General features: G+C 40.7%; 3 protein-coding genes and 3 long non-coding RNA genes across 6 annotated transcripts; 4 read left to right on the top strand and 2 right to left on the bottom strand.

Moving 5' to 3' along the window:
• The first annotated feature begins 4,142 nt into the window (after positions 1–4,142).
• LOC118290620 (histone deacetylase 2-like) lies at positions 4,143–43,059 on the top strand. The gene is given in 10 exon segments (XM_047328840.1): positions 4,143–4,416; positions 19,089–19,201; positions 19,301–19,418; positions 28,479–28,544; positions 29,166–29,304; positions 29,459–29,600; positions 29,750–29,842; positions 30,261–30,369; positions 30,572–30,712; positions 42,727–43,059. Coding segments are annotated over 10 exon segments (1,383 nt in total). The 3' UTR covers positions 42,915–43,059.
• A 117-nt stretch (positions 43,060–43,176) lies between these two features.
• LOC118290461 lies at positions 43,177–47,592 on the top strand. The gene is made up of 4 exons (XR_004786416.2): positions 43,177–44,862; positions 44,940–44,998; positions 45,933–46,017; positions 47,360–47,592. It is a non-coding gene; the product is annotated as an uncharacterized LOC118290461 (long non-coding RNA).
• Positions 47,593–49,074: 1,482 nt separating this feature from the next.
• On the bottom strand, positions 49,075–52,525 carry LOC118290460 (myristoylated alanine-rich C-kinase substrate-like). Its single transcript, XM_035618158.2, has 2 exons — positions 52,092–52,525; positions 49,075–50,978 (listed from the first exon to the last, which is right to left on the bottom strand). Exons 1-2 carry the CDS (start codon positions 52,185–52,187, stop codon positions 50,280–50,282), a joined length of 795 nt encoding a protein of 264 aa, XP_035474051.2. The 5' UTR covers positions 52,188–52,525; the 3' UTR covers positions 49,075–50,279.
• Positions 52,526–88,946: 36,421 nt separating this feature from the next.
• LOC118290217 (gamma-crystallin M3) lies at positions 88,947–89,764 on the bottom strand. Its single transcript, XM_035617741.2, has one exon. It carries the CDS (start codon positions 89,703–89,705, stop codon positions 89,151–89,153), a length of 555 nt encoding a protein of 184 aa, XP_035473634.1. The 5' UTR covers positions 89,706–89,764; the 3' UTR covers positions 88,947–89,150.
• A 13,513-nt stretch (positions 89,765–103,277) lies between these two features.
• Positions 103,278–107,087, top strand: LOC118290244. Its single transcript, XR_004786375.2, has 3 exons — positions 103,278–103,346; positions 106,090–106,294; positions 106,919–107,087. It is a non-coding gene; the product is annotated as an uncharacterized LOC118290244 (long non-coding RNA).
• Positions 107,088–109,601: 2,514 nt separating this feature from the next.
• On the top strand, positions 109,602–111,046 carry LOC124849595. The gene is made up of 2 exons (XR_007030106.1): positions 109,602–110,134; positions 110,425–111,046. It is a non-coding gene; the product is annotated as an uncharacterized LOC124849595 (long non-coding RNA).
• The last annotated feature ends 10,850 nt before the right edge of the window (positions 111,047–121,896 follow it).

The raw sequence follows: 121,896 nt of genomic DNA, 5'->3' as shown, positions 1-121,896 counted from the left end.
AGGTACTCGAAAATTGTGTTTACATATCGTGAAAACTCATGGTGCATTATTGCTAATTCAGAAAAAAATTAAGGATTTAAATGATATGCCAACACTGTCAATTTACACATTTTTGTTCATTAATTGTATAAGAACTTTTAACAAGGAGATTATGTCTGCTCAGATGACATGGCAACAGAGGTGTTCTCAATTCAGAGAGCCAGGGCCTCATCAATAAGAAGTACAACAACGGGCAGAATAATTGATTGAATAACTGCACTGTTTTTGTAACCTGGGATGACGTTATGGAAACAGACATTGCTGTGAGACTCCTGTATTACTATCTAACTTAAAACTTTATTATTTAATGGTAATTGAGTTTACTCAGGTTTCAATTTTTGCTCTTTGCCAGGGTACTATGGTTCCTGAAGAAGAGAACACTCCTCAAAACGACTCATCCGTGCCATGGGATACAAAGCCTGGCTTCCTGAATTTTAGTCATGTTATGACACTAACGAGTAAGTGGTAGTTTCCTACTTTACTATTTATAGATAATATACTTTATTAAATGAGCCAGGGCCAGCAGGCCAATAGAGTGCTACATACAGATTAAATATAATAATATGGTAATGCAACTTTTTGGATGTTGCAAAGCCCCACCTGCAAAATATTTCCATCATCTGCCACTGATCATGGGCATAACAACTGTTACTGTTGTGTGTTATTGTTCCAGACCAGATCTGAAAACATTACTGACTACTCTAGCATCAAAGGTCTGGATTTTAATTTAATCTTGAATCTTTATTTATACAGGTAAATCTCATAATATACTATAAGTATGACAGTATGTCAACGGACCACTTTGTCACTTGACATAGAGTAAGATGTCAATTTGACATTGGAAGTGATATAATAACCATTTATGAGTGGATATATAGGCCTATATTTATGTCAGGTGTCATGTAATGTGTATGTAGGTGTTATGAATGCTTATGTATACTCTATTCAAATGAAGTTTTACTGAAAGTTGTTTTATTGGTTTGTGGTTGTTTTCATGAGGTAGTAATTTGTTGAAAATCTGTGAAGTGAAGAGGTACGTTTAGGGAAGAGTTACCTGGGGTCTCCAGTGCTGCTCAGAAGCTTATATCTGAGCTGGAATTCTGGTCACCCAAGGAGGTAAGTCCATCACCCCCTCAGTAGGACCAGGATGTAGTTGCATGTCCCTGAGTATTTGCACATATGCATATGGCTGTATGGTACTCAAGGTCTGCAATTTAACCCAATAGTCATTCTGTTGTTTCAAATCCAGTGCATATAACATTCTTAGATTCTTAAAACACAAAATGTAGAACTCTGGACTGAAAATGAGCATATATATTACATTATCTGTCAAGTATCACATTATCAGTTTTGAAAAAAAAGACCCTCCTGAAAATGTAATAAATTCCCAATAATGTAATAAGGTATTACATTATCGGTAAAAATGTTATTACAAAATCAGTAAGGATATTTTATTACATTATTGGTGAAGTTATTACATTATTGGGTTTTATTACATTTTTCGATCGAGTTAAGTGCAAATTTTATTACATTTTCAGGCGCTATTACATTTTCAGGAAATTATTACATTATAGGGTGCTACAAGGCTCTTGTACAACCTATAGGTGCTTGCAACAATAGAGTTTGAGGTTATACTCAGTCATGCTCCACTCAATTGTGTTCAAGTGGATATAGAGATTCTAAAATTTCATATTCTTTAGTTTGATGGGAATGCAACATTTAATGTAATTAAGATTAGTTTGTCAGAAATGTCCCATTTTGTTGTGTTAATTCCTTAGACTAGAGACCCTTGAGAGGAGCATCAGATGGGCAAGGGGGGAATTCTCCAATTGGATGATGCAGATGAACTTCTTCCATTAGTGACTGGTTTTATTCAACTAGTGCAAACAGCTTTGTCAACGCAAGAAGGTATTTTCTTAGATTCATACAGTGGGCCATCTCTTTTGTCAAACTATGTAAAAGTAAATCCAATTCAAAGTGCTTTTCATTGCAAGGCATAATTAAAAAAAAAAAATTGAAACAGAAGACTGTAATGCATGAGACGAAAAAAAGAAAATGAAATAACTCAGCAGCATACTTAAAAAGGACAAAGATGATTACATACCAGGATGATTACAAACATCTAGTTAAATCTTATTTAAAAAAGTAACTTGAGGTTGGGGTGGACAGGACAGTTGTAATGCCTGCTAGAGATTACATCACGCGTTATGTCAATGCTTTTAATTTTGGAGACACTTAAAGGTGGACTTGTTTTCAACCTGCTTAACTGATGTTCAGGAGGTAGGTCTGACCAATATAAATGAGTGTGAAAGTACCTGTGATTGTTCTTAGAAGGTGAGGTCATTTCACCAGGTCATTACACCTAACCATCCCATTATAAAAAATCTAATATCCATGCACCTCCACAACTCCACCTGTATGAGTCTAATAAAATATAGGCCTAATCCGGAGAGCACCATCAATCCTGTATGGTGTTGGTTTAAATTAGCCTGAAGAAGACGTGGACTGTCTCAATGTGATCTTCGGGATAGTGGCTAACATGCATGCATATTCGTTCATATCTTGTCATTAACTCTCTTTTTGCAACATTAAGTACCTCTGGGTATCAAGCCCCATTGGTCCAGACAGGTGAATTTTGACGATCCAGCTACCTAATCACTGAAGAACACCTGAGATTCCAGCTTTCATGTGGATTTGTAATTACGCAAATTGCTGAAATCCTGGATGTATCAGTCAGTACAGTTAAATGGAGATTGAGGTATGAACGACAATTGCAAGGCATACACACAATATATTTTCCTCAGATTGCAGGGCTAATTTTTTTAATGTTAGAGAGAGAGAGAGACGAGTGTGCCTTCCTCTGAGATACACACACACGTGCTTTACTAACAAAGACAAAAAGACAACAAATTAAGTAAAAAAATGTAGCAAAGTTCATGGGAGCTACTGAATAATGTTTGGTTATTTGCACACATGCGGCTAAATACATTTTACAGTACACTTGAGTCCTGACTTGATTTTTTTTCTTTTCTTTATATTACTATAAATTCAATGAAATTGGTTAAAAAAACGCTCATTTCAAGCTGGCATTGGGCGTCTGAAGGTCAAAGGAAACTGGAATAAGGAAAAGTTAAATTATGAAATGTTTTGCATATAGGTAAGACATTCCATTTATGTGACACAGCTGGGTCATTCTGAGCAGTAAAACCAATGGCCATATTCTTTACATTCAAAACCAATAGTTTGACTTAGTTTATTGTTGAGGAAAGAAACTTTCTTGAGGATAACCCAAGGTGTAGTTTATTACAAAAACTGCTGCTATTATTGCTGTTATTTGTTTCAGAAGTTGTGTTTTTGTAACATGATCACTTTCAGTGAAATGCAAATACACTTGGACGGAAATCTGTTCTCTCTCCTAGGCGGTTCAACTTGTTCTATTTAATGTGGACGCCTTTCTGATGCAGAACTTGATGAAGTCGTTCAGCAGTTGGTTGGAGAAAATGAGGAGATGGGAGCTAATGCTGTTGGGGCCAGACTATCTGCTATGGGTGTTCGAGTGCAGAGAAGGAGAGCGAGAGAGAGTTTGATTTGAGTGAATCCAGCTGGAGCCGCATACAGAGAATTGTCTCACCGATTGCACCGGAGAACCTACAGTGTTGCAGGTCCCAACTTGCTGTGGCATATCGATGGGAACCACAAGCTAATCAGGTATATGGGGATGATAAATTAATTCCAGTGATACTAACTACTCAACCAACTGGATAATTAATAACAGGGCTCTACAGTGCAAGCTTTTCACTCACTTTTATGAGTGAATATTCTGCATGCAAATGTAAAAAAAAATGTGGCCGTAGTGGTGTGAGGGACTTGTGGATCCGATTAACTATGATGACATCAGAATAAACAAGCACAGACCCTGCACAGATGTATGTTAGGACACAAGTTAATATTCAGTTTTCCCAGTCTATTGAATTGTAATTGTAATTATGAGAAGATGTTTGCTGTTTGTCTGTTTTTAATTATATTACAGAAACCTGAATGTATTAATGTTATCCTAACACAGAATACAAATAACAGCTTTTTGTGTCATTTTTAGGTGGAGAATGGTGATCCATGGTGGAATCTGTGGCTTCAGCAGACTGGTTGTGTTTTTGCAGGCTTCAGACAATAACAGAAGTAGCACAGTGTTTGATCAGTTTGTTCAAGCCATTGCTAGGTATGGGTTACCGTCTCGAATCAGGTGTGACCACGGGGGAGAAGACAATGCCGTTTGCTTGTTCATGAACATTTACCGTGGATCAGAAAGGGGAAGTGCCATACGGGGCAGAAGTGTCCATAAGCAGCTGATTGAGAGGCTTTTGGGAGATCTTTGGCAGGGTATGACTAATGTGCACCACCAGCTTTTCTCCTTCCTTGAAAATGATGGAATCATTGACAGTACCAATGAGCTGCACTTGTGGGCACTGCATTATGTTTATCTGCCACGGATTAACTGGGACCTGGAGGTTTTCAGGGAGCAATGGAACAACCATGGCTTGCGCACTGTTCACCACTAAACACCATATCAGATATTTGTCCAAGCATGTCTTCAGAGGCAAACACAACCACTCACAGCCATCGCTGAGATTTTTGGATCCAACACTGCTCAACAAGGTGCAGTTGCTACTATTCCTGCCCTGAATTGTCAAGAAGTAGTATAAGTCCCTGCTAACCACTTCAGTCCAAGCCATGCACAGATGCAACAACTCCAGGATGTGGACACTCTGGCAGGACCTATTGGTAGTCTGGCCATAGATACACTCCAAAGTGTAATTGACATTTTGGAACAGTAATTTCCTGTCCATGTCATGGCCACAGCCGTAAACCTGCTTAATATAGCTGATAGACTCCTTTCCCGGTGCCAGTAGACAAGTGACACTGACTATAGTGACTTGTATCTGAGCAAATTTTGTCACTACAGATGTGTTTTAATAAAATAGCTAATTAAGCATTGCACAGCTTCAGCGGTATTCACTGTGCTTTAATGGTTTAAAAAGGTAAATGTATATTTATTTTTTTGACCATAATTATATACATAAATATATACATTTATAAATATATGTTCATGAACATATATATATATATATATACATAAATATATACATATATAAATATTTGTTCATGAACATATATATATATATATAGAATTATGTTAACAGGGCTTCCCACCCTAAGCATGTAGTTAAAATCTGGACATTCTTATCAACCTGTATTTTACCATTTCATCAGGACTAAGAGTATAGTAGGGTGTGCCCCCTTCTCTTTTTATACTATATTAAAATGCTCAAAGAGGAAAGTTCCATGTTTTTCCAAATACAGATATTCATTACAGCATTGAGTGAGTACCATTGCAGTAACGTTTTTATTGATATAAAATTAAAGTTTGATGCATGGTGTTTAAGCTAGAATGTCCACTAATGTGTTTGGCTACCAATAAAGGCAATAGTGGAGCAAAAGGAGGCAATTATATCTTGATAAAAATAATTTATAATTTAATGACTAATTTTAAGTTATAAAACTGCAATCCAAGTGTTATTTTAATAAGCTACACTAAATACGTAAGAAAATGGCAAAGAAATAAGAGGTTCCTTATCAGGAGCCAATGGGAACTTGTGACTCTCACCCATTCAGACTGGACAAGTGGGCAAATGGCTCAGAATCACGCCAATTAACAATGTGTTAACGACGCGTTGACAACGCATTAACGACGCGTGAAAAAATCAACACGACAACGTGTTGTTTACATGTTGTTAATGTGTTGTCTACGTGTTGGAATTCATGTATATTTGTACTGGATGGCCTTCCATACTACTTTGCTCGCCCCGCGTGCGTGTGTGCGTGCGTTCGTGCGCAGAGAGGAGAGTGGGATCGGATCAGAATGGAACCTCGTTAAAAAAAAGGGCATTCCTACAAGACAGACGCGCCGGTTGAGATAGCTAGTGACAAAATATAAAGAAAACTGTCACCCACAATTATCACTATGCACGTGAACTATACATAGTAAAATCGACCAACTCTTTGAACTCTATTCACACAGAGACACACAATTCCTGACCCAGGCGATGTAGTAACTTGAGTGTTTCATCGAACATGATGCAGAGTGCAGGCCTCTGACATGAGAAGAGTTCACAAAAAATGAACAAAACATTATAAATGAGACTGCAGACAGTCACCTTCCGCTTTTGAAAATGTTGCATTTCTACATGTTCGTTGAACAAAGCTATCTCGAGTCAACATCTCTTTACCTGCCTCCGTGTCCACCGCAGCGTGTTCACTCTGCTCGCTCCGCGTGTGTGTTTGTGTGTAAAATGTTAGTTTTTTTTAAACAGCGCGAATTCCCAGCAGACAGAGAGAAAACCCATGCAAAGCTTTTATGTAGACCCTGTTCTAAACTTCAAACTTGCATTTTTTGGTTTTGCCAACTAACATTATGTATTGAGACCCACTTTACACACTAAACATAATAAAGTTAGTTGAGGTAAACATGATTTTAAGTTTATAATGCAATAAAATATAATTTGTTCAGTTTGTTTATAAAAAAATGAGTTAGACGAGCAATTTCAAGTCGTCGTTTTTACAGTGCAGAGCCAGACTAGCTGTGTTAAGTTTAATATAATCACCTCTTGACTCCAGCTTTGTACTTAATACACAGACCCTAAAGCACAGTATAAAGTGAAATGCCGAGGAGCTGAAGGTGCCTGAATTCAGGCAGCATCAGTCTTGCCAAGGGGTCCTGCATCAGACATTTTATTATATCCCTTCATATTGTGCTCACAACGATTATCATCACTATTGACAAAATGCAAAGTGGGACTTGTTTTCAGCAGCAAATGTACTTAAGGCGACAGGATTAATTAAACACTGAGCAGAGACTGGGAGAAACTGGATTTCAATGGGGGCCCAGAGTTTATTTTCACCCTACTGCCCCCATAGCAGATTCATCCAGCCCAAGGACCACGCTACAAGAATCAAGTGAATAGAGGGTGTGTTGTGTAGCAGTAAGTTTAGGACCCAGAAGCAGAACAATGGCTTGTAACAGTTGATGGTTATTTACTTGACAGAGAGATGATGTGTAGAACCGGTTCAGGATTTAGGTATTGCAGCGTTGGCTGATCAGGGCTGTAGGCAGGTAGGCAGACTGGCAGCGTTAGACTCAATATAGGTAAAACAAGGGAAATACTAATTTGAACTGGCTGTAGCATTAGTACCACTTCTGGCGAAGACTAGTTAGGAGAGCTGGAATTTTATACTGCAGGAGCTTGATGAAACGATGAGTCACAAGTGTGCAGGTGATCAGCAACAGGAGTGCCAGGCCCAGACACACAAACACAAACAAACAGATCACAAACAGGGTACCGACAGGAACACAAGCGGTGAGGTCGAATTTTCCTTCCTATCTACTATTCCTTTACCTCAGTGGAAAACGACATGAGGTCAAAGAAAGGTGCGCATTTCCAGGTTCAACTTAGTACTCTCAACTGTTTCCGGTCTGGTTCAACAATGGTGCTGTTTCGTTCGGTGACAAACTGTCTGCTGCAGACCTTTGTGTGAGAGGTGACAGAGAAATGATCCCAATGTATGTTTACCAGCCATCGTCTTCTCAGGTCGGATGGGTAGGAAACCCATGAAAACTTAGTACGCCATTAAATTTCCATGACGCCGGAAAAAGTGGGACAAAGCAGTACTTCTTCATCTGTTTTGAAAATGTCCCGTTTTGGACATTTTCCTGCATTACACTGCCCAACCATGACAGGGTGAAAGTGAACCTTGCACATAAGATAAGACATATTACCAATAGACGATGACTGGTTGGAAGCAGACACAGTTGTTAGATTTAAACTTTGCCATAGTGTTTTCTCTGTGTCACTGGTGTACAGTGGCAGAGCAGGATGTAAAATAAGATAATGCTGACACCTAGTGTTGTGTTAGCAGTAAATACAGTGGTGTTGATTTTTGCCTTTAAGGCAAGGTAGGTGATTTTGAAAGCACCAGCGAGGCAACTTTCGCGTCATATATATCTCGCGAGCGCGATAAAACATGCTCAACGAGCTAATAATATCATTTTACACTTGCAAATATTAATCTTCGTGCACCAATACAACAATCGAGAGTTGTACAGGCAGCTGTTCACTTGCTTTGACACCCACATGCATCCTTGTACCTTGCTTGACACCTATCAGAGTGTGTGCAGAAGAAGCGAGTTCATGAGGTAAGTGAACGTCCGAATCAGAGGAATTAAAATATCAATAAAATGTCTGTTACTCCGAATAAACTGCTGCGTAAATCATAACTATACAACATAACAATTAACATCAAATTATGAAATATGTTAAAAGAAGGTTTCACTTTCATATACTTGGATTTGTGTATATAAAATTTTCCAAGAATGAGGATGTTGTTGACAAAAAAATCATCTTTGGTATTGGCAATAAGAAGTCCATAAACAATGTCTTCTCCAAGTTGAAAAATCTATGGGTTAAAGTCATGAACTCGCTACTTCTGCACCAACTCCGACCTTCCTCTAACAATAGCTGTCAATCAAGGTATGAGGATGCGTGTGGGTGTGACCGTGTTGAAAGCAAGTGACCAGTCATAGGAGGGCCAGTGCCTCCCTTGGTTTGTTAACCTGCGAGAGCGTGTATGCCTTCCAGCACTTGCAAAGCAGACACTCGCAGATGCGTGGAGGCTGCTCTGTGTGTGTACTGCTCAGTTTTATACACACAGTTTATTTTGCTTGTTGCATGTTTAATGGTACGCAAGATTTGCAGAAATCAACTCAAAGAGCAGAGTTTACCTGCGAGAGTGTGTATGCCTTCCAGCACTCGCAAAGCAGACACTCGCAGGTGCCATTCTTTGCCTCACCTATGTTTTGTTTCACGCTTGCAGCTGCCTGTAAAACTCTTGATTGGTGCGCGAGGACTAATATTTGCATGTGTGATATGATATAATTTGCTCATTGATCATGTTTTATCGCGCTTGCGAGATATGACATAAATCTGACGCAATAGGCAACCATCAAAGTCTGCTTCCTTCAGACCTCTGTCCAAAGCCACTCCCCCCACTATTGAGGAATTTCTGTCCTCTCCTGAGAAACTGCAATAATGAGCGACTCAGGCACTATGCAAGGTCATCTAATCTATGGCAAGCCAAGGCAGTTGGTGTGTAACTGAAAGCTGTCGCAGGCATGTCATAGTCGCGGAATTTGTGCAAGACACATAGTGGTAAATACAGAGTGTTACTATGGAGATATCTATTGTTTTTGTCAGATGACAACATTACTCTGACAGTGCCAAAAACACCTACAGAGACCGGAGATAGGCAGATTATCTTGGGACGCCCGGCTCACCAGCTCAGTCGCTGTGCCCCTGCGTCACACAGACCAGGTGCTGGACCTCAGTCATCATCGCATGAGCCTTACTGCTGCTTTGATCACTTTCCCCTTGCTTTCTTACTAACGAACATTTACACACACACACGTGGGTGCTTGAAATATTCTGGGCCTTTGTTAGAGTCACATGTTTAAAGGTAGCCGCCATTTTAAACTTGAGGTCTCACGCCCGCTCCTTTCTCTGGCGCCACGTGACGTCCCCGGTCACGTCCGCCATCTTGTTCCTCCTCCCCTTTTCACGGGCACACGACTGTGCAAGCATGCACACACGCTCAAAACACACACACACACACACACTCTTGCTTGTTGATGTCTTTTCATATGATGATCATGTGATTTCTGATTGGTAGCTTAGCATATAATAGACATTTATTGATAAAAGTAGCATTGGTTGTACATTGATGTTGCTAAAGTTAATAAATGCTGTTATATTCTAAAGATTCTATTGTTTTTGTGTTATTTGCATGTACAATGTGATAAGGGCTGATTGACAGAGTCTGCGTTCGGATTCACAGCTTCAGTTCACTCCATAAATGCTCATATCTACCAGATATGAACATTTTGAGTGATCACCCTTAATTCTTGAAACTGAATTGACTATTTGGCTATTGGTCCCGGTTTCCTGGTGGTGCCCCGTTGCTATTAAAATTGATTAATAAACTCTATTGATTTTCATAAATCATGGTTGTCTTTGATAATCATTAATTACTGCTGATAACCAAATTAGCCCAAACCGATGCACAACATTATAATAATAAATAAAATAACAATAATACTAATAATAAAAACAACATAATTGTAATTTTTTGTAATTATAAGTATCAGTCTGGTAGAGATTAAAGCGGCGATTGAACAGCTGTCCTCTCCCTCTCTTCTCTCCTACTGTCTCTCCTCCTACCCTCTTTCTGCCCACCTATCCTCTCTTCCCAATTTTTCTCCTCACCCCAACCGGTCGAGACAGATTTCCATCGCCAAATGCTTGCTCATTGTGGGATGTAATATTGTAATATTGACCTCACTATGTAAAGTGCCTCGAGACAATATATATTGTGATATGGCGCTATACAAATAAAATTGAATTGAATTGAATTGAACTAACATTATCATAATAAACGTAAACAATGAACATGGCTATTGTTGGTGGGCACATTTGTCAAACTAGCATGTCAGTGTTGGGAAATTTCATTGAAAATGGAGTTCCGTCCCGTTGCAGGTCAACCTACTTGTGTCTGCCAGAACTGCCCACAGACGTGGAAACAAAGTGCTGTGGGCAACTTCATGACTGCTGTGTTCCTTCCAGACACAGGGGGTGCAACATACAGTTCCACCACGCAGCATATCAACAGTTTGTGTGGCAATATGAAGCATTGGGACATACGTGATCCCTCCCAGATCCAAATGGACAATATACAGGTTTCATCGGTACTAGAGTGTAGTGAGTATTTTGTGCAATACCATTACATTCATTTAGCAACCGCTTTTCTCCAAAGCAACTTACAATAAGTGCATTCAACCATGAAGATTTTACTCTTGTGCATAAACATTCATCAAATAGGCAAAAAACACTTCAAGTGCTATTTGTGTTTAAGTGCAATTTTTTGTTCAATGTTTATTTCTTTACTATTTACAACCCAACCATTATTTGTACCTATTTACAAGGTGCACAAATAATGAGAACACTGCGTCATGACACCAGTTAAACACCTGACAGAACCCCGTGTTGACAGGAATCGTCTGGTCTCAGTGCTCTGGTCTGTGGCATCCCTGACATAGCAGACAAACTTCAGTGTGTATAACCTCCAGGACCTGGACTTCTTTATGTACAACTTGCCATACCTGGTATAAGAGAAAGGAGGTCAACTTAGTGGCATGTTCATATTACCTTACATTGAACAGTACTTAACATTTCCATATAAAATGGCATCAACACACTTAATCTCCACCATGCATTTTGTTCTCATTACAAAAACAAAACAATGTAATTGTATTAGCTATAACTTTATTGACTAAAATTATAGGATCACTTGTTGCACAACATACCGAATCTACCCATCATCCTTTCTCTTAGCTGGTCAGTGAGTGTAGTGTTGTAGTCCAGGCCCTGCGAACATGGTTCAAGCTGTGTACACAGGTGTCACCGTAGTTTGGATTCATCCTCCTCCAACGATGACACAGTGATCAGATCACAAGTGGACAGCTCCCAGTACGTCTGTTCACACATGTCAGCAGAATGTGTTTCCGCATGCGTCTTCAGTGACCACTTGTGATCTGATTTCACTTAACCGCTCTGTATGTAAATCAACACGTACATCATTTCCGTTTGCAAAAGACCAAATGCATTGTTGTTTTTAACAAAATAATAAAATATGCAAAAAAAAACTAATTAAAGTGCAAAATGAGGCACAAATCACAGAATCAGTCGGGAAGGAGAGATGTTCACCACTCGCTGCAACGAGACAGTAGAGCAAAGAACGACACAGAGACTTTACACTTATTTATCAAGTGAAGACATTGCAACATTAACTTCTCCCGTCAACTCTCCCTCACTGGGTCACACACGCTCCCCGCTCTCTCTCTCTCTCTCTCTCTCACCACTCCATTCCCGACAGCCAGGAGTATTAAAAGTCATTGCTTTTCCACCATGCGGATCACCGCCATCATCTGTATATTTTTTCAGAAAAGCCACAATGCTCCTACAAGAGACTAAAATGATGCGAGTGTGTTATGCTCCCAACAATCCTGCAAAATGACCTTTGTAGGGTGAGCTCTACCATTACCTTGTAAATTGACCCAATACGCCATCATAAGCTTAATTCTCCTAATCCGCAGTGGCATTTCCCCCATTTTAATCAGCATTGCAGCTACTTGTGATGTTTTAAATGCACCACTACAAATTCGTATAGCGGCCTGTTCTACATGAAGCATTTTGAGATTGGTTTATGCGGCAGATGCTCTGCAACCATAATCTAGTACTGCTCTCATAAGTGCCCTATATATTTAATAATGATGCCCTATTCACTCCCCAATCTTGCCCTGACAAACAACTTAGGATATTATTGATCTTTTTGCATTTGCTTTTCATCTTAATAATATATTGACACCAGATAAGCTTTTGACCCAACAAAACCCCAAGAAACCTAACGACTCTTACCTGCTCGATTACTTGTCCATATAATTTCATTGGTACTTATACATGACGTTTAGCAAAGCATATGACTTTCCTAATTTCTGATTCCAGACACAAAACATCATCCATTGTTCCTCTACCCTTACAAAATCCATTTTTTAATCATTTGAAAAAAGGTCCTTGTGTTAATCTCTCCGTAACCATCCGTTCCATAGTCTTTCCTAACTGTGATGTTAATGAGATAGGTCTGTAACTTGATGCATTTGATGAATCTTTACCTGGTTTAAGTATTGGTACCAAAATAGATTGTTTCAAAATTAATGGGATTTTGCCGTGATCCCATATTTTATTAAACAATCTTAAAACTACTTCAAGCACGCTACCTGACATATGATCTAATATGCTATAGCAAATAAGATCTTTTCCTGGTGTAGTTTGCCGTGGGTTTGAAATAGCTTTCCTTAATTCAAAAAGATTAAATGGTAGGTCTAGATCTTCTCCTTGTGAATCTCTTCTTTCTGTCACCATTGGGTTCTGTGCAAGGGTACTATCTCTACCCTGTTTAGCCTTTAAAGATACATTTTCTGAGCTATGAACCCTCAAATGTTTTTACTAGAATTTCTGCCTTATTGCTGTTATAATATCGCTGTGCAACAATGGTATTTCAAAGTGGTTCTTCACTCCACTCATTTTCCTAATCATTCCCCATACCTCTGATAACTGTGTTTCTCTTCCAATTATGATACAGTATTGTCTCCAGTATGTACATTTTGCTGACCTAATTGTTTAACCAACTATTGCTTGCGCTTTTTTATATTGGATCAATATATCCAGTTTGTGGTGAGCCTTAAGCTGCCTGAATGTTTTATTTCTCTTTTTGATTACTTCCCTGCATTTATTATCCCACCATGGACCACTCTTTCTACGTTTACTTCCTGCACTCTTTGGAATAGTTTTTATCTGCTGTCTGTATAAAAGCTGCAACCAATTCTTTATTAATTTCCTCTACACCTGTCATATTCTCTCCTATTAGCTCTACACACCTAGCTTCACTTACTACTTAAAATGCATGTCAGCTTTAGCCAACTTCAATTTTTTAATTGTATAGTGCCAAATCACAACAAACATTGTCTCAAGGCACTATACATAGGGAGGTCAATATTACAATATTATGGGGAAAACCCAACAAATCCCACAATGTGCAAGCACTTGGCGACTGTGGAGAGAAAACAACTTTTAAAAACCCTTTAAACAGGAAGAAATCTTTGGCAGAACTGGACTAAGTTGTTGGCGGTCATCTGTCTTGACCGGTTGGGGTGAGGAGAAAAATGGGGAAGAGAAGAGAGGTGGGAGGAAAGATGGTGGGAGGAGAGACAGGAGGAGAGCAGAGAAAGATCAGAAAGTTTTACAACAGCCACTTTAATTTCTACCAGAATGATACTTATAATTACAAAAATAATACTTACACTTATAGATGCAATTATGTTGTTGTTATTATTAGTAATTATAGTAATAATAATAATAATGACGGGTTTGGATCCTGCAGCTCTGGGGTCAGAGATACAGTAGGAGAGAGAGAACAGTTAGTGACATCTAATGTAAATACATGGGGCAGAGACAGAGAGAGAGAGAGGGAGGGGGAGAGAGATGCTCATGATATAAGTTCCCCCAGCAGACTAGGCCTATAGCAGCATAATAAAGAAATGGTTTACTTAACACCTGAGCAGCTCTAACTATAAGCTTTATCAAAGAGGAAGATTTTAAGTTAAACTTTAAACGTGGAGAGGGTATCTGCCCCCCAGACACAAACTGGGAGCTGGTCCCAGAGGAGAGGAGCCTGGTGGCTGAAGGCTGTGCCACCTGTTCTACTTTTACAGACTTTGGGAACCACATGTAGCCCTGCGTTTACAGAGCCAAGTGATTTATTGGGATGATATGGAACTATGTGCTCTATAAGATATAATGGAGCCTGATTATTAAGGGTTTTGTAGGTTATGAGCAGGATTTTGATTTCTATTCTGAATTTTACAGGAAGCCAATGCAGAGATGCTAACACTGGAGAAATATGATCTCTTTTTCTAGTTCCTGTCAGAACTCGTGCTGCAGCATTTTGGATTGACTGGAGGCTTTTCACAGACTTACTGGGGCATCCTAACAGTAATGAATTAGAGTAGTCCAGTCTGGAAGTGACAAATGCATGGACTAGTTTTTCAGCATCCTTTTGAGATGTTTCTAATGTTCTTGATAATGCGCAGGTGAAAGAAGGCTGTCCTAGAGTTTTATGTGCAAGTCAAAGGACATGTCCTGGTCAAAGATAACTCCAAGGTTCCTCACAGTAGAGCTGGAGGCCAAGGTTATACAATCCAAGGTAACAATATGATCGGATAATGTTTCTCTGAGGTGTTTAGGGCTGAGTAAAATTACCTCAGTTTTGTCTGAATTTAGAAGTAAAAGAATAGAAGTCATCCAGGCCTTTATGTCTTTAAGACAGTCCTGAAGTTTGTCTACCTGATTCGTTTCATCTGGCTTTCTAGATAAATACAGCTGGGTGTCATCAGCGTAGCAATGGAAATGTATGTGGTGTCTTCTTATAATATTGCCTAAAGGAAGCATGTATACAGAGAAAAGTATCAAGAACAAGCACAGAACCTTGTAGAACTCCATGATTCACTTTTATACATTAACAAACTGAAATCTATCAGATAAGTAAGACTTAAACCATTATAGTGCTGTTCCTTTAACCCCAATGTGTTATGTCTCAGTAACAGAATATTGTGATAGATGGTATCAAATGCAGCACTAAGATCTAATAGGACGAGAATAGAAACATGTCCACTGTCTGAGGCCATGAGAAGGTCGTTGGTAACCTTCAGTAGTGCTGTTTCTGTACTATGATGTTTTCTAAATCCTGACTGAAAGTCTTCATGCAGACTTTTCCTGTGTAAATAGTCAAATAACTGGTTAGCAACAGTTTTTTCAAGGATTTTAGATAGAGGGGAGGTTTGATATGCGTCTATAGTTAGATAAGATATCTGGGTCTAGAGTCGGTTTTTTGAGCAGAGGTTTAACTACTGCCACCTTAAAGGCCTTTGGTACATAGCCTGTTAATAGAGATAAATTGATCTGATCTAATATGGAACTATTGATTAAAGGTAAAACATCCTTAAATAGCCTTGATGGAATAGGATCTAAGCCAGGTTGATTGCTTGGATGAAGTGACCAGTGAAGTCAGCTCAGCCAGATCTATAGGGTAAAAGCAATCTAATTATAAATAACGAAATACAGTGTTGGTTCAGAGGCTACTGTACTGGACAGTGTGTCTGTGCTATTAGTGGGAAGAAGCTGATTAATTTTTTCTATGATAATGTTATTAGTAAAGAAGCTCATGAAATCATTGCTGCTGAGTTGGAGGAAGAGACTGTTCAATAAAGATTTTACTCTTTGTCAGCCTGGCTACAGCTCTGAAGAGAAACCTGGGGTTATTTTTATTTTCCTCTATCAGTGAAGAATAATTTTTGGTTCTGGCATTTCAGAGGGCTTTCTTATACTTTATATAATTACACTATTTTTCCAGTCTAGGTGAGAATCATTTAAATGGTTGTTTTAAAGCACTTGCTTGTGCATTGAACCATGGAGCTATCCTCCTCTGTTTGACTTTTTTCTTTTTCAGTGTGGAACGTAGTGAGGCTGCTGCACTATCAACAACATCATAAATTTTGATGTTTTGATAGCTATCCTTCACTGTATCGACCTAGGTGTTCTCCCTCCCCGCTCTTGATTTAACTCTATTCCAATCTTAATTATTATTGGGTAATGATCACTTCCTACTGTTAATTGGTTTAAAACTTCCCAAGTTCTAATGCTAGCAATTGTAGCAGATGTGATTGTCAGATCTATAGCACTCTTTATTCTGTGAAGTATTATATCTTGTACCATTTCCATCATTAACACATACAAATCCTATATCATCAATGAACTCCTCTATCACAGACCCATTTACATCTGTATTATTACTTCCCCACATTGTGCTGTGTGCATTGAAATCCCCACACCATACATTACCCTGCATGGACACACTTACATCTTTCAATATATCATAATTCAATGTATTACAAGGATTATAGTAATTTACTATCAATAAGCTTCTCTTTTCAGTCCATACTTTGATTTCAATTGATTCATGTTCTTTCTTTATCTTAATTCAAATATAATTAATCCCATGTTTTACCAATGTCGGTAATAGCTCATGTATCCTACTTATACTTTACTTGGTAATCTGGGTTCATCAAATTTGATTATGAGTGACAGGCTGTTGCTTTTCTCTCAATTTCTAGTTGTTATTAGATGTTTTTTCCTCTCACTTTTGCGCCTTCCACATTATCCTTTAATTGATCCATTGACTATGGGAATTCCCGAAATGACTCCTCGAGTAAACTTTCTGTCATCAGGTAGTGTACATTCTACTCATTTTCCTTCTATCTTATTCAGCCATATATCTTTCCCTTGTTGTACACCATCCCTGCAGAAAATCAACATTGATCCATTTCGTAATATCTTAACATTGTTAACCGCACCCAGCAACCCATTTATTGCTTTGGTCAACTTAATTGGATTCCACTCACCAAACTAAACACCGTCTTGGCAAAGTTTAATGCTCACTTTATGCTCCTCACTCTGCCTTGCTGTTCCTGTTATGCTTTGTTCACTATCCGTTTCCTCAAAGCTGCAGGTGTCATTCCTCCATCAGTTCCCTCTTGCATCTCGGTCCCAGTCTCCAGCGGATAATTAATCAAACGGCTGAGAAACCTGTAGCTATAGCCGCTGCTTTGTTTGTTTGCCTGTAGAAGACTGGTCACGCGGCCAAATGTGTGACGCACGAGAAGAGTGCACGCAAGCAGGAAAAAATCAGGTTTATCAAATCATTTTCTTCTGACCGAACTTTCTGATTGGACGTGGTTTTTACAGTCCTGCCATGGCCACAGATGAGCGTTTTTTTTCTTTTTCGTTTCAATGTCAGATCACTTAATTTATTCATCGTATGTTACGAGAGTTTCTCAAAAATTGCCTGCCCTGCCTTTAATTTTGTTGGAGCAGTTTGTGTAGTAGTAATAATTATTTTTCATAAACCATAACAAGAATAGTTTCATGCTGGTGCTGCTGAATGAATGGTCATTAACTCAAGGTAGCTAACGAGTAGGCTCATTGCTAGCGTTAATGACCGTCGCTTCAATTGCCTCCGTCGTACTGACTTGGGTCATCCTGCCTGCAAAGTGATCAGAAAACATATAACAAACCCAAATAAGTCCTTATACATGATGTCAAGCGAGCTTCAGTGTAGAAATTAACGTTAAATGAATGTGTAAAGCTGTGACGTGAACGTGTTATTAGTGGAACCGCGCTACTCGTTTTCATCATTGTTTGAGCCATATAATAGTTACCATACACCAGGCTGTCTGCACTGTTTGATGTGGAATTGTCCGGATAAGTTAATAAAAATGATGAGAACAGTAAAACCGGTGGGTCAAAGTTATGTTTATGAACGTTATAAAACCTGTGTGCTCAGGCCTAATTGATGCGTAATGTAATGTAGTGGGCAGAGTGCTATTTCCTTTGAACCCACACAGCAGAATTTTACTGTGGAGGTAACAAGCAGGTCCAGTTATTCGCACAGCACTTAGAAATACCATGATCTGAATACCTGAGCATCTTCTAGTGCATTCCTATTCACTACAGTGGTGCAGTGCTATAAAGTGTCAAGTGAATCAAACTGTTTGTGCATGATGTTTTGATTTCTACATACCTAAATACCTCCGGATTTCCCTGGGAAAATATTTCTCGCAATTCAGTACTTAATTAAAGGATAAGGCTAGTAAAATTCTTTGTTTTGAAAAACAAACAAACAAAACAACAACCATAAATTAATAGAGAGAAATCCTAACTAAGCACTAAATGTATTTTCACTGCTGTAAAATAGTGTTGCGCTTTTATGAAAGAAACAATACATTTCTGACCCTTTTTAAGGACTTGTGTCAGTTGGAACCAACATACTTTATTGAGAAATTAATTGAGACTTTGACTCTTTTCATGGCATTGGAACAGTTACAGTTCATATAACAGATTTAGACCAGCCTTATGTGTAAAGCTCATCTTATGAGTGCATGTGGAAATGTGAAAAATTATATAGACATTTGTATGTGAAACATGTTTGGTTTGGAAATATGAATGACTTCCTTTGAGATCTAGCTATTTGCAATAGATATTGTTCCATTTGCTTCTGTGGCTGCTTATTTTTTGCATTCACATGTCATTAATGGTTGTTCATTAGCAATTGCTCTTGAGACTTGTATCGATACAATAGCAGTAGTTAAATATGAAGATAGATAGAAAGTTTAACAGTATTGTGAATTGAGGTCAATCAGTCAGCCCTGCGTCTTAGACTGTACAAGACACACACACACTTTTTCTTGTGAATTTTTCCTATGCTTCTGTTTTCAGGTGACGTAGGGAATTATTACTATGGACAGGGGCATCCCATGAAACCACATAGGATCCGTATGACTCACAACCTGATCCTGAACTATGGACTGTACAGGAAAATGGAAATCTATGTATGTTTCTCTCCACAAAATGTATTATTTGCTGTTCTGTTGCAGAAGTATGTGCAGGGTTAAGGAAACATGGACTAACTGCTTTGTTTTGTGTTTCAGAGAACACACAAAGCCACAGGGGAAGAGATGACCAAATATCACAGTGATGACTACATCAAGTTCCTCCGATCCATACGGCCTGACAACATGTCTGAGTTCAGCAAGCAGATGCAGTGCTGTAAGTAGCCTGTGAGCTCCTTGAACAGGCTTTCATTACTGATTGATTTTACAAGTAGTCCAGTCTATATTATGTCAGAAACAAATACATTTCACAGTCTATGAAAGCACTTCAGAGTCCAATTGAATTCAATATTTAATGGCAGTAAACAAAGTAGAACAAAAGTCACGATGGAGAAGCTGGAATTGTTGGTATTTAATTTTTGTTAATCAATTGACTAAATGTTTCAGCACCATTTCCCACTGATCATACTGCAATAAAAATAATATTATGATGTATTAGAAGTTATTAGAAGTCCCTTATAAGACAATGCAATACGTATCTAAATACATGGGCTACGATACGATTCATGGACAATACATTTTAATGTGGAACAATTCAGTGCGATTTCATTTAATATTGAATCAATTCGATGCGATGCGATTCAATATTAAATGAAATAAGCCAATTCTATAAAAGAAGCATTGCCTATCGCTTGCATGGGGTTCCTGGTGTCGTCTCACCTGAACTGTTGAATGAAAAATAGGCAGACCGGAGTGCCGATGGCAAAGCTACACAAAGTGGCTGCGCTAACTATATTTCAAATTTTTTGCCATTTACCAAAATTTATTTTATTTCTAAATAACATATAGAAAAATTGGAACATTTGTAAATGTTGTATGTTAACATATAGAACATAATTGAATCATTTTCTTGAAAAAAACCCACTTCTAGATGAAATTAAAATAATGCAGTCTCTTAAGTGTTGTTGATGGTGATTGTTTGACTGCTCTGTACAGCTGGTGTTGGAGAAAGTTGTTCCTCTACACATTACGCGACCTGGGGGGATTCCACTGCACTTTTTGGTTCCTTAGTGAGGATATCTGTAAACACTGGTGGAGGTGAGCATGGTTCTGGCTCTCAGCTGTAGGAGAGAGACAGGATGCGGAGCAGAGCTAGCTCAGTGGAGCAGTGCTAGGTGCATAATTGGCACAGCTGCGGTGAGTCGGCTAATCAAGCTTTCCGGGGCAGCAGGTGTCCAGACCATAGATTTACTATTTAAAACGTAGATACCGGATGTCGCCCAGACAATATGGCGGCGCTATTTATTTCTATGAAAGATGCTCACCCAGCGCATGTGCCGAAAAAGTTTACTGACTTCCCGCCTTACTTCCTGGACGTGGGCTGACTGATTCTGCGCAGTAGCGTCTCTCCTGTCGTGCCTCCGGGTTATTAGGACGAGCGAACCGCGTTCTTGATCTCGCTCTGCGCGTTCATGAATGCTACGCTACATCCTATGCTAGTGGACTTCACGGAATGTTTACTCAGACTTCTTCAGGACTCGCCGCGGATGTATGCAGACGGCAACAGCGACCGACAACGAAGTTCATGTGAGATTATATAAAATCGCTAAAATCCTTTATTTCATGGTTAATTCGTGTTGAATATTAACCAGTGAAAACAAGTCACTGGATTCTCCACAACACACCATAACCAGGCAAGAAGAGTTCATTCTGTCTCTCTGTCATTTTTATTGAGACACTGATGCTGTGTGTGCGTGAGTGTGAGTGTGTGTGTGTGTGAGAGTGGGAGCAAGACTTCTCTTCAGTGCAACACCGTCTCCTCCAACAGTCACATGACCTGTCAGGACTTTATTTATTTATGTTGCAGCATATCAGATTCAATGTGTTGATTTAAACCAATGATACACTGATATTTTGTCGTTCATTGTTTTGAGAAGCCTTTAGGAGCCTCACCACTTTGATCAATCTCAGCTTTTTGATTTTACTTATATTTTTATTTTCACAAACGTCACTGTCAGACCAAACTGCATTTGATGTTTACTGTATGTGGACTGAAGTACAGCAAATGTGATCTGTGTTCATGATGGATTCAAAATAAATTAAATCTTTTATGACCTGAGATTCATTTGTGTTTTGTAAGGTAAACTCAACTTATTAATGGTGATGAATAATTTATATTTTGGATGTTTATAGTTAATTTGATATCACATCATCACTTTCATATGTAGATGAATTGAAGGCTTCATGTGACTCTTGTTATGAAACAGTTCCACGTTTATAATACTTCCACAACACTGCAGAACCACGTGTTTTCATGAAATACATTCATTCTCCACATATTTCATAGGGAAAAAGAAAAAAACAATCGATAAAAGTTAAAGAACTCTAATTTATTAAAATATACAAATAATAAAACATGTCACTGAAAAATTTTGATGAGAAAAGGGCCATGGGAGGAGGGCGCTGCCAAATGTGCCAAACTCACAGAAATGATTTGGAGAGGACAGACCCAAGCGGCAGCTGGTAAAGAGAGATATAGGCCTAATAGTTAGCAGTGTAATTATAAGGCTTACATTTTACGCTTAAATATTAGCCCATTTGTATCGCCCACAGTGATTCACAGAATTTGCTAATATTATGCAAATATTGCACACAAAAAAACAACAACCTCAAGCTTGATCTGTGTATACAGTAAAATTGCCTCTCCATGATTTTTCTTGTGGCCTCTGAGGAACAGATAAGTCTGTCCCCTCCTGAAAATAAGGAAGAGGAGCCATAGGCCACGACTGCAGAAGAGACAGGTAGAGAGGATAACAGAGCAAACAATATACATTAAAGTTATTTCATGTAAGATTAGATAACACACACATAGAGCAGGAGTGGTGAGAGATTCTATATGATATGCAGATATTCAGAATGGTGTTAACATTAGGCTATAGATTTAGAGTTACGCTAGACAAAATTCATTGTGCCGAATGAATGCAATACATTAAATGAATAAATAATGGGTTAAAGTTGTTTAATCAAGAGTTCCTATCTGCGGTCATGACATCGGTGTCTATGCCATTCTGCGTTTTTAATGCCATGCAATACAGGGGAGTCAGCTGCTGAGAGAGGAGATGAAGAGACAGTATCCAGTGAGACAACAGCAGCCCAGCAGAAGATCCCACAGGTACAGACAGATGCTAGTGTAGACGAGGAGGCCGATCATTTTGATTATTTTGCTCATCCTCAACACGTTTTCCATTACCATCCTCAACAACGCACAAAACACCCCCTGCTAGCTAAAGTTTTTATCAGCAAGCATGGCACCAACCTCAAGTGGCTGACATACAGTGAAAAAACACAATCACTGTATTGTTCTGTGTGTTTGGCATTTGCACCTGCAGCAAGTGATAGTCCTTTCATATGAGGGATGAAAACATGGAAACATGTTCATCAGTGGAGTGAGGAGCATGAGAAAAGTAAGATCCACAGAGATAGTGCTGATGCTTACTTTCTGTTGGCTAAAAGGGGAGATGTAAAAAGCCTGCGGGCTGGCATGATGATGTTGTCTCTACATCATGAGCAGATGAAGCGTCAGGTGATGGAATGCATCATAGATGTGATAAAAGTCATAAGCAAATGTGGACTTAGTTATAGAGGGGGTCAAGCAGAGGCTGCTTATACTTTATAAAATACTGCAGTCAATCATGGCAACTTTCTAGACATACTTAGTCATACTTTTGAGCCAGTATGATCTGTGCCTTCAACAGCACATTAGCAGTTGTATTGAGCAAAGCGAGAAGCTTCATAACACTGGTGCAAAAGGTAGAGGTTCTCTTGTGACTCTACTTTCAAAGGAAATTGTTGGTAAAGTTGTGGATGTTCTCAGCCAGGTGATAAAGGACACGATTGCAGATGAGGTTAGAGATGCAGGAATGTTTTGAGTTCAAATTGATACAACCCAAGAGGTCACATCAAAGGACCAGTGAGCTATCATTGTCAGATATGTCACAAATGCTATTAATGAGCGGTTGGTCGCTGTGGTGGACTGTGAAAAATCCGCAGGCAAGTATTTCACAGAGCTGCTGAAACACACATTAGACAAACTCAGCATTGACATTGGCATGTGTGGGCAACTCCACTGATGGTACAGCAAATATGTAGGGACAGTACTAAGGGTTCTCTGCATTTCTCTCTGCCTTGAGACAATGTATGTTGTGATTTGGCGCTATATAAAAAAATTGAATTGAATTGAATTGAATACATTTGTTAGAACATATTATAAATAAAAACTACATGGTAGTAATAGTGTATTTAATTTCCACCACACCATAGAAGAAGTGGGCCAGTCTTGGGCCTGAAACTGCTGAGAAGTGGCCCCACTCCGGCCCTGCCCAATAGTATCTAACTGCAGTACCGAAGAGCAGCAGTTTCAGTACCGCAGTTCTAGGTACCTGGTTTTTGAGCAGCACCACCTACCCAATTGGTTGATAACATTGGGTTTTTTTCGGCTCGCTGGCAGCAGGATGCTTGCTGAGGATGGACGTGCGGGGTGGATACTCGCTGCTCATCGATTCAGCGGTTACGGCCGCTGCGGAGCGATTAATGTGTTTACAACAGATTAATTGATGAGGAAAAGACAAAGACTGAGTGCGGAGCTGTTATGGTGGAAATTGATGGAGCTGGTATAGTGGGGGTTGGAGCTGGTATGGTGGAGGTTCATGGAGCTGACAGTGGTGGTGGTGTTGGGAGCTGGTGTGGTGGAGGTTGATGGAGCTGGCAAAGTGGTGGCGGTGATGGGAGCTGGTGTGGTGGAGATTGATGGAGCTGGCACAGTTGTGGCGGTGTTCGGACCTGGTATGGTGGACGTTGATGGAGCTGGCACAGTGGTGGTGGTGTTCGGAGCTGGTATGGTAGAGGTTGATGGAGCTGGCACAGTGGTGGTGGTGGTGTTCGGAGCAGGTGTGGTGGAGGTTGATGGAGCTGGCACAGTGGTGGCGGTGTTGGGAGCTGGTGTGGTGGAGGTTGATGGAGCTGGCAAAGTGGTGGCGGTGATGGGAGCTGGTGTGGTGGAGGTTGATGGAGCTGGCACAGTTGTTGCGGTGTTTGGACCTGGTATGGTGGACGTTGATGGAGCTGGCAGAGTGGTGGTGGTGTTCGGAGCTGGTATGGTGGAGGTTGATTGAGCTGGCACAGTGGTGGCGGTGTTCGGAGCTGGTATGGTGGAGGTTGAATGGATGATAATGCCATTGTGGCCTGCAAAGTAATCCACATCTGTGAATGGTGTACCCTAAAACGCATAAACATAGAATTGAGGCATTATCATTTTATTAACACATTATTTTGAAAGGAGGCTGCACGGTGGTGTAGTGGTTAGCACTTTTTTCATGACATAGAGTTTGCTTTTAATGCATAGACAAGTTATAACTCTTACAAACTTTACCTTCATAGAGAACTGCCCGATTGAAATGGCTCTCCAAATGATTTCTCACTTTGCTCAACTTTGTTGGGTGAAACAAAGTTGAGCAGCAGAAAGGGTAGTGAAAGTTCTTGCAGCATGTTGTGCAGCGTTGCACTTCAGGCAAGTTCCTCCCCTTTTGAATTGTTATATACATATTAAAAAAGAGAATGTTATTGGTCAACTTGAACATTATAAGAAAATTTCTCAGATATTAATCAGGCCGAAGCAAAGTACTGGACAATTATTTATTTTATGTCTGTATGCGGTTAGGACCTACTACTCCATTAACATACAGACAAAGAAACTCAGAAATAAATAAGTATACAGTATCTAGTGGTACAAAAATGAAGAAATAAGTATGATTTTTTATTTTTTCATTACGCCACTTTTGATCGCCAACTTTCATACATTTACTTCTGAATTTACTTTTCCATTTCATATTTACTTAATCTATACAATTATTCATTCGTGTATACATCAATCAATTAATGAATTAATGAATTAATACATTTTTCATCAGGATCAATTTTAATACTTTAACTTACCTTTATGCTAAAGGTAACAGTTCGTTATGCAACTTTATTCAATGTAATTAATTACAAATTAACTGTGCATGTTTTATCGTGTTTGTCCATATTTTATTTTAAAGTTAGGACAGAAAGGTTTAGATTTAAATTATTTCCTGTTACATAAAAATAACTTAGAGGAACACTGAAATTACTTAACAAACACACACACACACAAACATAGGTATAGTTAGCTATATCCCGCTGGTGTAGACGTGCTTGTGCACGCTGTCAATGTGTGTACATATTTCTCTGTTTTCATAAAGGGCCATATGATGTTTTTTTTCCTGCATTACCGCATCTTTAACGTTAGCTGCAGTGTGCTAACTAACGTTATCGTAAGCTAACATTAACACATAGTTATAGTCATATCATATCATAGTCAACCAGCGTTACTCACACATCGGTTAACGTTGAATTTGCTGTCGATTTGGACAACACACCACAATTGTTATTAACGCTAAAGAAATTAAACTGTATTGACATTCGCTACTCACCTTCCGTTCGCTGTCGTTCGCAATGTCGAGAGTGGTGTTGCCTCTTCGGGCATGCGCATGTGTTAAAAATTAGGGTCCTGGAACAGCGGTCCCAGAACTGCGGTCGTGAGACTGCTGCTCTCCGGTACTGCATCTGGATGCTACTCTCCAGACTGTACTGTAGTTGGGAAGCACCGTCTCGCTCCGACACACAGAGACATCTTCTTTATTAGAGCGAGACAGACTGCAACCGGAAATGCAAGTTAGGACATTAGCCAAACAAACGGCATACACGCTCACCGCTCACCGCTCTCTCTCTCTCGCGCTCATACAACACCGGGCAGCGCAGCGCACAGGAATTAAAAGACAGTTCATCCCGTCGGGACGGTTTGACGGGAAATGTTAGTGGTTTCAGAACCATTCCTTTTTGATACCGTGGTTTACCTTTAAACTGGAAACTGGCCTATGCCTACCGGGGCTAAAGTTATAGTGTCCACTATCCTTGTTCACCACATCTAAGCAAATTCCTGGCATCCTGTGCAATACAATATATATATACGCATATTATTATTTTTCAACTGACTGCACATTACTTTTTGCACTCTGTATATACAGTATCTCACAAAAGTGAGTACACCCCTCACATTTTTGTAAATATTTTATTATATGTTTTCATGGGACAACACTGAAGAAATGACACTTTGCTACAATGTAAACTTGTCAGTGTACAGCTTGTATAACAGTATAAATTTACTGCCCCCTCAAAATAACTCAACGCAGCCATTAATGTCTAAACCGCTGGCAACAAAAGTGAGTATACCCCTATGTGAAAATGTCCAAAATGGGCCCAAAGTGTCAATATTTTGTGTGGCCACCATTATTTTCCTGCACTGCCTTAACTCTCTTGGGCATGGAGTTCACTAGAGCTTCACAGGTTGCCACTGGAATCCTCTTCCACTCCTCCATGACGACATCACAGAGCTGGTGGATGTTAGAGACCTTGCACTCCTCCACCTTCCGTTTGAGGATGCCCCACAGATGCTCGATAGGGTTTTGGTCTCGAGACATGCTTGGGCCAGTCCATCACCTTTACCCTCAGCTTCTTTAGCAAGGCAGTGGTCGTCCTGGAGGTGTGTTTGGGGTCATTATCATGTTGGAATACTACCCTCCGGCCCAGTTTCCGAAGGGAGGGGATTATGCTCTGCTTCAGTATGTCACAGTACATGTTGGCATTCATGGTTCCCTCAATGAACTGTAGCCCCCCAGTCCCGGCAGCACTCATGCAGCCCCAGACCATGACACTCCAACCACCATGCTTGACTGTAGGCAAGACACATTTGTCTTTGTACTCCTCACCTGGTTGCTGCCACACACGCTTGACACCATCTGAACCAAATAAGTTTATCTTGGTCTCATCAGACCACAGGACATGGTTCCAGTAATCCTTAGCCTGCTTGTCTTCAGCAAACTGTTTGCGGGCTTTCTTGTGCATCATCTTTAGAAGAGGCTTACTTCTGGGATGACAGCCATGCAGACCAATTTGATGCAGTGTGCGGCGTATGGTCTGAGCACTGACAGGCTGAGCCCCCACCACTTCAACCTCTGCAGCAATGCTGGCAGCATTCATACGTCTATTGACCAAAGACAACCTCTGGATATGACGCTGAGCGAGGCCTGTTCTGAGTGGAACCTGTCCTGTTAAACCGCTGTATGGTCTTAGCCACCGTGATGCAGCTCAGTTTCAGGGTGTTTGCAATCTTCTCATAACCTAGGCCATCATTATGTAGAGCAACAATTCTTTTTTTCAGATCCTCAGAGAGTTCTTAACCATGTTGAACTTCCAGTGACCAGTATGAGAGAGTGTGAGAGCGATAACACCAAATTTAACACACCTGCTCCCAATTCACACCTGAGACGTTGTAACAATAAGGACTCGGGGTGTAGGGGTGTACTCACTTTTGTTGCCAGCGGTTTAGACATTAGTGGCTGTGTGTTGAGTTATTTTGAGGGGACAGTAAATTGACATTGTTATACAAGCTGTACACTGACTACTTTACATTGTAGCAAAGTATCATTTCTTCAGTGTTGTCCCAAGTGTACTCACTTTTGTGAGAATACTGTATGTACATAGCTTTTTGAAAATAGTTTGTTCCTGTGTTTTTAACTGTATTTTTAATTGTATTTTTGCTACTCTGTGTGATACTGCCCTGCCATATGCCTCATGTGGTCTAAAGACAATGAGAGATTGGGGGAGGGTGGGCTTTCTTGAATGAAGAATTCAAGAAAGCAACCTTTGTACGAGTTTTTGTGGAGATTGACCTGCTGCCAAAAAATGCTGGAGGAATCTACCAATCGGGCACCTTCAGGACTGCATACCCCACCCCAAAGGTTCCTGTACCTTCATAAAGTAGCACACCCGTGCAGGGAGGGTGGAAAGATTTCCCCAAAACTCAATTCGGACCCTGATTCCTGTGGTGGAAGCACACCCAAGTTCCATGTTCCTGCAGTTGAAACACAGCTATAGTTTTCAGTTAGATTTTGATCTGCTGGGCTTGTATTTGAGCACGACTAGCCACAGCTCAGCTCGTATGTCTGTGCGAACACATCCTGTGGCTGAATCCACCATGTCACTAAAGAAACTAAAAGTGCTGCTCTTTAAGGTTGACTTAACTGTCTGTTTAAGAATGGAAGATCACTGAAAACTCAATTAACTATCAGCATTGCAGCAAGGACACCCTGAGCTGTTTGATGTGGTCAGTGGATGATATCTCAAAATGTTTCTCTTGCAGTCAATGTGGGAGAGGACCATCCTGTATTCGGTGGGTTGTTTGAGTTCTGCCAACTCTCCGCTGGTGGTCAGAAAACAGACGAATAAGTCGTCAATGTATGTACAGGCTGCAGTGTTGCTGGGAATCTGAAGCTCAGTGCTGTCCCTAAGGATTTCATTATAATGAATCTTTTACAAATTTCCAAACAATCCTATAAACCTTTTGATTTATAATGGTGATCTTAACTGAATCCTGATGGGAGCATGGACGCATATGATTTCACTTTTCCATGTAAGTCCTGTCAACATCAAGCTAATGAGAGGAGCATAGACAGAAACTGCAGCTGTTGTAATTTAGCCATAAATTTCCTGTTGTTGGACCCCAACAACTTGCAGAAAGAAGCATGTTGAGGAAACAGGTTTTCAGTGCGTATAACGAAGGCAACATTGTTGGGTGGCTCGCTTGCTGTCACTATGTCTTCTGTAGTTGTCATCCTGTCTGAACAGTTACACATTGTTGCTACAGCAGTTTAGTAGAATCAGTTGAGAAGTGCATGACATGAGACCACTTAGTTTGCCAGTCAATGTGAGCCTGGCATGTAATACATTAACCTTTTTTTAAATTCAGTTGGTGAAACAACCAACATATGGACCCTGTCACATGTATTTGATGAAAACTGTAAAACATTGTGTTTTCTGTTGTGCCCAGCTGGTTCAGTGAAACTGGACTGCCAGCATACTGACGTTGCTGGGAACTGGGCAAGCGGACTTCACCACGCAAAGTAATCTGAAGCGCCTGGATTCTGCTTTGTTAATGACATAGTGCTGGCCATCTTGGAGCTGCTCAAGTGAGTGTCACCTACGGCTCGACAACAGTCAGCAGGATGAGAAGGCATTTACATTCCGCCTGTATGAAAAGAGGATTCTTCATCAAGGCATTGTCTTGGAGACTATGTATTGTTTGCCCTCATCTCTGCTGTTAATTTTTTACCTCTCCCCCAGGTTCCACCAGAGGGTGCTGTACATCGACATAGACATCCACCACGGGGACGGAGTGGAGGAGGCATTCTACACCACAGACAGGGTGATGACAGTGTCTTTCCATAAATACGGGGAGTAATTCTCCAGAGCCGGAGACCTCAGGGTGAGCCTCAGCCTTCGTCCTCATATAGTCACAGGTCATGGCTGTAAGTCAACAAACTGACATGGTTTTTTTTTTAAATTGTGGATATTCATAGTGGTATAGAAATATTCTGATAATTTAGTTACATATCTTTCTGCCTCTGTATTTAGGATATGGGAGCTGGAAAAGGCAAATACTACGCTGTCAACTTCCCTCTGCTGGATTGTATTGATGAAGAGTCTTACAAGCAAATCTTCAAGCCTGTGAGTATGATATATAATTGAGGCTTGATATTTTACAGTTTAGCCATAAACTTTATTACAAATAACTATAAATAAAAGAAAACACAAATACAATAAATATAAACCTCTTTCCTGCATTGTTTATTCTGTGAAGTAAAAGTTTTTTCAGAACAAGAAGGCCAATACCGATATCTCTGTGAAAAGCTCATATTAGCCCATTTCTGCCCTCCAACCAATCTGTCTTCAGAAGCAGCGAAGAGCTAAACATTTTCTGGTTTATCTGAGAATCCATAATGAACACACAACATCCTAGTTGTTCATTAGTTGTTGTGTTTTGTCGTGGCACATTTACAAGCCATATTTCAATAGAAGTGATTAAAGGGGCGATGCTCACTTTCTTTCAACACTTCCTGAGTGTGAATCTTCTGTGAGCCTGCAGGTGATGGCCAAGGTGATGGAGATGTACCAGCCCAGTGCTGTGGTTCTTCAGTATGGTGCAGAATCTCTGTCAGGAAACCACCTAGGCTGCTTTAACTTCACCATCCGTGGTATGGACACAAACACACACACACACCCACACAACCCACACACACATTAACCTGAACGTCACACCACACATACATTAACCTGAACGTGTCTTAATGCTCACACTTCTGTGATATTCAGATTGTTTTGGTCTAATGAACAGGTCAATGTATTTGTTTGAGCTTTGATTTGTTAGTGTTCCTTTGTGTTTGTCGGTTCACCCAGTGGATGCCAAGTGTGTGGAGTACATCGAGGCCTTCAAATTCCCACTGCTCATGCTGGGTGGAGGAGGATACACCATCCGTAACGCGGCCCGCTGCTGGACCTATGAGACAGCCGTGGCTCTGGACACAGATATCACTGATGGTTTGTCACTGATTTCACGTCCCTAAATATGGAAGAAGCAAAAACAATTTGATTAATAGGTCAGTGCAGTATGCCTCGGCTGTTTTGCATTACGAGCCTTAAAAGATTTCCTCCCCACCTCCTTCTCTTGCTGTAGTAAAGTCATGAATGGCACAAAGAGTCTCTTATCTGTGAGTTTATCTGTGATTAGAAGCTAAAAACCTTATGTCAGTATGGACTTGGTTCCAGAGGATGACTTCCTCCAGTACAGCTGCTGATTGGCTGAAGAGCGGGAGAACTCTGTTACATCCCCATGTGGTCTGAGTATCTCAAATGCGTCCTAAATGCATCGTGGGTGAACTTAAGAAAAGGGGGGGGGGGGGCTTGAGGTCAGTGAGCAGCGCGGTCTGAAAAACAGAGTTGCAGTAGTGAATTTACACTACTGCAACTATCTAAATGCTGCAGTGTCTCAGGGCAAAGGGGAAGTTTCTCTGTGTTGTGCCGCTGTTGAGGAAGTAAAAGGAGTTGGTCACCAGAGTCCGAAAAAAGAATTACAAGCGCTGTGTGAGGCGTCAATCGCTTTTCTCACATTTACTTTCTACAATCTGACTTCAGTTCACTACCTCACCATCTGTGTCGCTTATTCCCCTTGTCTCCAGAATGTTTTTGCTTACGGTGCGCACATTTTCCCGTCATCTTACTTTTTTATAGATCACAACCTTTGCTTGGCCACGTTTATAAATGAGACCACAGGTCACGTAAATGTGACACCGAGCTTTTGTGCTGGACTTCCTCTTTAGCCTGGTCTAATGACTGTTGGTGTCTGGGGATGGTCAGTGGTGAGAGAACGTTACTTGACCTCACCTCTGTAAAAGGGTTGAAGCCCAAAGTGGGTGGTTCCGCAGCGGCTCAGCCGTCGCCATGTTGCAGGGATCGACTCCTCCCTTACCCGGCTAATCCAAATATGGACATAGAGGTGGGCCGAATGCATACTGGTCGCTGAAACGTCATCACCTACGTCGAAGCTTCCCAGCTAGCTGACGCTAAGCCGGCCAGCCGCGGCCCCAAGGCTGCACCGGTTCGGTAATGACTGCGGTAACATGAGCTCCGGTAGCGGTCGTCCCAGCCAACGTTACATGTGGTAAGTAACACTGGAACAACGTTTGAAATAAATATTTGTTACTGAAATTATAAGTCTTCAAAATTATGTTTTTTTTAAATTTGTATTAGTGGTCGTTTGCACCACTATATTTTGATTCTAATAAATTAAATCCAATAAACGTTAACTAAACAGAAGTTACATGTGATGGTAAGTGTTCTTGGCATACAGTAAATTTTTAATTAACACTGGCTTGTAGTCTTAGTTATTATTGTCGTTTATTTATTTATTTTGGCCTTAAGGGACAAACACATACACTAAAGTAAACAGTGCACATATCAAGTTTTTACACTGACAGAAGTCCATGGTAGTCTACTTTACCAGTAATGCTATAGACATTACTGTACCAGATTATCACTTTGACTATTCAATTCAATTCAATTTTATTTGTATAGCGCCATATCACAACATACATTGTCTCAAGGCACTTTACATAGTGAGGTCAATATTACAATATTACAGGGAAAACCCAACAAATCCCACAATGAGCAAAGCACTTGGCGACGGTGGAGAGAAAAAACTCCCTTTTAACAGGAAGAAATCTCTGAGAGAACCAGACTCAGCTGTGGGTGGTCATCTGTCTCGACCGGTTGGGGTGAGGAGAGAGAGGAGGAAGAGAGGAGAGGTGGGCAGAAAGAGGATGGGAGGAGAGACAGTAGGAGAGAAGAGAGAGAGAGGACAGTTGTACAACTGCCACTGTAATCTCTACCAGATTGATACTTATAATCAAAAAATACAATTATGTTGTTGTTATTATTAGTGATGATATTAATATTAATATTAATAATAACAATAATAATGACGGGTTTGGGTCCTGCAGCTCTGGGGTCAGAGATACACTAGGAGAGATAGAAAACACAAACAGGGTTAGCGACATGTACTGTAAACATATCGGGGGATGGGGGGTAGTATAACAGTTGCTTTAATTTCTAACCCTATTAATAATAATAATAGTAATAATAATAATAAGGTTTGGATCCTCCAGCTCTGGGGTCAGATCTACTAGGGGAGAGAGAAAACAGAGTTAGTGACATGTAATGTAGATACATGGGGGCAGAGAGAGAGAGAGAGAGAGAGAGAGAGATTGAAAAAAGTGGGAGAAGGAGAGAAATATAAAGAGAGAGAAAGAGGGAGAAGGAGAGAACGGGAGAGGGAGAAAGATGCTCATGATATAAGTTCCCCCAGCAGTCTAGGCCTATAACAGCATAATAAAGAAATGGTTTATTAAACACCTGAGCAGCTCTAACTATAAGCTTTATCAAAGAGGAAGGTTTTAAGTTTAACTTTAAATGTAGACAGGGTATCTGCATCCCTGACACAAACTGGGAGCTGGTTCCAGAGGAGAGGAGCCTGGTGGCTGAAGGCTCTGCCTCCCATTCTACTTTTACAGACTCTGGGAACCACAAGTAATCCTGCATTTACAGAGCGAAGTGATCTATTGGGATAATATGAAACTAGGAGCTCTGTAAGATATGATGGAGCTTGATTATTAAGGGCTTTGTAGGTTAGGAGCAGTATTTTGAATTCTATTCTGAATTTTACAGGAAGCCAATGCAGAGATTCTAACACTGGAGAAATATGATCTCTTTTTCTAGTTCCTGTCAGAACTCTTGCTGCGGCATTTTGGATTAGCTGGAGGCTTTTCACAGACTTATTGGGGCATCCTAGCAGTAATGAATTACAGCAGTCCAGTCTAGAAGTAACAAATGCATGGACTAGTTTTTCAGCATCCTTTTGAGATAGGATGTTTCTAATGTTCTTGATATTGCGCAGGTGAAAGAAGGCTGTCCTAGAGACTTGTTTTATGTGTGAGTCAAAGGACATGTCCTGGTCAAAGGTAACTCCAAGGTTTCTCACAGTAGAGCTGGAGGCCTAGGTAATGCCATCCAAAGTAACTATATGATCAGATAATGTTTCTTTGAGGTGTTTAGGGCCGAGTATAATGACCTCAGTTTTTTCTGGATTTAGAAGTAAAAAATTATAAGTCATCCAGGCCTTTATGTCTTTAAGACAATCCTGAAGTTTGTCTACCTGATTAGTTTCATCTGGCTTTATAGATAAATACAGCTGGGTATCATCAGCGTAGCAATGGAAATTGATGCAGCGTTTTCTTATAACATTGCCTAAAGGAAGCATATATAAAGTGAAAAGTATCGGTCCCAGTACAGAACCTTGTGGTACTCCATGTCTCACTTTTGTATGAATGGAAGATTTGTTATTAACATTTACAAACTGAAATCTATCAGATAAGTAAGACTTAAACCATTCTAGTGCTGTTCCTTTAATACCAATGTGTTCTAGTCTCTGTAACAGAATTTTGTGATCAATGGTATCAAATGCAGCACTAAGATCTAAAAGGACGAGAATAGAAACATATCCACTGTCTGAGGCCATGAGAAGGTCGTTGGTAACCTTCAGTAGTGCTGTTTCTGTACTATGATGTTTTCTAAATCCTGACTGAAAGTCTTCAAGCAGACTATTCCTGTGTAAATAGTCACATAACTGGTTAGCAACAGTTTTTCAAGGATTTTAGAGATAAAGGGGAGGTTTGATATGGGTCTATAGTTAGCTAAGATATCTGGGTCCAGAGTCGTTTTTTTGAGCAGGGGTTTAACTACTGCCACCTTAAAGGCCTTTGGTACATAGCCTGTCAATATAGATAAATTAATCTGATCTAATATGGAATTATTAATTAAAGGTAATACATCCTTAAATAGCCTGGACAGGTTGATGACTTGGATGAAGTGACAAGTGAAGTCAGCTCAGCCAGATCTATAGGGCAGAAGCATTCTAAATATAAATTAGGCGATACTATTGGTTCAGAAGCTACTGTACTGGACAGTGTGTCTGTGCCATTAGTTTGGAAGAAGCTGGTAAATTTTTTCTCTGATGGTAATAATCTTATTAGTAAAGAAACTCATGAAATCATTGCTACTTAGAGTTGGAGGAATAGACTGTTCAGTAGAGCTTTTACTCTCTGTCATCCTGGCTACAGTGCTGAAGAGGAACCTGGGGTTGTTTTTATTTTCCTCTATTAGTGAAGAAAAATAATTGGTTCTGGCATTTCGGAGGGCTTTCTTATATGTAATTAAACAATTTTTTCCAGTCTAGGTGAGAATCATCTAGACTATTGGAACGCCACTTCCTTTCTAACCTACGTGACGTCTGTTTTAAAGCGCGTGTCTGTGCATTAAACCATGGAGCTATCCTCCTCTGATTGTCTTCTTTTTCAGAGGGGTGACAGTGTCAAGTGTGGAACGTAGTGAGGCTGCTGCACTATCAACAACATCATCAATTTGTGTGGGAGTAAAATGTTGATAACTATACTGCACTGTATCGACATATGGCAGTAGAGTAAATAACGAAGGAACAGTTTCTTTGAATTTACTAACAGAGTTTTCTGATAGACACCTGCTGTAATAGAACTTTTCTCCAAATTCAGTAAAGTTAATAATGGAGAATTCAAATGTAACTAATTAGTGATCGGACAGAGGGTTTTGAGGAAATACTATTAGATTTTCAATGTCTATGCCATAGGTCAGAACGAGGTCGAGGGTGTGATTAAAACAGTGAGTGGGTTTGTTTACATGTTGAGTAAAACCAATTGAGTCTATGAGCGAATTAAAGGCAGAACTAAGACTGTCGTTGGCAACATCCACATGAATGTTGAAGTCACCCACTATAATAACTTTATCTGTGCTAAGCACCAACTCAGATAAAAAGTCTGAAAATTCAGATAAAAATTCAGAGTAAGGGCCTGGTGGTCGATAAACAACGACTACAATAACTGTTTTTTGACATTTCCGGCTATGGTGAAGGAGGCTAAGAGTTAGGCTTTCAAATGAGTTAAAACTATGTTTAAGTCGAGCGTTAAGCAATAAGTCTGCTTGGTAGATTGCTACTACTCCTCCTCCTCGGCCTGTGGTCCGAGGAATATGAGTATTATTATAAGAGGGAGGTGTAGATTCATTTAAATATGACTGTAAAAAAGGCACTTTTATATTTGTCACAAGATGTTTATTACTTCCAGCACATTGGTTGTTCCGTTCACCTGTGATGCTTCCACTTGCTGCACAAACAAACCAGTACCAGTCGTGGCTGCTTGACTTTACAATTATATAGTCTGTCTAAAAATAAAGTATTAGAGACTCATCTATATTCTGAGATGTAGCTCTTTAGTTCCATTTTATCCTACAGATGTGACATAAAAGTGTTGTTATTATAAAAATGTGAGCTACACTCTTTAGTGGACTTCACATTATTCATTATCTGAAGCATTTATCACACTCATTTTATTAATTTTAATCCTACAGTCACAATGTGGACGTGGTGATGAGTTTGTCCGTCAAGGTGTCCAGAGAGCTGCAGACCTTGGCATGCTGTGTTTGGCTGGTGGACTGGGGTGGAAAAGTCTTCTTCCACTCTGTTTCCACTCTGTGAAGAAGCGCAGCAGCTGACGTTCTCATCATCCACTCTGGTGACGACAACCTGAGGGAGATCAGTAGCATCAGGCTGGTCCACATGAAGACGACCTGCAGCAGACTCACCTCCAGCACCTTGTGAATGGGACCTGTAACTGCTACAGTTGGCAGTGTCACTGCTATTGAATTAGGCCTTCAGGACACACTTTGTTAAGTTTAAACATGTCCCTGACTTTCATGGACAATGTTGAGTTTATTTTATGTTCATCAATGTTGATAAAAAATACCAACTATAGCTACAACACTTATTACCTCTGCTCTTCCCCTACAGTCCCACACTGTATCCCCTTCTCCTCCAAACCACATGGACTCTGCACCTCTGGGCTCATTCTGAGCTCAGCTGTTACTCCTTGCACAGGCCCAGTCTGTATACTAAATGTGTTCTATAATTTTAATGTTGTCCACCTTTTTGTGTTTTGAACTTTTACTAAAAATAAATCTGAGAGTTAATCTTTAACTTCTGGTTCTGGCTAATAATTACTATTTTTGTCTTTAATACTGACTTAATATGTGAGATTTCACATTCAAATCTGACAATTAATTGACAAATAACTCGTACACTACAGATAAAACCTTAAGCAATAACAGGTTTGTGTGATTTAAATATATTTTAAAAGCTGTGTAACAGTACATGCAATGATAAGAACTGAGTGATTCATTTTTCTTCTTTGCTCTTGGAGACAGAACATGGTCAGCACAGTGGAGTCCTTCAGGCAGGTTCTTCCCTAATAACAAAGACACAAATAAAAAATAGTTAGACAAGTTTGTAAATAAAGAGGTTTGTGTGCTTGTGTTCTTTAGATATTCAACTGTATTTGAATGTAGTTTTAGATTTAACAGAGTTCTACCAACACAGTGAATGTACAGTACAGTATGTACAGTATACACAGACAAACCTCGTCACAGCATCCTAATTATCTACCGTGTCGGTTTTAGTAAAAAAATATGAATCAAACTTCTTGTGTTCTTCTGTTTCATTTTAAGTTACCGTACAGGCGCAATGAAAAACCTCCATCAAAACCAACAACACACCGCATCCTCTAGGTTAACGGTATCTTCTGAAACAATGCTGATATGTGACATGAACACTACATTACAAACAACTTAATATACCTTGACAGTTGCATTAATGTGACGTTAACATTGCATTGCTCGTATTTAACGTGGTGGACCATATTTACCATCCACACGCAGACGCCTGTTAACTATGGAAGGCCAAAAGAGAAAATATCGTCTTAGAAAATGCGCCTCGTCACGTCAAAAACGGACGTGCCAAGACGTAAAAACGTGTCAAGACAGCATTTTTTGCGGTGTTAAGACGTTATATTTGTACGTGTTGACGCGTCATTAACGACACATGATCTGGTTATTGGCCAACAGGAGACTTAGGATAATGGAAGTCATACGTATTTATGAAGTCGGCCGTCCAACTATAAGGAACTTTCTGACTGACTGCAACCAAACGTTTCGATATTGTGTGCGGTTAGCCACATCGGACGATGATGAAACTTTGGCAATGTAAAATAAATCCCTTTTTCTATTTAACAGCCATGTCGGCTGAGCTCCTGCAGAGTTAGATAGTTACTAGCTCATGAAACACCCTTGGCTTGATAATTACATGTGACTTAACCCCCCGTGCTGACTACAGTGTCTACCCTGTTGAGCCAAGTCTCTATTTTCATGTTGTATTTAGCTGGGTGACTCATTTTTATCGTTCAAATGCGCTACACAGGGCTTCGACTGAGCTATTTGTTTGGAGACTGCCACCCACACACCTCCACTGCCTCCGTTCGGCCCCTAGACTGCAGTATAATACCACAAATTGCAGAGGGGGCCCTATATAAGGCAAAAACAATTAGATGTCTCTGGGAATATTTCAGTGGCTTGTTAATTTTCTTCCTTGTAGGAGAAATAGTTGGTGTATTAGGACTACTTGGTGAACCAGCTCTGTTTAAAGACCAAGGAAGTGGACTCAGGAGGCCCTGCAGGACTGCTCTGAGTCTACGGAGTTGGATGTGCTTTGTGAACACATGGGGAGGACATAAACAATATGACTGACTGCATAACAGAATACACCAAAGGACTTCTGAACAAGAAGATGAAAGAAAAGAAAAGGACAGACTACAGCTGAGGGGGGTGCAGCACAAGCTGAGGGTGAGTAAAGATGCCTAAAGGAGGAAGCTGGAGACTTGTTGTTGTTGCAGAACAACGTGAGGAAAGTGTGACGAGGTTGAAGGCCATCACCGGGTTAGGGATGAGAGATAGCAAACGAGCTAAACCTGTTTCTTTAACAGGTTTAGCTCAGAGTCCTCTCAGTATGCCATCTCGTCTACCACACAACCTGCCACCCACACACCTCCACTGCCTCAAATGCTCCAGTCCCTCCTCCCCGCTCTCTCCCCTGTGGTTGCCAGCTGAATTTTCTTTGCTGTGGTCTATTCTACTTCTCCCATTTTAAGGCCAGATATATGGTCTTAGGTTAGCTATTCAACATTGTTTACCCATATTTGTTTTTTGATGCTGTCCCTGTGTTTGATATTTGTAAAGCCAGTTTTTCTGACCATAACAATAACAACCATATTTCTATAACCTAGAATGAGTACAATGCAATCAAGTCTCCAATGGGCAAGAGGAAGGCTGGTAGAGATGGGCTTGGCTGACCAGCTTCTGGATGTCATCGAGGAATTTCCGGTGACCAGCAGGAGTGCAGCAGTCCTTTCCATGACCATTCAGCTTTGCCACATGCAGGAAAAGAAGCTTAGCACCCCCCATCACAGAAAGCCCATTCCCGTCTATCTAATTGACTCTCTGCCTCTTTTAATTCATTGATCATCCTCCAGCTTCAACCCTGTTTTAGCTCAATTTAATGATTAGGAACTATACAATAAAGATATTTTCTTATACAACATCAACTGTGGTCTTTTGCCCATCTCTCCACACTGGTTGGTCAATTCTGAACTTTGTATGTAAGTGCTTATGAAAAGATTCGCCTACTCAACCATTTAAGTTAAAAATAAACAATGTAGTATATGCAATAAAAGTACAGCATCAGTATTTACGTGTGTGTTTGTATATATATATATCTATATATATATATATAGATATTATAGTTTATATATATAGATATATAGCATGAGAGGTGCTGTCCATAATACTAAGGAGGTTTCCTCAGCATTCTTCTCTCTGACACCTCCTCCACAAACTCCAGATCCATTCCCAGGACAGAATCAGCTTTCCTGATATACACTCAATGCTATTGAGTCTATTAGCATGAACTGCCTTCACCTTGCTGACCCAGCACACAACAGCGTAGAAGATGAAACTGGCCACCACCGCGTGATCAAACATTTGCAGCATGGTTCTGCGCTCTTTGAAAGTCTGAGTCTCCTGAGAATACAGGCAGTAGTGTTTTTTGTCCAGTCCAACTTGTTGACTATGTGGATGTCCAGATACTTGGAGTCATCTACAGTATCAACATCTGCACCCTTGATGCAGACTGAGTTGAGACGGGTCCCTTTCTTCCTGAACTCCACCGCAAACTCCTTGGTCTTTGTGACATTGAGTTGCAGGTAGTTTCATCCTCACCACTCCACAAAACTGTCCACCTTACCCCTGTACTCCAACTCCTGTCCCCTGCTGACGCAGTCCACAATAGCAGAACCATCTGAAAACTTTTGCAGGTGGAAGGACTGTGAGGTTCAGAGAGTGAACAGGAATGGAGATAGGACCGTCCCCTGAGGTGTCCCTGAACGGCTTACTAATGTGTCTTTTCAAGTTTATGGGAGTATGTCATTTTTCAGCTTTGATGGAGTTCTTTATCTCATATCAGGCTTAATTATACTATTCATATTTTGACAATATGTGCCTCAAATAAGGCTGAGTAGTTGGTGTTACACCGGGCAACTTTTGGAGCAATATTATATGGCAATGTAACTGCCAAAAAAAGGGAATTGTGAAACACTTAACAGATGTAAAGGTATGAAAATGTAATCACTATTGTAGTCACAACTAAAAATGAAAACCTCCTTTGCCACTTCTTGCAGGTCTTGAAGTGTTTGACTAACTTTCCAAAAGACAAATTTTTATGCAATTCAGTGAGGAAACAAGGCAGATTTAACAGAAACAGACAATTTATTCTCCATAATATGAAGTTACAAAATGAAACAAACCGTTTCTGTCCTGATCAGCTGCTTCATAAAATAAAACATGTCCATATGGCAACACTACAATCAGCTGCGCTTTACAAAGCAAGATTCATTTGTGGCAGTAGGACAAATTAACCATCTCAAACTGCTAGATCAAGACAAATGACGTCTTATGACATCGATATAATATGTAACTGAATCCTACAGATCAAAATTAAAGACTGAATCGGTCAACTTCTAAATTACCCAAATAAGGCAGAACATTTACATTAATTTCTCTATGGCTCTGACAATGATTATCGTGACCAACATTTTCAGGGTAATCAGTATTATCACAGTATTGTTAAAATATAATGAAAATGTTTTCAAAAAGTACTGAATAAACTGAGATTATTTTACCAAGTTTTGTACCTAAATAATGTATTTATTATATTATTATATATTATATATCCTTCATAACAAAATAAGATGCTGTTGGAGTGTCTGTCACTGTAGATGAGCACGAGGAACCAGGAGGATTTCTTGGTTGGCCTGCCGCGGCCCACTCTGTAAACAAGGGAATAGCAAATGTTATTTTATTATTATTATTATTATTATTATCAGTACTGTTATTGTTGAGAGACAACTTTATGTCCTCCATATTGACTTCTCAATATTTAGGATGATTGCCATCTGTACCCTACAAATAATGATTTTGTTATGTATTGAGGTTGACAATATTTTAGACATTTCTCCATAAACGCTTAAATGTTGAGTAGAATACTTCTCTGTCTGTCACAATTTAATTAGTATGAAACAGCTTTATGAGAACTGGAAAACAGGGACCATAGAAAAAGCACTTTGAGATTGCTTTTAGCAATGAAAAGTGCTCTATAAATAAAATATATTATTAGTATTATTATTATAGAATATTGGACAACATTCTTCTGATTTTTTTTGGTTAAAAATCATTCAAATTTAAAAATACTTTTGTCATGTCATGTGTGCCATGCCTTGACAGTTTCCAAGGAACGAACATGTGGATGTGCAGTGACACCTAGAGGAAGGAGTAGTAACAGCAACAGAAAAAAAACACCCCTATTAGAAAAGAATAGAACGGTCCATTGAAAAATGCGTGTCGAGACGTCAAAAAATGACGTCATGGCACGGCAGTTTTTACCGTGTTAAGACGTCATTTTTTAAAGTCTTGGCACGCATTTTCTAAGACGATATTTCCTCTTTTGGCCTTCCATAGTTAACCGGCTCATGTCGGTGTCATGTCGCGTTGATTCCGCTGGCCGATGAGTGCTTTAACGCTAACGAACCAGCTACCGAGCGCAGACACCGACAGCCTCTAATGACTGCAAACACAGAACAACACCATCATTTAAATTACCGAAACAACAGGAGCGCAAGCTTCCTGGACTTCTCTGTTGGGACGACTGACTGCAGAGCAGGCGAATTATTCATCCGGTAGTAACTTGAAATGTTCTCCGCAAGGCTCCGTCACGGCGGTCAAGAAGTCTCGTCCAATGACCGGGGCTTATCTCTGGTTACAGCTAACGCTGCCAATGGCTAGCTGCCACCGAACGGCTAACAAACAGCGGCGTCACCTGTCAATCAAGTTTCCACACTCCCCTAATTATGCAGAATTTCAAACCCTTAATATAATATAAATGGGGGAGTTATAAAAAAAATCCACCCCCCCCCCACCCCCACAGAGTTATCACGAAGGGGGGGATTAGCCATTGGGACCAAAACCGTTTTTTGAACCAAGCTGTAAACATGTTTAATTATGCTGTAAAATTGGGCATTTTAAGATGGGGCTCTGGGGATTAACTCTGGGGATTAGCATCTAGTGAACTGTAGTTTATAGCACTTCCGCATAGGCTTCATTTCTCAGCCTCAGAGTTGGCCCTTTGCTGCTACCTTTCCTCACAAGTAGCTGAGTCAGCAGACTGTCTGTTCCACTGAGTATGTAGAACATAAAGAGAGGGGAAGTAATCACAGGCTGTCGAATAGGCCAGCAGTCTTCGGTTTGGAATTTCAGGACATTAAGTGAACTCTCCACTCATTTCATTTCATCCTCCCCTCAGTCGGGATCTGTGCAAGATATAATGCCTCTGTAAATCACATTAACAGGTATGTTATTGCTTCTTTTTCATTCCAAACGACTGATCATTTTACGGCGTGTATCTCTTCTACAGCTGTGTTCATCTCTGCTCAGCCCTCACAGTTGGATTATGCCTTTCAATTATGTTTCTGTTGCAGAACTGCCCTACAATGACTACTTTGAATACTTTGGGCCTGACTTGAAGCTGCACATCAGCCCGTCCAACATGACCAACCAGAACACACAGCAGTACATGCACAAGATCAAGTATGTGGAGTCATTTTACAACAAAGCTGCAGTAATTTTAAATGTTAAAAATTTTAAAAAATTTCAATACCATCAATAAGCCAATGCACATGTATGATAACCATCATTTTTCATTCCATAGTATACAGTGAAACTGGCATACTTCTGTCTGATGCCGCTGTTTTTACAGGCAAAATATTCATATAATTTAGAATAATGCACATTACATTTTCAGATAAACTGTTGTAGAACATCTATCAGAATATTTCACATGAAAATTAGCAGAATTTCTCTGTAGCTTCACTGGAAATAATTGCATAAGACAGGCTTAGACAAGACAACTCCCCAAACAGACTAATCATTCCTACTACTCTACCTGGCAACTGGATTTATAATAACAGCTGTCAGGTAATGGTCCTAGGATAGTTGATGTTACAGTTCACAGGGATTAAAGTTCTCTGTCGCAACGATAATATCACGGAGCGTCAAACTGAATAAACTGAAAACTGTCCTGAAAGTTCAGCACTGCTCTGGAGAAACCGAATACCGTAATCCCTCTAATAAGATAGCGCTGGTGCAGAAAACTGTGCGTTTATTCATTACAACCAACAGATATTAATTTCTAATGGAGGAAGTTTGCAGCCGGGGTGGAGAACGGCTATTTGAATGCTCCTGCACGGCACAGAGCTCCCTCAACTTGAATAACAAACTTAGGGGGATGCGGAGTGATCCCTCAGCTGTGTTGTTATTGCCAAAGTAACGTATAGTAATTGTGCCATAGTGAGTAAAGACCGGCTGTTGAATGAAGACCTGCAGCACTCAGTCGTAATAATTTCTTACAAATTATTACTTTTACTAAAAATTCCTACAGGTACCAAGTTTACTATTTATGTTAATTTTACAGTTAATTGTTCTGCACTGTTATTGTTTTTCCTTAAAGAATGATATTTTCAAAAGAAGCTACTTTCCCCCCTTTTTTGTATCAGTATGTGGGTCAGTGTCCATACACCACACATATTGTAAGGATATGAATGGTGGTGATCATCATATGTGTTTATGATTAAATTCTTTACCACAGTGCACAATAGGTTTCAAGAGCATAAAGTCCTTCATAGATCTAGCCTCCTAAATTGCTGTCAAAGTTCACCAGGTTGATGGATTTAACTTTGAAATGTACAAAATAATTTACCGGGGTAGCATGCCCAGAGGGGTTAGAAATCACAGAGGCTGGGCGATATGGACCAAATATATATCTTAATATTTCTTCTGGTAAAGAAATAATAAAAACAATGTCAGTTCCAACTCAAATCAACATGTGTCCAAATGTCACATAATAACCAGCTGCACAATATCAACATGTACATGAAATTGACACAAAAATAAACTAATGGCTTGTTAAATAGCAATAAATAATAATATTAATTTAAATTAAATTAAAAATGCTCCTTTCTTGCATAACAGAATACACAGAGCTGTGCAAACAAGGCACAACGAGGTTGAATGAACACTTCTTGTACTGTACTTCATGGCGCTGTTGAAATGGTGGGAGAGATTTGTCACCTTTTAGTTGCAACCTGTTTGCGTCATTCTCTACACATCTGAAACTTTGAAACCAATCCATCTCCAAATGATCGATCCAGTATTTTTAATTTTACTCACAAACTCCTCTTCGACTGCTTGCCTCTCGTTTGTGTCTGTCTCCGTGTTGGTGCTGCTGAAGTTGTGTGTGAGGGAGAGACAAGGAGAGGAGAAATAGGCAAACTGGCGGCTCCGTGAAAATAACTTATAACGTTAATTTAACGCGACATAAATCTCGGTAACACGATATTGGCTAATCCTATATCGTGTTTGAAAATATATTGTCAGTCAGTGTCTTGACATGCGGTTGCAGTTCGTGCCACAGATAAGAGGATAGCCTGCGATGAAGAGTTCTCTGACTCTAAGGATGAGGGCGAGGGCGGCAGGAGGAACGTGTTCAGTCACAAGAAGGGAGTGTAAAAGGCCCAGAGTCGATGAAGACAAGAATGAACCAGAGGAGGAGAAAACTGGTTGGTTCTCTTACCTTTTTTGGTGGAAATGTCTTTTTTTACTACTTGTTAATTATTTGTTCTCCATCCCGTGGCAGAGGTTAAAGAGGAAGAGAAAAACCAAGGACAGCAGTGCTGAGACGACTGTCTGAAAAAGGTGATGGGATTATCTGTAAACATTATTCTTCACACAAATGTACAAAAAAAGTAGTAAAGTATTTCTGCATGTACTCCCATTTGATAATTTCATTGTGTCGCCATGAACTGGAACTTGACTTTACGGCTGTGTTCACACCAGACTGACCTGGGATTAACTATGTTATACATTTAATTAAAATTTTGTTTTGCTCATCAGTCTACAATCAATAACCTTCCATCCCAAAGTAAAAATATATTTTTTAGAATTACTATTAAATTCTAAACTGAAATCACTCATCTACAACAATATTCACACCTTTGATTCATTAATTTGAAAAATAAAATTATCTTGCATAGAGCTGCAACAGTTAATCAATTAGTCATCGATTACTAAATTAATTGCCAACTATTTTGATTCGATTAGGTTCGTAGTTTTTATTTAAAAAAAGGAAAATACTCTCATTTCAGCTTCTAAAATGTAAATATTTTCTGGTTTCTTTGCTCCTCTATGACAGTGAACTGAATGTCTTTGGTGTGTGGCCAAAACAAAACGTCATGTTGGGTTTTGGGAAACACGATCAACATTTTCACAATGTAATAACATTTTATGGACCAAACAGCTAGTTGATTTATCGAGAAAAAAATCAACAGATTAATCAATTATGAAAGTAATCGTTCGTTGCAGCCATAAACTTGCAGCACAACGCGAAAACAAAGTAATTAAACAAACTAAACTAAAATGATCTCAACCATCTTAAATTTCTTCTAACAATATTATTGAACTGAAATTGAACCATTGTTCCATTGAGACATTATGCTCATATTCAGGTTCATAACTTTAATTTGGGTTATGACTTGAAAATGTTGACATGCTCTGATGTTCAGTGAACAGTTTCCTCCCAGTTTCCATTCCTACAGCATCTCTTTTCAGCGTCTGAAACTCTTCAATCCAGGCTCCCCTCTCCATAAGGCCCAGTCTACTCTGCTCGGCCAGTTGGAGCACTCTGTTGTGATTGGTCAATCTCTTCCAGCACCCAGGTAAGTTCCCCTGGGGTATGGTCGAATTGTAAGGGTGAGGTCGAATTGTCAAATTGCCTTAAGAAGTTTCCTAAATCTTGACACTCGGAAGTATTTGATCAGCAGCCATGATAAGAGCTGTTCGGATTCTCTAAATGCATAGGAAAGGAGCATCAGTGCTTCCTTTCCTATCTCCTTTAGCATAGGGTACACTTCCTATGTGAGAGTAAGGAGATATAGACGCCTCACAATTCATTGCGGCAGCGATATTTAACGTGATGCGCCATGCACAGACGTAAACGATTCAATCCGAAGTAGAAGTAGAAGAGTATGAATATGACCCAGAAGTCAGTTACTGTTACATATGAATCATTTACATCTGATGTCACACGGTGGTAAAACACACTGAAACATGCTGATGGAGCTGCTGCTTTTTTTTGTAGTCCATCTTCGGATATTTGTAGTTTCACCACGACAGACGCACGTCAATAACATCCGCTCCGTCGCGTGATGACGTAGTATAGTGAAAGTCGAGTCTGATTCTCTGAGCAGCGCTGTCGGCTTTTCCTAAGTCCTATGAGCCCTCCTTTACACCTTTCCTTGACCTAATGAAGTTTTCAACTGAGGTCAAGGAATAGTAGATAGGAATAGTAGATAGGAAGGACATTTCGACCTCACCCTACAATTTGCTAAGGAAGTTTCCTAAATCTTGAAGTGACATGGAAGTATTTGATCAGCAGCCGTGATAAGAGCTGTTCGGATTCTTTAAATGCATGGGAAAGGTGCTTCAATGCTTCCTTTCCTATCGCCTTTAGCATAGGGTACACTGGACTTTCCTATGCGAAAGGAAAGGAGAGATAGACGCCCCACAATTCATTGGGGCAGCAATATTTAACGTGACTAGCCATGCAAAAACGTAAACGATTAAATCCGAGTAGTAGAAGAAGAAGAAGAGTATTAATATGACCCAGAAGGGACGCAAGTAAGTTACTGTTACTGTACTCCTTTGTCTCGATCTTTGCCAAAATTGAATTGGTTATTTCTTGGCTAATGTGACATCCTTCCATCTGGATTTCCTGAAAATCCGTTTGGTAAATTTCTATAAACCTACTAGGAAACAAAGGGAGATGGGTGAAAAGGACCTCCTTGGTGGAGGTAACCAGTAATCTGCTTAAATAAGCGTTTGCCTCCAGTAGAGTATCTGAAGTGTAGAATAGAATGAAGTGTTACAGTGTCCGACCAGCATTTGCATTTCAAATGTTTTCATTTGGCCGATTTGATATTCCACATGAAGCGGTGCACCTTGCCCCTGTAAACCTCAGAATAAATCTCCAGCTGAGACCAACTCTCTTGTCTTTTCCAGTGTGAAAGGTGAGCAGACAAGCAGTGCCTGATGAACAACCCTGCAGTGCTGTGCATCCTCCAGGATCCAACCCTGCGATGAATCGGAAAAATTATATTTATTATGACTCTCCTTTGTCTTTTTGTAAATCTCAGTCAGCCTCTCTGTGTGTATTGGACGTGCCAGCGTCCTTGGATACCTGTTGAAGGCGTTTGATTTCAATGTGCTTGATCTTCTGAAGGAAACTGGCTTGTTTTTAGAAGACTGTGGGTCATTTGAAAATGAACCTGCAGCGACTTCCAAGTTAATTTATGATATTTTGCATTTGTCAATAAAACTTTTTATATCATCGTGTTGAAATGTTGTTACTGTATCTGCGGCTCTTGATCGCTTGTGTAGAAAAGATATGGCCACACAGGGGCACTCTAACCCTGCTTTGTTGGTTGTAGGAGCCAATGTGTTTTTTATAGTTGTATAGTACAAGTATGAAATAATGTGATAATGCGTCTAGCGTTAATTTAACTGTAGTGAATTTGGATGACAGGAAGATAAACTAATGATGCTGTGCTACACAATGTCAGCATACACCAAAAAGGTCTGGCCTAAAGCACTTATGGACAAGTTAAAAACAATCTCTTTAACGAAATTACACACATGCAGGTAAAAGGTTCACACCATTTCTGCTCAAAATCACATCTAGTAATGGCCTTTTTGTTTTGATAATAAAAATCCTGTGCTGGTGCGTGTGACCTATGACTGAGGTACCTGAGGTTCTTCATCCCAGCTCCCCCAACTGAATGTGGAAGTGGAACCATCAGATCTCCTCTGACTCAGAATGCAGAACTTGAATATTATTTTGCTGGTTTGACCCTTGTAGGTCCAGTGAAGGGAACTGTGAAGTCCCACTGTGCTGTCCGACCTGTGTTCTGCTTGTTTTGTCACATCTAAGCTTCACTGTGGTGTGTGTGTGTGTGTGTGTGTGTGTGTGTCAGCCGTAGACTGTTTTGACACTCACCTCTTGATTAGAGAAAAGCTCCCTCACCTATAAATCTCAGTCTGACAAGAGTTTGCACAAGCTGATTTTATCACATCACTACAGGTTTGAAATCCGGCTACGTCAGAAGTGCAGCATTCACTAGTGTGACGTGGCGATGGAAGCCTTCGGGTCACGTCTCACACTGTGTCACTGAGTTTTCAGTGACACCATTTGTCTCTAGCAATCAATCGTTTGCATATTATGATGAGCTGGATTATTCATTGAGGCTGAAGGTGTAATTAAAAGACTTGTTTAGCTATGTAATTGAGCATTTCTACAGTAAAATCAATTTTCATATTTCTTAAAACATGTCTGGAGGGGATTTTAAATGCTTCAGCATGAGGAAATGGTTCTCCCAGAGTCTGGACCTCAGCCCCATCCAACAGATTTGGGATGAAGTAGAATTGGAATTTATAGCAAATGTGGTGGAGTGCCTGAAACTAGAGGGGTGGATGCTGTTATAGCAGCACATTAATGTCCACAGCAGTGGTCATCATCACATATTGAATACTTTGGCGTACATATATTTTTATATTTTTTCTACATATAGAGTAGGTTGCAGTTCAGCTGCTGTCCTGCTCTTTTTACGTTCCTCATACTGTAATATTTGATTGTAAGCTTAATATTCATACCCTGGGTTTCTTCTTGAAGGCGCAGAGCATAGGATATAACATGAGTTACACGCACAAAAAACAACAGATGTAGCTAAAATTTTATTCACATTTATTTTTGCTTTTATAGTGCTCACAGAAATTGAGAACACCTTAAGCAGAGGAGTTTATTAGCATTTTTTTGTAAGCAAAGTTACATTCCATCTCTAAGTCAAATTGGGTAATGCTTCTCCAGTATTTACAAAAGGAAAGAAAAGAGAGCGAGAGAGACAAGATGCTACACAAACATTTGCATCTGATAGGTTTAATGAAAATTTTGTCAAAGACCACTGAAAAAGCATTGCCTGCTGTAATCAAAAATACATACCACAGTATATAAACAGTTAACCATTCCACTTATCACAGCTTGGTTTTGGAGTTAAAAATTGCTGAAGAAGGTATTTTCCGGGATGACTTTTTTTCTGTGTGTGTATGTGTGTTGGTCATTATCTTACAAAAATGAGCGGGTGGGAAAAAAAGAGCTGCAAACTTCATGTGCTTCTTGAGCTCCAGATTTCATTTTGTACAATAATCACAGTTAAAAACACCCTGCCTATACATACTTACATTTTTTTATTAAGGTCATAAAACCAACAATGAACAATAAAGCCTATACAACTTGAATTTCTACTGAATCACTGACTGAGTACAGCTAATGAGAAGTGAAAAAGCTCCTATGAGTTTATATGATGTTCCTAAAAAAAAAATAATTGTGGGATTCTTCTATCGAAGGAATGACTTAGTGTTGTAAACCCTATGCTGTACGTAGGCGTTGGTCTTATAGTTTTTTAGACTACTCTTTTCATAATAGTCTGCAGCACATTTCCCAGGCCGCCTCCCCACCTGCCCTGCCTGAACTCACCTCCCGCTTCATTTACAGCTCAATCAGCCCCTGTCTCCTTCATACCATGGGCATTTTAACATTTTGTATAAAAATTCATAAAAAAAAACTTAATACTGATGAAAAATATATGGCAGAGTGTGGATGTATTTAATCTGCTGTACGTGTTGAAGCCACCCACCTCCCTAGCCCGCTGGAATGGAAGTAACAATGGACTGAGATGGGTTTTGTGTGGAGGGGGAATGGAAACCAAAAAATAAAAAATAAAGAAAAGCTTTAAAACGTCCCTGCTTGCAGACAAGTTCTTCAAAGCCAAGACCTGGCGTCACTCCCACATACAAACAGGGTAATGTTCTGAGATTATCTTTTTTTTCTCCTTTTTTGTTGTTTAAATTTCTTCCTCTCCTTCTGAACTTATTCAGCAGCCTCAGCAGCTGCAGCCGGAGCCCCTACTGATTCTGCTTCCTGTGAGGCGGGGGTTGCCTCCTCTGTTTTGGGTGCTTCCTCTGCTGCAGGCTCGGCCGGCTTCTTCTCTGGCTGTGGCTCCTCCGCAGGGGCAGCCTCCTTGGCCTCCTTGGCAGGTTTCTCTGTTGCTGCTACTGCCTCTGGCTTGGCCTCCACTTCCTCCTTGGCCTGCTCTGCAGCAGGTGCGGCCTCCCCCTCAGTGGGTTTGTCCTCCTCACTAGCAGCCACGGCCTCCTCTGTGCCCTCAGCCTTGGCCTCTTCTGTGGATGCTGCTGGAGCAGCATCTGTCGCCGCCTCCTCGTTCTCAGCCCCCTCTCCAGTCTCCTTTTTGGTCTTCTTGAAAGAAAACCCGCTCAGCTTAAACGACTTCTTGAAGGAGAACCTCTTCTTCTTTTTCTTGGGTGTCTCATTGCTGGTGGAAGGCGTGGCGCCATCCTCCGCCTTAGCTGCTTCTTCCTCAGCAGGAGCCGCTGCCTCTACCTTCTCTCCATCCGCAGCATTTGCCTCAACAGGGGCAGCCTCTGCCTTCTCAGCCTCCTCCTTGGGGCTCTCCTCAGCTGTGGCGCTGCCATTGACCTTCACCTCTTCTTTGCCATTCTCAGCCGCCACAGGAGAGGCGTCCCCATTGGCTTTGACATGGCCATTTTCCTAAAAAGAGAAACAGTGGCGGTTAATGCCATGTACAGAGCTGGCACAGTGTCAGGGCTCAAACTGGACAGTGCCACTCAAGGACACCAGGGGCAGCAAACACCATCAAATCAGCAGTGACAAAAGCAGAGCTTCCCTCCAGTCTGGAGTCAGCTTCTGATCTCAAGCTGTCAGGGCAAACAGACGCTCGACATGCACACACAAAATAAACGCAACGTGTTTCCTCATCTTTTCCCCACTGCTTTTCATTCATTCTCTGAGCGCAGCGAATCAACAGGGTCGCAAGGGGTCGGTGGGTGGCCGCTCCGAGGGCGCAGCGCCACAGCAAAGCAGCTGCTCATTAAAACAGCAGATGCTCGTTAGTTCAGCGCATTACAGAGCGCATACTCACTTCGTAAAAATATATCACATTTCAACGAGGTTCTCAATCGATGACCGTGATACACGCCATTAAATTCGAAAAACTTTTCAGAGCTGAGTTGCAGCAGCACAAGCCCGCTCCTCTCCGGGGCGCTCCGCTGCCTCCGATCCCGCCTCTCCTGAGCCAACGCCGACTGCCATCTTCACTTTCTAGTCGAGCATCTGTAACAAAAGGCGTGGTGCTCCGGGCGCAAACGGCCTATTGTTGACGGCATGCATCTCGTCTCATTCACCAGCTTCGAAATGACGATCAACTACAACCGAAGGCCAAAATCACTACACTGAAATTCTACATTATTGGTATGAAACTCACCAATGAGCCATTTGACGCATGGTTTCATTCAAACCCTTTCAGTTCAAAGAGACCGACAACAAAAGCTTCAACAGAAGCGGATCCTTCTGCCTCAGAAACAAAATCTCACTTGGTCGCATTTCCTTTTTTAAGTCTGATCAATATTGCACATATTTTCCTTTGAAAAAAATGAAGCTATAAAATAACCCTCTGTTGCTCATTAAGATATTCGTAAAAAAACCCTGTTGTTTCAACTGTGACCGCGGATCTCCATTCAATCTAACCACAATTACGCACGGACTGCGCCCTCGGTGCGCAGCCCCCTCCAGAACAAACAGCCCCCCCTTCCCTCCCTCCCTCGTCAATGGATGTAACGTGCTGGATGGTAAAATATCATTTACCTGTCCGTTGCTCTTGGTGGGTGAAGCAACAGCCTCTCCCGGATTTTCTGCTGCGGTATCAGCCTTCCCAGCTGTCTTGGACAGAGGCGCTCCCATGCTTTTCGCTCCAACAAAGAAACTCGGATCCCCCCCAAAAAAGAATCCCGAACAAAGACCCACACGCCTCTTTGTTGAGACGCAAAGCTCTTCACTGCTGTCTCCCACTCTCTCTCCCTGTTTTCTGCACAGAGGAAAGTTCACAGGGGAAATGTAAAGCAAAGTCCGGTAAGAATCACCAGGATTCAAGATTTTTTTTAACAACAGGAACGCGCTGGCAGGTGAGTGGTAATAAAATTCCAGATTGGTGGCCGCGTCGCTGTAGGTAGGCTGCAAAATGGAGAAATTTCCCTTGTTGCTAATAAGATGCGGAGTCCAACGCCCAAGTGCAGAGATGAATGGGCGCTGCGAGCGATGACGGCACCGCACTCGGACTCAGCCAATCACAGCCTCGTCTCCAAGAATGGGCGGGGTTTGGGAAAGGGGGTGAACAATAGATTGTAGTGTTGCGTTCAAGGTGCGTAGAAAAAAATAACTTTAAACTGCAAAACTTTCCTAAATCAATGGCAATGGCTTCTTAAAAAAGGATTCCTTGTCATCATCCACCAAAATACACAAAATCCCATGTATTGAATATAAAAAGAATATAAAGAAATTAATTATTTGTTTCTTCTTTTTCGCACGACTCAAGAATACAACTATAAGAGCACCTGGATTAAGTGAAGATGACACAATCAGTCACAACAGTCATGCACTCATAATTTAGTTGGACTACCCCCACTTTGTCTATTATCACTTTAAATAAATAAACAAACATCAGTTCTTTTAAAAAGTAAACATGATGGAACACTGCGAACTGTTACGGTTTTCTGTTAAAGGCTGATTATCAAGTTCGGTTGGTTTCGGCAACTTTCTCAGTTAAACAACAGTTGAACAACCCCCTTCTGCATGTGTGTGTGTGTGTGTGTGTGTGTGTGTGTGTGCGTGTGTGGAGATAGTAGAGTGGTTGGCGGGTGGGATCTTACCCAGTGCGGCCTTGTTGATGACCATGTGTTGTGTCCCATGGGGAAGGTTGTGAGTGTTCAAACAGGTCCCTCAGCCTACATTTGCAATGCAAATCCATCACAGAGGCCGAGTGGACCATCCACTGCTGCACTGAGAGGAGCCGAGCTAAAGCAACCAGTCCAGCAGCAGCAGAGGGGGTTTCAGTCTGCAAGTGCAATGCAAAACACGCAGAGATGCAAACTGCATTACTTCCTTCGGTTTGATTTTATCTACAGTCATGTAGGTGTGGCACAAGGCATTCATTCATTCATTCATTCATCGTCTACCGCTTTATCCATTTAAGGGTCGCGGGGGGTCGCTGGAGCCAATCCCAGCAAACTTTGGGCGAGAGGCGGGGTACACCCTGGACAGCCTATCACAGAGACGGACAACCATTCACTCTCACATTCACACCAACGGTCAATTTAGAGTCTCCAATGAACCTAACCTCATTCTGCATGTCTTTGGAGTGTGGGAGGAAGCCGGAGACCCCGGAGAGAACCCACGCATACACGGGGAGAACATGCAAACTCCACACAGAAAGGCCCTGGTTGGTTTGAACCGGGATTCGAACCCAGAACCTTCTTGCTGTGAGGCGAAGGTGCTAACCACTACACCACCGTGCAGCCCGCACAAGGCATTAACAACATAAATATATGATAATATAAAACTGTGACTTCAAACCCCGGCATAAAATTATCTACTTACTAGATTTTTCTGGAGCTTTTAACCTCTAAATGCGGTCTTCCTCAGACTTTACCTTAGACTTTCTATCAGTCTGCTTATATTGACACTGAGTCTGAGGGGCCAAGATAATATTTTATCTTATTTTTTTTGTCAAACCACTGTGTCTGAGGTCAACAACAAACTTTCATGTCAACAGCTCAATGGACTCACCATCTTGTGTTTACTGAATACTTTATTAAAATATCCACAGTGACGGTTAAACCCCCTCTCTCTCATCTTTCCTCTCTTTCCACCCAGCCTCTCCTCTCTTCCCCATTTCTCTCCTCTCACCCCAAACGGTCGAGGCAGATGTTCCGCCCACAACTCCGGTTCTGCTAGATTTTATTCCAGTTTTTTTGAAGTGCTCGCTAATTGTGGAAACTGTTTCTCTGTAATATTGTGAGGTCTCGACCATACTATGTAAAGGGCTTGAGATGAATGTTGTGATTTGGCGCTATACAAATAAAATTGAATTAAGAATGTGAACCCTTAGGCTAATAAGTTCAGTGGAGTCAGGAGTTAGTAGACCTGGAGACGACAATCACCGAAACCAGATTGGAGGTGTGGGTAAGATATAATTTGAAAGATGTCTCACAACAGAGAGCTTTCTGGTGAATCTGTGAAAACAACAAAAAACACCCAATATCACAATGTTAAAGAAAGGGAATAGAAAAAATCCTGGATCCGCTGCTTCGTCCAGATCAGTAGTTAAAGGAATTTGCAAGCTTTCTGTCCCTGGAAAAAAAAGGGGAAGTGAAAAGAAGCTAAAAACCATGGTGTACTGAGAAACATCACAGACAGACAATTTCCCTCAAGTAAGTTTCACTATCACAAAGTGTTTACTTAAACCAAATGCACAAGTTGTGCAGCTTTTAAATTATTTGCTTATTTATTCCTTCATGTTGTTGGTTTTCCTTCTCATGTATTCTTCATATTTTGTTGCTCATCTTTTGCTACTTCATTTTTTTATTCAATCACTTTTTGAAAACTTAATCTTAACTCTATATATGTCCACAAAAAAGCCCTTATTGGAGTTTTCACCAAAATATCATGACCTTCATCAGTTGAAGGAATGATTGGACCTTGTTGCTTTGTAGGAACAATTGATAATTTTTCCGCAAAGGAGCAAGTTGTCACAGTTGGAACCTACAAATATTTGGCAATTAATACATTTTCAAAATATATATTTTTTAATTAATTAATTTCTAGATTTATTGTTTCAGATCTGTGGCCAGTTCATAGCCTTTAACCTAACACAGTAAAATATACACTGCTTACACCAAACCTAGCACATACAGTATATGCAGGTGTTATAAACTCAGGTAAACCTAAAAGGCATTTGACTCCTTTCTGTTTGGCTGGAAAGTGAGATATTAGCTGGTGTGTAGACTGGTAAAGGGATGTGTTGCATCTCATCCATGGGTTGGTGCTCCTGTCCGTGTCTTAGCCTCACACTTCTGTTAGATACATTATTATCTGCTGGAGAGGTTATTCTTACACTCATCAGTAGCCCCGTTCCAGTGACACAATTTTCATTTTGTGTTCACAACAAGTCAGTGTTTGCCAACTGACGTGACTTTTAGTAAACACTTTTTTTTTATGCGACACACAGCTCAGGACCACTGGCATGGACAGAGAGGAAGTTGCCTTGGTCTGCAGCCACATATTCCCTGCCTGTGACAGACACAGCTGATGTATCTGCTGAGTGTCAGCCTCTTCCACCTGTGATCACCATCACTGTGCTTCTTCTGTTGTCTGACAACTGACAAAGTATGAAGCAGTGATTTCATTGCTGCCCATGTTCACTTTGTGTTAAGTTTTGCATCAGCATTTAACCATCAACGTGGCAAAATGTATATTGCTAGCTATTGCTTTGCAGCATAGGTGATACACTGACCAAAGTCAGTGGACAAAGTGTGTTGGCAAAACTCTGCTTGTTTGATGTGATCCATGCCTTAGGGCAGAGTCCTGCATTTGTAATGTTTTGCAAACCATTTATCTTTAAATCAAACCTGCACCCGCCCCAATTATCTTTAAATCAAATCTACACCCGACCCATGAATACAAGTGCTGTTACCCGACATGTAAAGTTAGTCATCATCCACATTGAATTTACAAGGGGCTTACATGATGTGAGAGGTTATCTGCTTTCTATCTGAAGCATCTATCAGCAGATTCAGCTATCTGACATCTTTTATGTGATGTACTGTCCAATTCAGGCTCCGTCCACACTGATACGTTTTAATTAGCTATCATCTCCGTCCATTCTAACACACCTGAAAACCACCTGACAATTCACGTACACTGGTCGTGTGCACGCGGGTGTAAACAGGAGGCACATTATCTACTTGGTTACAGAAAATACTTTAAGCGGGAAACAACAATGAAGAAAAGTAAGAGCGGGAATTTCTTATTTTGGACCCACGATCAGGTGGAACTATTACTGACAGTAAATGTTAGCAGTGCTTTGCACTCACCGCTGGCAGTCTATTCATTTTAGATAAGAACCAATCAGGAAACTAATGTGGGTGTATCATCGTTTCAGAATGTCTCAATTTCTGTCCTTTCAAACTAAAACACAAACCCGTTTGTGTTTAGTTTGAAACTAAAACGGGGCAGCAGCATTTCCAAAAATCTCCATTTTCCAGGCTCGAAAACTCAGAAGTAATGTTGACGCCAGGCATAAACATCGCAAAAGTGATGGGGGTTAAAACTAAACGTATTAGTATGAACTTTAGTGGCTTGATGGCTGAGAGGATGTGTCGAGGGCAGTCAGAACAAAGCAAATCATGGCAGATAAAAAATGATGCTAGTTAGAAAAAACAACAACTTTAATTTCTGTTCTATTTCATCACCAGCACCAATCAATTAGGATAAACATGTTTTTTTAAAACATTCCACTCAATCAAAAATAAAACATAGTTCATATTTTGTGGGTTATGTCAGGTGCAAGACTCAGTGACATTATCAAGGCGAAGCTAACATCCATATCCTTTGTCCTCAGATGACATTTGAGACAACATGTCACTTGTGCTGACACCGTTTTTTTAAGGTTATTGAATAATAGGTCATGATCGTGCACACTGCTGTTTCATCACCACCACCACCATAGAACAGCGTGTTTTTAGTGCAAACATCCAAACCCAGGGCCTTTCTGTCAGGTTTCATTTCCCCAGGCGAAACCTCCTGGGATCTTATCTACACTTGCTGGCTGGTATCTTCATGCTATGGCTCATCTGTTACACCTGGCATTTCAGTTCCATAAAGACTAAGGAGAGATGTTTAACATGATAAGGGAGCTGAACTTGTCTACTACCGTGTCAATGCCATTTGTTTTTGCCAAAGCAGAATTCTTCAAAAGAATAAAGCCAATAAAAGACCACATCTAAATGCAAGAATGTTTCTTCCTGATGTGGCCACACCTGAACACACCATGCTGCCTTCATAACCTTGTGCCAGTGATTTATACTGGAGACACAATTATTAGTCCATGAACCGAAACAATTTTTTAAATTATTTTGATGATCATCCCCGCCCCCCCCCCCCCCCCATCAAGCAAAAATGCTAGGAGAAAAAAATGAATTCCCATGTTTGTATTGTGTATTCTGGGGTCTTGGATGATTGGTTGAACAGCTGGTGTTGTGTTGTTTTTGCCTGTTGATTTGACAAAACCGGCCATTTTAAAGTCACAGTTTTCCAACATTTAATTGGCAAATGAATCAATAATTTAGCTGCAGCCCATTGATAAAATAGTGTTCACACAGACAAACACTCTTTTATGCTGGGAAATGCCCCGGTGCATTTGCCCAGGGTCACTGCTGTGCAGCTCAGTGAGAAGGGAACAGGGGAGAGATTGAGGCATTGAGTGATGGAACGTTTTGAATGGTGTGGCACAAAACACCGGGGAGGAGCCCACTGACCTGTCTGAAAGGGACAAGGACAGGGGGAGAAAAGAGGCTCTTTAAAACTCAATCTGGCCAAGCGTAAATGTTTATCCTCAGCTTTTCTGCTGCCATTACAGGAATGCTATTAGCCGCGCCTATTGTGCCTTGTGGGAATAGCCTGAGTCAACCTGGCTGCTAAGACTGGAGATTTGTCTACATGCTTCGTGCAAAAAAAGTATAGGAACCAAACACTCAGGCTCATACAAAAGCTGCCGAAATGTGATCTTCTTTCTCACAAGCTGAAGTTTTGTGTGAGGGGGAGAGGTAGCTGCTTCCCCTGGCTGGTATAATTGCAGGTCTCCACTCCCCACTGTGGCTCTGACCCTGGTTCCTGCTCCTGTTGCTTTGTTTCTTCCTGGGCTCAGGTCCCCCACCCTGACTGGGAGCATTCAGGGAATATATCCATCTGTTTTGGGTGTTCCTCTGCTCTCTGCTACACAGATGGCGAATCAGGTACCCTGCAAGTCAAACACCACGCTGAGCTTATCGCTGACTTCATGCTTCACACGGCAGCCTTTTATTTGCATATACCACGTGATTGAACAGAACAAGGTCTGTTTTGCCAAGGGGGTTGCGGGAGGTGGGGTGTGGGATCTGATTAATCTTCCCGCTCTACCTGTCTGCTGTGGCTGTTTATTACTAGTTAACATGCAGCCTCTCATCTGTCATTTGAATGAACTTGCATCTTATTAATAATTATTAGTTTAACGTAGCATTATGGGATCAAGTCTTGTAACATCAATGATGAGTCGACTACATATCCAACTGACTGTTCACTTTACTTATCACTTTGTTGTTGTAGAAATACTCTAAGAGCATATACATTTCAGTAATCCTTAAATGAGTAGTCAATTAATGAATTAGTTGATCAACAGGCATTAATCACCTGCCAATATAATAATTGATAAATCAACTGTCATATTCCAAGCAGAAATATGGGAGCTTCTCAAATGTGAGGGGGTTTGTCTCTTGTATCTTTGTATCTGCTGCTAAGACAGAACAAGCTATTTAAATACGTCTCCTCTGTGACATGTCTGTACTAGGGGCATTTTCAATGGTTAAGTAATTCATCAACACATTGATCAGCAGATTAACAAATCCTAAAAATGTACGAAAACAATTTCTTACGGCCCTTCTTCCCAGTGTTTATATTTGGTTTATAATTTTTCTTGTCCTTCTTGTTTCAAAATCTTTTTTACTGTAGTGTGAGAAATCTCTCTCTGTATCCATGAATGTAATTTACTTGCTTCAAAAACTAATTATCCGTATTTCAAACTTGTTTGCCTGTTAATGGGAAGAAGAGCAGTGGTGAATTTGCTGCAATTTGGAAAGTTTGAATAAAGTTTGAATAAATGGGTGAACAGCTCTGTGTAGCAGCGGGGGCTTGGACTTATCTATGTAAGAGATGTCTTTCAATTCAATTCAATTCAATTTTATTTGTATAGCGCCATATCACAACATATATTGTCTCAAGGCACTTTACATAGTGAGGTCAATATTACAATATTACAGGGAAAACCCAACAAATCCCACAATGAGCAAAGCACTTGGCGACGGTGGAGAGAAAAAACTCCCTTTTAACAGGAAGAAATCTCTGACAGAACCAGACTCAGTTGTGGGCGGTCATCTGTCTCGACCGGTTGGGGTGAGGAGAGAGAGGAGGAAGAGAGGAGAGGTGGGCAGAAAGAGGGTGGGAGGAGAGACAGTAGGAGAGAAGAGAGAGAGAGGACAGTTGTACAACCGCCGCTGTAATCTCTACCAGACTGATACTTATAATTAAAAAATACAATTATGTTGTTGTCATTATTAGTGATGATATTAATATTAATATTAATAATAGCAATAATAATAATGACGGGTTTGGGTCCTGCAGCTCTGGGGTCAGAGATACACTAGGAGAGATAGAAAACACAAACAGGGTTAGTGACATGTACTGTAAACATATCGGGGGATGGGGGGGTAGTATAACAGTTGCTTTAATTTCTACCAGACTGATACTTATAATTAGTGAAAACTGATACTTATAAATACAATGATGTTATTAATAATAATGATAGTAATAATCATAATGACGGGTTTGGATCCTGCAGATCTGGGGTCAGATCTACTAGGGGAGAGAGAAAACAGAGTTAGTGACATGTAATGTAGATACATGGGGGCAGAGAGAGAGAGAGAGAGAGAGAGAGATTGAAAAGGTGGGAGAAGGAGAGAGATATAAAGGGAGAGAAAGAGGGAGAAGGAGAGAACAGGAGAGGGAGAAAGATGCTCATGATATAAGTTCCCCCAGCAGTCTAGGCCTATAACAGCATAATAAAGAAATGGTTTATTAAACACCTGAGCAGTTCTAACTATAAGCTTTATCAAAAAGGAAGGTTTTAAGTTTAACTTTAAATGTAGACAGGGTATCTGCATCCCTGACACAAACTGGGAGCTGGTTCCAGAGGAGAGGAGCCTGGTGGCTGAAGGCTCTGCCTCCCATTCTACTTTTACAGACTCTGGGAACCACAAGTAATCCTGCATTTACAGAGCGAAGTGATCTATTGGGATAATATGAAACTAGGAGCTCTGTAAGATATGATGGAGCTTGATTATTAAGGGCTTTGTATGTTAGGAGCAGTATTTTGAATTCTATTCTGAATTTTACAGGAAGCCAATGCAGAGATTCTAACACTGGAGAAATATGATCTCTTTTTCTAGTTCCTGTCAGAACTCGAGCTGCGGCATTTTGGATTAGCTGGAGGCTTTTCACAGACTTATTGGGGCATCCTAGCAGTAATGAATTACAGTTTCCAGTCTAGAAGTAACAAAAGCATGGACTAGTTTTTCAGCATCCTTTTGAGAGAGGATGTTTCTAATGTTCTTGATATTGCGCAGGTGAAAGAAGGCTGTCCTAGAGACTTGTTTTATGTGTGAGTCAAAGGACATGTCCTGGTCAAAGGTAACTCCAAGGTTTCTCACAGTAGAGCTGGAGGCCAAGGTAATGCCATCCAAAGTAACTATATGATCAGATAATGTTTCTCTGAGGTGTTTAGGGCCGAGTATAATGACCTCAGTTTTTTCTGAGTTTAGAAGTAAAAAATTATAAGTCATCCAGGCCTTTATGTCTTTAAGACAATCCAGAAGTTTGTCGACCTGATTAGTTTCATCTGGCTTTATAGATAAATACAGCTGGGTATCATCAGCGTAGCAATGGAAATTGATGCGGCGTTTTCTTATAATATTGCCTAAAGGAAGTATATATAGAGTGAAAAGTATCGGTCCCAGTACAGAACCTTGTGGTACTCCATGTCTCACTTTTGTATGCATGGAAGATTTGTTATTAACCTTAACAAACTGAAATCTATCAGATAAGTAGGACTTAAACCATTCTAGTGCTGTTCCTTTAATACCAATGTGTTCTAGTCTCTGTAACAGAATTTTGTGATCGATGGTATCAAATGCAGCACTAAGATCTAAAAGGACGAGAATAGAAACATATCCACTGTCTGAGGCCATGAGAAGGTCGTTGGTAACCTTCAGTAGTGCTGTTTCTGTACTATGATGTTTTCTAAAACCTGACTGAAAGTCTTCAAGCAGACTATTCCTGTGTAAATAGTCACATAACTGGTTAGCAACAGTTTTTTCAAGGATTTTAGAGATAAAGGGGAGGTTTGATATGGGTCTATAGTTAGCTAAGATATCTGGGTCCAGAGTTGGTTTTTTGAGCAGAGGTTTAACTACTGCCACCTTAAAGGCCTTTGGTACATAGCCTGTCAATATAGATAAATTGATCTGATCTAATATGGAATTATTAATTAAAGGTAATACATCCTTAAATAGCCTTGATGGAATAGGATCTAAAAGACAGGTTGATGACTTGGATGAAGTGACAAGTGAAGTCAGCTCAGCCAGATCTATAGGGGAGAAGCATTCTAAATAAAAATTAGGCGATACTATTGGTTCAGAACCTACAGTACTGGACCATGTGCCATTAGTGGGAAGAAGCTGGTAAATTTTTTCTCTGATGGTAATAATCTTATTAGTAAAGAAACTCATGAAATCATTGCTACTTAGAGTTGGAGGAATAGACTGTTCAGTAGAGCTTTTACTCTCAGTCAGCCTGGCTACAGTGCTGAAGAGGAACCTGGGGTTGTCTTTGATGGCAACAAGGGTCAAAGGTCCAATGTGACCCTGAAATGATTCTGAGTTGAGCTTCATCTGATTTAGTATACGTAGGTGAGTGAGTCCTCACCAAGTCTGCAGCTGGTTTTGCTTGCCAGTTCTGTCATAATTGTCAAATTTCCTTGAGCTGTCCTCTCTCTATTCTCTCTCCCTCTCCCTTATCTGCCCCGCTTTCTGCCCACCTCTCCTTTCTCCCCCATTTTTCTCCTCTCGTCCACAACTCAGTCCAGTTCAGCTAGAAATCTCTTCCTGTTAAAAGAGATTTTTTTTGTGTGCTGCTCATTGTGGGAACTGTTGGGTTGCTCTGTAACAATGTAAGGCCTTGAGATAGTATTAATGATAGTAGATTTTTTGCTTTAAAATATAAATTTGTCTGCAGCATCCTCACACAGAGACTGGAGACAGCTAGCCTGGCCAGCAGAACCTCATCAAGCTCATTAATCAACATGTTGTAAATTGCGTGTAAAAATGGTTTTATAGGGGCTTCTGTCCTGGCTTATTTCTTGGCCAGGACCAGCAACTTCCATGGAGCCTCTGCTGGTTGCCTGGCAACATAAACCTCATGTAACAGCATATTGTCACTTGTTATACTTTTTAAACTGTTCTGTTCTGTGTTAATCAGTGAGCTTTCAGAGGAGCTGTTAGCCAGAGTATAGCCGTCTCCTCCTTTGTCTAGTCTTGTTGTTAAGATGAGCCAAGCTGCAGTAGCTTTCTTTCCCTGTAAATCTAAGACCGTGCAGACGGTCTGTAAACGAGCCATTCACAGCCCAGGCGTCACGCCCCCAACCTGAGCAGCACCTCCCCCCTTGAAGTGCGGAAAAACAGATCGCGTCTACGCCATCATTTTCTCCCCGCAAGCTGCGGGCATGGCCAAGCTAGACTCGCAACCGGCGTAGCTTGCGGCTACCGGCGGAGCTCGCGGCTAACGGCTGGCGTAGCTCGCGGCTACCGGCCGGCGTAGCTAGACTCGCGGTCGGGATGTCGTTAACGTTCTATCGCCCAGCCCCTTGTGCTCTGTGTGTAATTATGGAGAACGTGTTCACTGTGCCTCCCGGGTCTCTACGTCATGTATGTGCCTTGTTACGTGTGACTGTTGTCATGGCAGTGCAACGCCGTAGTTGCGCAGCAGACCCGGGGAGGAGCGAGGCGGAGCTTTGCGGATCACAAAGGGAGGGGGGCGAGGAGTGAGCAGGAAAGCGCTGGAATCGACCATAGTCTCACAGGGCTGTTTATACAGAAAGAGGAGGATGCTGTGTGGCTTGATCCTTGAGGTGTTTTGACATGGAATGGCAAAGACATGTAGTTCACACACCTGAAAACCAATGTAACTTGTGTAAAAGGGGGCATAATATGGGCCCTTTAAGCTGAATCTTAAACATCAGCAATTTCAGACTTAAACTTACTGTAACAAACCAACATTTGCCTTTCAACAAACTGCCTCAGCATCAAGCAAAGCTAACTGTGTGTGTGTGTGTGTGTGTGTGTGTGTGTGTGTGTGTGTGTGTGTGAGCTTGTACATCAGCCACTGTCACCTGGAATTAATAGAAAAAGGAAAAGTCCTGCATGTTCTCGGAGTTGGCACAGCTGCATTCCTTTAGCCCATCCCTAGGCTGAACACCTACTCTGTTTCAGCGCACGGCCGCCTCCTCCTCAGCCTTTGTCAAAGCGTCATCATGCTTACAGGAGGTCACAATAGCATGTGAGTGTGATCTGTGAAAATGTGTTTATTGTTCAGTGGTAGAGTAGAAAGAAGAAGTCCTTAAAGGCAGGCCTACAGTTGGGGAGAGTAACCCACAGCTGATCCAAAAGAAGTGGACTCTATCATGTGTTATGACAAGTGTGTATGATTGTTCATTGTTCCCACTTTAAGGATGTGATTTAAAGCAGGAATAGTGTAGGGCCGTTAAGGACATATTCCAGCATTACCTTACACACACACAACTGAAATGCTCTCACACACACAACTGAAAGGCTCTCACACACAACTGAAATTACCTCTCACACACACAACTGAAACGCCTTCCTGTTCAACTGAAACGTCTTCCTGTTGAACTGAAACACCTTCCTGTTCAACTGAAATGCCTTCCTGTTTAACTCAAACACTCTCACACACATAACTGAAACACTCTCACACAAACAACTGAAAGGCTCTCACACACACAACTGAAATTACCTCTCACACATACAACTGAAATCACCTCTCACACACAACTGAAATTACCTCTCACACACACAACTGAAATCCTCTCACACAACTGAAATTACCTCTCACACACACAACTGAAATCCTCTCACACACAAGTGAAATTACCTCTCACACACACAACTGAAATTACCTCTCACACACACAACTGAAATTACCTCTCTCACACACAACTGAAATTACCTCTCTCACACATGACTGAAATCCTCTCACAAACACAGCTGAAATTTCCTCTCACACACAACTGAAATCCTCTCACACACACAATTGAAATTACCTCTCACACACACAACTTAAACGTTATCACACACACAACTGAAACTACTGAATTCAGTCCTCCCAGTGTTGCGCAATAGCATTGGGAGACAAACACGGTGGAGGAGAAGCCAACATAGGAGCGGCTGCTGTCTGTTCTGCTGGATGATCTGGAGTTTTATCCAGGTGAAGTTTAACTTCCTTCTCCTCCTCTGACACCAGCGCTCCTGCTGTCTTCCTGATTTCATGCTGGTAACGTTACAGACCGACCTTAATGTATGTGAAACCGAAACCAAACCCGTTCACGCAGGGCAGGTAGATGCAGGTGAAAGGAGATGAGAGTTTAGCGGGTAACACAAATGAAAGATATAGCCACTCCAATTTAATTATTATTATTATTATTTTTATGTATTTTATATTTGCATCTGGATGGTCGCCACTGGCGACTGGCAGAAAAAACAGGTGGAGAAATCAAAAAGTTAGTTGCATTGGCAACGGTTTTAGTCACTATCTGGAGCCCTGCCTTGTGGGCTGGATGTCAGATTTTTTAACATAGAATGGCCTTCTGTCAGAGCAACGCTCCTCTTCCACTGGCTTCCCTCAACATTTGGTCCAGTCCCTTTTGCTCTACATTCTTTACACCAATGACTGTAGAAGCCAGCGTGGGTATAGGAACATCCTTAAACTTGCTGATGATACAGTTATGGTCAGCCTGCTCCATAAAGATGAACTTGAACTGGGCGCCACAAGGACAGGGACGCTGGAAGTCGGTCAGAGTTAGGGGTGCTGAGAGAAAGAGTATGACCTCATAGTGTGGCGTCCTGAGGGGCCTGGCTTATAGAACCCGTTTCAGTGTCTAATTCAATGAGCCTATAGCTACATAGCATTATAATACTAATCTGAAATTAATTATTTTTCATGAAAGTGATCAAAGGAAATAATGACTGTGTTGTAACATAACATAACATTATCCATAATCATTATCGTTCAATCGCATTCAATCTCATGCGCCTGTCTGTGAGACGGGCATGTCAGATCACACCTCGTGGCTGCTGCTCTGTCCCTCATTGTGACTGCATGTTCATCTCCATTAGGAAACAAAAATGGGAATAGTCCATTCCCTGACCGTTCCGTGTGAAATACAAAACTCCCTCCTTCAGACGTGAGCTCCTGGTGACCAGTGGATGACGACGGAGCAAACCAGGCGGGGAGAGAAACCCACGTGGAGGAGTCAATTCCTAGTGAGACTGCAAAGATCAGCACGGGGGTGTACACGACGGATCGAGGGACGAGATAGAGAATTGTGCCCTGTGCAGGATTCAGTCCTCAGAGGTCTGAAGCCCCGCTGAGGCACAAACAGCTGTTCACCTGATTTTTCAGAGTTTGGTGTAGCTCGACTCAGTACACAGAATCCTTAACCGGAGAACAACACGCCTTTGTCGTGATTGACAACATCTCTAACGTTGATGAGTACCAGCTGCTCGGATCAGCTGCACTTGCTTGGACCCTAAACAACGCGCATGCGTGTGAGGCTGATAAGAGGAACAGTTCTCAAGATATGACAGACAGAAAGAAATCTTGAATCATTAGCAAGATTAGTTAGAAGATGTCTCCAGCAGTAGAGATTAGCCTCTCTACTTCGCTAATACATCATATATATATATACACTGTATATACTGTATATATATGTTTTAAAATTAACTTTAAAATGTATTTATTTGAAGAACACAAAACATATGTATGATAGTGGAAATTAAATGAAAATCATAATACAGACAGAGGTATGGTCTTAAAATATTAGGAATACTGATATTCTGATACTGATATATTGCAATATCCTCAGGAAATAATTTGTTAATAATTTCATACAATTTGCAACTTTATTTAAAATTCCTGCAGGTGTCAAGTTCACATATTTTCAAAAGAAGTTACTTTTCCCCCTTCCTTTGTAATGGTATGTGGGTGGTGGTCGTCAGTGTCTATACAACACATAGGTGGTAAGGATATTAATGGTGGTGATCTGTTAATTTTTTTTTATATTCATGTATTTATAGTAACGAGATTGAAACATACACATGGCACATACTGTGCAAAGAATACATTTTGCACACTATGGGATGCAGGGCAGACAAAGGCAGACAGTACAGAGGAGAAAGAAAAGGTAAGGGAGACATTACACATTGTACTCTGACATCAATATATTCTGGCTCCTGAACATTTCTTTTGGCTCCTAGATTTTTGTGTCTGGAGCCCTGCAAGTCTTATGTCAAGATTAAAATCAACAAGCAATTTCATCGCTAAAACATGTGGCTGGATAGTGTTAAATACAGATGAAAAATAAAAGTCTGGCACGTGTGCCAGGACCTTCTAGCTGAATTCAGTAGTTTCAGCTGTGTGTGTGAGAACGTTTCAGATGTGTGTGTGAGAGGATTTCAGTTGTATGTGTGAGAGGTAATTTTAGTTGTGTGTGTGAGAGGATTTCAGTTGTGTGTGAGAGGTAATTTCAGTTGTGTCTGTGAGAGGATTTCAGTTGTGTGTGAGAAGTCATTTCAGTTGTGTGTGTGTGAGGTAATTTCAGTTGTGTGTGAGAGCCTTTCAGTTGTGTGTGTGAGAGTGTTTCAGTTGAACAGGAAGGCGTTTCAGTTGAACAGGAAGGCGTTTCAGTTGTCTGAGAGGAAATTTCAGTTTTGTGTGTTAGACCCTTTGAGTTGTGCGTGTGTCAGAGCATTTCAGTCGTGTGGGTGAGAGGTAATTCTGGATTATGTCCCTAACGGCCCCTCATACATATTCATCATCCTTATAAACTTTTTCAGCCAAGGATTAATCAAAGCCACAAAAAATGAGAAGACAATGAAAAAAAAATTGGAATAGGAGAGAATGTGTTGTGTTGTGTGCTGATCAGCCATGTGCCAACATTTTAACAAACATATGATGATATCATAATTGAACTAGGACTGCTAAGAAATAATTTTATTGAATTAATTACAGGCTTTGTAATTAATTAATCGTAATGGATTGAATTAATGTTTTTTGGTAGATGATTGAATCAATGAAAGGATAGGCATTATTAACTTTAAAAGATCAACACCTTTATTTCCCAGACATAGTTAAAGCCTATATTTTTTCATTTTTTTAAAGATATAGAAGCTTGTACCAGCTCTCATACAAAAATAGTGCTTTTTGTGGATTGTGGTAAAATAATAAACAAAGAGAAACAAAAAAACAGGGCACAATTAAATCATGATAGAAGTTCAGCATAACAAAGGTGCTTAGCTGATGGATGCTGAACGTGTAAGAGCATGGGGAGGCTACATGCTCCGATGGGCAGTAGAAAAGACACTTTCTGCAGAGACACTGCTCCCTGGAATGCTCGCGTATCTCTTGGCCAACTTGGAAACCGCAGGAAACAAGACGCAATGCTTCCATACGCTACATGTAGCTTTTCATGCAGCGGACCAGACGAATCATTCCATTAGCCATGCAAACATGAAGATTACGTCCGTGACATTCAGACGTATGTTGTATGTTGTTGTGGACAACAGAGAAAAGTATGTTTTCTCATCTGCCTCCAACAAGTTTACAAAACTACTGTGGAACATGTGCGTTCAAGTGGCATCGCAGCAGGTCACAGAGCGCGATTAATCTGTGTAATTTTTTTTTAACATGGCAGCATAGTATCTGGGTATTTTTAACTTTTACTTGTAAAATCAGACCAAATCATAACTTTTATGTGAAGATTGTTGTTAACAAAAAGCATCATATATTTAACCTTTGCCTCTCCCCTTAGTAAGGCCTGTGGCTGTTGAGGCGTATACAATAACCTGGGCCTGTGGGAAACGGCGGCTGATTGGTTTCATATGATCCAGGTAGGTCAGGGCCATGGGTGCCAGAGCTCCCATGCAGGTCAGTGTATTCTATGTTTCTTTTCACCAGTTGCTGATAATCACACAGAGGCCGGCTGGGGGGATCTGAGGGGAGGAAAGGCTCTGTGGCTGGGAGCCAGCTGGCAGCGTTCTAACCTCAGAGGGGTTGTTTTGGTTGGTGGAGGCAGCACAGTTCCTGGATATCTGCTCCAGGCCACAGCACTGCCCTGCTGCACCTGGTATTTTTACACCAACAGTGATTGTGGCAGTAGTTCAGCTCAGCCCACAGTACATTCACAGCACACAATAAATTTTATTCCTGCCTTAACTAAATGTGCAACAATGTACAATTACGTAATAACAATGAGTTCATTTTGAAGAGAAAATTAAAAAAAATTGTTCAGTGCTAACAGGCTGTGTTGAATAAAGCAGGTTACAATAAAGAGTGGAAGTGGATTTTTACAGCTTCAACACAAAATTATATATAATAGGCCTAACTTACATTTTTTAACCATCATTAGGCTACTTGAAACAAACAATATTTATTGCAAAGTTATCAGAGGATAATACAAATCAGTGGAAAGGAGTTGGAGGCCCAAGTCAAAATCTAATTAAGGAAGAGGAAGGTCTCTCCGTGCTTATTATTATTTTCAAAGGAGGAGCGAACAAGACATTTTAGCACATAGGAAGAAACAAACAAAACATCAGTGAAGGCAACTACAACAGAGAGTGTCTAAAACATACAGACATCCTTTATACTCACCTGATAATCAGGGCAGCTTTTCATCCATTGTGTCACCATAGAAACCAAGAAAAGAGGCAGGGATCAGGCCACTCGGTCAAGTGGTCAAGTTACAACAACCCACCATCAGCATCATGTGCGGCTAATGTAGTTTTTAGGAATGGAATTACAACAGAAATAAATGAGATATACTGTAGCTCAGTCAGAATAACTGAAAGGATCATAAGGGGATGTGAAGTTATGGTAAATGTGTGCAACAAGCGAGGTGAGGAATCTATTGTTATTTGGAATTAAAACCATTCAGACAAAGTCATTAGGATATGATACATGAACATGATTTAGTGTTCTTACCAGAAGTTAGACTAAAGTCAGCTCCAGTTGCATGTCTTTTAGGGAAATGATATCCAGACACAAATGGAACACATGTTTGCTCCAGGAGGTCTTACATACATGGTTATCAAGTCCATTGGACTGGGCCAAGGTGGACATTTTTTGCTTTGCATCTACATCTATATGAAACCAGTGCCTCCATAGTGAGTGTCTGTTGCACCTATCTATGCATGTAGAGCATCTCTTCCGTGGGTCAGTATTGTGGATGCCACTTATAAGTTTTTAATGAAGTCATATATGCTGGTGCTGTGTTCAGGCATTTTAGAAAATCACACTGGTAGCCATTAAGGACTTGTGATCAATTCATGCCCAAGAAACACCCACTCATGTGAACATGGATAACAATGTCAAGCCCCAACAAAGATGCACAAGATACACAGCATTGGAAAGAGATCAGTCAGTGCATCATGCCAACATGATGTGACCAACACATCTTCCAAATTAAACAATTTTCAGCAGCGGTGTTCTTACCATTGTAGTGCTTCACAAAATGGAGGACCTGATCATTTGGTCCTTTGTTCCAAAGACAAAGGAACAGACTGGAAAACTCTGATGACCAGAATGCTTCACTTATCACACCTTGGTGTGAACTCTCCTCCAATCTCCAGCTGCCATTGGTCACTGTGTGCCCCAGACCCCAGGGGGTCATCAGGTCAACACTCTCCTCTCCTCTCCAACCTCTCAACGGAGAGGAAAGACCTCTCTATCTCCTCTGGGAGAAACCACTGCTCTTGGACCCTGACCTCCATGCAGGCCTGCAGAAGCAGACTGCTGCAACTTCCACAGGCAGCGACGCGAGAGCCTGCCAGAGGACCAACCAAGGCTGGAAAAGTCTGGTTTTACATCAGTGGCAGACACAAAGTCTGGTCAACTGATCAAGCTCAGGAACCATCAAGCAGAGTTAGTGTTGAGCATCTAACTCTGTGGAGGACACAAAAAGGACACTGAAACCACGCAGCACGACTGCTGCATCTCTCTGGACACACAAACAGCATCCCAAAAGGACTATTCTTCTTCTTTTCCATGGACTTGGTAACGTAACTTGGGCCTACAGCATAACATAACGCAGTACGGCTAAACATAGGAATGTTTAACCTTATAAGTGTACTGTATTGATTTGAGTCTATGTGTTCACTTAATTTTGTTGTTATAACTATCAATAGGTTATTTGGATGTTAGGACCCTGTGACTAACCCTCTCTTAACCTGAAACCCTTTTGTCCTGCAACAAATGGCCTTAGCAAAGAAGCACAGCATGTGGCCGAGCCGACACCTCTGATGCCGCCATTTTGTAGTTTCTTTGTTCACCGCCATCTTGTTTGTAGTACTTCTTAGACCTTTGACCTTTACAGCCATGCGCGCGCACACACACACACACACACACACACACACACACACACAATCTCAGATTTGTATATATTTCGTTTGTTAGATTAGATATTGTTGAATCAACTTGTCTTTTAAATAAATGTTATTAAATATGCAGTCTGGTCTATTTAATGTTGCATTAGTATGAGTATTGCCAACCTCTGACCGGTAGAACTCCAAATCCTTCAACCTCTGCTAACTACCAAGGTGGAGATTCTGGTGGTAATTATTAATTTATTTATCAATCAGAATTCCAAATTGATAGTTAGTATATTGTAAATGAGACTAAATCAATTGATTGGCTATCATTTCCCTTCCTTTGAAGGGTGGTGCCCTGAGGAACTTTGATATTAATCAAAGTTATTATTTAATATTAACATTTTTAATATTAATATTTTATTATTTTAATAGCCATAACTGATCAATTATATTGCTTAGACAAATGGTACTTTCACCAATGTCCAGGCACAACACCATCAACTACTCATTGGACTACATCGCCACACTGCTCCTGTCTTTCATCCATGCACACCAAGAGCAAAGGACAGTATATATCGTTAACAGTTTCCTGTGAGCATGGGGATGCAAATCATTTCTTTGAGCATCACATGCCAGCAATTTGATTTATCTTCACATTCCTTTGTTAAAAATGTTTGAAAGGATGTGGCTTACCCACAAACCATTCTCAAAGATCTCATGAATATCCTACTTGCAGGGCTAACTGATGTAGCTAACCATCTCACTAACCACTAACATGGTTAACAGTTGGAAATGCTGGTCAGCCACAAAAATTTAGAAATTGCCTGCTTTATAAAACTAATTATATTATGTGTTCCACCAGAAGGGAAAACATTAAGTCAGCTCATGAAGCCATCTTCCACATACTGGGATATCAACAGTATGGGATGTTTTGTTGACAAGTGAGGTCAGGTGCAGAATTATGCTGACGGGAAAATGTTCCAATCCAGGTCTGACATGAGTGAGAGGTAGTTACAAGCCTTCTGGCAATGCTGGCGAACAGTATTATCTCTACAATGACTGTACAGCCTTTATTGAACTAGAGACTGTAGGTTATGGACTCAAGCTGCCTTGCTGGAGTTTAGCCTTTTCTGTGCTGTGACATATTTCAGAGCAAACCAACACTGTAACACTCCTGTCACATGCCCTCAATGGTGCTGTTACAGCAGAAATACCATGGCGGTTACACGTTGTTTCTATACAGTCTATGCGCTACACAAGGAATGGCTATGCTAATAATACAAGCCATGCAAGCTAGGTGCTAGTCATCATGCATGCCTGCTGAAAGTGTCCTACCCTCAAGGCTTTAGCTCCTAAACAAGTTGTATTTACCTATCAGTGCGTGACAAATGGACGTTAAGACCAAGTTACAACCCGCCATGAAATCCCCTGTTGGCTTATGATCTGCTGTTTTGAAGCCTTCAGCTTCCAACATGGCGATATTTCTTTTTGCAACAAGATGTAGAATTGGGGGTGGTTCTGATTGTCCACTGCATGTCCACCTACACCTGCAACCATACACCCATTGGACGGAGGAACTGTCAATCAAGCTGTATCCACACGCTGGTCCTTAACTGTCCATTTTACTCTAAATGAGACCACAATTTACAATATGAGCATCATGCTTTATTGAAAAAGACTTGAAGTGAGCAATTAAGACTGCAAACGCCTCAGGCAAATGTTTACTGACAAAATCAAGGGAGAAGTAAAATAATTTTCTCCTAGATTTTCTATAGAAATGGACTTCTTCTCGCAACCAGTGAGTTGACCTCTGTTGGTAATTCCAGAGAATACAGGCTTCTAGCACTTCCACATTGACTTCATTTTGTGGACACAGTGACTATGTCTATTTTTATATATAGTCTATGGTTCAGATACAAACAGGAGCCCCAATATGCAGATGAGAAATGCCTCCCAATTATAAGGTGATTTTGTCTTTTTTATAATTTTTTTTAATATATTTTAAAAATAAAAAAGGCTATGAGACTTCCAGCCCTTTAGCCCAAACGATTAATCGTTTTCAAATCAAAATTGTTATTTGAAACAGCGCGATTTGCAAATCGCAAAAAGCTGCAATTTTGAATATGTTATAAAGTAGTGCATCTGACCCAGGATTTATGCTTGCCCACCAATCAGAAATGCCGTGCTGCGCACATACTAGAAACCAAAGAATAACATTGCATTAGCGGAGTGGCCTCCGCAGAGCCAGAAGCAACGCTTAACAATTCAGTCCCGAAGAAAAGCCGCAATTCGGTGATACTGGATTATTTCAGGTTTGAGCCGACAACAAAATAAGGTATTGTGCAAAGCATTCAGTCGCTACATCCCGAGGCAACACCACCAACCTTTATCAGCGCTTGACAGCACCACAGGCAGCTACATGACAAGTGTACGACTAAAAGTCAGTGAAAGTAGTGACGCCCCGTCTAGCAAACACAGCACCGCATGAGAGTCGCTTGCGACTGTTACTCCATATGAAAATGTCTCACGTAGGCACCGAAAGGTAACGAACACAACAACTATACCAACGTTAAAGAGACAGACTGCTAACAGAGAGAGCGCTAAAGTCTACACTGCTGTGTTCTTCTACTGCTCCCTCCCCTTCTTCTCTTCAACACATTTTGCTCTCTTTCAGTTTGTGTGCGTGCGTAATTATAATAGCAATATCAGAAAATGTCAGAAAAATGACAATTCGATATTTGCCTCAAATCGTTCAGCCCTAGCCCATTTCAGTATTTTCTTGTTAAATTACCTTTTTTCAGCCCTCAGTCTAATTTAATTTAATCTCATCTGTTCACCTATAAACAAAACCTGTGAACAGAACCTAATGCAGAGGAGCACATTGATTTATTTCAGTGGAAAAAAAAATTCCTTTCCACCGGTGACTGCTGGTATCCAGATTTCTGCTCAATATTGGTTTTGCATAATTTACGTTAGCGCAAGGATACACAGTTTAGTGTAATGTCAGGATCTTTATAATCTTCCCCTGTAAATCAATGGAGAATAAAACCAGTTGTCACAAAACAAAAGTTATTATTTGTTGGGAATGTTTAATTACCTTGATAACCCAATTAAGTGTTGAGTTATTTTTGTTGTTGCGCTAAAAGGCCAGCAAGCGTTTGTTCTCTGGGAACCCTCTCTACTCCCTTCCACTTGTGCAAGAATGACCTTTAGGGGCCAGTTGAGTTTCCTGTGTATACCAGCCTAAAAAATAAAAAAAAAGTTTTTAATGAGCCATTGTATTCACCTGTCTACCTTGGTGTATAAACACTGTGGGCTCATCCTCCATCTACAGCAGGGGTCTCAAACTCAACTTACCTGGGGGCCGCTGAAGGTAAAGTCTTGGTCAGGCTGGGCCGCATCAAGTATTCAACAAATTGCCTGTGCTCGTCGCCAACCTTTCTCTTCAAGGCAGGTTTTGGGAGAGACATGACTGGAACTGGGTGATGGCATATATTTTTCGTCCACTTGGTGTCACTCCGGAACACAGTTCAACCAAGTGACTAACTTTGATACTTCCCCTGGTACTTCCATAGATTTTAATTAAAACCTAGATACCGGATGTCGCCCGGACAAGATGGCGGCGCCATTCAATTCTATGAAAGTTGCTCACCATAAGGTACTTCGCAGTTGGTTAGCTTGACTTCCACTGTTGACAACAGCGGAAGCTATCGCGAGACAACGGACTATGTATGATAGCCCGTAAGTGATAAAAAAGTGTGGCAAGCGCGGCATGCACACCGACTCAGCAAAAATGCTCGTTTGACAACAACGCGCGGGCCGCACTAATACTAAACTTTGATGTCAAGTAGGGGGCCACAAAATATCATCCTGCGGGCCTCAATTGGCTCGCGGGCCGCGAGTTTGAGACCCCTGATCTACAGGATAAATACTTCAAAAACATTTTTCATAAACTGTAAAGTGAGTCGGCTTCAACAAGTCATTTTAAGACACAACCAACACACACCAAATGACCTTCCAATATTTCTTGTCCTTCAGTGTTTCATTACATTCATTGCACCTGTTGTATCATATTAAACAGGTGCTGTGCTGTAAAGCACAGTACAATGTACATATGTAGGTTTGAGATGCAGCTTTGTGAGTTCCTCTTGTGGTAGAAAAAGATGCTGGAAACTCACCGCAGAGCAAGTGTGTGGTTGTCATGTGCTTCTCAGACAATTTTTTAACCTTACTCAACCTTATGGAATTCAAGGGAAAAACTATTTTACACTATTACAGTGCAAAAGAATCACTCTTAATTTAGTCCTGTGTACTTCTGGGAAATCATAGATTTTCCTTGCACATTCTCAATTTTCTGTGGAAAAACAAATCCAATCTGATGGATTCTAGATACTCATATTGTTGCCTGATTCCTCATTCTGGACACAAACAGTTTCCTTGTGTTGACAGAGAATGCACTGTACCAACTTTTGTTGTGTTGAGCTCAAACAGCTGCAAACCTGTGGCAGCTCCCTAAAACCCCTCCTTGGCATTCCTCTGACTGACAATAAGGAGTGATGCTGCACAGCACAATGAGCACATTATGTCCCGTCATGCTTGTAATTCCCTTTGACGGATGGAAGGAAATTCTTCTTTATGTGACACACTTGCACTGCTGTTCATGCCTGGATTTAATCCCACTTGCGCGGCTACTTTTTCTTCGTAGAGGTTTATTGGAAACAGGTTGCTCCATGCTCTGCAGATCATCAGTGCGCATTCAGTCGACTGGAATTAGACAGTTAATCTCAGTTGGACCTTTTCATCCTTGACAGGACCTCTTGGACGTCTTTCTGTTGTACTCCATCAGAGGCTAATGTGAGCCCTGTATGACTGGGAATGTGAGCTCTCCCCCTTTTTTCACTCAAGGGCATATGTACATATTCTCTGTGGAATGCCGGAAAGGCATTGTTTTCTTCTTTTGAAAGGTCTTCCGAGGTCTATGACTGTTTTGTTCCCAAGCCCTTTGCATAGAGCAACTCACAGTCCACTAATTGCTTTATTTGGATTTTTCATGCAAAGAATTAGTGTGCATGTGAACAATGTTGAAGAGGGATACAAAAGGAGCAGCTAGGAATTAAGGGACCATTAAAAATTGCATGGCTGCTGAGTGGACAGTCATTCACTTTGCTCAGAAAAGTCCTCACAGTCACTCACACAAATAGACCCCAGGGTATTAGTCAGTTTGCACTTTAACCGTGCACAACACAAGAGCAAATATTCCTTAACCAAATTCTCAATGTCTCTGTGACAATACCTTGCTGATTAAAGCTGGATAAATGGCAGCAAAAAGTAATCGTTCATATTTGTATTTATTACTTAATTGTCATGTGCTTTTTCTAAAATGAATAACGTGGTTATATTGTTAGTAAGATTTTACATTGACTATGTATAGCATGCTCCAAGTGTTGACATGTTAGGTCCACATGTGTCATGCATGGGATACCTTCACTTCTAGGGAAGAAGATTCAAGTGTACAGGTCAAGGTCATGGTACAGATATCGCCATGCTAGAAGAAAGTAATATTTTCTGGGTGAACATGTCTGTCTGGGAAGACTAGTTTCAACCTTGTATGCTATAGTCTAAATTGTGTGAGTTCATGGTGCGGTATATAAACTCTTGTGTTGCTCTGTTAATTATCGAAACCTCCTCGCAGCATGCAGAGGGTCTCGATCCAGATATGTAAGAAACAGTATCTGAACTGCGAACCATCTGATCCAAGTGTCTGAATTCAATCTCCCTCCTGAAGACGAAACTCGTCTATCGTCTCAAGAATCAACTCTGACTATCATATATTTACAAATTATGACAACAAATCATCTAAGAAATAAAGCTTAGAAATGTTTTGGATTCGACAGCAGCAGAATTTCTGTTAGCCTGTTTCAAGATGAGATGCATAATGAGCACTACCTCCTTCTTTTTCTCACCTTACTAGAGAACTAGTCAGTTTGTCAGATGAATAGACACTTCATCTGAGCTAATTTAGTTTTGCTGCTCATTTCTTTTTAGAATAGAGGGTCTCCAGGTTTCCCCAGAGACAGGGCCTTTGCTGTTTACACAATCATCTTGTGTAAATGGGAAATTCAGTTACCAGTGACAACAATGTTGCCTGAGAGTCCCAGGCTTGTACGTATGCAGCATCTTTAGGAGAGAAAAGGCAATTTTAATACATCAGGAACTGCTTGAGGCTTTTAAAGCTGCTCAGGCCTCATTCTATTTTACAGCACATACCAAATCTATAGCATTGGATGTTGTTTTGTAAAAAGCTTTTTTAAGCTGCTGTTTGGTTGAGTATGTTTTTGTTGTAACCATGACAACAGACACCTGTTGAAGCAACGTCATGCAGATCACACTGCTGGAGTGAGTGAAGACATCAGTGGTTCTGCATATTTAGTTTATTTGCACGCACAATCACTTATTCTTTATATTTTCGTTACAATTAGGTGCCCCCCTTTGCTAAACACTGGCTGACACTGGTTGCACTTTTTGTACCTTAATATATTTATAAAATCTTAATTCTATAGAGCTTCATCAGATCTTTCAGTTCATTGTTTTAGTTTCATGACCCACAACTTTAAATGTGCCATAATATACATTTGACAGTTTTTTGATATCCAGAAGACGATTGATGAAAGATGTGTTTTCATTTGTACAAACACCAACCCCCCGGAAGCAGATGCTGGTGACTGTGTCATAGTTTTGAAATGCCTCATGTATGTGTCCGTCCATTCTCAAATCCAGCCCCTGAATTTTTAAACTAAAACAGGGCAAGCAGCGTTTCCAAACACTGTCTGCAGTGTGGATGGCAGACATAAACCTAGCAGCATTGAATACGCAGTAGTGTGTATGTATCCTTGAAGCTGTCTACTTGTGATGGATCACTCAGGATGGATTTTGTTACCAGGCCTGGACGGGGCCTTACATTCATCCAATGGACTGAAGCATGGACACAAATGAATGCCCACATTACTCAGTGTCTGTTGGATGTGTCTACTGTTTGCCAAAAAATTAGGGCGAAAGTTTATGATATGTTAAAGTTTGCTTTATGTTCTGCACTGCTGCCCCTGAGTGGTCACAAAATCAAACAACACATGTTTGTTTTAAAGGATTTCTTGAAACTAATTAATTTAAGAGAAATTGTTGGGTTCTATCATTGGATTTGTGTTAAAATAAAGTTGAGAATGGCAGCACTGATGTACTTTTATTGAACCATTAAACCAGCTCATTGACTCATTGAGTTCCAGTAGTTAGTAAATGAATTCTCCTGTCAAGGTTGTGAATCAGAAAGACAATGACTACACCGTGCCACCGTACTGCTCCCCCATTTGCTTTCCAGCACCTCATTAGCATATCCCTTTGTACGAGTGTAACTCAAAAGAAAGTATAGGCAACCCATCTCTCATCTGGGGCTTTTGTCTGTCTGTGGCAACGGAGAAGGAATGGGGGCAATTGTTTCCTACACAATCACAGATTCACCAGGGGTCTGAATTTGGTTCTGCTGATGCAGGAGAGGTCTCTCAGTGTTGTGAATTGTGGTTGGGAAGACTTCACAGTCTGTCCTTGTACACAGGTAACTGGATTACGACACAGTTCTCACTGTATATGGGGCTGAGGTCTATGAACACGATGCTCACTTTGATTTCACTGTCAGAGAAGAGACTGAGTTCCACAGTCCTTTGATTTCATGGAGTGTCTGTATCTTCATTATCTTTGGATTTAAAATCCATGTGTCCCCTTTATGATATCTTGTGAATTTATTAAATACAGTATGTTTATGTGGGCATCAAGCCCACCCATCTCTATACTGCACAATGTGCTTAAATAGCAAGACTGGATATAATGACAGATAGACCAAAAATCCTCACTTGAGCTACTCTTAAAAATATGAAAGAAATGTATATATAACAAAAATCATCAATCCCATATAAAAACTGTGGGAAATTGTTAAAGAGAATACAATGCCATTTTCAGGAGTTCCTGCGTAACTTATTGAAAGCTGTCTGGACTGATATAAAAATGCATGTAACAATGTTTTTCCTGCTTTGACTCACTCAAAATGATTCCACACTTTCTTTTTTTTTTGAGTTGCAACAATTTAAACCGTGTATGCCTGAGAGGTGGCGCCTCGCCATTTTTATGTCAGCATGAATTCAACAGTCATAACGGATTCATATATAGCCAATAAGTTGTATTAAAAACAATCCAAAGCAACTCCTTGAATGCTTTTGCATCACACCATACTGTGCAAAAATCCGTACAAAAGAACATGCAAAATGGTGTTATTGTGTTTTACATTGTAGTGTCAATCACCAAACATTTCTATTGGCTTAAAACCAATGACTGCAGAAGCAAACTAGTGTCACATTAGATCAGAAAAATTTAATCACATTGCATTTGAATGGACCATCAAATAGCTAATCTAACTGGTTTCAATCACAAATCCAAAAATGCAAAATCCTGAAATCATTATTTCTTTTCAGTAACTGTAATGTTTAGTTAAAACTAAAAAAAATGGTTTGCCACTGGAAAAATGGCAAACCATTTTATTTACAGCATTCCATTTATGGGGGAGCTGCTATTTCTCAGGCGTAGCCCACCCCACTCGCACCCTCCCTGCAGTTACTTGTGTCTCATCCTGCCGCTGCTCAAGAGGATCCCGGTGACCTAGATTCAGCCGGGGTTTACTGCCGGCTCCTACCAGTGCTGTCTGCACTCCGCTGCTAGCACCAAATCTATACTACACTTGCACATCAGCGCCCACATCTCCATGGCAACAGCTCCACAACGCCCTGACGAGGCAGCAGCGGCTGGTGAAGGGGAAAGGAGTGTAGGGCTCCCAGACCTGGAATGCTGTACCCCCCCCACTCTATTCTACCATTCATCACCCTGATGAAAGATTACAAAACGCACATTTGCAGACGTAATTTACAGCACTTTGTTTTTCCATTCTGACGTCGACTTTTTGTCTTACTGATGCCAGTGATAAAAGAGATAGATTTTTCCTGCTTCTATCTCCTTTAAGCCAAACTGATGACTCCCGTTGCGACTCCCATCATGCGCCATATGCTCCAACAATTCACTGCCAGTTGCCTTTTTTTCCTGCCCCACATGTTGAGTTGCTCTCTCACTGATCTGTTCCCTCATTCCATTTTGATTATTCTGTTGTTCAATATCAAGCCAAACCACATTCAGAAATACTGCATACAATTTTTTAATCAGGACAAAGTGTTTTGTTGGACGTTTCAATGGATCTGACTCAGACAATCATTCAGAGCCGGCACTGAAAACAAACAGACAGTAACAGTTTTTGCTGCTAGCTACAGCAGTTTTTCACCACGCACACAAAGGGAAGCAGGCAGTTTGGGTTCAGCTCACTCTACAAAGTTGGCCCGTATCACGGGGTCCAGAGACAGGGCCAACAGAACCGCCTGGAATAAGACTGGCTCCAGCTAAATTTTATCACACTAACACTCTGTCACTTTAAATTTTCAGTGGGTGAAACCTACCCTGCCAACTGCTAACCCTAACCCTCGGCTCGAATAACTACAGTAACAATCAAAACTCTGTCTGACTGCTTCTAAGTACCTGCAGTGGCAGCTTTTTACATGGCTAATAGCCACACAGTTGCTGTAATGCCGACACCTACGTCAGGCTGGTCCCATCCCCTAATATTCTGTAAACCAAAGAAACTCTTGTGGTCATTGCTAAATCTTTTGTGCTTACTGGACAAAATAGTTTTGAAAGCCCAGACAGGCTACAACACAAAGAAAAAATTCTTTGTGTTGTAGCCTGTCTGGGCTTTCAAAACTAAAAAAGTTACTTTTTATCTTGTCCCACTGGTTTCATGCCTTGCAGACTAAAACAGGAACACATACTATCCCATGTGACCTATGAGCGAGACTGAGTCAGCATGCATTATCCACACTGCTTCTCCGTCTGCTACTGGGTTTGTCATGCATAAACACTGGTTCAGGTAGTAATTAAGGGACTAATGATTAGGATGGGAATTCTGACTTACAGTAATGTGCCAAAACAGAATGACTATGATGGTTGCTAGCCATACACTGAACTAAAATGCATGGTGATAACTCATAATGAATGTACTATGTTTATTGGTTTTAGCACAAAACTCAAAATGCACAAAAACATACAGATGTTTTAATCCAACATACTCACTTTTATTAGCCATTTTTGACACTACCGTTGTCTTTGTTGTGCACACATTTAGTTAACTGTCTTTCACATTTTTATTATATATGTTTCAGTATTTTCATGAAGCTAATTCAGCTTTCTTTGAATAACCAGTTGAGGGGGTGGCTGTCCACTCAAAGATCACCATATCATCTCTGTAGATTTGTATGCTGCACATTGATGCTGCCAATCTCCTGCCCTACATACTGGATTCCCATCTGGTGACTGGGGAGGTCACTGGACTCACTGTCATGAAACCAGATTGAGACGACTTTATCTTTATGACATGGAGCATTATCCTGCTGGAAAAAGCCATCATAAGATTCTAAACTTTGGTCATAGAGGGATGAACATGGTCAGCGACAGCCTGGACTGTTGACACAAGCAGGCTGGATCCATGGACTCATGTTGTTGATGCCAAATTCTCAGCAGGCTACTGGGCAGTCTTCAGCTGTCCAGTTTTGCTAAGCCCATTGTGCTGGCTAACAACACAAGTAAGCAATATGTGCAGCTGTTAGCTTCAGTCAGTGTGAAATAAGATTCCTCTCACTCTCAATACTGAATTCTTTAAACTGTATACCAGCTCACATCTGTTTTACCCCATGTACAGTTACTAGGGAAATCACAATGAGCCAATTTGGAAGACGCCCAACAACACACACACGCATGCCCGCGCGCACACACACATACACACACACACAAAAACATACACAGTCTGTCCTTGGCCTTGGGGTCAATGGACTGATATTCTATCTCAGCCACCCCTCTGTGCCCTAAACAAGCTTTTCCAGTCTGTCAGCCCTAATCCATGGCAACCAGAGAAATAAGGGTCCACAAAACAAAGCCTCCAAAAACACATTATGTCGAGTACAAATCTCTCTAGAGTGAACGCAACTAAATGCCGCTAGCTGTGTCAGATACTCTATTGTGAGGTGGCACCCAGTCAATTGCAGTACAACTTTGGAAACTGATCCATAAGACTAAGATTCTGCCAAAACACAATCTTGTTTTTATTAACAGGACAAGCTTTCACTACCTTGAGGACAATTTAAACATGTTCTTGTAGTTTAAGTCCTCACTCTTTTCAGTTACCACTGATAACACTATACCATCCAAAATATTTGCAGAGATCTGGAAACACAGCAAAATTGCTGCAACAACAAGAGCAGTTACATATGTTTTTTTCTCAAATTATCTAACTCGTTAAACAAAACAGAAAATTTAGGGGAAACGTGCTTTCATTTACAATCTCTACAGTGAATTATAATTAAAGGCAACAGGATATATTCACATTGCACAGAGTATGGGAGCTGATTGTGAGGCCCAAAGTTCTTTTTTCCACGAGGCTCACTAGCAGGTTGATTCGGTCGTCATTATTGGAACTGTGCACTGTGGTCTTTTTTGTCTCACTGTCAACTCTTAATTTTCTGGACTATTAAAAAGAAAAAACTTGGCAAAAGCTTTGCATCATTTCAGTCAAAACCAACTCTCTCATGATCTGTTTGGCCAGAGCTAAGGCAGACAACTGATGTCTTGAGGGCAGTAAACAACTTCAACAAATGTGTTCTCGAGGATATTTAGTTACACTAACAGCCCTTTGTGAGTCTTTCTGCCCATGGTGTGTCAACAGAGTATCAGCTTGTACCCAACATAACCAATTTTGGTCAAGTAATTTCCTTCTGTTTTCATATAAACCCATAAATGGCAAATAACACAAAAGGTTTAGGCTGTTCTAAATGGATCCAAATCAGCTGGGACAAAAAACCTGCCTCATGGGGAGGAGTAGGTTGCAATGAATTGTAAATTGTGTTAATGTAGTAGTGTGGCACAATGGGTACAAAAAGTGATGGACGTAGTTGGACGAATATCAAACCATTCTTACTCTCATACCCCCTCACCTCGGCCCAGTTGGTGAAGTGGGCAGGCCGTTTGACCGTAGAGTGATCCCAACCAGCCCCCAGTTCCCTGCACCTCGAATCCTGCTAATAAATTCAGACTTGCCAGTTGTAGTCCAGCTGTTAGGTACAAGCTCTTCTATGGTCACAAACTGATGTTTGAGCTGATGTGAGCACAGGCTGGGGGCCGAACACACTACTTTCACACACAATGAATCACAGAGAAGCCCCCAAAGTGTCTAATCCTTTCCCACCATTGTCCACATGTCTCTAAGACTACGAATGGCAATCATCATTCATATGATTCCAATTTTCACAGCAAGTGCTGTGGTGGAGATTTGTGCTGATCACCCCAGTTTGGTTTCCCCAGTAGTGCTGTTTGTGTCCAAGAAAATGCTGGCCTTGTTCACCCCGTGCTGTTTTTCAAACGGTTAGAGTCTTGATGTGACTTACAAAAGCGGCTTTGATACAGTGCTCTCGTGCCAGACTTAGTTCTCTTCAAACAAGTTTTTGAGAAACCTTAGTGCCACTGTTGCCAGCGTCCAAACATTCAAACATTCTACAATGTGGCCCACAGACTTTTTAAACAGACTCATTAACTCTTAGCTCCCTTTGTTTTGCTGAGCTGTGCCTTTTTAGAGGAAGTCTCATGTATTTGTCGACCTGTGTCACTGTACAAATTAACCTGCCTAAATAGACAGTTGCTCCATATAGACTATTGTTCAATTTGAGATTAGCCCGCTTACATATTTTTCCACATGGATGCTTTTGACCAAACAATGCCCAAGTACTCGGAAGGCAGTATTAAAACATTGAACAGTGTTATTTTCCGAACAATAAATTATTTTCTATTTCTGCAGCTCATCTTCCTTATTTTCTTCTCACAAAATATTTTCTTTTGTTTGCTTGCAATTAACGACGTGAACGAAACACAAGTAACTGAGGAATGTTGCACTTTCCAAGAGAAATGGATAAAAGGTTACTTTTGCTGAAGTAAAAGACAACGCAACAGTGTTGAGTTGGAAACAATCAGCTCAACATGAATAAAGTTACCACTCTTCAGTGGCAGCTTTCACATTCTGACAGAGACTATGTGATGTATGGCCTTTAATCATTCTCAGAGCCCACGCACATATAAACCACGTGGTATAAGCATAAAGAGCAGTATCTGCGAGAAAGAAAAAAAGAAAAAAAAGAAAACCATCCCTCCTGAGGGAGCAATTCTGCTCTACACGCACTAATAGTGTGATAGACCTACAATGTTTATAATTGATTGTGTTATAAAAATTTAAACTGGCCCTTGATAGTAATAAGGTTCCCCTTAACAGAGACACTGGGGTCTGAGACCACTTCTGAGCCCTTTGGTCAACACTGTTGTGTGAATAAGTCAGAAGGATGAATAGTTGGAAACCTGATGTGCCAGCCTTAATGGCTCCAGCATTGTGTAGTTTTGTCCTGCACCATCACTGCCATCAATGGTGCAAAGTTAATGTGCAGAGGCATTTGGCAGATGGCTGCTTCTCTTCATGAAAGGATGTGAATGGGGATATTTTGCCTGTCTCTTTCCTCTCCTTGAGATCTCTCTATAAGCCACTAGAGGCACAGGAAGAAGCAAAGCGAACACAGGAAACAAAATTGTTTTTTAAAATTTGGTGGGTGAACTCAGCAAACTTACAGGTTCTCAAAATAAAAGGGTTTCTGCTCTTCCACATTTAAAATTTAAGTTTGGTTTAAAAGGTGAATTTTTACAACCAAAAAGTTGGGAAACTGAACCAAAGCTACAGAGGCACAAACATTGATGAATTGGAAGTTACATTTTTTTCTTGCATAAAAAAGTAAAATACCTAAAATGGCAGTAGTTTATCTCCAGCAGCCACTGGACATTTGTGTGCAGACAAATTTGCTGTGAGGAAGCATGTGTACATTGAAGATGTGGGGCTTTGTCAGACTACGCATGTGTGAAAACCCTTTAAATTAAATAGACACTTGGATAACTAAATAACAGTTGATCATCAATATGGGCAAACATGTCCCTCCACCAGATTTATGTGTATATATATATTATATATAGTTCACAAATCTAAAAGGTATGGGGCAACATTAGCATTCGTTTTGAGTCACGTAAGCAGTCAACTGACCAATGTAAATCACATATTTTACTCTAATTTTGTACTTTTGATCTCAATAAACTCCTGAAGCAAATAGGTACAGTTCCAGCTCATTCACCAGTTAGTCCCGAACTTTGTCTGCCTCCTGTTTGATGCTGAACCAAACTATAAAATTGCAGGACATGAAGCCAAAATAATTATAATACAAGCTAATAATTCGAGCTTTAACCAACTTCAATGCTGTCAAGATTTAATGCGGACTGCAGGGTTTGTCACTGCGAGCAACACATTTCTCATTACAAAAAGTAACTCAATTCAGTGGTTATATAAAAATTCGGAGTAGTGCAGTTTAGCAAGAAACTGCAGACACAATTCCTCAGCCACCTAGGGGCCAAGTAAAATCAACAGTGCTACTGAGGGCAGGTGATTGCCAAATTACAAAAAATTATTGATCTTTTACATGGTTCCAAATACTAGGGGGTGACCCCCAATATTTTCCAACCAATACTTTCATCTCATCTACCTTTTGTCTCAATAAGCTGCAAAGATGTTTGCATAGAATTGCACTTTTTTTTTGTAATGTTCAATTGTTTCTTTTTATTTATTATTTGAAGGCCACATGCCTCTATTTTTGTTGTTAATGATCAAAAAAAAGGAGTTATTGTTAAAGTGTTATTGTTTTTGTCCTTTTTTCAGACCGTGGTAACGAATTTGGTATTGAGTGTCGTGTACTTTTGGTGGTATCGGTACCGACTACTAGATTTTTGGTATCGTGACATCCTTACGCGGTTATACAACGCAATGCTGATTCCTGACTTGGGATGAGAACTGCGGTCCTCCATCTGAAAATGTATCTTGGGGGATTCCATGGATGCGAAACACATGTTGAACGAGGAGGTCTGCAGTCTCGGCAGCTGAGAGTAACTAAGAGAGGGCGATGAAATGCACAGCTTTATAAAATCGGTCAATAATCGTGAAAATAACAGTGTTACCTTCAGAAGGAGGGAGACCGGTTACAAAGTCTACTGCAATGTGCGACCAGGGCCGACTGGGGACTGGTTGAAGGGGCTTAGTAGACCGGCAGGTGCCTGGTATGAGGACTTGCTGTGGGCGCAGACGGAGCAGGCTGACACAAATGCTTGGGTGTCAGGGGACATGGACGGCCACAGGGGTGAAGCTTCTGGGGTCTCATTTATAAATGTGGCATACGGACAAAACGGGGCTGGAAACATGCGTACGCAACTTCCCACGCAAAGGTTGTGATCTATAAAAGACAAACTTGACGGAAGAATGTGCGCACCGTTAGCAAACTTTGAACTTTGCCTACGACGTACGCACATTCTGGACACAAGGGGAATAAGCGACGCAGACGGTGAGGTCGTGAACTGAAGTCAGATTGTAGAAAGTAAATGTGAGAAGAGCATAGACTGTATGGAGAAGAGCGATTGACGCCTCACACACAGCGCTCGCAACTCTTTTTTCTCGCTCCGGTGACCAACTCATTTTACTTCCTCAACAGCGGCACAACACAAAGACACTTCCCCTTCGCCCTGAGACACTGCAGCATTTAGACAGACTGCAAATTCACTACTGCAACTCTGTTTCTTTGGACCTCGCTGCTCACTTATAGGTACTTAAGGTATTCAAAGTGGCGTAGGGTGTTAAAGGCAGTCTCCCACTCGTCACCTTCACGAATGCGGATCAGGTGATAAGCGTTTCTTAGGTCCAGTTTGGAGAACACTGTAGCCTTGAGAAGTGGCTCAAACGCTGGATCTATAAGGGGGAGAGGGTACTTGTTTTTTACTGTGATCTCATTAAGCCCTCCGAAATCTATCCAAAGTAGAGTTCATTATGGTTCCCTAAGATCTTCAATCGTAGGGGAACTGTGCAATGAGTTATATTTGCCAGGAGCCTGCCATCTAAGGCATTCACAGTCTTTGACTTACTTAGAGTTTCCAATGAAATATCTGCTTGGGAAACCAAAGATGAGTCAATAAAGTTCTCCTCAGCCGCAGAATCCACTAAGGCTTACAACAAAATTCGGTTTCCATTAACGTGAAGTTGGGCTTGAAATTGCATCCTAGCTTGTGGGGTTACAGGGGAGGAGGCCATGCGGCTCAACAGAACTTCCTCACATTCAGGGGAGCCTAGCCTTTTAGATGTTGCGGACAGGCAGCCATGCATACCTACTCGCCCATTCATACATACCCACGACATGCGCAGTGCACACACACTCACAGGTAAAAGACAGCACCGGTGTCACAGCCGAGCCGTGACACACACAACATGACAGAAAAAAGCCCTGCATATTGATGATTTTTTCAAAAACACAGAAAAGGCAAAGAATATGGGTGAAGAGGGTTGTTGTGTTGTAGTGCTACAGTTTCTCCACAGAGTTTCCAGGTTGACGCACTCACTGCCTATCACATCACAGCTCACACTGCGGGAGATGGGTTCCCTGCTGGTTTCCTGACTTGTCCAGATATTTAGCATGCTAGATATCTGAAAAAATGTAGACGAGGCCTCGTTGAGTCACTTTGATCGCGTCGGTAGTAGTTCATTCAGCGATCGAGTGCCGATTTGCGAGACCAGATTTCAAGCAGATTTTCCTCCGACTTGCTGCAACTGCAGGATTTGTCTGCGATCTGAAAATTGGTCTTTAAATCATCTAGTGTGAACTCAGCAAAACCCAAGGGCCAGTGGTGTGATCCTTTGCTGCTCAAGTGCCAAAGCTGTACCAACAGTGTGAATAATTTGTGATAGAAAAAGTGCCACTGTATGAATTTGTGTGAATGGGACTTGAGTGGGCAATAAGACTAGAAAACCACGATATAAATAAAGGCCATTCCACTTATCAATATCCGCCATTAGAGAACTGGAGACTTACTCTCAAAGTCAAACAGACTAGAGTAAGCCCAGGGGCGTACTGATTAATTAATTACATTGTTAACGGAGATTTATCATGCATCAGAAGAAGAGAAAAAAAACTACCCAGATCCGTTTTTGCCTCTGAAGTTCATCTTGTATTTACAGTATGGGTTAAGCTAGAGGTTCTGTTAGAGTTAGAAATTCCGTCATCAGAGGGTGTACACGAGGCTCTTTGCAGACATTCTTGTACCAAAGTAGTCCAAGGGGAATCAGAACAACTGAACCTGCATAGTGTCAATAACTGTCAGTGTGCGCACAATGGTGTATAACTACGGTATTACACCATTGTGTTTCTTACCTTTCTCGGCAGCTGTGGCTCAGGAGTTAGAGAGGGTTGTCCACAAACCCGAAGGTCAGAGGTTCAATCCCCACTTCTCTCAGTCAGGATATCGAAGTGTCCCTAAGCAAGACACTTAACTCCTAAATAACTGTGACAGCTGTGTATGAATGTAACAGAAAAAGAATGGTAAATAGGAGTGCTGTGTAAATATGACTTTGATTGAGTTTTATGGAAAAGGGCTATATAAATACAGTCCACTTACCATTTCCCATTCTGTTTTGGAATTAGATAACAACATTATAATTAGGTGCCAGTCACAGCCAATGGAAGTCCATTTGCATGAAATGTAACACTATTAAACATCATGACTTATTGTCTCTACTTGGTAAATTTGTGCAAGAAATAACTGTCTCCCATTAATGACCTAGACTGTAGTGGGCTGCCAAAGAAGAGCAACCATCTTCATTAGCAGACAAATCATTGGCACAAACATCCTTTCACTGGCAAGAACTTTCAATTATCTGGTAAGCTGTTAGTGCCAAAATATGTTACCCAGTCCTACATTAACTATGTTTACAACAAACCTATTTCCATTTGCCAGTCAATGTCTCAAAGTTGAAGGGGTACATTAATGAATAGTAGTAAGAGGGGAGAAAATAAGAAGAAGAGAGAGGAAAAGAAATAAGAAAAGCTATAACTCCAACAAATGTAAAACAAAGAATGCTTTATTATTGTTTTCTCATAAGGCCTGTTATTATTCATTTATTGTCCACAGTCAAAGACATCTGTGAGTGCAGTTTAGTGGTGTTTGCCGCAGTCAGCATCTTATGTGTGCTGCAGGTGAGTTGCTTCGTAATACATTTTTAAGAATTGGTTTGGAAACAAATTGCTGCACCATCATGAGGCATCATCTAGTGGCAGGAATCCATGATGCGCCTCATGCTTTTGATCCTCATGCTGCTTGAGCCCATGCTCAGGATGTTCCTGTACTCGCCAGGCCTCATGTACATCATTTTTCCTCTGTAGTGGGGCTGCTCGTACATCAGCCAGTGGCCTTCCATCACGTTGCAGGACATGAAGTTAGACATGCCATAGCGTTCCATGATGTCCTCGCAGTCATCCATCACCTCGTGCATCTGGCCCTGGAAGTTCTCCCTCTCATAGATCCTCATCCTGAAGGAGCCTCTGTGCATAGGGATCAAGCGACAGGACCTGATACAGTCGCTCATGCCCATCATGCTCGTGTGGTCCGCATACTCGCCCCTCCTCATGAAGAACTGGTTTCCCATGAAGTTGGTGCGGTCGTAGACCATGAAGCAGCCCCTCTCAACCCTGCAGGAATGGCAGCGGCTCAGGTAGGAAGACATGTCGGGGCAGTCGCTCATGCACTCGTAGGAGCGGCCCTGGAAGTTCCTGTCCTCGTAGAAGATGATCCTGCTCATCATGTTCATGCCACCAGAAGTCATCTTTGCCAGGTGTTGTCACGCTGCTGCTCTTGGAGCTGAACTGCTTTTCTACCTGTTAGAGACCCTTCCTTTATATACCTGACAAGCAGAGAGCCCCTTTGTCAAAACAGCCTGACCCAGCAATATACCATAGAAGCCCATAGAGAACCGAGGTTCCACATTTACAACTGTTGCTCCAAAAAACCTTAGAGAGGCGGTTTCACTTCAAATACTGTCAATACCTTTTTGAAAGGGTTAACAGAACAATAGCACCTTTGTAATGCCTGCAAAAGCTTACATTACAGTGGAGCACAAAAACATCCTTAGCTTTGGAGTTTTGTTTTGTCGTCTCACACTTTAACAGTTAACTAGACAACCATGCTTAATGTGATGGGGCTTTCTGCTAATCAAGTGGCTGTTTCCACATTTAATTCAATCTCAAACTTCTTTATATATGATAAGTAAAATATGATGTAGCGTGGTTACTCAGGAAGATCCTGCCTGTTAATCATTTGATATGGTTTCTATTTACTATTTTCTATTTTCAACTCTGCTTTGTTCCTTTAGAATAAAACAAAATATTTGCCACATAACTGAACTGCAGAAAACTATTTGGAAGCAATCCAAATGATCCAGTTATATTACAGTTATAACTGCAACTGCTGTGTTTCCTCTAGGATTGTTTTCAGCAGCGGGAGCAAACCAACCTGCTGTCGGAAGAATATCAATAGAGAATAACTTTACATGGTGAATGTTCTTTTAAACTGTAGAATCTATTACACTTAACTTGAGCTTGTTAAATCTACCTTCCTCTCATCGTCTGTCCGAGGGATGGGTATCGTTTGAATTTTATCGATTCCGATTCTGCTTATCAATACCAGTTCTTTTTGGAAATCTTTCCTGCCACAAGCCATTAAACTGTACATCACCTCACCTGTCTGACAGAGACACTCTGGACTCTGTGTTTAACAGAAATCCACACACATTTTCACCTGAATGTCATCTTCTTATGCACATTACTGGTAACTGATTACACACTTGCACTAATATTTTGTACATTCTTTATATTTATATTCCTCATACTTGGGTAGTTTTGCAGTTCTTATATTTTTGCAAGTGAAATTCAATATATCTACAATACAAATTCAAGGAAAATTAGTCCATTAAAAGCAACAATAGGGGCAAAAAGGGGATACTAAAGTGCATCAGTGCACAACATCTAACTGTTAAAGATCCTCACTGGAGGAGCTGATCAGCAAGCGCACAGTCACACAGAGAATGCAGCACAACAGACCAACACTGTAGCTCCACTGCTCCACATCAATGTTATGCTTCCTTAAATGATTATTCAGATTCAAGGTGCAACCCGACTTGCAGCTAATAACGTCCAGCATTTACTGCACTTTGCCTTGTCTCTTTCTCTGTTGTAGGTAGACTTTTGACAATTTAACTCGGTCCACGTTTCACTCGGACATTAACATGCATTCTACTTGCTAGCTCCTATCAAATCACAGGCGCAGTTACGTTGATACGTGATGTATATATATATATATATATATTTTTTTTTAGGAACCGATAAGCAGAAGCGAAATGCAAGTTTTTCTCACAGGTAAGCTACCCGGTTACACTACTCTGACTCCTCTTCCCTCTTCCACCCTCTCTCTCTCCCTCTTCCTCAGTGGCGTGTTGCCGACAGTGCTCCTTCGCTGTGTCTTGTTGTGTCAAAATAAAAGCCCTCACAGTGTCTTGAAATTGCGACTAAAATTACATTTCATAGAATTTGTAGGAGCGGTGGCAATAATTTTTCAAATCAAAATAAACGTAGCTGAAACCCTGAACTGACGGTCAGAACATATCTGAAGACAATTGTGCCAAAAAAAATCTATGTTTGTGTTCCTATATATACACATATATTAGGGGTGTAACGATACACGTATTTGTATTGAACCGTTCGGAACAGGGCTTTCGGTTCGGCACACGTTACGAACCGAATGATTCGTTGTAATCCTAAATAGCTTAAATTGTGTGAAATATAATATAATATAGCCACTGCGCAGGCAGTCCACACTACGTAACAGGCAGCGTTCTGTCTGCTCCTCCCCTCCCAAAACCAAAACTTTGCTCTCCAGTAGCAGTCGGGAGGAATGGTAAGCTAAGCTAGCCTGTTGCAATATGGCTAGTAATGCCATTAAAACAACGGTCACCTATGCTACATGAGTGGGACTATGTCAGACAACTCAATTACGCCAACATCACCCCGTGTGTCAATAGGTGGAACTAGATGGAAATACAGAGCAACATATGCGATTTAGGCAGCCGTTCCCAACTGATTCAAACAGGAAAAACAAATAACTGTGGTGGTTGTTGCATTTATAGTCGCGGATTCCTGCTTTGTAAAATAAAACAAAAGCCCAAATAGAACCAACTGTCCGAAGCAAGGGCTACACAAAGCTAACAGCACATTACCTCACAGCCCAGCGTTACTTTTCTGTGAACGCCTGTCCTTATTGAGAGTATCTTCCACTGCAGGTGACATTGTCACATCAAGCAGATCTGTGCTGTGTACAGGAAATGTGGACATTCTCATCTTTCTTCTGAAAAAAAGTTGAAAATATTTTGTTTGTATTTGTTTATAACTACTACAATACTACACATTTTTTGTGAAAAAAGATCTGCTTTTCTTTTGTATGCTGCTAAGAAGATGGTTCATTGTTCAAAGTCAAAAAACATTTATTATTATATTTAAAAGTCAAGGACATTTCAAGATGAGATAAGATAAGATATACCTTTATTCATCCCACAATGGGGAAATGTGGGCATTACAGCAGCAAAGTGGACAGAAGAATATAGAAAGAAATTTTAAAAAGCAATAGGTATGTACAAAATATAACAGAAAATATTAAAAAATATATAAATACTATATACAGAGCAGTAGCAATAGTTGCACATGGAGAATAAATATAAATATTGCACAGTTTGTCAGGCATTTCTACTTCATTGCTGTATCAAAAACGTACCGAACCATGACACCACTATATCGTATCGAACCAAACCATGAATTTTGTGAACCGATACACCCCTAACATATATATATATATATAGTCTTCCATACGAGACTAGTTGCACACAAAACACACAAAAATGAAGTGTTACATGCTTATATATGGAACCAAAGAACAGTGACGTTATATAAATACCCATGAACTTAACTATGCTGTCAGAGTTCTACAATGTATTCGTAGTAATAAAAGAAAACTATAGATAATCATTTTGACGATTAAAAATGGATTTAGGAATAACTGAAATACCACAGTGATAGAATAATTTGAAACATAATGTACATAATGTAACTGCAGCTGCAACATCATCTCAACAAGTATCTGTGGTATATATATTGGAACACTCAATCACATGATCTTCCTCAGCAGATGGGTCAAATTCCTGAAGCATTTTAGGAATTCTCAAAATCTCTCAACTGTCTCCTCTTTTAATTGCGCACATCTGTTAATACATATAATTACTATTTATAAATATATATATATATTTATATTTACATTTCATGTTTACTCATCTATTACTGTTTTTAAATGATGCTTTTCAGTGTGAAGGAGAAGTTGTTGTGGTCTGAAACAGACGCCAGTTTCGTGTTTGACCTTATCACTCTCACTTCTTCTTTGTGCCAGTGTTGCTTCACTCTCTGAACCACTTAGTTTTATTTCTCTTCAACTTTGAGGATCAGATATTTTTGTCCATCAGACATGACAATGAAGATGAAAGCATTACACCATCAGTCATGCAGGACCTCCAGTAAATGAGGCTGATCAAGATGTAGTTTTTTTTCCGTTTTTTTTACTACAAATGAAGACTCCCTGAAGCCCATAAGATACGTGGCTCAGATGTATATTGAAATAGAACACAAGCCATAACACTGGATGTTATGATGCTGCCAACAACAGTTGGATGTGTGGCCACTCCATTAAACTCAACATGGTAGTTAAACTGAGTAATGGCATCTCTGGCTGCTGTACCAGGTTGAGTAAACGGAACGTCAGCACAAAGAGCTCATGTTCGCCTGTAGTGTTTGTCCACACAAATTATAGCGTGTGGATGAGACTGAAAAGCAGAGGAATATCAGTTTTTTGCTTTAGGGAATGTGCATCAACTAACACCTCTTCAATATAATGTCTGTCATAGAGTTTGTGACAATAAGCAGAATTAGAAAGAAACAATCCCTAGAAAACAAAATACCTCAGTTATACACTTTACAGTCCCTTTTAAATGGACTATATTTATATAGCGCTTTTCTAGTCATATAGACCACTCAAAGCGCTTTACAGGAAGTTCACAGTCCTTTAACACGCATTTTTCTGTCACATTCGTACACAGTCGGAAGAGCCGTCAGAGGCAATTTAGGGTTAAGTGTCTTGCCCAAGGACACAACGGCATGTGGACTGGCGGAAGCTGGGATCGAACTGCCAACCTTCGGGTTGGTGGACGAATGACTTTTAACACTGGAATAAGAAGATATTTGCATATAAAACAAAACTAAAACAATCATGTAATTCATTTCAAACCAAAGATCATAAGATTTAGTTCCACAATTTTACACAAAAGGGGCAGCAAGCGATTTTTATCTTAATGCTCTGGAAATGGAAAAGAAAGAAAATGCAGTATGTAAATGTCACTCCCTGATACCTTAAGAGATGTGCTAGTGGCATATGCTACAACTCAGGACTTATATTTAGATTGCTTCTCCCCTATAGTCAAAATCTGTTGCTAACCAGTTATGTGACTATTTACACAGGAATAGTCTGCTTGAATTTTCAGTCAGGATTTAGAAAAAATCTGTACAGAAACAGCTCTGCTGAAGGTTACCAACGCCCTTATCATGGCACCAGACAGTGGACATGTCTCTATTCTCGTCCCATTGGATCTTAATGCTGCATTTGATAACATTGATCACACGATTCTATTACAGAGACAAGAACACATTGGGATTAAAGCATCAGCACTAGAATGGTTTGAGTCTTACTTATCTGATAGATTTCAGTTTGTTAACGTCACAACAAGTCTTCTATTCATACAAAAGTTAGTCATGGAGTTCCACAAGGTTCTGTGCTGGGACCGATACTTTACACTCTATATATGCCTCCTTTAGGCAATATTATAAGAAAACACAACTTAAATTTCCATTGCTACGAAGATGAAACCCAGGTGTATTTATCTATGAAGCCAGATGAAACTAATCAGGTAGACAAATTCTAGGACTGTCTTAGAGACATAAAGGCCTGAATGACATAATTTTTTACTTCTAAAAAACTGAGGTCATTGTACTCAGCTCTAAACACCTCAGAGAAACATTAATTGATCATATAGTTACTTTGGATGGTATAACCTTGGCCTCCAGCTCTACTGTGAGGAACCTTGGAGTAATCTTTGACCAGGACTTGTCCTTTGAATTGCGTATAAAACAAGTTTCTACGACTGCTTTCTTTCACCTGCGCAATATCAAGAACATTACAAACATCCTATCTCAAAAGGATGCTGAAAAACTATTCCATGCATTTGTACTTTAGAGTGGACTTCTGTAATTTATTACTGTTAGGATGCCCCAATAACTCTGTGAAAAGCCTCCAGTTAATCTAAAATGCTACAGCACGAGTTCTGACAGGAACTAGAAAAAGAGATCATATTACTACAGTGTTAGCATCTCTGCATTGGCTTCTTGTAAAATAGAATAGAATTCAAAATCCTGCTCCTAAACTGCAAAGCCCTTAATAATCAAGCTCCCTCATATCGTACAGAGCTCATAGTTCCACATTACCCCAATAGCTGGGAGCTGGCTCCACATTTAAAGTTAAACTTAAAACCTTCCTCTTTGATAAAGCTTATAGTTTGAGCTGCTCAGGTGTATACTAAAACATTTCTTTATTATGCTGTTATAGGCCTAGACTGCTTGGGGAATTTATATCATGAGCAAGTAGGTGGCGTTATAACTGTGGTTCAATATTGGCATGTGTTAAGAAATTTTGTGAACATATGACCACATATGGTCGAGTTATGACAGTCTGATGTGTCATGGCGTCACATCGAACTTCGCCAGTTTAAAATGTAGGGCCTCACATGATACATGTTGTTGCCAAATTTCATTCATCTACATCATATTAAAGGTGGGGGCCTTGATTTTGAAATGTTATAGGGGGCGCTAGTGAGCCATTTGAGCCAAAAATTAAACTAAAAAGCCATTTCAGACATCAGGGTTAGCCCCTCTTAGCCCGTCTGCCAAGGGAGATTCTAAGCATCCCAAACACACATTTGTATTTAATGTAGAACAATGGGTTGCCATGGCAACAGCATTTAACAGATAGTAGTAGAACTACAAAACATTCAACTTCCTTTTGCCAGTAGGTGGTTCAATATTGACGTGCAAATGTGTTGAGGGCGGGACTGTTATTATGCCATAGCTATCTTATGTGAAGATATGACTATATATGGCCGAGTTATGACAGCCTGTTATGTGAAGGCGGCACAAGGCCATGGGGAGGGCGTCGAACAAAAAGTCACAGATTCGTCTACATGATATCATCAAATTGATTTAGCTTTCTGAGCAATTTTGCCTCTCTCCTGCAAGGCAGCGAAATATCAAAATTAGCCACGCTGTCACGGCAAGGGCCTCTGACGAAAAGTCAGGATTTGATAACTTTTAATATCATAGGTGTTTAGATGACACATTAAATTCGAAGTCGCTCATGTTCCTTCAGTAGGAGGAGTTTGTTAAAGTATGAAACATGTGTAATGGCAAAAATCAGACTTTGAAACAAAATGGCCGTCTTCCTGTTGGTCGGAGGTAATGGCAGCTGGAGGCTTTTCTGTAGGTCTTGACTTGATACATCTGCCACCCAAATTTTGAACACGTGTGATCAACGCAATGTAGGGGCTTCACTTTGGGAGGAACTTTAGACTAATTTTGCCACGCCCATGCTAAAAATTTATTCTCCACAGATTTGTTGACCAATCCGGCAAGTCTTCGAATTTTGGGGGGTTTTCATGCACTTTTAGGCAGTCAAAAATGAGCAAATCACAGAGAATAATAATAAGAAACAGAGCAATTACTTTAATTACTCAAACCCTCCCCAGGTGAAAAAGTAATATATTTGAATACACTAAAAATGTGACTTTAATATCGTCAAGTACATTTCTAGTAGTATATTTTGAAAATCAATTGTACTTCAGTGTTCTTAAAATAAGTACACTAATAGGTACTAATAATTAAATGCATATTTAGTATATTCATATGAAGTATATTACCTCCGAAAATAAATGTGTTTTATTAGTGCATTAATTAGTAGTGCTTTACATTTCAGTTCTATCCAAGTGGATATTTACACACTACAAACAAGTCCATTCATAGCATACTTAAAAAACATACTTTTGCCACAAATTTTTAGCATAGCAGTGTTTAAGTACACTTAAAATAAGTTTATTAACAACTACAATGACTTCAATCGTAGTGAATCACAAAGTACACTATAAACATGTATTCCTTTCTTTTAAAGTTTCTTTTGATCAGTTTACAAAGATACAAAATCAATGTTTATTTGACATTTTCTTATACATTTCTCCAAAAAAAATCCTATTCAGTCATCTTACAGTGATGATCTTACAACATACAGCACGTTTTAAAGGTTTTTAAAGTGTTTTTTTAGAATATAATATGGTCACCAACATTTCTAATACTCTTACTACAGTATAACAGGACAAACTGAAACGTATGTACACTTATTGACATCAAATAAAAAGTCAATTTTCTAAAGCTTGACAATTTAACATTTTACAGCAATCAAAAACAGTATTATCCCCTGACAGCTTGTGGAACTGTGTAGATAACAGGATATTTGCTATGCTTTCAGTTACTGTTTTATCTCTTTCTACATTACATTGCAGTGGAATAACATACTGTTTGTCTCTTGATTGGATCAAAACACATTTTCTGTAGAACAGGTCAGTGGGCACTGCATAGACATCCTTGGATTCTGACACCTCAGACATAAATGTTGAAGCAATGTTCAGCTCACCATCCCTGCACAGCTGTCTACCAGTCTTCATAACCTCCTTTAACAATGCACAGCGCATTGATGAATGCTCTGTTCTGAATTCTACCATGCTAAGAATCTTGCATAATCTTCCATCCTGTTATACCACTGATCCTTTTTTTTAGATTTATGTTGCAGCTAGAATGATAGAGTATGCCTCTGACAATGAAGCGATACACAGTTTCTGACTGCAACACCCAGCAAGTCTTTGATAGCAAGTCTTTGTAACTCTGACAGTTTGCCATCACAAAATTTCCAAAAACCCTGGCAATTTAATTTAGACTAGTTTAATTAGAAGTTGATGAATTGCTGTTTAGGAGATCAAAGAAAATGTATTTAACCCCATCATTAGCATCTGCCATATACTTCTCAGATTTTTATATTAGACTTCTCCAGCAAAGAAATCTTTTTACTGTTTGATCAGGAACATGTGTCGTTCCATGGAAGTAATGTAACAGAGTGCCATTAAATGATTCAAAGGAAAAAGTTGATGGGGCCCACAGAGGCTCCCAGTTCCTAACTATTGTCGCAATGTGTGTCAGTAGATGAACATTGAATGACATATTTGCTGTACCATATAACTTCTCAAACTGCATAGTGAACTTTTTGAGAGCTCTTTCTGCTACATCAATATCACAGCGCTTCACATTTTCTCCCAAAAGAATGTGCATAGCAAACACTAAAAGGAAAAGATGGTTCCAAAATGTCTTTAGTAAAACCCCATTTAATATAGGCAAAGCATAGAATAAGAGGAATGACTTCCACTCCTATGCTTTCCAATATCTTCTGTCTGCCACAGATCGTGGCACTCGAGTTATCTCAACAGGGGGTTGGATTGCAATGAGGTCTTTGTCAACGTGGTCTGATTTTGTTCCTATGTACCACTCTTTGTCATGGTTCGTTGAGTCTAACCACAGTTTAGCTAGTTGTCTTGTCACACCAAGGCAGACACTGTGCTGATACTCTGGAACAAATCCATTTATCATTTGAAACTTTTTCAGTTTCATTAACTGTTACGGCCCTTTTACACCCATTACAGGATTCTCAGCTGTTGCAGCCATTGCATGATCAAAGTGCTCAGCTTCAGTTCTGAGATGTGGCTTTGGTGCTTTGTTTGTGTAAGGACCACCTCCAACATTGTAACAGAAATCACATCCATAAAAGCCATTAAATTGTTTGGTGTTTCTGAGAAGTTGATGGGCAACTGAATCTGAACTGCATATAAGGGCACACACATTGGAGATATGCTCTACATTTGCAGAGTCTTTCCATTTTATGCCATCTTTTTCCAGAACTAACAGCTCATCTACAAATGGCTTGAAAAATGGTAACTAGTTTGGCTTCTTCTCGCCAAACCAGAGACATGGAAGACAGATAATTGCCATGCGTTCTTTAGAGTTCTACAACTTGGCATTGTATGGGCCAGATTTGATACTTTGAGCTCCTTAACACAGTTCCAAATTAAAGATAAGTCATCCTCACCCAGTTCTCCAGATCCTTTTAGTTTGAAGTACTCTTCTCCACACTGGATATCTGAAATAGCATCTGCAGACAGACATTTTTTTTTTAAAAGTTGCTTGTTTTTGTTCAAGCAATGTTTTGATTTGTGAAGCCAAATTACGCACTAGGAAAAAACAACCACTTTTAAAACAGCTCTCTGAATCAGTTACTGTACAACAAGCCCCACACTGTAACTCAATTGTATTATTTCTCCCCAAGTAGTTTCCACATGCTGGATAGTAAAAATGTGGTTCATAGATTCCATGTTGTCCATAAGCTTTGTGAAAGAGATATGTGGTTACTGGTACCATGCCAGGGGAATGCTCCTCAAAAATCTTGAGTAGATGTTACACTGATACCCCCGTCAGATTATGCCATAACACAAAAGACATCAGCAAGAGTACACTTTGTCCCTTTGTCATCTCCATCCAAAAACAAAGGGTCTACCTGTGAAGACATTATTATTATTTTATGATAATAATTGTAAACAGTTCACCTGCATTAAAAGTTTGTTTGTGTAATTAAACGGAAAAGATACAATACTAAATGCTAACAACCTTTTCTTTTGGCGCCTCATGGTGGCCAATGTTGTAACAGACATGTTGCATTCTGGTTGATTCTTGGAAATTTCCTAAAAGAAATATAAATGAAAACATGAATAACTGGACTTACTTAATTTCTTTTACACTCATGAAACATTATTAGTACTACTGGTCCAAAAGGTAAGTGGTAACTGCTGAAATATTATCTAAGATTTTGTGCATTCATAAAATTTGGCCCTTTTAATTGTGGAAATGTGGGTGAAAAATGAACATCATGCCATTTACACTAGGTTTTTTTTTTTACATTGTGGTAATTTTTGAGGGCAGGGTAAATGCAGTGCATTGACATTGATGACATAATTATTATTGGGATATAACCATTTTAGACTTCAGTTATGTATTGCTGCTCTACTGTGTCTCTGAGAGCTACCAAACAAAACTACAATGACAATAAAGTCTCTTATGTATTATGATTAACTGAATCCTATCTCAAAGGATACTGAAAAACTAGTCCTTGTAGTTGTCACTTCTAGACTGGACTAATCTAATTCGCTACTGTTAGGATGTTTCCCAATAAATCTGTGAAAAGCCTCCAGCTGATCCAGAATGCTGCAGCACGAGTTCTAACAGGAACTAGAAAAAGAGATCATATCTCATGTCTCTCATATCCCCCTCTCTCCCCCATTTCTCTCCTCAACCCAACTGGTCGAGACTGATATCAGATTCCACATTATCCCAGTAGATCACTTCGCTCTGTAAACTCTGTAAAAGTAGAATGGGAGGCAGAGCCTTCAGCCAACAGGCTCCTCTCCTCTGGAACCAGCTCCCAGTTTGTGTCAGGGAGGCAGATACCCTCTCCAAATTAAAATTAAACTTAAAACCTTCCTCTTTGATAAAGCTTATAGTTTGAGCTGCTCAGGTGTATACTAAAACATTTATTTATTATTCTGTTATAGGCCTAGACTGCTTGGGGAATTTATATCATGAGCATCTCCCTCCCCCCCCCCTCTCTCTCTGCCCCCATGTATTTACATTACATGTCACTTACTCTGTTTTCTCTCTCTCCTAGTGTATCCCTAACTCCAGAGCTGCAGGATCCAAACCAATCATTATTATTATTACTATTATTATTTGTATTATTAATAACATCATTGCATTTAAAAATGGTGGTTGTACAACTGTTCTCTCTCTTCTCTCCTCCTGTCTTTCCTCTCCCCCTCTTTCTGCCCACCTCTCCTCTCCCCCCCATTTTTCTCCTCACCCCAACCACTAGAGACAGATTTCCTCCCACAACTTAGTCCGGTTCTGCCAGAGATTTCTTCCTGTTGAAGGGGAGTTTTTTCTCCTCCACAGTCGCCAAGTGCTGCCCATTGTGGGAAGTGTTGGGTTTTCTCTGTAATATTGACCTCAATATGTCTTTCATGAAAATTGAAATTGTCATTGAGTAACTAATACCTGAACTTCTGTTTGGAGTTGGACATATTCTTGATCCTCAGTTGTCTGAGTAGCACTGCTGTGTGGGTATGCTGTAGGTGGCCATCCCATCATCGACTGTCTACAGGATCCCTCTCTGGCTGGCTGCATAGATTGCATAATTAAGATACAATATATAGATATCGTCAAGAGAAATACAAACAGTAATTTGTCGATCTCATATTCACAAGACACTTCTTTTAGGGGCAAGAACAATCCTCATCAAATTGTCAAGTGTCAAATTCATAAATATTTTCACCTCATCTAATCTAATTGGAATGATAAGGATGACACAGCTATTTATCCAGTTTAACACAACAATCAATAATGAACAATGAATCTACACATTACTTCAGGTGGATTTTTATTTGGGGGGTCCTGCTGCTTCTCTTCTTCTGTATGGACAAGTTGCTTTCTTTTTATCCATTCTCAGACGACTGACCGCTTGCATCCTCTGTAGTTATGTCTTAATCTGGAATTTTCTAATCATGGGACAGATAGACATAGGTTTATTACACTATCATCTGCAGTTATCATGTAGATAAATTAACGAATCAAATTCTGGACAATTAATTGCAAGGAAATATATAAATGTCTAATCTAAATTTTATTTATTAATTTGAAGCAGCACACATAAAATAATAGTAATTCCTTTAATTGTACCTGTATGATACTTGCCAGTATCAATCTGGAGTATCACTCCAGAGAAGACTTTTGTTCACCAGTACAAAAGTGAGAGTGGAATCTAAGGAATGCAGTTACAATGTTAAACTGTAAAACATCCATAGTACATATTGTAACTGTTAAAGAATTAATGTTAAAGCAAACGTACCTCATTAAAGACCTTTCTTTGCTTTGGGTTTGCCTTACAGGATGCACAACTCAGGTGTTTCTTGTAATTTCCTCTACACTTGATGTATGCTGCTATATATAAAATATGCCCTTGTGGTTAAAGTTAATGTTTATTACCATTATTAGCATTGTAATATAATAATCTCGTTTTCATATTTACTGTTGACGTTGTTAATATAAAAAATTTGAAAGAGCAAATACCTCTTTTTCATTTGCTATCCGTCTGTATTTGGTTGCCTTTGAAGGGTGGCTGGACTCATCCAGTAGGTATTCTTTGTATTTTCTTTAAGGTCCCATGTCTGCTGCTGCAGTGCAGAGCAGTGTGACTCTTTTTCTGCTCTCCCTTTCAAACGCATCAAGTGCGGTGTTTCTTAAACATCATCGTTTGTTTTAAACCAATCGGGTTTGAAATAAACCGAGAGCCAATTACAATAGTATACGTGCGCATGTGCGCATAAACGTGCATCATTCTTCTGTTGAAGTTTCTGTTTGAACAGTATCTTAAGTTGTCGATATTTGTATTGACAACTTAAGTCGTATTGTTCAGAAAATCTTGATTTGTGAAAAAAAATGTTGCATATAGATTTCATATATTCAGCAGGACTACTCCCCACTCCTGCCTTTTTAATTGTAACATTCTTTTTTAAGATTTTGCACATAACTAAATAATTTTACCTCTTGTGGCTTTTGTTTCAGAAAACAACAATGACAAAAGCTGCAGAGGGACAGAGTCCTTTCCCAGCTCAAGTTTTCATTGCTGAATAGAAACCAGAGGACCTCCACGCCCTCACCAAGTGAGGGAGATGAAACGGATAAAGACACCAATGTGGACTTATTTGACCCACCGCAAGCTTTTGGACCATCTGTAAGTATTACAGAACATAAGCAAGGGAAAAAAAAAAACATAGCATATCTGTAACTTGAATTCATGCAGGACCTCAACCATGAGATAAGCGAAGATGAGAATGTCCTGTTGGATCTATCATTAACAAGTGCAGACACGCATCAGGAAGTGATGGAGGCTTTGAAAGGTATCCATATAAAAAGGAATGATTTATGCTTCTCTGTTAATAGTTGTGGGAGTCTTATCTGTCACATAAATGTGACTGTTGCATTCTGTCTTAAATTTATGCAGAAATACCAGCCTTGGTCAAGTGTGTCACAACCCTGAAGAGAATGCCGCCAGTCCTGCTCAGGAAATGGTATGTATGATTGTGCATTGTAGAATACGAAATTATAGCTATTATTACCCAAGTGAAAAAATATATACTTAAATAGATTTTGTAAAACTATATTTCATATGCTTAGGTTTACTTTTTTATGTTTAATTAAAATTACTATACTTGAAGTTGTGTTAAAATGAAACAACTTACGTTGTAGTTACTATACTGGGAGCTGCACTTAAGGCATGCTTAAATACATTAAAAGCATATTTTTTCTGTATTTTTGTGTGCTCTCACACCAAAATAGCACACTATTGTTAAAATACACTTACAGCATCAGAAGTAAAAAAGGTATACTGAAATGAGTTTATAGTATATTTCAATATATTCTGAAAACAAAATAAATTCACTTAAAATATACTGTCACTGCATTTAAACATAATTTTACTGCATTTATTAGCAATTTAAATGTGCTGGAAATATGGAAATAGTATACTATGGTATATTTTCTGAAAGCATCTGAATATGCAAAATAAATGGACTGTATTTATATAGCACTTTTCTAGTAATATAGACCACTCTAAAGACTTTACTGGAAGTCACATTCACCCGTATTCATACACGCTGCTATTTACCACGCCCTTTTCTGCCTTACATTCCGACAACCATACACTGTCGGAGTCCACAGAAGCTTGGATCACCACCAACCTTCAGTTTGGTGGCCAAGCGACTCTAGCTCCTGAGCCACAGCCATTGTGTCCTTTTACTTTGTGTAAATTGGAATTATTCAAGTTGAACTAAGTGTATTATAGAAGAGTATTTCTTAAGTGAAGCTTTGCATAAATACAGACATTAATACATTTCGAAAATAATATACTAAGCTGACTTTTTTAAACTTATACTATAAAAGCACAAACATACACTAAAGAAAAACTAACTTTTATGAAGTAGTACTTAAGTGCAACTTAGATTAAAAACAGGCATTAACACACTTTTAAAAAATATACATGAACACAGTTAAATATACATTTTGAAGTGTGCTTTTGAGAAGTATAATAAAGTGTATCTTAGATCAAGTGTATGTTGGAGTGAACTTGCAGTGAATATACTGTTAATGTACATTAAATACAATAATTAAAAATGTATTTTTGAAAACTATTATTTAAGTTCAACTTAAAAAAACATAACATTAACACACTGTTGAAAAGTATATATTCATATAATTAAAAATATATTTTCAATAAAGTGCACTTTATTGTACTAAAATTTTGTTGTACTAAATGTACTAAATTACAAATAGTTAAATTATCTCATCGATATGCTTTGCAAAAATGTTACTTTGAATACAGGTTTATTGTATTTATAACTCTTTTACTAATTAAGTATTTTGGAGACAAAAAAATGCACTGAACTATACTTCAACACAAGTAGAATGTACTTGTTTAAACTATAAACACACTTTATATGTTAAAAGTATAATTTAAGTATAGAATAATATACTTATTTTTCACTTTTATTTAATAAAGGAAGGAAGTCTTATATGACATGTTTTGTTAGGGTTAGGGTTTATCAAACGCCATGCAGATATTGGGTATTCTGGCATGCCTCTGTCTTTTAAGAAACATATTATGTTTCAGTAACAGCCTCTTATTTTTAGCAGTTGCTGACCATTGTTTTTGCCACTCATGACCAACATTACTAATGGCTGAATACCTGTAGATCAACTGAAACCTAACGTTAATTCTGGGTGATTTGAACGTGAAGATTAAATGTTTGGCTGTTGTCTGGATTACGTGTTATCTGCAGTAGGTGTTTACTTTCAAACAATATTTCTATAAAGGGAAAAGAAACAGATCAATGTCAATTTTTTACTTGATTTGATGAACTTTGCTGCTGTTTTTGACTGAATATTTCAGGTAGTGTTTTGCCTTCCACATATGAAGAACGCAGCAAGAGATTGTCAGAATAAGACGCGTTCACACCAACAGGAACATTTCCCAAACATTCTGTGGCGCCTGGGTAGATAGATAGATAGATAGTTACTTTAATTATCCCAAGCTGGGAAATTTCGGTGTTACAGCAGCATGTTTCACACAGCACACTTTAAAAATATATACAATACCTACAAAAATAAATGTAAAATATACAATTGCAAAAAATATAGAGAATAAGAATAATAAATATAAAGAGCATACAGGAGGCAGTAGATGACAGTAAATCTGCTGTGGAAAGCAGTCATCAACATGGTCACTTGATGTGAATTTTCAGGAGATTTTACTGCTATATTCTCATGTGCTTACTTGGACATTTTCCGGAAATGTTCGAAGCGGGCTGGCAGGAAAAGTTCCATCATTTGCCGACATTTGTGTTCTCACATATTTTTAGAATACATCTTTGGGCATTTTTAAGCCTTTATTTATAGGAAGTGTTCAGAGTGAAAGGGGGGACAGAGAGGGGGAGACATGCATCCGGCTGCAGGACTCAAGCCTCCGGACGCGGGGTGCCAGCACACCACTGAGATAACCCGACGTCCTACATTATTACTTTTAGCCTTTTAGTAATTGGATATGTTGAATTAGTCACCTGAAAAAATCAAGAAGGGATTTTAAAGGATTTTAATTTGATCCAGGTTTAAAAAATAAAATGCTATACAGCCCCATCTCAACAGTTCTATAACTAAAATAAATGTTATTGCTACTTCCTTCTGAAAAAGTATACAAGTGCCTTAATAATTTGGAATGTGCTTGTATTGTTATGTGGAAACTTTATTTCCTGGATACAGATCTTCCTGGGCAACACAAGGGTGCAGGTCAGCAAAAACAGTTTCAGAAGACTCAACCGGAGAAGAATTTCCCTGTTCGCACAGGAATTGGCCTTGCTCGTCTTTAGAAGGGATGTGTTGGCTTCCTCAAGTCTAACAGGAAAATTGGGGCTCACCGGAATACCGAAGGATCAGCTAGACCCATAAAAGTTGAGTGCACTTATTGGTATGTATTGGCTCAAGGTTTTTATGATGACAACCTCTCACTACAGTTTTGTAAAGTACAGTATTTGAATACTTGATTAGTTCTTCGAAACATGGCAAAGTACGTTTGATAACCATTTAAGAGTATAGCTGTATAAAGCTACAAAAAAGAGGGGTCAAATTATGAACATAAAGTAATTTAAAAATAATCTAGCTGTCATGGCCTTCTGCAAACAAAAAAGTAAGGTCTCTCAGAGACTGCAGACCCCCGCCAAGGCTGACCAATGGTGAAGAATCCCTCATAAAATTCCTGGATCCAGATTCTGATCTAGATCCCTGCAAAAGGTAATTTTGTTGCCATCGCAGAGACCTGTCTTTGATTTTTGTCAAGTGATGCAAATTCACCCATAACTTCATTTTCATTCTTTGTGGCATAGTAGAACTGTCTGCTCCATGATATGCAATCGGGGAAACCAAAAATTTTGATGTTCTGATGATCGCTTCATTTTCACTTAATGTATTTATGTTTTGTGTTACTATAAAAATAATGAGTTTGTGAAATGTCTATATCTATTTTTAGGTGTTTTGTCTTATAAAGGCATTCTTTTTTTGATATCATTCTGTTTGTTCTTTTCTTTTTACACAGATGCGGTCCTTGCTGAATTTCCAGGATCAACTGTGTCTGACGTGAGAGCAGTGATCCCTAGGAAATGCAACAATGAGAATTTTTGCTCAAAAAGAAACTGTAAGCAGCGACAAGTAATTGTGCTTTTCTAATGTTAATTTTGGCAGATGTTAATATGCCATGTTTTATATTCTTTTTGATGGTTCAATAAATGTTTTGTTATTACGGGTACAGTTCTATATTTAGATCCACATAAAAGTTACTACCGTTTGTCAAGGCAGAGTTAGGGCAGGGTAAGGGTAGTGCTAGTAATGTGATTTTGTTGGAAATCAATATAGCAAAGCACCCAAAGGTGAGTAAAGTTTTATGTTTAAGCAAAAAGTTTTTTTCTTTGTTGTATGTACATTTCTTACCAAACTAAAACTAATTTAACTGTTATTATTGTACTTCAAAAATAGCACACTAAAAAGTGTACAAATTATGATGTACAAATATATGTAATTAGCACTACTTGAGATATACTCAAATGAGTACAGTTGATGGTACTAAAGTCACCTTCAAGATGAACCTAAATAAATATAAAAAATATAGGTTGATTCAACTTAAAATTTATTTTTATTATATTTAATGTGCACTTAGAAAATCTATCAGTTATATTTATATTGTATTATCAATACATTTTGATTGGATTATAAATATATTCCTTGCATATTATAAGTGTGTTGAAGTTGAAACAAAGAACATTTTTAAAAAAAGGATATAAATGTTTAAAAATAGTGTACTTAAATATATTTTAGTACATCTTTATGGTGTCTCAAAATAGTACAGTCCAGTATACTAAATTGAATTTCAGTACATCTTTAGTAACACTTATGATATAAAATTAAGCACACTAAGTACATTGTTAGTACATTGCAAATAGCACACTTTTCGTGCTTTAGTCATGTACAAAGGAAGTATGCTTAGTTTACTTAAATTAGCTATACTTCGGTGTACTTTTCTTTTACCTGGGTCCACCAAAAAGAAATGTGGAGATGCAGCCATCCTCCCACACTGTGGACCAGGTGGCTAGGCGGCTGTGACTCAGGAGGTAGAATCAGTTGGCAGTTCCCCCAGTCAGCATGCCAATGTGTCCCTGGGCAAGACACTTAACCCTAAATTGCCTGTGGCAGCTCTTCCTTCAGTGTGTGGATGTGACAGTAAAAAGTGCGGTAAATAGCAGCGCTGTATGAATGTGTGTATGGGTGAATGTGACTTGTCCTGTATTGCACTTTAAGTGGTCGATAAGAAGAGAAAAGCGCTATATAAATGCAGTCCATTTACCAGCCTGCCCAAAGATGTTAGGCTTTGTAAAAAACAAATTAAACGGCAGCTTTTCTACTGTCCATGCCTCACATGGTCTCCCACATGCTGTTTTAAATGTTTAGGCCTTTGTCTTTTCTTTGACCACCAAGTATTGCTTTGCTTTTTTTGTTTGTTTTACTTCTTACTATTTCAAATGATTCAAATCTTATTTGATTCCCAGGAGCAGGGCCGGAGTGGGGCCGCTTTTCAGCCCGGGAGTTTCAAGCCCAAGACCGGCCCACTTTTTCTATGGTGTGGTGGAATTTGAATACACGAAGCAACAGTTCAGCTCTTACTACCGTGTAGTTTCTATTTATAATATGTTCTAACAAATGTATTCAATTCAATTCAATGTTATTTGTATACACCAAATCACAACATACATTGTCTCAAGAGAAATGCAGAGAACCCTTTGTACTGTCCCTGCATATTTGCTGCACCATCAGTGGAGTTGCCCAAACATTTGCCAATGTCAATGCTGAGTTTTTTCTAAGGTGTGTTTCAGCAGCTCTGTGAAATACTTGCCTGTGGATTTTTCACAGTCCACCACAGCGACCAACCGCTCATGAATGGCATTTGTAACATATCTGACAATGATAGCACACTGGTCCTTTGGTGTGACATCTTGGGTTGTATCAATTTGAACTGAAAACATTCCTGCCTCTCTAACCTCATCTGCAATTGTGTACTTTATCACCTGGCTGGGAACATCCACAACTTTACCAATAATGTCCTTTGAAAGTACAGTCACAAGAGAACCTCTACATTTTGCACCAGTGTCATGAAGCTTCTTGCTTTGCTCAATACAACTACTAATGTGCTGTTGAAGGCATAGATCATACCGGCTCAAAAGTATGACCAACTCTAGAAAGTTGCCATGATTGACTGCAGTATTTAGCATAAGCAGCCTCTGCTTGACCCCCTCTGTAACTAAGTCCACATTTGCCTATGACTTTTATCACATCTATGATGCTTTCCATCACCTGATGCTTCTTTTTCACCTGCTCATGATGTAGAGACATTTGTTTGCCAGCCAGCAGGCTTTTTACAGCTGCCCCTTTTAGCCATAAGAAAGTAAGCATCAGCACTACCTCTGTGGATCTTACTTTTCTCATGCTCCTCTATCCGCTGATGAACATGTTTCCATGTTTTCATACCTCCCTTTATGAAAGGACTATCACTTGCTGCAGGTGCAAATGCCAAACACTCAGAACAATACAGTGATTGTGTTTTTTCACTGTATGTCAGCCACTTGCAGTTGGTGCCATGCTTGCTGTTAAAAACTTTAGCAAGCAGAGGATGTTTTGTGGGTTGCTGAGGATGGTAATGGAAAAAGTGTCTAAATCCTGTGGTTGAGGATGAGCAAAATAATCAAAATGATCGGTCTCCTCGTCTACACTAGCATCTGTCTGTACCTCTGGGATCTTCTGCTGGGCTGCTGTTGTCTCACTGGATACTGTCTCTTTATCTTCTCTCTCAGCATTGGACTCCCCTGTATTGCATAGCATTAAAAATGCAGAAGGGCATAGACACTGTTATGTCATGGCCGCAGATAGGAACTCTTGAGTAAACAACTTGAACCTAGTATTTATTCAGTCATTTTATTGTAATGCATTTATGCGGCACAATGAATTCTGTCTAGACTAACTTTAAATCTATAGCCTAATGTTAACACCATTCTAAATATCTGGATAGCATATAGAATCTATCACCTCTCCTGCTCTATGTGTGTGTTATCTAATCTTACTTGACATAACTTTAATTGATATTGTTTGCTCTGTTATCTTCTCTACCTGTCCCTTCTGCAGTCATGGCCTCTGGCTGCTCTTCCTCATTTTCAGCAGGGGCCTGGCTTATCTGTTGCTCAGATGCTACAAGAACAATCATGAAGAGGTAATTTTACTGTATACACAGATCAAGCTTGAGGTAGTTTTTTTGTTTTTTTTAGCAATATTTGCATAATATTAGCAAATTCTGTGATTCACTATGGGCAATACAAATAGGCTAATATTTAAGCCTAGAATGTTAGCCTAATAATTACACTGCTAATCATTAGGCCTATATCTCTCTTTACCAGCTGCCACTTGGGTCTTTCCTCTTGAAAACATTTCTGTTAGTTTGGCACATTTGGCAGTGCCCTCCTCCATTTTTCCTTTTTTCTTGCTCCCAGCCTCTTTCTACAGCCCGTCCTTGCTGACACTCGTCATGTTGGGGGAGCTGTTGGTACCTGAGAAGCTATATGGACCCAACCAACTCTATCTGGGAGGAGGGGGGAACTCCCTCAGATGGTACAACCCATCTGCTGTGCTGTCAGGCAGAGAGAAGTGAACTAACGGGACAATTGTCAGTAGTTTTTTTGCGACCGTCCCAAAATGAAGTGAAAGTGAAGCGGCCCACCGGGAATTTCCCGATTACCCACTCCGCCCCTGCCCAGGAGTTTGCTCAAACTGATAAATGATGAGTGTCCAGGCGGTTACAGCCTATGCTACATCACTGCCGTGTCTATGGTTTGATTCTGGTTGTTGAGCTTCACTTTCCCCTTTTAAGTAAGTGAATGGGGTGAAAGCAGATGAATGGAAGCATTCAAATCCAAATAGCCGTTGTAGAATAACTACTGAAAGAAGATTTCAAGGCAGTTTGATGATTCACAGTGAAATGGGATGACTCTTCACTTAAGTCCTGTTGCTCATCCTTTGCTCAACCATGCTGTTTCCATTTTTAAAAGCCTACTCCGCATTAGCAGGACCTACAGTATGTGTAGCTTCCACTGTCTGGTATTTTTTCAATAAATAAGATAAAAAGGAAGCTGTGGTTTGCTTTTTGCTGACGAAAAGTTTTTGGGTGAGAAACTCCCACACACAAGAACTTTTCGTCAGCATTCTGACCTTCTGAAGAGGTTTTGACTGGAAATTGTGTATTTTTTGTCACAGAGGTCAGTCAGTGCTGTGAATGGCAGAAAAACAAGGGAATGGCTGCAAAATAGCACATGTTCAGACTAATTTACACCCTGGGGAACATATGGGATTGCTTATTTATTCTAATGAGTTCCAGGCTGTTACGTTAGCAACCGCATTGATTAATTGAGTTATAACTGATGGCTTTTGCTCAAGGCATGTACTCTAACAAGGAGATAAATCACTATCCTGAATGTGATTGAAAGCGTGAGACTGTAGAAAGGGGAGCTCCAAGTTCCACACAAGCAGACACCAGTATTAACAGTGTGAAGGTGTGCGTCAGCTGAGGCTAAATTCTGACTGCAAATGACCCCCCAGCACCAGAAGAGAGCAATTCGCTGCACTGTTGAAATTTTAATGCTCACTTTGAGGCTGCAGTTTAAGCACTTCTGCCTGCAGCTCAGATGAAGATGCAGGGCGTATATTTTTCCCCTGAGGCTCTGCCTAATCTGCAAAAAACATGTCATCTTCACATCCCATGCTGTATGTTTGACTTCATTTTTCTTGTCAGTTTGTGCTGTCCTGCAGTGAGATAGCTCGCCACAGAAAAAAGTGGGTCCAATCAGCAGAGCAGTTTGCAGCTGAGAGATGACACTTTTAGTACTCTGGGGTGTGCACAGATTTCGTAGGGCAGCAGCAGCCAGGCACTGGTGTGCACAGTGTTGGGTTGGCCATAGAAGCTCAGCGAGCCGTTCCTAATGACATCGCTCAGTGACGGCGGCACTGATTATGTGGTGCTTTTCCCGTCAGCCTAGGGAATGAGTGCTGACAGTCACATTGTGCTGACCCCCGGGAGGTCAGGGGGAGAGCTGCACTATGATGTCACAGGTCAGCATGTGTTGCCACCAGAGTGTGAGAGGAGGCCAGTCCAGAGTACTCCACTGCAGCAACAGCGAAGCATAATGTTCTTTGGCCGTGATGCTTAATTTACCCTCCTTTGTCGTGAATGTAAGATGTTTTTGCAAATAAACCCCTAAAATTTAAAAAAAAATGCGGCCACACATGCCATATACATTATGCTGCTGGTCCTTTGTGTGCCGCCAAACCAGCTCCCAGCCATAGAGGCCCCTGAGGTTTCTAATACCAAAACATAAGCAGCAGATCCTTTAGGTCCTCTAAGTTGTGAGTTGTAGCTGCCGTAGATCGGACTAATTGCCTTTTAGATGCTCCCAACCCAGATCTAACTTAGTATTAGAACTAATTGTTAACCTCCTTCATGACCTCTTAACAAACTGTCACTTGTATTTATTTAGTTTGTCCAACACTTGTTCAGAGCTCCCTAACCCCAACCCCTCACCTCTGTACTGCTGACTGGATTCTCTTGATAAATAACAAATAACATTCACAAACAAACTAATCAGTCTAATTTAATTTACTAATTTAGGCGAGGGGCCAGACTAAGTATGGTTCAACAAAGACACCATGGACAACAGAGGAAGAGGAAAAGCGACCCAGCCCGGAGGAAGCCCGGGGCCCCCGTTTGGAGCTAGGCCCAGGTGGCGGGCTCGTCGGCGAGCGCCTAGTGGCCGGGTTTGCCACGGAGCCCGGCCGGGCACAGCCCGAAAAAGCTACCTGGCACCTACCTCCTCTCCATCCTGTGGGCCCACCACTCATAGGAAGAACCGCTGGGGTCGGGTGCGCTGCCACACGGGTGTCAGTGGAGGTCGGGGACCTCGATGAACCGGACCTGGGCTGCAGAAGCTGGCTCTGGGGACGTGGAACGTCACATCTCTGTGGGGGAAGGAGCCGGAGCTTGTGCGGGAGGTGGAGCGCTACCAGTTGGATCTGGTGGGGCTTACCTCTACGCACAGTTTCGGTTCTGGAACTGTACTCCTGGATAGGGGTTGGACTCTTTTCTTCTCTGGAGTTGCCCAGGGGGAGAGGCGACGGGCGGGTGTGGGGATACTCACAAACCCCCGGCTGAGCGCCGCTGTGTTGGAGTTTACCCCGGTGGACAAAAGGTTCGCCTCCCTACGCCTTCGGGTGGTGGGGGGGAAAACTCTGACTGTATATGCACCAAACAGGAGTTCAGAGTATTCGGCCTTTTTGGAGACCCTGAATGGAGTCCTGCATAGGACCCTAGTAGGGGACTCCGTTGTTCTGCTGGGAGACTTCAACACCCACGTGGGCAATGATGGAGACACCTGGAGAGGCGTGATTGGGAAGAACGGCCTCCCTGATCGGAACCCAAGTGGTTGTTTGTTATTAGACATCTGTGCTAGCCATGGTTTGTCTATAATGAACACCAGGTTCGAACATAAGGATGCTCATAAGTGTACATGGTACCAGAGCACCCTAGGCCAAAGTTCGATGATCGATTTTGTGATCATTTCATCTGATCTGAGTCCATGTTTTGGAAACTTGTGTGAAGAGAGGGGCGGAGCTGTCAACTGATCACCATCTGGTGGTGAGTTGGATCCGGGGGTGGGGGAAGACTCTGGATAGACCTGGTAAGCCCAAACGTGTAGTGCGGGTGAACTGGGAACGTCTGGAGGAGGCCCCCATCCAGGAGATATTCAACTCACACCTCCGGCGGAGCTTTTCTGGCATTCCTGTGGAGGTTGGGGGCATTGAACCCGAGTGGGAAATGTTCAAAGCTTCCATTGCTGAAGCTGCGGCGGTGAGCTGTGGTCTCAAGGTCTTAGGTGCCTCAAGGGGCGGTAACCCTCGAACTCCGTGGTGGACACCGGTGGTCAGGGAAGCTGTCCAACTGAAGAAGGAGTCCTTTAGGGATATGTTATCCCAGAGGACTCCGGAAGCAGTTGCAAGGTACCGACGGGCCGAAGGGCTGCAGCCTCTGCCGTGTCAGAGGCAAAACAGCGGATGTGGGAGAAGTTCGGAGAAGTCATGGAGAAGGACTTTAGGTCGGCACCAAGATGCTTCTGGAAAACCATTCGACATCTCAGGAGGGGGAAACGGGGAACCATCCATGCTGTGTACAGTAAGGATGGGACACTGTTGACCTCAACTGAGGAGGTAATCGGGCGGTGGAAGGAGCATTTTGAGGAACTCCTGAATCCGACTAACACGCCCTCTATGGTAGAGGCAGAGCTGGAGGCTGATGGAGGATCATCGTCAATTTCCCTGGCGGAGGTCACTGTGGTAGTCAAACAACTTCACAGTGGCAAAGCCCCGGGGGTTGATGAGATCCGCCCAGAAATGTTGAAAGCTTTGGGTGTGGAGGGGCTGTCTTGGTTGACACGTCTCTGCAACATTGCGTGGAGGGTACAGTGCCAAACGAGTGGCAGACCGGGGTGGTGGTTCCCCTGTTCAAAAAGGGGGACCAGAGAGTATGTGCCAATTACAGGGGTATCACACTTCTCAGCCTCCCGGGTAAAGTCTACTCCAAGGTGCTGGAAAGGAGGGTTCGGCCAATAGTCAAACCTCAGATTGAAGAGGAACAATGTGGATTCCGTCCTGAACGTGGAACAACGGACCAGCTCTTTACCCTTGCCTGGGAGTATGCCCATCCAGTCTACATGTGTTTTGTGGATTTGGAGAAGGCGTATGACCGGGTCCCCCGGGAGATACTGTGGGAGGTGCTGAGGGAGTATAGGGTGAGGGGGTCACTTCTTGGGGCCATCCAATCCCTGTATACTCAAAGCAATAGCTGTGTCCGGGTTCTCGGCAGTAAGTCGGATTCGTTCCCGGTGGGGGTTGGTCTCCGCCAGGGGTGCGCTTTGTCACCAATCCTGTTTGTGATATTCATGGACAGGATATCGAGGCGTAGTCGTGGTGGGGTGGGGTTGCAGCTCGGTGGCCTGGGGATCTCATCACTGCTTTTTGCAGATGATGTGGTCCTGATGGCACCATCGGTCTGTGATCTTCAGCACTCACTGGATCAGTTCGCAGCCGAGTGTGGAGCGGTTGGGATGAGAATCAGCACCTCAAAATCTGAGGCCATGGTTCTCAGCAGGAAACTGGTGGATTGTCTACTCCGGGTAGGGAATGAGCCCTTACCTCAAGTAAAGGAGTTTAAGTACCTCGGGGTCTTGTTTGCGAGTGAGGGGACAATGGAGCGTGAGATTGGCCGTAGAATTGGAGCAGCGGGGGCGGTATTGCACTCGCTTTACCGCACCGTTGTGACAAAAAGGGAGCTGAGCCGGAAGGCAAAGCTCTCGATCTACCGGTCAATCTTTGTTCCTACCCTCACCTATGGTCATGAAGGATGGGTCGTGACCAAAAAAACGAGATCGCGAGTACAAGCGGCCGAAATGGGTTTCCTTAGAAAGGTGGCTGGTGTCTCCCTTAGAGATAGGGTGAGAAGCTCAGTCATCCGTGAGGAACTCGGAGTAGAGCCGCTGCTCCTTTGCGTAGAAAGGAGCCAGTTGAGGTGGTTCGGGCATCTGGTAAGGATGCCCCCTGGGCGCCTCCCCTGGGAGGTGTTCCAGGCACGTCAAGCTGGGAAGAGACCTCGGGGTAGACCCAGGACTAGGTGGAGAGATTGTATCTCCACACTGGCCTGGGAACGCCTCGGGATCCCCCAGTCAGACCTGGTTAATGTGGCCCGGGAAAGGGAAGTTTGGGGCCTCCTACTGAAGCTGCTGCCCCCGCGACCCGACCACAAATAAGCGGTTGAAGATGAGATGAGATGAGATAATTTACCCCTATTTTAAAGTCCATCTTATAATGAACCAAACAAAACCCACCCTCATAATCACTTCTGAGGGGTGGTCATGGTGGGGTCCAACCAGAGGCTGATTAAGGTGGTCATAGGCCTCTAGGCTACTATTTGTCTGAGGCTCAACCTTTTATTATGCTTTACAAAAAATGGTGTAGTACCATGTGTAAACACGCACACATACACACACACAAACACCCACAGATAGAGAGAGAGGCCTATACCTTTGAGGGCCTTTGAGAGCATTGTGCTGAGTTATTGTAAGACTAGCCTCTGCAGTTTTTTAATTAAAAAAATCCTGATGTCTTGTAATACACCAAGCACAGACTGGAAAAGTTACCCTCCTGAATGACTCAGAAACTTGGCAAAATGCTGTGCAATGCAGCCGTCAGGTGAAACATATGGCATGATGAATATGAACTGATCTGTGTGTAACATCTGGCTACAGCTAATGCTCCTGATGCAGTTTTGTGCAGCCTTGAAATATCCAGTTAATTTAGGGGTTTCGTTACGTAGTACCCGGTCACTGTTTCAGGTGTTGTGCTTTCCGTTTTTTTGATCGACTATCATATTTTCTTTCGGACATTTTTGCCAATACTGTTCAGTGACATCATTTGAAAACCAAATTGACCTTATGAATCTGGCCACGTTCATGCGGGGCCCAATGCAGGGCCCTTGCACAAGTGGGTCCCCCATAGTATGCAGCCTACGCCAGCCTATACATTCATCAGCGCCTGGGTGCAACACATAACTAATTTAAAAAACTGATGAATCTTATGTCCCAGAAATGTCAGCAAACTGATGTGTATGAAGTAACAATTTATTCACAATTCATGTAAAAAAATCACAAGAGAAAGCAAGCTTCTCCAACAAGGCAGATTCACCTAGAATGAAAATCACAAACAAGATTAAATGGGTGAGGCCAGCAAAACTGAATACACCACCTTCATTAGTATGGAGTCACAACCACATACCAGATCACCATATACAGGAACTTAAATCAGGAGTGACAAGTGAATGAAGAAATTATATTTATAACAGGTTTAACAGAATTATATGTGATGATAAAATATTGATAGAGTCTTTGGCGGTTAGACTCAGATCATGAGAGTAGTCTTCCTGTCTGAACTTACAACACATCTACATTAGTCTGAGTAGACAGGCATACACGCAGCTCCCACGGCTGCAACAGGTTCATACAGTGCAGACAGTTCATACACGATGGCAACAGGCTCACAGAGAGAGAGAGACTCCCATTCTCTCCTCTGGTACTTGAGGGGGAGGTTGATGAGGAGGAATGGACACAGGTGTGATCCAGCAACATATAAAAGGGGGAAGGCAGAACCTGGAATGGGTTTAAAAGAGAGAACACACAAATCATACAGCACTAGGGGCGTAACGATGAATGTTTGGTTTCGTCACTCCACAGCAAAGTGGCCCACAAAAAGTGGGCCACTTTGCGCACATCTTAAAGCTGTTGTAGGTAGGATTTGCAAAAATATTTTTTTCATATATCCTGAAACTGTCGCTATCTGTGACAGAATCTAGGTAATTTCGCTCCCCCTACTGCCTTTAATGCCATTTGCAAGAATCCACCAAGCCCGAAGAAAAATCTCCAATCACAGTCTCTCCACTCTGTCAATCATCCTGGTACGAGCTGCGCAGCGCTTCAGAGCTTATGGGATAGTGGCTGGAAATATGTTTGTGTCCATGCGGTCCATGTGTCCAGTTTTCCAGACATCTGTGTGCCGTTGCCTGTGCTCTCGCAGCTAAATGCTCAATAACACAGCTGCTTTATCAAGACAAAGGTGAAGATCATGTGTGTTTTCCCGAAACTCCACTTTGGTCATGGGGAAAAGTAAATTGCATATCTCCCCTGAGTGGAAACCAAGCAGTAAAGGGCAAACAGCACGTAATTACACATTTTGTTCGACACTAATAATCATGACTACAGATTTTGTACTCAAATGATTTATTCCCCTCATAGTATTTCGACTTGTGATAAATTTGTAAGGAGGATTATTTTTTCTTGGATCAGTTTCTCATACTCATGTTGCTTTTCTCCACAGATGATGACTTTGCTGGGGGAACAGCATTTGATAATCATTTGATAAATTTGTTATGCTTGTCTTTGAGATATTGCATTGGTAGTACTGAACCAGTGAATCTGATTACCCCAAATTAATATATTTCTAATGCCTTAAAAAAGTATATTGACAAAAAAGTTAAGTAAACATTGTTGTATATTTATGCAATGAGAAAAACCAATCTCTTTCAAAAATAGACATTATTGCAAGGCAAATATTGAGGTTGCATGTATATTAAAAAATAACTTTGAAATAAATAAATGAAATGAAAAAAATGTATTGCACAGCACACTATTTTCATCTAGCAAAGGCAACTGAAACTGCACCCTCCTTGGGATGAAACCAGTGCAAGCAGAAGGTACCAGCTGGCTCATCACATGAAGATCAGCTATGTCTTCGGCTCTCCGGTCCTCTGGGCCAACACACGACCTCTTTCCCGTCTCCCACGGCCGCTGCCTGGTGTGCCTTGTAGGCGAGTCCCTCTTCTCGCTCGTCTACTCGTCGAAGCAGCCGTGTTTACATCCTCATCGGAGTCCAGTGTACCAGTCTCAAAGCTCTAATAATGTTATAAAATATAGATAAAAAGCGTCAGTCATCCTGCAAAGCAACAAATGATGTATGTGAAGATAAAGCCATGTAACACTCTGTAGTAGCTAATGTGCTAGCTAACGCTAGTTACGTAAACAAATTAATATAAACTGATTCATCTTAGCCTTCGTTCAAAAACACTGATGATGTTGTTTTCACAAAGAGTCACAGGTAATAACGTGAGGCAATGGTAACTGAAAATGTGTAATAGTCTAGCAATGTTGACAGTAGTCCGTGTTAGCTTCTTACCGATGCAAACGCCATGTCACGTATCTGAACTGGCTTCTGTTGCCATGGTAGCAAGCACGGGCACGGCGGGATGGGAGGATCTGCGGAGGCAGAATCGAAGAGCAGCGGAGGGGGAGGGAGCTGGAGTCGTTGGATTTTGAATTCTGAGACTATGTCCACACTTCTCCCAATCCTACCGACAGCAGCTTTTCTGCTGTGTGGAGTTATGACAAGATTGTTTATTATCCCAGTTCAACGCTGCACAGACTTTGGTAGGGACATGTTGTTACTGTCCGCTCATGCATGGACACAATTTGGTCTCTGTTGTCACAGAGCAGTGGTCAGGAAGCCTTCCAACTGGACTCCATCACAGCAACTTCTGTGTGGCTTTGGAAAAAAAATGCAATCCAGGCAGCAATTATGTTTCCTGCAGAAACATATTTGGCAAAGCAAAACATAGGAAATATGATTAATATATGCCTGGAGCATGAGGTCATGTTTTAAAAGATCTGTATTCCCTAAAAATAAAACACAGATGAAAGCTTCGGGGAAGGGACATATGATGACGTTCTTCTAGGAAAGTACAGTGTAGAAAATCGCTGAACTTTCGATGGCAAAACTAGCAATCCAGCAGTTCCATGCTGGCACAGAGTGTGGCAGTGGAAAAATAAAAGGCTGTGGACCTCCTCTGCTGTTCCTCCTCTGCTGTTCCCCATCCTTAACTTGCTAACCGTAATTACATCCCCACATTCTGATGTGAAGCAGATATGCACCAGGACCTTTTAATAGGCTGAGCAAAGAACAGGAGGACCAGCCATTCAGCCAAGGTGCTGAGTGTGCAGGAAACATCCACCGCAGTTCTGGGTGCGCCTCATCCTGCCATTGCCTTCAGATGGGGTGAGTTTCTGGAGAGGGATGCCTCACCCACAGTGCACTTTCTCTGCTTTCCTCAAGTCGGATAAGGACAAAAAAGTGGCAATTTCTGCGTGGACTAACTTACTTACTCTTACTCCGGATTCCTTAGTCTGTGAATAAAGTCACTGTGACAACTATATTTCTTTTAAATTTCCCTTTAAAAAATGTTTTTTTACTTTCTGGAATATTTCAAACTTGGATTTGCTTTTCAACCAATATTCAATAGTTTTCCGACTTGCAACTGGAATATGTATGCCAAGTATGTGGCACAAAAACCAGCAAAACACAGTGACTGTCGTGACTGGGTGTGATTACCCCCACTTCTTATCTGTTTGTAGAGGAAAAGTTCCCTGATAATGACAGAAGAAATATTCACGTTTTCCCCAAAGTGTTGCCATACAAATTAAGGCAAAGTGATTGAAGTTTATTGAGTCAAACTATAAATAGAAAGCAGGAGAACAGATCTAAATACGCTCAAGCTAAATATCACTGAATGCAGAGAAAAGCCTTGAAATCAGCCTTGTAGCCACTGTTAATGCACAAAAAAAACAAGCCAATTTAGTCTGGAATGAGCTACGAGAAATGCTGAGCACCTATAGTGTTTCCAGACGGGGACATAGAGGGCCATGTGTGGCACAGTCAGACTGGCAGAGCTGACTCCTGACAAAACCACAGATATGCAGACATGGCTTCATATTCCCAGGCAGCACAGGCGCTGACAGAATACACAGATCCTAGCAGGACAAGCCTAGAAGTCTAAACAGGCCCTGTTCTCTTTGTGTTTCTCCACAAAGATGTTTCTGAGAAGTATCCCTTAAATCCCTGCTAGCATCTAGTAGAGGCTACCATCAGTGGTTAAACGAGTACCGGCCGTGGCTCAGGAGTTAGAGAGGGTCCTCCAACCCCAAAGCTCTAGGGTTCAACCCCCATTTTTTCCCAGTCCGTATGTTGATGTGTCCTTGGGCAAGAGACTTAACTCTAAATTGCCTCTGACAGCTGTGCCGATAGTATATGAATGTGACAGAAAATGCGTGGAAAATAGCGCTGTATGAATGTGTTTTTGAAAGTGACTTGTACTGTGAAGTGATTTGAGTGGTCGATACGACTAGAACTGCGGTATATAAATATAGTCCATTTACCCTTATCTATTGCCCAAGTCAAATTAGTTACAACACAGTATAAAACTAGTATGTCATAAGTAAAATCCCTGCAAAGTCCCTTCAAAATATTACTTAAGTAAATTTAGAGAAGCATTATAATCAAACTCATAGTAGAAGCATAATTGCATCATTAATACATCATTAATATTTTTATTATGATATATTGCACATCTTAGATGTCGTAAAATGTTACATTTTTTGCAACGCAAGTGGTGATTAGTGTTGAACAAATAATGGGTTGGGTTTTGTCATGTACTGTAAACACCCTGGAGGTGGGGGGCGCCTTTCAAAAATCTCACCTAGGGCGCCAACATTGCCAGGGCCGGCACTGGGAGTAACAACATGTCAACTGTGACACTGAAGTGTACATGGAGCACGATGTCTTCTTATTGGAAAAGGGGTCAAATGACTTGAGCTAAAGATCTCCCTCACCCACTCCCAACCCCAGAATCTGGGAAATTGCAATTCCCCCCACCCACCCCATTATTTCCATGCTAGACATACCCTCAATTCAACATATGAAAGGATGCATTCCTTTCCAGCTGAGCTGGGGGTAGTGTTGCCCCAAAGATTAGCCTTCTCACCCTCCTCCTGGAGCAGTTCTGCTCTGCTGATGCTTCCTGAATCCTTCCGTGGGTTGTCCGGGTGCGAGTGCTCTTTAAACTGGTGTTTGAACTGTTCTTCTCTGCATTCCATGTATCCCCACAGAAAACACTTATTTCCTGTACTGCAGTACACTGACTTGCTGGAAGAGGGAGGCTGAGTTCTGTCACTGTGGTGAGCCCCGAAGACCAAAAAGTAAACAAGACTCCCAAGACAAACCTCTTAAACCCATTGACTATTCATTTGTATCAGTATAATCTGACTGAGGCTTGTTAAAGACTAAATAAAGAGAGAACAAATCTTTGACACAGTCAACTGTATTGCAGTTTTGTTCATTAGGAGTTGAAATGAAGGGAATGGGGGAAATAATTCAAGTGTGTGTTTATCCAGATATCGTCTGCTTCACATTCCAAATTCATGATTTATACATTGGGCTGTACTGTCTCACTGCCAGAAGCCAGAACAAAAACCTGAGGATGCAGACACCAAGCTACGTATC

The sequence above is a fragment of the Scophthalmus maximus genome, chromosome 18 (assembly GCF_022379125.1).
Source record: "Scophthalmus maximus strain ysfricsl-2021 chromosome 18, ASM2237912v1, whole genome shotgun sequence".
NCBI classification, from domain to species: domain Eukaryota; kingdom Metazoa; phylum Chordata; class Actinopteri; order Pleuronectiformes; family Scophthalmidae; genus Scophthalmus; species Scophthalmus maximus.
Note: the sequence above shows the minus strand (reverse complement) of the source record. Positions and strands in the feature narration are given on the sequence as shown.

Excerpts from the sequence above, each read along its gene's own strand:
- LOC118290460 (XM_035618158.2), bottom strand. The coding sequence starts at position 52,187 with ATGGGAGCGCCTCTGTCCAAGACAGCTGGGAAGGCTGATACCGCAGCA. Across the intron at positions 50,979-52,091 it reads CCACCAAGAGCAACGGACAG|GAAAATGGCCATGTCAAAGC; the intron begins GTAAATGATATT and ends TTCTCTTTTTAG.
- LOC118290217 (XM_035617741.2), bottom strand. The coding sequence starts at position 89,705 with ATGACTTCTGGTGGCATGAACATGATGAGCAGGATCATCTTCTACGAG.